Genomic DNA, 142,408 nt, shown 5'->3' with positions numbered 1-142,408 from the left:
AGGCTAGTTTTAACTCTTGATCCCCACTTGAGCTTCCTCTCATCCCAGTTAAGTAGCTACTGTTGCACTCCCCACTGTGGGATGGGGCTCAGAGATTTGGCCTAGGAATAAACTTTGGACTTGTCTCACTTTGGTGCTGGAAGCACATCTCTGTAGCTGTACCCCAGGGTGAGGTCATGAGGCTTATTTAATCATTCTCTGATTCTCCTCAAGAAGAGACCTCAAGAAGTCTCTTTCTCTGAAGTTTCCATATCCATCCCAGGGTGCTACTTAAGCTAGGATATGTTTTTCTCAGGGTTCATACAGGATTTTAGGGGTAACTGTAAAAGGGATCTCTATCCAAGTGCACATGGGAAATGTGCTGCAGTTTGTGATACACTAACAGACTAGATGCAACATCCTTCAGTGATTCTGGGATAAGATTAGTAACGTTGCTCGTTGCTACTGTACCACACTGTGTGTAACTTTCCTGGTTTCAGAGCTCTTAAAAGCCTTACATGCACTGAACAAAACAAATGAACAACAGTTGTTAGATATTTTTTTAAAGTTTCTGAGCTGCCACTGATAGAATTCTTTGTTAAATCCATCATTTCAAATTGGCATTTGATGGTTCCTTAATTCAAATTTTTATTGGTTTTACTTCAGGATAAGATGATGTTTCAAATCCCCTGGAAACATGCAGCTAAGCATGGCTGGGACATGGAGAAAGATGCCTGCCTTTTCCGGAGCTGGGCCATTCATACAGGTGCGTGCTGGCTTTAGATTTCCATCAGTTATAGCAATATCTGAAATGAAGCGTTTTTGTCTTGACTTACACCTCAGGTGTTAGAATGACTTTTAATATGTCAGAGAAAAGAGAAAAATGTCTTTTCTGGGGAGAGCTACCACTGCAATGCAAACGCTAAAGGTTCACCCCATCTTTTATTAATAGGAAGATACAAAGTTGGTGAGAAAGACCCTGACCCGAAAACCTGGAAGGCAAACTTCCGCTGCGCTATGAACTCCCTGCCTGACATTGAAGAAGTGAAGGATAAAAGCATCAACAAAGGCTCCAGCGCTGTTAGAGTTTACAGGATGCTGCCCCCCTTGACAAAGGATCAGAAGAAAGGTGAGCGCACAGCATCCAGCTGGCGTCAGGCAGGTCCCACTCCACTTAGGCAGGGCTATAACAGACCTGGTATAACACACCTACAAGTGGCACCAGGACTGCTGGAGTTCTTGCAAAAAAAAAAAAGCTTATACAAGCAGTCCCTTTGATTCCAGGTTCTTTAAAGATGCCTAATGGCATTGCCCAGGGTTGAGCCAGACTCTGCTGCCAGCTGAGCAGGCCGCTCAGGGCTGTGGGAGCTCGCATTCGTGTCAGCCGTGCAGCCTTTCTCACATCTGTCTTATTTTTATTGAACAGAAAGGAAGTCAAAGTCTTCAAGAGAAGCAAGAAGCAGGAGCAAGAGAAAGGTATGTGCCTGTAGAGGTAGCAGAAGGAGCTAGAGGTTTTGGTGGTTTTCATGCTACGATTTTTTCATATGGGAACCTGGGTGCTCGTAGCCAAGTCTTTCATGCTTCGTTCTTATTTTTGTAGCCGTATGAAGACATGAGGACGGAGGAGTCAGCAGAAAGACTAACCAACACTCCTCCGACAGATGACCACAGTGGCTACACCGTTCATGACTACACGGGACAGGAAGTGGAGGTGGAGAGCCCGTCCATCACCTTAGGTGAGGCTCAGTTTTTAGCTCAGAGCAGAGAGGAAAGTGCTGCTTGTGCTAAAGCCACAATTTCGTCACCAGAAGACAAAGATGACTCTGGGGACCGTGCCTGGCTGTGCCGTAGATGGGCAGGGAGGAAGCGGTGGTGGTGGTGGTGGTGTGGGCCGCGATTGCCAACGGCTCCTGGTGTGTCCCACAGATCTCTCCCCCTGCGAGGTGAGCGGCTCCCTCGCCGACTGGAGGACGCCGATGGAAATCGCCATGGCTGACAGCACCAACGACCTCTACCAGCTCCAGGTGTCCCCCCCGGGTTCCTCCTCAGAAGGTTGGTGTCGCTTCCTTCCTACCTGGGTCTTTTGTCGGTCTCCTGGTGCTAGCCCTGCTGGGGCAGGTTGGAGGCAAGGGTGAAGGTGTTCCTGGGTTTGGGGAGAAAAAGCTGTCTTGTAGCAAAACCAACCTCCACCCGGTGGATTTGGGTTTCTGGAGCTACCGAAATGGCCAGGTTAGAAAAGCAAAGAGCTGGTACAGGCCACCTGCAGGAGTAGGTGCTCCCAGGTGAAGGGCTCTGCAATGCCATTTGCTCTGCGCCTGTGGGCAAAGGACAAACTTTGTCTCACCATCGTGGCACAAACAGGTCAGCCACCAAGAGGAGGAGAGATCTCTGACCCTGGTGCCAGGGAGGTGGAACTTCTGAGGAAGCTGGAAGGGGCAATGTCAGGAGCAGGACAGAGTTAGGTGTGCTAGTGACAGCGGAGGTAGCTGCACCTGCCAAAGGAAAAAAAAAAAAAAAAAGAGAGACTTATCCGTGTGATTCTTCACTCTGGATGCAAATGTTCTCCCTCTGGGCTACCTGCTTTGGTGATTCCAGGGGAGAAGCAAGAGGTGCGGGTGTCACCTGCAGCTGGGATGGAGAAGGGCCACGAGAGCTGGGCCGTGGAGCTGCTGGTGGGCTTCAAACACACAGCATCTCCTTGGTGCAGTGTGTGGCTGCAGCGGGGTGCCTGCTCCGAACCTCCAAAAAGCCTTTTGCCTCTGGAGGAGCCCTTCAGTTACTGGGGGGGAAGAAAAAGGTAGTGGTGGTGTGTGACAAGCATATGAAGCGGGCTGTGGCGGTGAAGAAGCAGAAGTGTGGGGGCTAACCTGTGGGAAAAGTTGACATCTGTTTTCTCTTTTTTATGTGCTTACAGTCACAGATGAAGATGAAGATGAAATGAAAGCGAATATTTTTAAGGTAAAAACAGCCCTTCTGTTCAGAATAAAATTGGCCAAAGCTGCTGTGTGCACCAAGAAAGGAAGGGAAGTAGCTGTCTGAGCCCTTGATAGTCCTACACGAGCTGAACGTACACTTCCTGTAATACAAAACCCTAATTAAATGAAGAGGCCTGAGAAATGAAATATAAAAAGAATGTGATTTTGTAAACATGAACTGGAGATGACACATACGTGGAAGTATTACTTTTATTGTGAGAGTCAGTGGAAGCTACTGAGTACTGCTAGAAGGAAAAGGTTGCTCTGTTAGAGTCTGCAGCGGCTTCGATTTCTCTAGAAAGGCTTTTTTTTTATTTTTTATTTTGCCCTTCCCTCCGTCTCTCATGTGTGTGGCTTTTAATCTGTGCTTCCAGACATGGCATGCTCGTCCCACTGATAAGGGGATGTTTTGTTTTTTTTCAAGGAAGGTGCTCCTGCTCTCCCTGTTTTGCGTTAACCTAATTTTAATGGGGAATTTTATATAATTTCTCATGGTCTAAGTGAAACCTTTCCTTTGCTCTATCACCATCATGAATTTTAATAGGCAGTAGGGAATTTACATTGTGCATATGAGAGCCTGTACTTTTTTTTTTTGTAATTTTCCCCTGTCCCTGTAAATTTCAGGCGTTTTTACCATCCCCTTACTCTCTTTCAGCTGCTCGAACCGGGGCAGGACTGGCACACGACCAGCGTCGGGGGGAAAGGCTTCCTCACCAACGAGCCGGGCACGCAGACCATGTGCAGCACATACAGCTACAAGGACCAGGACGGCGAGATCGACACGTCTTCAGGTACAAAACCTTGGTTATTGCTTACAGTCCAGGGTGGAAGGTGCAGGCGAGGGTTTTCTGGAAAGAAACTAACTGGGCAGGGAGAAAGCAAACAGAGGAATTCACATGTGTTGAGGTTCCTAAGTAGCCCGTCAGATGCCTGTAAGGAATTTGTTGGGGTAAAAAGGAAGAGAGGAAAAATGCCTCCAGTAGAAGCTTAACTACAGGTTTACCTTAAGATTACGTATGTGTGTAGTATGCCAGGTCTTGGGAACTCCTAGCAATATAGCAAGGGTTTCCACTAGCAGTAGCTTACATGGGAGAGTTTAATTAGAAAGTATTTGGAGTATTTTTAGCAAAATTTGAACCTGGGGTATTTGCTCACCTCCGAGGAACGTTTCATTTCTGGGTGTGTTGGTACGCAGGGGCTCTGGTGCTCCCGCTGCCCGGGTTCGGTTCTCACCCTGGGTTCTCACCCTTATCCAGGGGAGATGGATTTCCACGTGTTTGACCAGAAGAGCAGCCTGGAATTCTCTTGGCTGGACACAGTGAGACCCATGCAAACCATCTCCTGTGGCTTGTAAACCCCCGGCTCCCGCAGGCTGTGGACTGCTTTCGTGTAGAGACTACAACCCTGAAGAGAATGGTAGAAGTCCTTTTGTTACTGACTGGAAGAAGACAGTAGCTGTTATATTCCGTTTTAACTCGTAGGCCTGAAAAAGTTAGCAAGAAAAACTCCATCGCAAGCAGAGGAATCCCATCCCGGTGGTGGGACCGCTGTGCCCAAGGCAAACAGCCCGGCCCCGGGGCACCCCGAGGCTGAGCTCGGTGCCCGCGTGCGGCAGCTCCCGGGGACCGGGGGCCACCGCCGTCCCCCCACGCTGGTGGCGAGCACTTTACCCACGGAGTGCTTAGGAGAGACAGTGCGGAGGAGTCTGGTTTGGTTGCTGCTCACTTGTGCAACACTGGTGACATTATCAGCTTAATGACTGTCATTACACGTAGAAAAAAATTGCACTAATTGGCCTTCTCTTCCTTGATTTACTCCAGCATGTAGTTTTGTCTTCAGATCTTTCAACTCGTGTACATAACTTAGACCAATAAAATGTGAAAATTCAGTTTAGGCTTCGCTTCCATATAGTACACTTATCCAGGCCCACTCATAGGACATTATCTGCTCGTAGGCATGCCGGATCCACTTCCACGTAATAGTTGAAGAGCGGCTGCATGATCCAATTTTTGCACTGGTAGGGGCAGACCCTGTTATTTATACTCTGCCCTTCGGAGCTGTGTTCTAGTGCTCCTCATGCTGGTAGGAACCCTACAGTACTGTATGCAGCTAGCTGCCACAGCCTGCGTGCCCTGAGCGAGGGTGTGCAGAAGAGTGCAGGGTGGAGGAGGTTCTAGTTCATACTTAATACGTAGGAATCAAATCACTAAGCTGTAATAGACTATTTTTCTTGTACATTTTATTTTTGTATATAAAATGTTGTATATTTGTTTTAATAAAAGTGTTTTATATATGACATGCTTACTTTTCCTCATTGGAGAGTTCTTCGGAGGGAATGAATTCCAGATTCCTTGAAAACACCCGAGCAGCTGTGCTGCTGACAGCCAGCGAGAGGGGTTATTCCGTGTGAGTCACGAAAGCCCAGGGAATTTAAAACGGGCTGAGTCATTTCCCCTCCTGTCCCAGTGCAGCTGATGGGAGGAGTCCTGCTCATCCCAGGCCCTGTGCACGTGTGGGGCAGCTGGCTCACACCTGCCACTGTTAGCTCCAGAATTTAGCAGGCCGTGTGCTGTCTCTGATGAAGGCTATCCAAAAACACGCCGTGTGCCAAGCCTGCTGTGGGTCTCGCTGCTGGCAGCGCTGTGGGCTTCTGTGCTGAGAGCAGTGGCAGTGAAACGAGCTGCAGAAGTTAGGTTTGCCCCCAGAAAAAGCACAGGCAGTGGCTGAAAGGCAAGGGGAAAGCAAGCTTCCTTTTCCATTGTGTGTGCTCTTCCTCAGCCATGCTCCGTGGCCCAAAAAGCTTGGCGTTACCGCACCGCCTCAGGTGGCTGCTGCAAAGCCTGTCCAGCTGCAGACACTGGCATCGGGTGCTGCGTGGAAACCCCCTCCCTGAACAATGCAAATTCATGCCTCAGCTGAGCTGTCAGCCTCTGAGATCACGTCGGTGGTTGCTGAGGGGCTCCTCAACATCCCCGTCCACCACCCTGGCTACAGAGCAGCCCTCGTCCCCTGCGCATTTGGGACATCTGGCCTGGAAAAGGGCTGCTCTGCTTGTCTTTGGAATAAGCTGTACTGACTGTAGTTCCCGCTGAAGCTCTCCACCAGCAGCCTTTTGGCACACAGCTTTAAACACACACACAAAAACGAAAAACCTTCTGGCATGTGCCCAGGAGAAGCGATGGCCAGGCGCATTACGTTCCCAGCTAGCTCACCCAGCCTGGGAAGCGCGTACCTCACAACTCCTTGCCTTGAAGACATTCAGATCTTTTAGAATTGTGCAACAGTGACCTTTGGGGATAACTTTGTTCACAGAGCCAGCAACCGTGAGGGCGGACGGAGGATATCAGCCTGGCCCAGGCTGCAGGAACCAAGCAGACACCTCCTGCAACCTCGGCGCAGGCTCTGCTGCAGCTCCAAGTGCTCAGCACAGACAGGCGGCCGTGGGGCTTGCAGGGGGAAGTCCGTGCTGGACTCTGGCATTGCTCAGACCCAGCACCCCTGGGCTGGTGGGGCAGGATGGCCTGGGACAGCCCCCGTGGACCAGCCTCGTGCCAGGCTGATGGCAGGAGCAGCTCCTGCCACCTCATGCCCAGGGAGCGATGCAATTTCTACGCTCATCAGTGCAATGAGAGGAAACGGGGCTGGCTCAGGAACCTCTGCAGCTTTGTTACCCATTGGGGAGGGAGAAGGGAAACTTTCTATGATGCAAAGAGTGCTCAAAATAACAGAGATTAATTTGCCCATTCATGCATTACAGGATTTTCACGGTGATGCTCAGATACAGGAGCACAGCACCCGCGCTGGCACGGATTAAAGGGCTGACCAAGATTTGAGGACTGAAGTGACAGCAGCCGGTGCCTCACAGCCCGGAGCCACGGGCACGTGAAGCGTCTCGTTATCGGGATGCAGGAGGCGCTTCCTCGGTCATCTGCCAAGCTGGCCACACACACGGTTTTGCCAAGGCAACGTGTTTTTGACTTGGTGGAGCCCCATGACTGGGCGGAATTTATCAGTCCGGCCCCTTCACTGGGTGAAGGGCTGCCAAGATCGACGCTGCTTGTTTGTTTTGCTTGTTGTTGATGATGTTTTGAACTTTTGGGGAGGGGAAAATCCCAACTGAGTCATGCTCTCCAGGGCAGGAGCACTGTAAGCTGGTGAGACCCAGCTCCTCTGTCATCGCCAGGGCACTGGGGTTTGCAGAAGTGACATTTCTTCTCCCAGTGCAAACCAGGGACAGTTTAGGCTGCTTTTACCCAGAGGAACATCATGCACTCCGTAAGGTAATGCTCCTGCCTAAGGCATTCAATTAAAATTGTTTTAAGCCCTTGACAGGTGTTTTTTTCAACTTGCCTATCCTAAATGAGCTTTTCAGTAATCTCCGACTGGTTATCCTGTGTTGGAATAAGGGCTGGTTTTCACCATTCAGACAATCATAAATTTGGGCTGGAAAGGACCTTAAAGCCCATCTAATTCCACCCCCTGCCATGGGCAGGGACCTTTCCCACCAGCCCAGGCTGCTCCGGGTCCCATCCAGCCTGGCCTTGGGCACTTCCAGGGATGGGGCAGCCACAGCGTCCATGGGCAGCCTGTGCCCATGCCTCATCACCTTCATAGTAAAGAATTTCTTCCTTATATCTAATCTAAATCTACCCTCTGTTCTTTTAAAGCCATTACTCCTATCCCTATCACTACATTCATTTTAATACTCATACAGCTACATTCAGATGGGAATTAATCCACATAGCGGGAGAGCAGCTTGCTGCAGAAAGCTCACTTCATGCCAAACGTAGACAAAACAATTAAATGCAATATAGTTTTTCATGGCTTGGAGGGCAAGTGGCTCTTTCTTGTGCTATGCACCTTGTGGGACAGTGAGAAGGATAAAAAGACAGTGCCACTGTTTTGAAAATAAGAAGAGATCACCTCTCTGTGCTGATAACAAAAGGAATCATCGTACAATCAGCCCTTGACCCGTAAATAAAGGGCTGCTGCTTTTTCCTGATCTTTGTCCAAACCAATTGTTAACACGGCCCTTCCACAACCAGGGTGCACACCTTCCTCCTCCGCTCAGCACTTTGCTCAGCACCCCGGGGAGGTGCGGGGCTGTGCTGCACCCAGGAGCCTGCTTGTGGTTACCCGGCACGGCAGCACCGTGCGTGAGCTTTGCCCAACAGGCAGCAGAGCCTGCAATTACTGCCCCAGCTTTATTTGCCGAGCTGATTGAATCCTGATAATTGGACACATTTCCAGTTAACCACGTGATTTATGATATCACACCTACAAAGGATGGCTGTACTTCAGACCAAAGGTATGAATTTATTACTGCAGAAAGTAAGGTATTTGTTAATATTGCAAAGGCAAACTACTGCCGATTGGCAACCAAGTGTATCAGCCTGGAAACATTATTCCTCTGCTGCCGTGCTGGATCCTTCTCCTCTCCAGTTCTCCAGGGCTCTGCTTCCCCCTGTGTCTGTTCACACAGCACAGGGTCCTGCCTGCCTTCAGGACACGAGTGCTGAGTAGCCGTAACCAAACATCTCCTGCCTGCCACCAAAATAAGCCCTCTCCTGGCACGCAGGCTCTCAGGGGTGCTGAGGGGATGTCAGAGGGGCAGCACGAGGCAGGGTGATGGGCAGAGCTGAGGGCTCAGGCACAGGCTTTGGGGAAGAGGAGCCTGTCCCACATCATGCTGGGGAAGGGCTGGCTTCTCCCAGTGCCTTGGGTGAAGCATTGCCTTATGAAACGTCAGTAATGAAGAGTGGAGAGAAGGAAATCTTCCCTAGAAAGGGAGGAGAGTGCTCCTCACAAAGCACCTGACAACCTGAGCCCTCGTCCTGCACCCAGCCGAGCCCTGGGGTTTTCTCAGTGCTGTGAGCACGGAGGAGTTTGCTCCTGTTGCTGGCAGGTGCTTTAGCTCCCTGCCCGGGTATCAGCAGATGTCAGGCCACAGTATTAAGGATTCAGGGCAGGACAATTATTGCATGCTCATTCCACTAATTGCCCTGCTGACACAGGTGGAAAGCAGTGCCACGTCACGGAAAGAGGCAGGAGCAGCCGGCAGGACCTGTGGCCACGGGGATGCAGGCGGCGAGGCCGGGGAGCAGCAAGGGGCAGGCGGCCGCTCTCCTTCACCTGCCTTCTGCATCCACCATGCCGGGACTGGGGTGCTCCAAGCCTCCAGGGCCTGCTGCTGCACGAGCCAGTCAATTCTCCCTCCTGGTGTTGTTAAATGAAGCCAGGATCAAGCCAGCGAATAATGCGTGGTGTGGGTGGGACAGGCATTGGGCTACGGTTGTCAGGAGATTCCCAGGAATAGGGGGAAATCCTGCAGAAAGCAAGCAAGCCAGGACACAGCCGTCCCCTCCTGGGGATGCTGGAGCTTTGCTCTCGGTGGCTGAAGCAAAGTGAGTGCCAGGGCTGGGGCTGGGGGATGAGATGGCCTCATGGACTGCTTGGCACAGGCGCTGGCTCTGGCAGGTCACCGGCATCCCTGCAGCTGCCAAAAACTGCAGGAAGGAGAAGCTCGAGCTGGTGGCACAACCAGGACTTCCAGCAGCTCTTCCCTGGCAGGCAGCACCCAGCTCCTGGGCCAGGGCGGCAGCAGGAGGTGCTGGGTGCACAAAGCAGCACCCAAGGGCTCTGCTGGTGCTCACACAGAGCGGTGCTCAGCTCGGGCAGGATGGCAGATAGTTAACAGCCTACTTCAGCGTGGGAAATCTCACGCCTCAGACACTGCTCGTGGTAGTTTGTTGCACTTCAAAGGCCACGGCACTGCATGGCTGCCATGAGGCCACGACACCGAGCACTGCGGCAAGCTGAAGTGTGCCATCGGCTGCTGGGGACCTGCCAGGGGAATTCGGCCTGGCAAGTCTCACACGAGTCTGCCTCCTTGGTCACTGGTAAAAGGGATTACTGTGTTTAGACTGTTTGGGAATGAAAAGGCAGATGGAGCAATGGTTAAAAGTACAAAAGAGAGGGAGTGGTTTGGCAGCAGGTTTCCCCGCGAGGAGCAGAATGGTAACTGATGGAGGGAGGCTCTGCTCCTTTCACATCACGGGGTGGTTTAGCAGGGATAGCACGGGGCAATGAAGCATAGAAGACAGCATAAGGATGCTGGCCCTGATTCAGAACAAATCCAGCACAAGCATTACACGCATTAGCTATATGCAAGCTGTGCTATTAGGTAACAAGACCCAGGCTAACCACAGGTATAAACACAGAACGTGCCCAGGTTTAGTATCTGCATTGCAAGAATATGTTTCACAGGGTTTGTTCTGTGATTAGCTAAATACTACAAAGGTTTTCCAACAGTCTTCAGGCAGAGGAAATTAACTGAGAAGCCAAGTCCAGGCAAGTACACTTTTGTTTTCTCCAACTTTATTGCTGAAGAAAGCAGGGAGCAGTGTGTGCACTGGCCTCACGCACCAATTGTCCATCTACTGATCATCATCTGCATCTGTCAAGCTTACACCAACAGTCAACAGCACTTGAGACACAGCAAAAGCCCTGCAGGTGCTGCCTACAAAGCACTACCCGAGGCACAAGGGCTGCAGGAGTTTCCCCAGACCTGCCATGGCAGTACCAGCTCCCAGAGGTGGTGCAGAACACCCCGGGCTGAGCCCCTCGTCTCTGTCCTTGCTGAGAGAGGAAATAGGCTCCAGCTCACTTCCCTCCAGTACTGTACTCGTGATAAACAGGTAGCAATTTCTTTTTATCTAATTAGCATTTTGAGAGAAGCAACTCATTCGGGTATTTTGATTACTTGGGACACACCTTTAACGCATCAGGGGCATCCAGGCATCGAGGAGCACACACAGCCCTTTTGTTTTGCAACCTAGGAGGAAGCCCTGAACTAACATTTTCCTAAGGTCCGTGTTACTGTGGCACCTCCTGATGCCCCAGATGAGCAGAACCAGGCTGAGCAGGAGGCCTTTTAAAGCAGCCCCCCACTAGCAGGGTGACTCTGCTTCTGCCCCCTTTGCAGCACAGAGCCCCCCAGGGCTGATGCTCAGTTTTCCCAGTGCCTAAGCTGCTGTGCTGACACCGTGCCATGTAAATACATCGCACAGCAGCTTGCAGCCAGATCCAAGTTAAGGCAAAGGTAAAAGTACTTCGGGGAAGTGGGCTAAATGCTCTGCGGAAGGTTCTTGCTGCTTTCCATGACGAGGAGCGATCTGCACCGAGCCCTGACTGCAGGGGGACGCCGTGGCTCAGCGCCGTTCTCCTGCCCCAGCAGGAAATAGCTGCGACCCGAGGCTGCCTCTCACCCTTCCTCACCCCTGCCTCCAGCTGCAGGCTGATAAGCCAGCACAGAAAAGCCCAGAGCTTCAGTGAAGCGGGGCAGAGAACACACACTTCCCCAGCTCAGCACAACTTAAAAGCGGGTTTAAGAGAAACTCGCTTTTGAAAAGCTTGAAAAGAAATCCAAGCAGAGCAGGCACAATCTGTGTCATTGCCGACCCCTGGCAGGAGACCGCCACTGTGACCCGTTGAGAGCCATCCTGTGGACCACGGGTGATGGTATTTGAGTGGTGTACCCCACTTTTGGTGACCAGCCCCTCCCTGCTGAGGCACAACAGGGATTTGGGGCACTTTCAAGGGTCACCACTGTGGCCTCCTCTCCACATGGCCGTGGGACGACAGGGAGGAAGATACCCATCTTCCAGCCTGTTTAATTTTGCTTTGGGGGTGTTGGGCCTAGCAACCCAGCACCCCAAAGCAACCCTCGGGTGTTGGGGTGTTTGGGCCCGAGCCCCAGCTGGCGCCTGCCCAGGCAGCACCCGCCTACCTCCGGCTTCTTGGTGAGGGATTTGCTGCGGTGCCTCACAGCACAGCAACCCGGGGTGGCAGGAGCCACCTCCGTGGCAGTTTCACAATGAACTCACCGCGGTTCAGCAAACCTCAGGCACCTTGTGTCTGAGGAACAGGAACCCCAGCGAGCGAGGGCCACAGGGCAGCGGCCCAGCCCTGCAGGAAAACCAACTCGCTACGGGGCCAAAAACCCCATAAAACACCAGGGAGCCTGGCCCCAGTGATGTGTCCCCATTGCGAGCACCCAGGCGTGACGTTGCCCTCCGAGCCAGTCAGTGCAGCTTCTGCACCAGAAAACAAACTCTGAAAATGGAGAAAATGAAGGAAAGGGCTAATGTTACACTCGATAACAGCTTGCTGCCTCCTGCGCCTCTGCTGAGCAAACCACTGTTTCCTGAAGTGAGGTGTCAGGCATGAAATATTTCATACACTGGAGCAACCGTCACCATCTGCTGAGTGACAAACAGAACTTGAGCCTTTCCTGGTACTCGATGCATAAATCAGGGTGCCTCCTTTGTGGCCGTTTGAGATTCTGTCACTGAAAACACCCTGCACCGCTCGGGGAGGTGTCGGCAGCAATGCTCGTACAGCCAATGTCCCTTTGATGTGAACCACTTTCAGTCAAAGCATTTCCACACACGCCCCACTGAAGCGTTTATTCTAAAGCTCACTGCAGCAGAGGCATTGCTGGAAGTGCCTGTGAGCATTGGGTAAGGCCATACCTGGTGATCCAAGAACTCCCTGCGGAGGAGATCCTCCTTTTCCCCATGGCTTGCAGGGTCTCTTCCTTCTCTTCTGCTCCTTGTGCCACCAGCCAGCCAGCTCAGCCATTCCTCATGTCCCCGTGGGTCTGGTGGGCTGACCCTTGCATGCACATTTAGTTTTCTCTCACCCTCCTTGATCCAAGCCTGCACCCAGCAAGTGCCCAGTGATGAGGTGGCCAGGGCAGCAGGTCACCTGCAGGCAGAAGGCAGATCTTGGCTCTTTCTTTGCTCTGCCATGTTCCTCCAACAGAAAGCAGAGCTTCTCAAGAAGCTGTTTGCTTCCTCCTCTGGCCTAGGCACTGATTTGCTGGGTTTCCCATCTGTATTTTCAGCACCTGGTTTCTGGACCAGCCTCTCAACTCAGCTGTTTTCTGCGTCCCAAACTCAGCTGTTTTCAGTCTCCCAAATGAAATAATCTGGATGCAGAAAACCAAAGCACAAGAGATCCCCTGCTTCTACACAACATGGGAAATGCCATGTTTAATGCACATTATTGCTCGAATAACCACAGTAGACAATTTTCCATTAGTTATTGAAGTGAATAGGAGCTGAGAACAACTAGCAGAGAGGGCTGGAAAGAGGTACGTAGTACGGCTGAATTTGGTGACCCCCTTGCAGTCTCCAGCACTGTGGGATGTTTTCATCCCCACCAAGGGCTACCAGCTACCCTCAGTATTGCCCCCGTCCAGAGAACTTCAACAAGGACATCCTGGAGGGAAGACGGAAACAGGGAAAAAACCCTACAGAAATACTGAGGGGAAAAAATAGAAAAGGAAATCCTAGATCCAGTAAGAGCGTGGCCTCTGTATATAAAGGAATAAAAAAAGAACAGGAAACAAGTTTCATTTTGCCCTAAGATGCAGCTTTCCCAGCGAGCTGGAGCGCGAATGCTGGCAGCAGCTCAGGGATGCTTCCCCTTGATTTTGGCCACCCACCAGAGCTCCTCAGTCGCTTTGGTTAATGCTGATCAGTGGCAGCCCATGGCACCGCTGGGTGGAAACAATTAAAGCCGTGTCTGTTTAGTTACTGGATGTCTGCGGGGAAAGTGGAATTAAGAGTGAGCAGAGCAGATTTAAGCCACATGCAGTCCAAACAAGGAGATGCAAACATCCTGAGATGCATTTCTGAAACAGGCACTAGAAACCCCAGAACAGTCACTAAAACCCAGGTGCTGTGGTTTACCTGTCATTATTTCCCAGTAAATCAGCTCTGGGTCTCCACCCTAACCCCAGAACAGCAGCAAACCAGCCTACCCCCACCCCCAGAACTGTGCCCCTGGTTTCTCTGGACCCTTTCCATCCTCAGGAACAGGCAACACAAATTTCAGTGGGGTCCCTGGAGCAAAGAGGACCAGGGCAGCTCCCCCCACAGCCCAAGGCATCGCTGCAGGCAGGACTTTGCAGCACCAGCCCCGCTTTTGGGTGACAGGCTGTATCCTCTTGCCAAAAAACATCGCAACAAAGCAGCCACCGAGAGCTGCCCTGGCTGAAATGCCCCTCGACAGCACAGAGCATCGCTGAGCTAAGCAGCAGCTGAGGGGCTGCAGGGCCTCATTGCAACATGGAACTGAAAATGTCACAGAAAGCGCCCTGCCAGGTAAACAGCAACACATCCGAGCATGGGAGAGCGCAGCAGTGCGCAAAAATGCATTATAGCAGCTCTACTTCCTATTTCCTTTTCCGTACGACTTAAAATAATAGCTATAAAGGTCATGGGGGTTTGGGGCAGGCTGGGGGCAGCTCGAGCCAGGCTTGCTGCTGCCTTGTCCCTGTCGTGGGGGGGCAGCTGAGCCCTCGGAGGCAAATCCCAAAGCTCCCCTCTCCTGGCTGCACGTCCCCTGCTGATTTCCCCCTGGGGAACTGGGGCCAGGTAAGGTCCTGGCCAAAATCAGGCTCCTTCAGAGGTGGAAAGTTAAGGGAAATATTTTGTAGAAAGGATGACAATGTCTATTTAAAGACAAAATGCAACAGAAATATTGAAGATTTCCTTCAGAGCAGTGAAATCTTGGTCCAAGGCTCAGAAATCCCTTGTAAGCAACTGGTGACAAGGGCCCGAAGCCAGTGATAGGAAATGGGAACTGAAGCAACATCTACTGATGGGAAAAGAGAAGTGGCCGGAATGTTTCTCAGCTGGTTTCACATCCATGCATTTCCTTTAATGCACAGTTGCTCTTGCTTTATAATGAGTGGGAAAGAGGGAAAGTAGAGTCAGGTGCCTGATTGCCAAGGGTATCGAGGTGCTGAAGGAAACACTTTGTGCAGCGATTGGTGTAAGGGCTCGTTTTCCCTCATGAAAAAAAACATAATAAGAAAAAAATAAGAAAAAAAAAAGAAACATGGAAAGCAACTGATTTATTCTGCTGGCAGACAGACCTGAGTTGTTTTCTACCCAGGGGAGAAAAATATTTTAAAGAAAAGGACCTGCCCCTTGTGCTTAGTTTGAAGACTATTTTTGGTGCCGTAAGTGAACACACACCTCTAGAGCAGCAAGACGTGTCAGCGTAGCAGGCTGATGGCAGGCACACCCATGTGTACTATGTATGGTTTTACCATCTGGATTGCCTTCCTCAAACTATGTGGTTGCGTGGGTTTGTTTAGAATAGTCAAGTTAAGTTCAGGGCAGGGTTTATATATGTTTTCTTCTATTTACATACAAATAAAGCATAAAAAGGCATCCCAGCACCACAACAATGCATGTGCAATGAGTGAACAGGCACTAGCCCTGGCAGTACTCAGAGGAACCCTGGTTTTGGTTTAATTCCTATCATAATTGCCAAACCAGAGACTCCCCACTTGTTCCCCTTACAGCTCACAGTGATTTACGTGGCTCCAAGGTGTGTACAGAGGCTGCTGCCTCTCTCCAGCATCAATTTGCAGTTTGTGTCCTCACGTATCAGCTGCCTCATCTCAACCACTCTGGAGTTTTGGCAGTGAAGTTTAATGAGTATGAAGTAAAACCTCTCAAAGTTTGAGAAGAAAGAAGTTGTATTTATTTTTCGAAGAAGGTTTTAAAGAAACCGGTGCCACATTGGTTAACGCTGAAACCCCTGGGAGCTGCTGGGTGCCTGAGCAGAGAAATCTGGCGTGCCCACAGCCCCTAGCTAAGGCAAGATTTCTGGTGTAAAGGAAGTGAACAGGCTGGCTGGAAACGGGATTTTGCAATTATTCCACAGCGGGATTTGCTGGGCTCTGCACCGTGCCAGCCCAACGCCGCTGGGATTTCAGTGGCGGTTGGGATGGGTAAGGGGGAGCACAAGAGCAGAGTCGGCATCCCTCAGACACCGCACAGCCTGTGCGCTCTGTCCCCATCTCAAAACCCGTAGCAAGGATGATGCAATTTACCGCAGGTCCATTTTTCACAGCCTTTTATCAGAGACATTTAGAAACAGCAGCAAAGCCTGCTGCAGAAGCAGTGTGATGACTGAACTGGCGTTCACCTCTAAGCAGCTTGGGAAAGATTAACCACAAACTTGAAATGAATATATCCAAAGCCACAAGTTGTTTTTTTTTCTTTCTTTCTTTCTTTTTTTTTTTTTTTCTTTTTTTTTCTTTTTTTTAAGCTCATCAGCCCTGGCACTTTATAAAGAGCTTGTAATGCTGCAGAAAAGAAGAACTGAAAATTCCAGAGGTGCATTTTATGCAGTACGAAATATAATCTCATCCAGTTTCATATCTTAAATTTGGCCCTCGCCCCATTCCAGCTTGACGTTCACATTGAAGGGAGCAGAATGACATATACAAACAAATCAGTTAGATGTATAGAGGAGAAATGCATCCTGCCAAGTAGGTATCTTCAAAGACTTTATTAGTTTCAAAACCCATTTTCTTTAAATTCCCATTTTGCACCCTTAATTTAATTTTCAGTGCAGCAGACATTGCTTACTAAATCTTTTCTAAATATTATCTGACTCTTGTATAGTGATGTATTTCAAGATGACAAATCTGATTTTAACTTTATACGGAGTAGGGCAGTTAACTGAGGACCCGCTGCCTTGCTGGAGGTAAGGCTGGCTGCGGTGCAGATCTCTTTCCTCCCTCAAAAAGTCCAACAAATCCAGCACAGCTGATTATTAAAATACTGTATGCAATTTGTTCCACTAGCAATTTAGGATCTAAAACAGTTCAAAAGCAGTTTCTCGGATATCAAGGAGAAAGGGCGAGAGCTTACACCCTCACAGAAAGCTATTGCCATTTTCTCAAGCCAGATACCACAGCGAGTCCTCAAACCACCCCCCTCTGGGGTCCCCACAGCACCAGGAGGTGTTCAAACACCCGCCTGGGTCCTGCAGCCCTTGGCGGTGGTGCGAGCCTCAGGTCCCCCTGCCCTGATGGGACCTGTTTTCTGGGCTCATACAGCACGGGGGTCTCACAGCCAGCCAGGACTTCATTCCTGGTGCACAGAGAGGAAATCCAGAGGTGTTCTGGTCACGTTCTTGGTGGGTCAGAGTAGGAACTTCAGGGAAGAAAAAGCAGGTAATAACAGACAGGTGAGCCTGGACAAAACCTGACGGTGAGGAGATGTAAGGTGGGAAAGGGCTTTCTTCAGTATGAGAGCACAGCTGGGTGCCGACGTGCTTGATTTGACCACGAGGAATCCGTGTCTTGGGGGGGACCTCCAGGCACCCCTCGGGTGGGCTCCCAGCACCTTTATGCAGAGGGCAGCGGTTTGGCTGCAGGACGCATGGGCAATGCCAAAAGGAAGATCTCAGCCTTCACCTGTCCCGAACAGAAAGCACCCCGCAGAGGGGAACCTCTCCTGGGCCAAGCATGGGGCAATCCAGAGGACTTGCTGTGGCCGCTCGCCATCCCTGTGTCCTCTGTCCCTGCAGGGTCTTTTTGTCACTGTGGATGCGGAGCAGCTGCTGGCCCTTGCAGTCAGCCTCTTCATCCCAGCTGGACCCATCCCCTGTATCTTCTGGGTATAAACCGTGTCGAGAGCTGTGAAGGAAAGGGGCAACGTTAACATATTGAGTGTTTCCATATTTCCAGTTCAGCTGATAAGAAACGCTCCCTCTTTGTCAAAGTGCATTCATTTCTTCCCATGCTGAGATCCACATAGAGACTGCATTTCCCCCAAATTTACCCATTCCTACTTACCTAGCTCATTCACCTACGATGAAAAACAATTTCCCATATTCCTCCCCTCCTAGGAGCACCATCTTCTGGTGCTTTAACCATTTCAGATCTGTTTTCCCCATGATCCAAGACAAGGCCTGGAGCCCTGGAAAGGTAGCGGAGGGCTTGCTGTTGCTGGAAGCAGAGCAGGAGGTACCTGGAGCTCAGTTCATGGCTATGCCAGCAATAAAACCCAGGTGAGCCATGCAGAAGGGGAAGCAGGAGCCAGACAGCTGTGCACAGCCCCCATCTCACCCCGCAGCAGCCCCGCTGCTTGCTTCTCGCCTTCCCACGGGCTGCACTGCAGCAAACCCTCGGCTTTGACACCCATATGAAGGAAACCTCGAGCTGCCCTGCCAGCACTCGACAAGCGAGGTGGCTCTCATCTGACGCAAAGAGGCTCTGAATGTCGCAGAGATGTCGCACGTCCCTGCTGGGGGTCTTCCTCAGGGGAACAGCAAGGGTGCAGCTCACAGCAGGCCCTGAAGCTCTCCAGTAGGCTTTTCTCCAGCTGCTGTGTTTAGAAGATAAAGTGACTGGCTTGTAGTCAAACTTAGGTTCCTCACCACGCTGTTCTTGTGTTTAGATGTGATCCATCATTTCCCCCTGAGGGATTTCAGGGGGTACCTGCAGTAAGGAAGTACAGTACCTCCCTTTGTTTGTGGTCATGGCTTTGAGCACGCACCTGGCACCGTTATTAATGGGTTGCCCGCTCAAGGAACAGCCACGTCCAGGCTCATAAACATGACTAAGACTTATGTCAAGCGCGGGAGTCGAGCGTACCCACCGCCCATTCCCTAAATCACAAAGAAATCCCAACAATTTACCTGGAAAGCCAACAATTTGTACAAACATTTTACTTTCAGTCCTCTCCAATCCCTTATATTTTTTAAATCAATCATTAGATGGAAACCTTCACACGAAGTTGTCTCTGTTCCAAAAAGCTCACAAAATTAATTTCCCTCTGTTAATGGTTATCATGAAGTGCGCAGGAAAGTGAACTCTGGGAAAAATGATGGGAACTGTGAGTTCCTCCATCAGGGCCACGGGACAGAGAACACAGCCACCAGATCAGCTGTCTTTGTTGGGGAGTCCCACGTCCCACATGCTGCATCCCATTAGAAGTGTAAGGAATTGTTACTAAAGAGCAATGAAACTTTTAAAAAAAAAAAAAAAGTAGGAAGACAAAAATCATCACAGACAACTGGCTGCCCAAACATTTAAAGGCTGGGGCACCTTGGAATAGTTTGTACCTTGGGTGAGCCAAGTGTTGGGATATCTGTGTTTTGCACAGATGAAAAAGTAAATTTCCCTTTACCTGGTTAAATGCTCAAAAAACAAGAGACTTCAGATTAGAAATGCCTCTCTGCGTTTCCTGGTGTAGGTCAGAAGGAGAAATAAGAAATACCATCCTCTCACTTCTCCTTTCAGCCAAACCAAACAGCAAGTACCAGAAATCAAGGTGAGGTGGGAGCAGGGGGATGGGGCACAAGGTCCCCGTGTGATGTTTTCTATCTTTTTTTTCTTTTCGTCACATCAGAAATGGTAAAAAGGCTCAAGTAACTTTCACCCAAGTCCATTTAGCCTCTGAGTCCTTGTTGGTCTGCTACATCCCAGTGTACTGAGCAGTGTCCTGAGGTCTGATTTTGGACAGGCTGAGGTGTGGGATGGGCTTAGACACGTCTATGCAAGGAGGCACCTCGGGCATGGACCTGATCTCCTCTGGCACTTGGCCTTGAAGCCACCAGTCTGCTACAGCAATGAAACAGCTCTACCACATCAGACAGACAAAGCTCCAGGACCACAAGATCTGATTAATCAAATTAATCATTCTCTTACAAAAAAAAGAAGATATATCTGTGCTATTCTGGTACTCCTTAGTAACTAAGCAAACCACCATATTGCTCTGGATAAAAAACAAATGGGTCTAATAATTTGTTTCTGATGAAAATCAGAATTATTGTGTGATTAAAACAGTGCTCAATGAGTAAAACTTAAGATCAGCATCCAAAAGTTTGTCCTTTTTTTCATAAAATGTACTGTGATTATGGATGGCCACTAGAAAATACAACTTATTTATGACAAACTTCTAAGCAGCATTGTATAAAGCCACGAAGTTCCCCACTAGCATGACAGAAAACTCATACTTTGAAGAGCAGCTGGCAGATGGAACATGCTATTGAGATGCTAATATAACCCTGAACAAATAAATCAATAGGCTTAAAATAAATATTGCATATTATAGCAATAAGTCACCCCAAGTCTTTATGTTCTGCTATATATATATATATATTCTTCATTTGTTCAGTAATATCTGATGATACGTGACAACCCTTCTCTTTTGGAGGAGGATACTGGAAAAAGCCCAGCAGCTGCTAAATACAGAGTAAATATGTGGGGACATGATCCAAAACGCAACGACCCAGAGCCCGTGACACTGCTTAACACCAGTCCTCACTTATCACCAGCACTGAATACAAGAACTGCTCATCTCCAGTAATCACACCTTTTTTTTTTTTTCTCACCTTAATATCAGGCTTCATGTTAACGCAGCATTTGCGCAGTATTTGGTAACAAGAGCCCAAAGGGAAGAAAACCGTATGACTTTTTGTACGCAGCGACCTGGTGCTTTTAAGACAGACCCTGCCGTGAGACCAGGAAAGGAAGGGAGCTCTCTGCGTTGGGGCGACCCGCCAGCACTTGGAGAGGCAGCAGGGAGGAGGGTGCAGGAGGAAATCCTCCGTCTCGCCCGAGCAGAGGGACCAGAGCGGGGCCACAGCATCCTCCGTGAGCTCGCCAGCCGCTGTGAGCACAGGCCCACATCTGCACCAAGTTGGCACAGCCACCGAGGAAGAGGAGCAAAAACCCCTCTGGCTGAGGAACCAGGCAGAATTATACGGGAAAAATAAAGCATAAACTTGCAAAGCCTCAAGGCGGTGATGTTGGAATAACGATTATGACGAGTGGCACAAAAAGGCAATCCCTTTTCCAAGACCTCTTTTTCTCAGCAGTACCTATAGCATTGTCCCCTACTTCAGGGTTACCTGCATTCCCATTTTGCAGCTCATTTTCCTGCACAAGCTGTTCAGGGATGAAAGCCCCATGCCCAGCCCCTGGAGGTGAGCTGCTCCCTGGGGAGGGCTCGGCAGCGGGGGGCCCTGCACGTCGCAGCCTTCCAGGGCCAGAGGTGGCTGCCCAGGGCAGCAGCTTTCCCTGGTCATGGGGCGAGCAGCTCCAAAGTGTGTACTTTAAAATACATATCTTATGTAAATAGACCCACGTGTGCATTATATAGAAACATTATATTTATATATATAATAATTCATATTAAAATCATACAAGGTATAGATAGATAGATGGATGGATGATTGCATAATTACTGCTAGTTGTAGGAGTTGCTTTGCCAGTATCAAAAGGCACAGCCCTAAGAGAAGAGTGGGAGCAGCTGATGGGATCTCCAGGACAAGCCCAGGGAGAAGCTCGGTCTCTTTTCAGCCACAAACACGTCCCCAGGACCCACTCCTGACCCTTCCCAGCAAGGCAGCTGCACCTGCAGGCTATTTGCAGGGCTCGGGGCTGTGTTTAGGCTGAACTCTCCCCTCCAGCAGTGCAGGCTGGTGGCAGCCCCGCTGCTGTGTGTACCTAATGGCATCGAGTGGCGTTGCTCTGGGCTCCCAGCAGCTGGCACAGCCAGGGCAGGGTGCAGGGTGTCGGCCTCCCCAACCCCAGCTGGGTGCCCCTGCCCTTCGGCCCAGCCAGCACAGCCTGCAGGCACGCAGGGATTGCCCCATGACATCACGAAAAGAGATGAAATCAAACACCCCAGCCTGCAGAGCTGCTTTTGCCTCGAGCAAAACAAACTGTTGGCTGGAATCTGAGTCAGTTGGAAATTTCTCACAATGTTTTTCTCTCTCTTTTTTTTTTTTTTTTTTTTTTTTTTTTCTCCCCCTAAAAGCAAGGGAAGTGGAATTTCCCATGAGAAATTTGAATTTTGCTTAAAACATCCCCTATAAATATAAAATAAAAAAAATAAATAGCTTCAGTTGAGTTGAGAAAAAAAAAATCATAATGATTGTTAAAATTAGGTAAAATGTTAGATCTGTGTTTGGCCTGTCGTATGGGTCCATGCGACCCACCAGGCCATGAGGCTGATAAGTCATTTTTGCACCTCTTTACCCACCTTTCTACCATCAGCATCCTTAGCTAGACCACATTCTCAGAAGACAATCTGTCTGACCTACACTTATGTAATACAGCTAATATTAACAAGTTGAATCATAATTATGTCAAAATTTCCTGTGGAGATTATGTTTCGTTTATGATTTTTTTTTTTTTTTCTCTCCTCCAAGTTCATGCAAATAGCTTCCGAGCCTGCCTCAAAGCGAGCTGATAAACGCAGGCTGACCTTCAGACTCGCCAGATGCTAAAACATGCAAAGTCCTCGAGGCAGAGCGAGCCCTTCCCACGCCATGAGGCTGCTCCTCGGCCACCGGCAGCAGCCGCAGCCCCCCTGGACCCTGCGCCTCCCCGCATCACACCGCTGTGCCGTGGTTATTTTCAGCTCCTCTGTGCAGGAGCTGAGCCCGCAGGCACATTCGTGTGATTTTTCGTTACTTCCTCCAAGCAGATCTCTTTCCGCACCGAGCCCAACAGTTTTGCTACTCCCGGGTCAAGCAAAAGGCACCGCGTTTTGGCAGGCAGCCTATCTGCCCGGCCCAGTCGCAGCAGTTTTTATGAAGGGAGCCAGCTAGCAGGGAGGGGGAGCAGGGGAGGGCTGCCTCCTTCTCCGGAGGGCCATCCAAAATGCTGCCTGTAGGGCAGACCCTGCCCGTTTGCAGCTAAAAGTGCCAGGATCCGGCTGCTTCCCCACTGAACCAGGAGCAAAGGTCCCAGGAAGCTTTCCCACCACGCACACACGCTGGAGTTTCGAGGTGATGCTGCCCTTCTTCCTTTTGGCATCAGAATTAAATCTGTGTGCTGCTAAGGCTGTGCTGGGTTCCCAGAGTTATTTCCCTGCTCGAAAGCAAGTGGAAGGGGGAGGAGGTGACACCGGTGGGTGACAAACGGGTGTGCGCCCACCTTGCAGCATCCTACAGCCTGCAGACGGCCACGCTGCGGGTCCTAAACCTGCACCCACGTACACGAGGTCCTGTCTTAGATGCAGTCAGGTGAACCCAGTTCACAGATACCAGTTTACAACAGAGGATTTGCCTCTTCAATTTTCTTCCCTCGCATTAATAAAACGCTAGGAGCAGGCTGCCACCGGCCCTGCCCCGCGGTGCTCCCGGCGCAGTCCAAGATAAAGGGTTATTAATAAACGCTGTGGGAGGGAGGAGGGCCAGCACAGCCCGAGGGTGGAAGCAACCACGTCCTAGCGCTCAGAACATCAAACACGGGTGGACATGATGCATACTCGAGGGTTTTTCTTCCCTTTTTCAATTACTGCTTTGCTTCTTTGACTTCTTCGATTTTTTATTTTTTTTTTTTAACCATGCAAATGCTACTGTAAGAGCTTCCTGTTCCTGTGGCAGGTACCTGCAATGAGCTTTCTCACAGTAAAATCACACAAAAGCTTTAAAACTACCTCAGACTCCCAAAGACATGCAGGACGGACTGGGGATTCCTGAGGAGGAGCGGCTGGGTTTGCATCCTTGTCTTTTAGCTCTAGGAAAACACCCAGGAAGCCCCGACCTCTCCCCGAGCAGCACCGTGCCCATCCAGCAGCAGTTTCCAGAGATGCAGATGGGGCTTTTGCTTTTTAGGACCTACCCCACCAGCTGAACTCGCAGCTGATCCTGCAACACGTGTTTCCTACACGCACCCTGCTCTTTTTGGAGGTGCACCGCTCCGAGCCCAAACCCAGCACTTCCCAGTTTGTGGGCGCTGACACCAGTGAGCAGCCTGGGGCTGAGCCACGGTTCCCCCAGACCAGCATGACACTGCGCAATCCTGCCCCTTCTTTCTTCCCGTGCAAACAACACGGCCAAGAAATCGTGCTGCTGAGGACACCACTATTAAAAACGGCCTTACTCTTACAACAACACCGTGAAGAGCTGAGATGTGGAAACTGGCACAGACGCTCGCCCTTGGGGCTGTCCCTTTGCAGCACCCGGTGGCACGGAGCAGGAACGGGGCCACGGGTGCTGGGCGGCCACACGAAGTGCCCGAGTCAGCTTTCCGCGGGGCCAGCTGCTGACTCACATTTTCAGTTTCTTTTGCTTTTAATCACAACGCATCTGCTGCAAATTCATGCCATGCTCTCCCCTGGAATCCCCCACGGCTGGTTGTGTGCCAGCTGGAGTAAAACCCACCTCCTTCCCTTATTACCTAATTTCCCCCCAACATCAACACGTGCTGGAGTTTCTCAGGAGCCAGCCCAAAAACTAAGTTTGGGGTTTCCATCGGGAGCACAGCTTGGGGGGAAGGAGCTGAGCACCAAGCTCACAGCCCCAGGGCATGGCCCCTGCCCCCTGAGCTGCAGCCCCACAGTGCCCTGCACAGCTCGGAAGCAAAGCAGGAGACAATCCAAAGGAAATTCCTCGAGAATAATTAATTAGAATAGGACATGGCACACACCGAAGGAATTAACCACAGCAACGTGCCTTGGCTCTGCCTGCAAGGATTACACGTGCCGACAGGTGAACGGGTTGGAAAACCAGCGAGCTGCTGTAAGCCTCAGCTCGTTTCACTGCACTCATTCTTATTTTTAATAGCTTGCCATATGGGCCCAATCCCACACACGGAGCTGTTTTCCCTCTTCTCTGCAGCTTTCCTTATTACTTCTTATTGCTGTAGCAGGCACGACATCCCTGTGTGTGACAGCAGAGGCTGCCTGCAGCAGCTCCTGCACAGGAGCACCCCGCAGCCCCTCCATGCTCAGCACCAGCTTTAAATGCCCAAACATCCCCTCGTCGCCCCAGGCAAGGCTTGGCTCGTGCTAGCCAGTAAGTGAAGAGCAAAGCAAAACAAAGACCTCGGGAAAAGCTAGGCCTCCTGAATATGTAGCTAAGTAGCTCCTGGGTAATTTCATTCACATTCGCCTACACCACACGAACCAACACCACGGAGGTCAGCCGGGGAGCACGGCACAAACAGGAAGCGTGATGCAGTGCTCGGGGCTGGCGAGCAGAACCAGGAAACCGAGCTGCTTTTCCTCCCTATTCTATACTGTCATGATCTATAAAGCAGAAACACGGACATTTTCCCAGTCCATAGGTCCGTACTAAAACACTTCGGTGGTGTTTATGGGGGCAATCTGAGAACTTCAGATGAAAAGGACTGGAGATATGAAGCCATAAAATGCTACAAGTACTCCAGAGCTGGCAGTACCCCTGGGAGTCACGGTCTGGGGCACGGATGTTACCTGCAGGCTCCTTAAAGGCAATGCTCTGCATAATGTTCACAGCAGGGCTGTAAAACCACCGGACCGGAGGCACAAAGGGCTTGGGAAACCAATGGGAAAAAGCAAAAACTACAGCTCTGTACCTTGGAGATGTCCCAGCTAAACATTCCTTATCAGAACTGGCTGGTGCAACGAGTTACTTAGTGGGAAGCCTTCGTTTTCCCCTCACTGCCCAACAGCTGCACTTATTTAGGCTGCTTCTTCCTACTGCTGGAGTCTGGGATGGGATGAGATGCTCCACGAGGCAGTGGGAAGGGTTGTGACAGGGTTAAAATAGTTAAGAATAAAACAAAGCTAAACTGCATAAATAAGTCTAGCAAATACTGGCTGCAGCACAACCCCACAAACCAAGCACCAGCAGGATTTATTAAATAGTCATAATCAAAACAAATGTCTCCATTAACGACTTATTATGCTGTAGAGCAGGATTAATTCAGTGAGGTGGTTCAAATTACTTATGGGTGCATTTTGTGATATTGAGGCATTGGAGCAGTCTTCTGTGCACACAGCCTGGCCGTCAAAATTCCTGCTGCTGCTGGGCTGCAATTAAATGGTTACGGAGCACTGTGCCCGATGCTGTCTTGTGCAAGCAGGAGGGCTGGCCAAAACATTTCTGTTAATCTTTGTTGTTTTTCTTTAAGCAGAAAACTGAGTTTTGATAAAAAACAGTTTGCTTGCACACTGTATTTGCTTTCCAAGAAATTTCCCTCAGCCAATTTTCAGCCAGTTAAACGCTGTAGCAGCTTTCTGTACAAGAACTGGAGTATTTCTGCTTTGCCAGCTTACTCAAGACAAGATGCACGGGCACGCACACACACAGGCAGCTCGGGATTATTCACCTTTATCCAAATCAGCCCTGAACAGCCTCTGTCAGCCTGTTTTCCATTCAGCCCGTGTGGCTGAGCTGCTTTGGCGTGATTTACGGGAAGCGATCTGCTGGTCCCAGCGGTCCAAGGTTCGCGCCGCCGCCTCCCCACGTGCCTCGCCTGCACCCTGCTGCAGGAAGGCTGCAGGAGCCCTGCAGGAAGGCTGGGATCGTCGCACTCGGGGCTGTTCCTTCCAATCACATGGTTTACCCGCAGGCTGGTGGCTGCTTGGCTCGGGGTTTGTGTTGGTGTGGAGGTGGGAGCACCGCGCTGGCAGCCGTACGGCCACGCACTGACGCCTCCTGCCAGCCAGCTCACAGAGATCTACTGCTCATTTGCTCTGTGCCGTGTTTCTGTGTTTTCTAAGTCACCCCCACAGGCATCAAACAGGATTTGGTTGCACGCCTCGAGATACTGTGGTGATAATAAGCGGCTGATGGGAGCGGGCAGCAGAGAAGGGGCAGCCTCTGGGCAGGGCTCCATGCTTCAGAGACACCCATCAACCTCAGAAAACAGCATCAAACCAACACAGAACACTGCTTAATCCTTTTTTTTTTTTTTTTTTTTTTTCCTTTTCTTTTTTCCCCTCCTTAGCAGGGTTTCTGTCCCCGATCAACACCAAAGGAAAGTTCCTGCTCACATCAATCAGCCTCAAGGGCTGTCTGGGCTGCGCAGCCCGTTCAGAGCCAAGAGGAAACCAGACACTCACAAATACCTGTCCAAATCAGGCTTGTCAACATGACAAGCCCTAACAAACAAAAAGAGTCGCCTGGAAGCTGCAACCCTTCCTGCTTAGGGCCAAACACAGCAACGTTCCCGGGCTCGCCAGCGGTGCCCAGCTGGTCCTGCCCCGCGGCCACGCTCAGCGCCTGCAGCACGGACACCAAGGACACCCAACACCGGGACTTCTCCAGCAGGGCACGCAGCCAGGAGCAGCTAGGGACAGGACCCTGAAGCTATAAGCTTATCCATACTCCAGCCGTATTACTTAAATAAAACGATAGTTAGTCCTCAGAGCTGGCTACCCTCCTCCCCCCCCCCGCCGCATGTTTCCATGGTAAAAGGACAGACATTATCAATGAGGTCTGCTGAATGTAATAGATAAAAATCATCTAATGAAACATTCATTCAGGCTGGGTTTTGTCCCTTGATCCATGTGTACACTTGGTTCTAAACAAAGGAGAACAGGCAAGATAAATTAGTGGGGCAGGCATACTCCAGCAAATAGATGCCTTTTTTATTATTTTTTTTTCATCTGTCTCCATTAAATTTATGTGTCCATTGGCTAGAAGACAGCCTTCTGCATTCTTCTCCAAACATACCAAACAAAAACTCAGCCAGTGGCGTGATTCTTGTGATCAAGGTCACAGGCCTGGGACTCTGGTTTTGCTGGAGCATGCATCTGAATGCTGAACCCAAAACTTCATTTAACATGGGAAAAGTAGTAAAAACTGAAACAATTTGCTTAGCAGAATGACAAGCAGTGAGTGAATGCTTTCTCTTATATGAATGAGGAAAGTCAGAAAGCTCGAGGGCTGCGTGTGGTGTTTGGAGGAAGCTGCACAGAGAGCTGTGCTGCTGCTGAAGTCAGAGGCAAACCCCTGACTTTGCTCCGTCTCCTTTGGGCTACCCCCAAGCAGGAGCTGGGGCAGCTCAAACAGAAGAAGGGGAGGGCTTGCTGCTCAAAGCCTGCTATCAAAAGGAGGAGTTTCCCAGCTGATGTGCTCACCTGGGGCATCAGTGCCTTAAAATAGCAGTCGTGACGCTGCGATACCGAACAGCGGCCACTCCTTGCGCGCACGGCACGCGAGGGATCTGTGCAATGGGACGTGGGCAATTTCTCTCTGTACAAGGAAATCCACATAAAGGAAGTACTTATAGATTACATTGCTGACAGCAGAAAACCTGGTACAGCTCATAAATCTATACTTTGACTCTCATCTTCACCAGCTGCATGTGTACAAACCAGGGCAGACTGCATGAACTGCACCCAGCAGCTCCGCCGCCTGCCCTCCCTGTTCCCCCCTGCAGGCTTCAGCCAGGCACGACATGGGAACACGGGTGATTTGAGACAACTCCACTGATCCATCATTCAGGGGGAAAAAATGTCTTTCTTTTCACTGGTGTATGCTGCACAAAAGATAAGGAGGGAAAAAAAAAAAAAAAAAGCCACAGGGAATGCCACACAAGTTCCCTACAGCACACTGCACTTTGCCTGTGGGAACTCACAAAAGCAGCCACAGCTGCAGGGTACCTGTCCACACAGCTGGCTACAGAGCAACACTGCGAGGGAATATCTCATCAGCGCTATTAAAATAGGCTGCATTTTATTTTCAGATCAGCTTCTAGCCTTCCATGTAACCAGATGGATGTGCAGATGCGTTCCCTAAGGTGGCTTCCTTATCCTGCCCGGCACGCATGCTGTAAGAGCAGTGCCTGGGTGCACGAGCTGCGTGCACACATTGCCTCTCCATGCCCGTGAGCTAGTTTTATTTGCACTGTAGGTGTGGTATAAGTTAAAGATCTTTAAGAGATAGAAGAGTCTTCCAGAGCACCTTTATGCACAGAGGGACCTCCCATGTTTATGCTTGTCGCGGGCTCGTCACACACCATGCTTTTATTAACCACAGTGCTTCAGAGGAAGATGATGCAAGTGCTGCGTGTGAAGTGTCAGCTATTTTGTACAGCCTTGTTTAGTGTATGAGAAAAGGTCTTGCAAAATAGAACAGTTGCTGTCATATTTACTGACATCCTCGGAAGGCTTTTGGCTTTGCCTTTCTCTTAGTGAGGAGGAGACAAATCCACCAGGATGCAAAAACGAGCGCGCGTTGGTGGAGTGGCAGAGCCCGGAAGCCCTGTCCATGAACCACGATCATCCCCCTCTCGCTTCTCATGGGTCTGAACTCCAAGGGTCAAATGGATAAGACAATTGTTTATCTAATCTCTCTCTGCCACATTATATCTCTACACGAATGCATGCGGCTTTCTCCATGGCTCAGTTAAGCACCAGTTGGGAGCAGCAGCGATCATGCTGCACGGGGTACAAACGGGGCTGGTCCATCTACTGTTCGACACTGCTGAGGAGCGTAGGTGGCACGGCTGTCACCAGGAAGGGATCACATCAGGGAACTTTGATCCATGCAAACAACGCACGTGGAAGTACGCTGTCAGCCCATTTGATGTATCTGGCAGCTACCCTTCTCTCAGAAGGGGCTCGAAATCAGTTCAGCCTCATCAGTCCCAGCCATCTCCATCATCACTAACCTCAAAGCATCCTGCTGCGTCCTGCCACATCACAACATGCCAGCGAAGAAAGGATTTAAAGCTAAGCACAACAAACCCATAAAAGCAGATGCACGTGATAAACAGTAACTATGCACGCGCATAGCAAGCAGGTGGGTGAGATAACAACAGATCTCTAGAAGCACAATTATTATGAAACAAAAGAGCGGTGCTGCATGGCACAGTCAGCTGGGACCTGCGGCGTGGCTGCTCCAGAAGCAGAGCAGGGGCTGCAGCAGGGCACAGCAGAGCTCCCCCTTGCAGCCCCCTGGCAGGCACGCTGCATGCCGGCGGCATCAAACAGCCAGCAGCACAACCTTTCTGCTGTACGGCCCGTCTGGGAGCTATCAGCTTTTATTGCCCCCTGGAAATCATTAACTCCGCAGCCAGAAGTCTAGGCAGACAGACAGAAGCACGAGGGGAGACCGATAAAAAAAACTTTCTCCAGACTGGAACTGAGCTCCCTTTCCACAAATGCTCCCAGGGTGGCATTGCATCGCTGCCTTCCCCCCAGCAGTGACCTGATAACTCCTGTCATACCCAAAAATCTCAGTGAGATGAGCAAATGGGGCTGTGCTCCCACCCAGGCTACCTGCAGGACCTGCTGGTGGCACGGAGGGACAGGGCTCCTGCTGGCATGCTGCCACAGCACAGCGCTGCCTTTGGGCACAGGGCACACTGACATCACGTTAAAACCAAGCTCATGCTTCCTAAAGGCAAGTCCTGCCTGTCCTATTTAACAAGGAAAGGGAGAGGAGAAAGCACAGGCTCAGAGTTTTTTCCCCCAGGACCTCCCCATCCTGCACACGCAGCGGGTGAGGCTGAGGTGAAGGCTGTGATGTGCACGAAGCCAAGCAGCAGACAAAGGCACCGAGCAGCATCCAGCTGAGAGGAGGCAGTGGTTATTCAGGCAGTGCTGTTACACCTGAGCTGCATTTCAGAGGAGCCTTTTCCTGTAAGGAGGGGCACAACTGGCTCTGCAGGCCTCGTTTGCTGCTCGTTTCCTGAGGGAAAGCGAGGTGTCATACTGCCAGCAGGCAGATTCAGGCCAACCACCGGTGAAATAACTGTACCAGATGAACCCTATTTGTGTCGTGTAGCTAGCACAAAGCCTCCCTAAGCGGGGTTCACTTAAAACAAGCCACCTCACCCTTCTCACTGACAGCGGGGAACGATCTCGTTCAGGAGATGCTGAGCAGGGCCCAGCACCTCGGGGACCCCTTCTGCAGGGACTGCCAGGGGGGCAGCCTCAGCTGGGGCTCGTTTGGGCTCTTCAAATTAGCACCACAAGGAGGAATCATGGATGCATTTTGCTAAAGGCAATGCAAAGGCCCTGTAAGGCAAAGGGCACGGACCCAAATTCCACTTACACACACAAAAATCCTAGAACACACCAGCACAGCCCATCCCATCCCCTGCTGAAGATTCTCAGTTTTCCCAGACACAGCAAGAGTACAGCCTCCCCTGTGGCTGCCTTTATGACTGTCCCAAAGGAGGAATTGATTATATATTGATGAATTAGCCGAGATTGACGGGCTCATTAGCAGAACAATTTAATATGCTCATGAATGAAACTTCTGTGCTGCACAGAGCGAGCTGGGCAGCCAAGGGCAGTCACAGGAGCTCCGTATCACGATGAACACACGGCATGGCAGCGGCTGGATGGCACCATGCAGCTTCCTTTGTGTGGCCTCGGGCATGGCAGCAGGAGGATGTGACACCCCGGGGCCACCCTGCCCTCTGGCCCTGGCCCCACAGGAACAACCCATCTGGGCCCTCCTTAATCCTACAAACAGCCCCTGCTCAGCCAGCACACCTGAGCTAGAAGGGAAACTCCTGCTTTCCCTCCTGGCCAGCAGGGAGCCACTGAGGGATACAGCTCTTGGACTCTCCCTCATCCTTTTCTTTAGCCAGATTCGCCTCTGCTTCCTCCCCCAGTCCCAGCCCCTTCCACCTCCTTCTGCTAAACCCAGCCAAGTTTTCCTGCTCCATCCTGGCTGGTGGAGCTCAGCCTGCATTTGGTGAGTTCTCCACCATGCCTCACAGTGGCTATATTGAAAAAAAACTTCAGCATCATTAAAAAAAAAAAAGAAAAAGAAAAAAAGTTATTTGTTTTTTTTTTTTTTTTTTTTTTTTCAGCTAATGCAGCCGAGCAGCCTGCAGGATGGGGCTGTGTCTGGCAGAGCCCCACAGCTGCTGTGCAGCGATAAGTGCGGCCGCCGCGGCAGGCTGCCTTCCCCTGCAGCAGCTCAAGATGAGACAGGAAAGGGTGGGATGGGTGTCAGCACGAGAACAAGTTGTGACAAACAGGAGGCTGAGGCTCCTGGCTTACCAGAGATGCTGAGGAGACCATCGCAGCTCACCCTGGGAGGGAACAAAACCTCCCTGGCACACACGATGGGCTCCAGGGGGCACAGACCCTAAAATAGCTGTTTTTTTGCACGCTTTGGTACACCTTTCTCTCCAGCCATGCTGCAGGCCATGTGCAGGCTCTTTGTTGTCACACCACAGAGCTGATCCTGACCTCCAGCCCCGAGAACAAACTCCACACGGCTGCAGATGTGGAGGTTTTTGTGCAGGGCCCTAGGACCATGGGAGATGGGGCTCCCATGGGAGAGCTCAAAGCTGCTGGAGGCTGGCTTCGGCCTCCAGAGCAAAGAATTGGGCAGAAACAAAGCTGAGCCGTGCCCAGGCTTCCTGAACCCGGGCTGGCAGCTGGGGATTTGGGCTCCAAGGGAAGGAAAGTCATTGTGGGCACAAGCTGGCTCACAGAGGCCTTGCAGGCACTCCCTTGTGCCTGCCAAACAGCGTGGGCATTGTGTGCAGCCACTGTTGGGATTAAATAAGAACAGAGAAACTTTCTGTTGGGGACTGACAACTGCAAGCTGCGCTTCCAGCATGCGAGGGAAAAGGAGACGAGAAAGGAAAAGAGACTGAAAGGAGCCACGCACTTCTCCGAGTGTTCAAAACAAAGTTCTGGCACAAGATTTGGGTCCCAAAATGGTGAAACTGAGCCCAGAGGTTCACGTCTTCCTGACAGCTGCACCCCACAGCGTGGGCAGGGCCAGCAGCCCCTACCCTCAGCCTGAGGTCCTCCTGCGAGACCTCTCGGAGCTGCTGCTCTTCTCCCAGGAGGGGGGGAGGACAGGGAAGGCAGCAGGGGGAAGCACTCCTCATTTCACTCGTTTCACAGCTCCTTTCGAGCCGTGCCGCTGCCCAGGCCGGCTCCCAGCCCTCCCGGAGCTGCACCCGGGGCCACCCGCGCTTCTCGTGGGTGCCACCGCCCTCTGCAGTCCCCGGGGGAAGGCGCAGCTCAACGCCACGAGCCCTCGGCTTCCTCTCCTGCAGCCCCTGCCTCGGGTCTTGTCGCTCCCACCAAGTCCCAGCCCTGAAGGAAATTCATCTGAGGACTCGTCCGCCCGCTGGGGGAGCGGTAGGGACGGAGCTGGGGTGCAGGGAACACAACCCAGTGCCCCCATGTGTCCAGGAGCAGGGCTTGGCCACCCCTTCCTCCACCCATGCAGTTCGGGATACGCCTGACTCAGATTAAAACTGGTTATTTTAGGCTCCCTTTAAGGTCAGTAAAGGCTTAGCCAATTTTAAGCAGAACAACCCCCATCCCCTCCCACAGCCTTGCCTCGTTTCTGCTCCCCCCTCCTGCAGCCGCTGGCCATGCAAGAAATGCTCAGCAGGGATGCTGGGTGCAAGGGACTGATTTTGCCAGCTCGTGTGGTGCTGATCATGCCCCAAACACACCGGCTATGCTGCTGCTCCAGCAGCTACCTTCTCAGATAAACATTTCTGCTTTGAGAGTTTTTTTTTTAGTAAGCCATTCATTGTTACCTATAAAATCTACACAGCTTTCTTGCTTGGTGCTGAAAGCGGAAATGGCACGTTTCATTTTGGGGTTGTATTAGCACGAATGCTGGAGTATTTGCTTTGTAGCAGCACGCTAATCACAGAAGCAGCCTGGCCTGTGGCTTGCGTGCAGAGCAGAAAGCAGAAGATAAGATGAGCATCTGCACCAAGGGCTCCAGCATCGGGACACTTCGGGCTCTGAGACCAAGGCAGCTGCCTTTCGTCCCCCCATTCCCCAGTGCCACATCCCTCTGGTGCCCTTTGCCTCTGCCCCCAGCTGTGCTCCTAAAAGCACCGATGAAACCGCCGTGATCGCACAAATCCTGTGACAGCACAGCACGGAGCTGCCGGCCCCTCTGCAGCACAGACTGGGGCTGGTTTCCAGGACCCATCAACCTGAGCAAGAGCTCGTGGGCCAAATTCATCCAGTGTTCAGTTCTGACGAAGCCTGTGCAGTTTTCCCAGTGATGAATTTGTAGCTGTAGCTCCAGAGTTGTAATGCAATGTTTTGGTGCAGGGGCACACGAGTGCTCTGCCTGAAAACCAACATGCCCGAGGCTCTGAACACTGAAATCCCCAAACTCACATAGTCACAAGACACCCCGGTAACACAAACACACCTCCATCGTACCGTGTCTCCTTCCTGTACGAGATGACGACTGCCCACTCGCTATTCTGTTTCTCAGCATTATTCAGGTGGCAGCCCTAAGCGTGGCACTCCCCAAGTGCACTTCTAATCCTGCTCTGAAGGTAAAACTTATCTCAGCAGCTCCTCTGAGCTGCTCCTTACCAGAACACTTGTTGTGCAGCCCAGAGCTTGCTTCAAAGTCTTGTTTCTTGAGCTGAGGCCAAGAGCAGTGAAAATCACGCTGCCTTTTAGCACCCATCCTAATTTTCCCTTAATTTTCAGATGGCATCAGCAAGCACTTTGTATACCCAAACCTCAGCTCTCTGCAAGCTCTGGTGCTGCTCCGGGCACTCCTGCAGAACATCCCTGTCCCTGCCACCAGCACCGTTAGAGGTGCTGTGCCCCACAGCCGAGCTCCCATGGCTCTGTCCCACCACAGCCCGAGGGGCTCTCAGGGCAGCTTCACCTCTCTGCTGCCTGGCTCCTGCATGCAGCCACCTCCTGGCCCCAGCCTTTTGGGTACGTACCTGCACCCAGCACACACCCTTGGCTCACAAACCCCAATAAGCAGATGCAGCCACATGGCCGGAGCGACACACGTGAATATTCACCGAATACAGACCGCCTTGCCCAAATATGCTCTTGGCTGTCTGCAGGATGGGGTTTATCTTCCCAGCTGCAGCATCCATTCCTTCTCGCTCCTGATGTGCCCTGCACAGCGGGAGCAGGAGCATCGCTCCCCCTGCTCACCTGCACCTGCACAGCCCGGGGATGGAGGGCTCTGTTCCCAAAGGGAAAGCAGGCAGAGAGCACGGCTCTTGCCAGAGGACCAAGCTGAATTTCATCTGCCAAATGTAAGGGTAAAGCTCTGGGTTTTCAGCTCTCCAACATCAGCCTCTGGGGGACCCTGCTTGCACCCCAGCGGCGTTTATCAGAGCCACAAATAACGCTTGACCTGACGTAGAACAGAGGGAAATTTAGCTTTTGGCTCATTATAACCTGTTTAACTCAGCTTATATTCAGCCAACAGGTCTTTTCAGAATCTGATCTCCCTTCCCAAACTGGGAGCTAATTCCTTGCCCAGAGCAGCGTGCAGCGGGGGGGTCGCGCTGCTCCGAGGAAAGGCCACCGGAGCGGGCTTGTCCCCCAGCCAGCCGCCTCGCCTCGCCTCCCCCCTTGGCCAGAGTCCTGCACCAAGCACAGCAACAAGAACCAAGCCGAGGCAGGCGTCCAGGGAGAAAAAACAGCTCGAAAAAGCAGGGCTGGCAGAGCCATAACCCCCCGGGAACCCGAGAACCGGGCCCTGGAGGGGCACGGCGCGGCTGGGCTGGGGGGGGTCGGGGGCTGCCCCAGCCCCGCCGTTGGTTCTCCCACCCCCGCCGTTATTTCCCCACCTTACCCTTACCCCTCCCGACCCCGCCGTTATTCCCCCACCCCGCCGCTATTTCCCCCACCCTCTCCCCCTGCCCTCCTAAGGGATGCGGCTGCCGCCCCCCGGCCGGGCGCTGCGCACCCCGGGCTCTGCCTCTCGCTCCCCGCAGCCCACCCGGAGCCCCCCCGACCTCCTTCCCAGTCCTCCCCCAGCATCCTCCCAGTCTCCCCACCGACCTCCCCCCAGCCCCGGGCCGGCGAGAGGCTCCCCTTACCTGCGCCCCCCCGGCGGGGATGCTCGGGGCGCTGCGGGTGGTGCCCGTGGGTCCCGCTCCGCAGTGCCCTGCGCTGCGCTTTCGCTTTCCCTTCGCCTTTCGCTTTCCCTTCGCCTCGCTGCCGTCGTCGATCCCTCCCGGGCCGTGGAGGAGGAGCGGCCCCGGCTGCCGCCCCCCCCTCTCCGAGCCGCTCTGAGCCCCCCCCCGAGGCGAGCCGGCTTCATCCCAGCCATCAGGAGCCTGGCCGGGCCCCCCAGCACAGCCCTCGGATCCCCTCGGGGACACTGCAGGGACGTGGGGATGCGAGGGGACCCCCCTGGGGGCAGAAGGAGCCCACAGACCAGAGAAGAGCTCCCCCCGAGCAGCCCCTCTGTAAGGGGGAGATGTGCAACCTGGGGTGGTTTGGAAAATGCTACGGGAGCCACGAGATTTCTGATGGCTAAGGACAAGCAAGGAATAAATCGAAAAGGAACTTGGTTCACCCAATGGTCTAAGAACCAGCCAGCTGCTCCCAATTGGGTGCCTCGAGAAGCCTCACCTAGGAGCTGATCGGATGCAGCTCCCCCAAGCTCTACGGCCAAGGGCAGGAGAGTTGGGCTGGGGCTTTGCACAGGCACCAGCACGGCCCCACTCCTCCTGGGCTGTTTTACTGTTACCCTCCTGCTACAGGGTGTTAATGACTGCGAGCTGTAAAGCTCTTTTCTTTAGGAATTTAATCAGGTACCTGCTGTTCTTGGGCATTGCCTTCTGATCACTCCTGTTACGTGCCTTGGTAGCATTAGTTTAGGAGCTAGCAGCAGGTGCAGTTGAACTGCCTGGTTTGTCAGGCAAAGAGGTGAGGGATGGAGGTAAGGTAAGGTCTGGTAGAATAAGAGGCCAAAGGTGTACGGTGTGAGTGGGGCAGAAAAACTGCCTCCCTACAGCTGTGGATGCCCTTTTCTACATCCTGCACTAGCACAGAAGAATGCATTCCCTAGTTTTGTCTGGTTTTTGTTTTCCTTTCAGAAGCACTCATTTCTGCACTTCCAGAACGCTACACACACAGCGTTACCCCAGATGTAAGCAACGAGGCAATGCCCCTGTGCACAGGCTGATAGAAGGAGGCACCAAGGATTTTACTTTAAGGCTTTTGTTTGTTTGTTTTGTGCTGGAGAGGAACGCCGAGGAGAGGGCCCAGGGGTTTGCACAAGTGCTGCTGGGCTGCCCTGCAGAACTGCTGCTGTAACCCCTTACTCCAAAGGATCCAAAACAAAATAGCACAAGTGATACATTAGCCAGGCTATTAAACAATGAAACTTTACACTAACATCCTGGAGGAAGTGTTTCAAAAAGCTTCTAGGATTAATGATCTGTAGTCTGCTTAAATAAGGGAAGGCAGCTGGGACGTGGTTAGCACAAGGGCTTGCTCTCCTTTAACGTTTAACTGGGCTGCAGAATCCAGATCCATATTCCAACAGGGGAAGAACTGAGCCGTGGGAAGTGACTTCCCATTATCTAAATACCACTTTTATTTACAGACATACATATAACATTAAATCATAAAATCATAAAGTTACCAGTTATCCAAATTATATATGAAATTTGGGCCACGGGAACCAGATTCCCTGTGCTCCTTAGGCTGCTTGTTGCCTGCTGTAATGCAGGGTTGGGTTTATTTTTTTTGCAGATACCAAACCTGCACGTACAAGACAGGCCAAACACTGATTATTTAAAAGGAAAACCAGGCGCTGACAGGCAGGGTCCCTACACTGTTTCTTACACCACCTAGTGTCGAACTTGGCTGACCCTGCCGGTGGTGCTCCTGCTCCTCTCCGAGCACCCAGCTTCATGCAGCTCGTGGGGGGAGCCCACAGAAACCCAGCAGCACCGTTTGCGTGGCAAACACCTCCCACACCACGCTGCTACAGATACGTCAGCAGTGCTGCAGAGAAACTTCTTGCAGTCCCTCAGTGATGTGCCATTTCTAAATACATGTGTTTTTACTGGTCCCGTGGCAGTGCCTACAGGGCTGTAATAAATGAAGCTGCTGTTATACAAGTAAGGTATTAAAACACGACGTAAAAATTATGAGAATACTTAATTTTAAAGAGAATTTCAGATACAAATTTATTCAGAATTTTACAAACAACAAGCATTTTTCTATATATATATATATATAAAAGTGTAAGAATCAATTTAGTTACAGCTAGGAATATTTACATTCTTAAAAGAAATTTCCACGTGTTTTTATGTACAAGGCTGTGACCATCACTAGGAGGTTGAAGTACTCCCAAAGGCACGTGTAACCAATGCGTTATGCTGCCTAAGCTGATTCTAAGTTTTAAGAAAATGGTTTGCAAGTTAAGGCCCTATTTTACAAATAGTGAAATACAAGTTTATTCGGAGACAGTCCCAACAACTTCTGCAGGTGCCTACTGTACATAGGTCTCTGGAGAGCACAACCAAGAACAGCCCCCATGGGTGAAACATGAGTGGCTGTAAACAGAGCTGGGTGTAACTCACGTTCATCTCGGATTCCATGAGCTCAGCAATTCAGTACTGGTATCACCGTATCTCAAAATGGAAGTCTCCTGGATAAAAACTATTTTTACAATGTGGTTAGGTACACAGAGAAAGTTGTAAAGAATGCTCCTCCTCACAGGCAGCAGGCTGAAGGCAGTTCCGCATCAAACCGAGAAAGGGTTGTGCAATTAAAATAACATGAATAAGCATTCAGAGCCCAACCCTTGCCCTGACTTACTGCAGTCCCATTCCCCGGTCTATGCACCACCTCCCTGAGCTTTATTCTTTCAAACCATAATTTGAAAGCACAGGAGCAGGTGCTCACACCTCTTAAAATGCAGTGTCAGAAGTGACCCAAACCTGCCTGCTTCTGAAAGATGAATTACCAGATAATGCTGTTGTGAGGATTGCATTCAAAGTCTGAAGAGTCGATCCAGAAAATTCTGTGACATCTGACTGTTTTGCATGAACAAGTGACTGAAGAAGTTGTGGTACCTTTTGAGCTAACGGTATTTCCATTTGCATGCAAGGAAACCAGTCACAGGATTGTGCAACTTGCCCGAGGTGATGAGAAGAGTCAGTCAAAGAGCTATGAATGAAGACACCCTAGTTCCCAGGTCAAGGCCTTAATACTGTTTTCCTTGGTGAAGGCCCTGTAACATGCGTGGTTCTCTAGCAGCAGATAATTTCACCTAGCCAGCAGTCTCTGCTGTTGAAACACAGGTTATGGGCATTGCAAACATTCAGCCTGAAGTTATAACAGCAGTCCATTTACAGAAGGGTCTCAGAAAACAGGTCCCAGTCCTGCTTCGCATCCCTGTAACACAAAGTGACACGCCAAGGACATGTCTATAGGGAAACACCACCCCAGACAATACTGGAAGTAAGCCATGTCTGGTAAGGTTGCAGTCAGTGAGCACCATCCCAAACCATGGTACTGTGCAGCACCAATGCTTTGTTCCACGGCTACCCACAGCCACAGTTAGTGTCATAGATCTGACTCGTTGCCAGTACTGATGTCACTCTAACACCTGCTAACTACTGGTTCAGTTCATTTAATCTACGTCTTGCACAGATCACATCGCCTGCCTGTTGATGCTATTAAAATAGTCCCTTGAGTTCTTCTGGAAATACTTAGTTGCTGGATTGTGACTACACACTAAAACAAGGAACTTGCTTTAAACAAGGAACTTGTTTTAGAGATAAGCCTGAGGATCAGTGCAGGACAGCAAAGTAAACAGAAAATAACCCAGGATGCTATATTAAATACATCGTTTCTGAGTCACACTTCTTACTTTTAAGATTAGCAAGGAAGAAAGTGTATTTTGTGACACAGAGCTTGCCATTGTGTTTTGCAGTGTTAGTCATAACCAGAAAATTCCCCAATTAGGTTGCACCAAAAATAAACAAAAAAAAACCCCAGCCCTTGTTTAGTAAACATTAGAGTACTCAAATATTCAAGAACAAAAGACTATCAGGCACATACCTGGTTGACACAGTGGATTAAAAATAACAGCTAAATCAGATGTTAGATGGACTTTAACAGGAATTTCTATAATAGATCATGTGTCAGACAAGCACGTATCTTGTATTTTACATCTCAGGATATTTTCTGAAACAGTTTACAGGAAGAGGCTTATGGGACACAGTTGTTTACATTGGCAAACTCATCACAAGGAAGTTGCAGCTAATTGTGCTTTGCCTCAAATTCCTGTGGTGATCACATTTCTTCTATATACGACACAAAAAAGCAGCTGCTTCTGGATGCTCCAGTTCCTATCAGTTTAAAAGAGATAAGGCTTACAAAAATATATTTGCACTGAGTTTGTTGCATATGTAAGAATACGGTCTAAAATTTTCCAGAAAAGGTGCAAGGTGGGAAACCTGACAAATTCTATCATGACTTTTGGATGAGGGATGTTCCCACCACCAGGAAGCCCGGCTGATTCATGCCCTCTCCTGACATTTGTTTGCTCACTTCAAGGCCATTAAGTGATGTGCAGTGAAGCTTGCAAAATTCAGGCTCTCAACATATGCACCATTTTCAAATTATGCACTCCATTTTAAACTCATCTGTTAAGTGCCTCTCTATCTTCCAAACAGGAATGAAACTGAACCTGCTGGAACTTTGGGATTTCTCTCCTCAGAAGAGCTGGCAGTATGACAAAAGTAAGCTTCTCCATATCATTCTGTGGCCTGGTGATGCTGGCCAGCTTCCTGCTGCATCCAGAAGTTAAAATGTTGAACAATTAGGTGAGAAGATGCAGGGAAAGAAGAGCAAGCCCTGCAGATTAAGACATTGGTAGGAAGAGTGTAAAACACAAACCCAAAGACTGCAGTCTGTGCAGAATTTCTGCCTTCTTGCTTCCCAGACGAGCAGTCCAGAGGGCACAGACCTGCACCAAGCCAGCTGCTGCAGCCTGGTTAGAGAGGACAGGACACAGAGTATTGGCAATTCAGCTGTTCAACTGCATGAACTGCTGCTGCAACTAGAAAGTAAGGCCCCTAACAGCTTGGACTATACAGGTTCAGGTTCTGTTTATTCAGTTGTTATAAGACAGGACAAAACACAAACAATGCCACAGATAAATGCTTTCACCATACACATCTGTCACAGTATTAAGTAATGCAAGTTCAGGATGGCACAAACGAAACTGTGCGTAGGTGTATATTGTATGTATTTAAAGAAACACAGGTAGTGCCAAAGGTGCTTCTATGACCCAAGGAATAATTTCTTGGCAGATTTTCAACATGATTTTTCTTTTCCTTTAAGAAATTCACACACACAATTAACATGAGTTAAGTGAAGTAACAGACCTCACAGGAATCAAACCGTTGGCACTTGAGAATCAAGAACCAGTGGTCAAACATATTCTAAACGTTGTTCCTGGTAAATTTTACCATGAGGTCAATGGAGTGGCGTGGATTATTGATAGTATGTGGATGTGCATGTATGTGGAAAGGACAGAACAAGGACAGGAGAATCACTTCCATCATCCCAAATTGCACAGAACATTTAAAAAACAAACAAACAATTCAGACAGTAAATTTCCAACACTCATCAAAAAGGAAGAACTCCAAACGAACAAGAGCCTCTACACACACAGATGAAACCTTTTGCATCATTTAAAATAAATACAGCCTCAAATCAGGCCACATTCCAGTGTCAGATGTAAACAACTTCATCAGACATATGTAGTTGAAAACCAGCATTGGATTCCAGTGGATTTTGTGAGCAAAGCTTCAATGCTACAGGTATTTTGTGCAAGACTATCCTTTCACTATGCTGAGTTGAAACATTTCAAGTTAGAATTCCTTCTCAAAAATCTTTCTTTGCATCTTTCTGAATCTGTTACCAAATTCAGCACGTGTAAAGTCACTTAAGATAACAAAGGCATGTTTTCATAACCTTTACTATAATAAATAAGTTTTCTGTCCAGAGACGGAAGTCAAGGATTCAAAACCAATTAGCAGCTTTTTCTAACTATTTTAAATTCTTGATGGGCATCAGCTCTGGAGAAGGCTCACTGATGAATCCAGGTGCTCTGCTAGCCCTCGAACTCATTTTCAAGTATTGTTCAGCTGAACTACACACTTACAAAGGATTGACCAGATACTGTTCCATGGTACTAATGCATTAAGGCGGCTGAAAATCTCATTGAAGGCTACACAGTATTTATGGCCATTGAAAATGAGAATGTTTGGAACACAGTGCTTAAATTTATAAATAAGGTTAAAATTGCAGGAAGAAGTGTTGCCACTAGCCTGTTCTAGAAGGAATATTAGAAGAAAAGTCCATTTAACTTTCAATCCACCAGGAAGCAGACAGTTTCATTAAAAAGCTGTGCTCTTAAAAATCTCTGGATTTTCTTCTTCATCCTTTGAATTCCTTGTAGATGCAGGCCTGTATTCCAATCTGGAAAAAAATCAATGAATGAGAGAACAGAAAAAAAGTCTTTGATATCCTGAAACCTACTTGACATTACTGACTCCTAATTTTAATATTCTGTTGACTTAGTTGGACAGGTCCCTTTCTAACAAGGGGTGTGTGCTTATGTATTATCTCTGATTAGAGCCATGGCAGAAGGCCAAACTCCCAATGCTTTTTTTAGGTTAGCTGAACTAAACTGGAAGAATTCAGCCCTTCGCCATTACTTAAATGACTTTAAGAACCTAGAAAAAGTAAATTATTTCATAACAGTTTGATATTGCAGAACTACTGAAAACATACAGACTAAAAATAAAGCCCATTAAAAAAAAGCAAATATTTAAAGCAAAAAACTTTTACAAATGCATGCCTCATGTACTTTTATTTGGTCCTCATAGCAGAACAACAGATTTGGAGCCTAACGAGGTACATTTTACAACACACACTTGGGAAGAGGGTCTAGGCTTGTAGTCAAGCTTTTGCATCTTCAACAGAACTATAAACTAAATTACCAAAGCTAATTGGGTACCTGACAATACCTAGGCAAGTCCTTCCCTCTTCTCAGAACCACAGGCTGCTGGAGGAAGCTCTGGGTCCTTCTGGTCCAACCGCAGCTCAAGCAGGGGCACCTGGTACTGCTCGCCCAAGAGCATGCATCCAGGCAGCTTCTGAGTATCTCCAAGAACGGAGACCCCACAGACTCTCTGAGCAACCTGTGGCAGTGGTTTGCCACCCACACAGCACAAAAAGTGTTTCCTGATGTTAGTGTGTGCCAGTAGGACAAGAGGCAATGGGCATATCACTGGACATCACTGCAAACAGCCTGGGTCCATCCTCTTTCACCCTCCCTGCAGTTATTTATATACCTTGGTAAAACTCCCCCGAGCCTTCTCTTCTCCTTGCTGAACAGTCCCAGCTCTCTCAGCCTTTCCTCGCAGGAGCGATGCTTCAGTCCATCTTGGTGGCCTTTCACTGGACTCTCTCCAGCCTGTCTGTCTCTCTCTTGTACAGGGGAGCCCCAAACTGGGCACAGAACTCCAGGTGGGGCCTCACCAGCGTGGAACAGAGGGGAAGGATAATCTAATTGCATCTCTGTATGGTTGGACAGTGTCTCTAGATTCTTCCCAGATTACTTGTCCCTGTTTCCACTGCCTGTATAAATGTTTTTTGTATTTGTTTTGCCAGGAGCTTTTTGTTCATGCAGACTCTTGGCATTTTTGCCTGTTTACCCTTGCATTGGGATGGACCAGTCTTGAGCTTGGAGGAGGTGATTCCTGAATATTAACCATCTTCCTTATGCTTCTCTCCAGGGCTTTATCCTCTGAGACTCTTCCAAGTATCTCCCTGAAGAGGCTCTGCTCTCCTGCAGCCCAGGGTTGCGATCTTGCTTTTTACCCTGCTTACTCCTCTCAGGATCCTGAGCTTTACCATCTTATGGCCACTGTATCCATGGCTGCCTTCGACCTTTGACTTTCACATCTCCAACGAGTACTTTTTTGTTTGTGAGTGCAAGGTCTAGCAGATCACCCTTCCTTTTTCGCTCTACCATTTGGGTCAGAGAGCTGTCATCAATGCCCTCCAGGAGCTTCCTAGATCACTGACACCTTGCTGTGTTGGTCCTCCAGCAGATGTTGGCATGGTTGAAGTCCCTCATGATGAGCAGGGTCTGTGAACATGAGGCTAATTCCAGCTGTCGGTAGAGAATCTCATCCACTTACTCTTTCTTGTTGGGTGGCCTACAGCAGATGCCCGACACGTCACCCGTACTGCTCTGCTCTGTAACGCTTACCCTTAATCTTTACGGCTCATCCATCCTGAGGCAGAGCTCCATTCCTTCCAGCTGCTCTCACACAGAGGGTGACTCGACCTCCACGCTGTCCCAGTCTGTCCTTCCTAAAGAGCCTGTATCCCTCCACTGCAACACTCCAGTCATGGGAGCCGTCTCACCTTGTCTCCGTGACTCCAATAAGACTGTAGCCCTGCAACTGCACACACAACTCTAACTCCTCGTGTTTATTCCCCAAGCTGTGTGCACTAGTGTACAGGTACCTCACAGAGGCACCCCAGCAAGCTGTCTTTTCCCCCACCCACCTCCCTTCCCCATAACAATACCCTGTAGGCATTTCCTTGCTTACATGCAAACGCAGGGGGTTATCCCATTTAACAGCCTTCTTTTGTTGATTTTGCATTCCCTTTCCTTCATAAAAGGTTAACTCTGTCCACAAGTCCCTCACAAGACTGCTGGTAAATGCTTCTCCCATGCTGCTACTAGTTTAAAGACCTCTTATCAGGCCAGCCGCCCTGCTGGCAAAGACACCTTTGCTCCTCCTAGTGTGGTGGATCCCATCTCTCCCCAGAACAGTATTTTGTAGACAATTTTTTACAACTCTTCAGTCATTGCTATAACTCTTAGAATTCTTTAAAATGCACAGCCAACTTTTAACCAGCAGCTTCTGTGGTATACAGGCACACTGGTCCTTAATTACTTGTGCTGTGACCCCAATAGTCTCTATAGAACTAGCCTTTCCTATTGCTAGTATGCTTTTATACAGCAAACCAAGTACTTCAGCAAGGCTCTATACAAGGGAACATATGCATAGGCGTGCACGTACATTTATAGATAAAACAGATGTATTAAAATCAGAAGGATTAAAATCAGGAGGCAACACTTACCCTTTCACCAACAGCATTTGCTCAATTGTGTCAGGAAGAGGCATACCATAACTTTCTGGCAGAAATAGAGTCAGGATTCCTGATAGCACAGTCAGGCTCCCCATCAGGATGTAAGGCAGGAACCTGTCATAGGCACCTAGCAGAATGCAAGAAAAGCAAGCATCAGTTCTAAGTCACTGATACCATTTGTACCTAGGTACAGCTTTCAGTAAACAAAACAAAACCCTCTTGGCCTAGCACTCAAAGCACACGTTGTTTTAAACATGCTTTAGGAATTCAAAGAATGAGAAATAGTAGTTATGACAGCTGTCCCTACAGAACCAGCAAGATTGTGAGCACCTCTTCAACAGGCATAAAACACAAATTTCTCTATGTTATGATTGTGTGTTGTTCAGATGTCTTGAGATCTCTTTTTTTTTTTTTTTTAGCTGCAGTTTCACAAGCCACCTGGATCTGGAAACCACGAGAAGACAGAAAATCCCAGTGACCCACAGAGGTGGGAGGCTGAACTGAGTCAAAAGCACATCTAAAACTAGCACGTGGTTGCCAACTTAAGAACAACCCAGGAGACATGAGTAAGACTTGGTAGTTGGTGTCCCGTTACAATGACGTGGAGAACAAGGATCCTGGACCTACAGGACATAAGCACTGGAGTGCTGTGCTGCTGGACAGGCTTCTCTGACACACGTGGTGGTGCCTGCGAAGCTGGGACTGTTCAAGAGTGAGTGCAAGTGAGCAAAACTGATTTGGTTTCATTTTTTTTTTCATCCCTCCTACTAGGTCTTCCATTGAGATGCCATTCTGTCATAAGCCTTGCATGCAGCACTAGAACAACGCCTTCCAGCTACCACCATCTCCCCAGCACACGTGCAGACTAGCTAACTTACCAAGGTAAACGAAGTAAGGTGAGAGGATGCTGCCAAGTCTGGAGGCCATGGAGCTTGCTCCAACTCCCATGTTTCTCACCACTGTTGGGTAAAGCTCAGCCGTGTAAACATAAACCATTGAGAAGGCAGATGTGATCCCAAATTTCCCCAGCATCACGAGGAGAATAGATACGGCACGGAACTCTGAAATCAAAATGCAGTAAGAACTTCTATAAAACTGATAATTTATGATATCTATTAATTCCACTGTGTTTGCATAACTTCTGTCTAATTCCATTATCCAATGTCATTTTTTTCCTGTACATGTCTACAGGCAACTTTTTTTTTTTTTAGAAAAAGAAAGCTAGGATAAACATGTTGATTTTCCTCTTGAGCATGGGGCTTTCTGCCAGGTTAAAAATAAGTACGACAGAAAGAGCTGAAATGGTTATTTCAGATTTCAGAGGCCAGACTGTTGCTATTGCAAACAATGCCATATATTCCTTTTTAATACAAGGAGCAAAGTTAATTATTTGAAACAAGTTATTTTTACTTTGCTGCTCTGGTTTCTCATTGACGTTCCCAGCTACCAGTCAATAATTTAATTCTACAGCACTGGGTTGACTTTAACTAGGACAGTTAGATTTGAAGATTGAAATAGATCATATCAGTGTCCAATTAACCAAAAAAGGATTGGGAAAAAAAAGAATGCAATTCATGTATTGCCTGTATAAAATAAGCAAGGCAGTGCTTGTTCATTTTTTGTTTATTCTTTGATTTGTAAACAAGTGCTAAGCAACAAGCCTTCTCCCCACTTACACTTAACATCATTATCAGAAAGAGTCCACAGCCCTCAGTCTAACTGGCCTGAAGATGTATGTTGTTTGATATCCAATAAATGTTATTTTGCCCTCCTTGCAGTTGCCAGACATTACTTTATCTATCAACTCTGAATTAGTACAAGCATCTTTGCTTATCAAAAATGCTTCCACAGCAACTGTCTTGAACAATGACTGTTTAAATGAGCCCTAAGAGTAATCAACAGTTGTTTAGGAAGCAAGTTCTGTAGCCTCCTGTTAACCTCCAGTTAGTCTAGCCCTGGTTTTACACTTGGACTTTACCAGAACACCTTGCCAGGGATGTATGGTAAGGCAAAACTGGACTCCAGTGCTGATCTGAACAGATCACAAAGCAGAAGACCCTCCCTTAAAAATCTGAATTGCTATGTTGTGTGAGCTCCCAGTGCAGCTGCACTGAGAACCAAGGAAGAAGGGCATAGATAGAAACTGAACGTCTGTATTTAATCCCCTCAAGATACTTTCCCTCCACATCTGCCCAATGCACGGCACTGGACTTCACCTAGCATACATGTTTGAGATCAACCAATGGTTCCATACGTGAAGGCACCAGCTGAATGAAGAGAAGAACACAGCCTCCCAAGAATAACGCAGCAGCCATTGAGTACCGTCGGGGGAGATTTCGAAGCAGCAGCCAGGAAATAATGTAGGCTGGAACTTCAATCACTGCTGAGAGGAAGCAGTTTAAATAGACATCTCCATGCAAGTTGGGTGTGTCAAGAGAAAGTCCAAAATAACCAACAGAGATTATCATCCTGAAAGAAAGCGAAGAACACGATCAGACAGATTGGTCCTCCTCCTGAACCTCTTTCTATCTACCAACTGCAGAAATCATGCTGATGGAGAGGGAGTGAGGTTCATGCATGCTTCCTTATTTCAGGTCACCCTGAGAGATGTGACGTTAATTCATGATCTAACAATATTTAGTTCTTATTACGGGTGGTTATAGCTTTACCATGACAGTCTGAACAACTGAATTCTACAGCTTCTGAGGCCTATAGTAGCTTCTCGTTATGTTTAGAAGGATACAAGAAGCTCTGGGAGGAGAAAATTGTTTCTGGGTCATTACCCTCCCTGCTTTGTGTATTAAGTCAGGGAGGAGGAGTATGGCATCCTGGCAGACCCAAACAATCAGGGATTTTCTCTGCCATGCCCCACTCTGGCTGGACAGCACCCAAGTCGTGTTTGCATGGCTCTGTGCCTGGGTTGGTCAGGATAACAGGACAGAGCTCGGTGGCTGGGCACAGAGCCATCTTAACCGTGTCACTGCTAAACTGCAGCCGGCTTCCCCGTGACCAGGGAAACACACAATTGTCCCTACTGACAGAATCTATGGTGCCGTGGGAGATGCTGGGAAGAAGGTTATGCTTCACCAACAAGCAACAAGGTAAACGAGGTCATTGGATCAGGATGTGTCCAGGTGCGAGTTAGGCACAGAACACTCAGCACTGCCTTTCCTTCAGCATTTATGTGATAGCAGAACACAGAGAAACCTGACTGCACAGCACGAAGTGGATCACTGCCCAAAGATTAGGTCTTTTTCCTCCTCACTTCACAATGGAAGAACATTCACGGTCCGGTTACTTAAAATAAGCTGCCTAGTGTACCTGAGGGTAACCCCTCCATTGCTGTGTACGATATGCCAGCTAAAACTAGTTTTGTCTGTACCTCCTCAGAATATCTCAAAGAGCAGTTTCTTACTGTTTTGCTGCCTTTGTGCTTACTTACTCCCAAATCACATTCTCGCTTACCACAAAATCACTGACATAATTGTGATAGTTAGAATATTTCGGGTTTTCATCAGATCCAAAATGGTGTATGTCTGTTGTCTCTGGGAATCCACATCCTGCAGCTGGAAACAAACAGAAGCACAGAACATTAACATCACGCAAGCAGAATTATTGTGAAAACAGGTCCACTGCCTGACTTGCACACCAGTATTTTGAGTACAGCTGGGTCCATTTCAGTAAGCTGCAGAGCCAAAACAGGTGCCTCGCTTCTAACTAAATGGCTATATAACCACAAGAGCCAAGTATCTGCGAAAGCAGTTGCTCCTTCCTAATTTAAAATCATTTAAAACTTAGGCTGACACTTGTAATAATTTTCTCTGCCCGAGGCTCCATAAAGCAGCTGCTTATTGTTACTTTTATACTTGAATTATAAAGCAACAACATTTATAATTTATATGCCACTGCTGGCATCATTCTTGCATCCAGTTTTGAGCTCAACACCTTCAGCATCATGCAAGCCAACTGCACCCAGACAAGAGGAGAGAAACAAGGATGAGACATTTGAAAAACATGATCAAGTCTGAAAATACAGAACTTATTTAGCCTAAGGGCCAGAAGACTGACAGAGTCTTAAAAGAGCAAGAATGGTTTTTAAAGACCAGCAAAAAAGTGATAAACTGTCTACATCTACCACAGAGGAGGCAAGAAATAACAAGATTAAACTGCAGCAGGATAAATTTAGTAAATGACTCCTCATGCTGGACCTAACAGTAATGTATTTAAATTGAGACAAACTGCTGTGGAGCTGAAGAGTCCCACCATTATCTATCCTGGTTTTGAAACCTCCTTGTAAGAATACAAGCAAGAAGACAGTGCATCACTTCTCCCTTCCCCATGACATTTTTCAGCTCTTCAAAATAAAACCACGTCTGTGTAAACAGTGCAAAGACATTCTTCCATGAAGCATGCTAACAAGTTTTGTGCTTGATAAGATTATACAAGAGGAAAGATTTATTTATTTTTTAATTTAGGACTTTAATTTAGACCTCTAAACAATGAGTAACAAGGAGAGATTTTTTTAAAATATGTAAAAGGTGATATGAGAGGACAACTCGCATTGATTAAAACAAGAAATTCTGATAAAGCAACACCATATGCCTGAAGAACAATTGTTTTTTCGATGTGATAATTTGTCATCACAAAAGATGGTGTATTTTCAGGGTTTGTCAAAGTACTTGCTCGGTTTTATTTTGTTTTATTTTTTAAATGCTTTCAGAGTAAGAATGTTAGCAAGGTTTTGGTCTGACAATCTTCCAGATTTTTCTGTTAGGTGATTTTATATCTCTATCTGAATCTGCAAGTCTACTAACTATTAGAAACCTACCCAAGAAAGAAACAAGCATCCACTTTAGCAACTCAAAATTATAAAATGAAAAAAAAAAAAAAACCTATTGCTGAAATATTTTTAATTCTGACACTTGTTGAAATACAAGCTGTCAAGACAGCTCACAACATTTAAGCAACAACTTCTCTCTTCATAATCAGAAGAATCCCTCTTACCAGATAGACCACTACTATGTGCAAACACAAAAAATATGTACAAAGATTACTTCCTCCTCTGATTTTCCAAGACTCAAGAAAGTCAAATTACACTTAATGTTTAAATACTGAATGTCTTTTGTTAGCACTGCATACTCCCTGGTGTGTGCAAATGATTACAGATAAAAGTGAAGTAAGATTGTAGCTTCAAAATAGCACACTTGCTACTTCAAACTTTTCTCAACTCTCTCTCTGCCTGGTCCCATTTAACATCCAGTACTCTACTCCATTAGTTCAGCTTGCAACACTTTTTCCCCTAAATCATCAGGCCTTCCAGGAGAAGAGCTGGATACATTCCAAGACACAACACACAATGAAAAGACAAAAGCAACCGCCAGGTCAACTTAATTCCTCATCAGCATCTCCTCCATATTCAGGTAGGTGATCTTTTGGCAAGTTAATTGCTGGAGACTGATTTGGAGCCCTTAAGGTCTTGTCCCTCAACTCAAAATAATGTATTATTTCCTCTTGTGAACCATCTTGCATCTGAGCTGATGCCAACAAGCAGTTTATGTAACTTCTGCATCAGGTCAGAGTTATTTCCAAGTGCTATTTTGCTCTGCAGATCTGGAGGATAAAACAGTAGCCTGCTGCTTGTGCACTCCAAACCTCAGTGTATGTGCCTTCGTAAATCTTCATTTATTTATTCTATTAAAGGCAAGAAGATCTATTAAAAGCTTAACATTTGATCGTTTCCCCTTCTTCCCGAGCACAAGGCTCCCACTGCACAGGCTGCGGGCAGCTTTACAGCTCGTGGCCCTTTCTCATCCACCACATGATCCTCCTGAAGTACTCTCCAGTTTTGCCACTCCTGGTTGCCAAGAAACCAACAAACAGGAAACAAAAAAAAAAGGGAGGAAAAAACAAACAAAGCACAAAACAAAACCAGGAACACTGCAAAAATTTAAACAGTCGATGAGGAATAGGGCCCAGCCTTTTAGCAGCTGTGTAAGCAGACAATACAATCCCCAAATGCGACAGCAAGAAGCTATGGCAAGGGCAGGGAGGGCAAAGTGATGGGCTGTGAGTAAAACTATCACCCAAACATTTTCATTCCCTTCATATTGGATAATCCAACCAACCGGGCTCTATGCTCTGCAGACTGTTTGGGGACAGTCCCCTCCTGGACCCTGTTCTGAAAGCTCAGAGCCTGAATGCTGTGGGTGCTGCACCAGTTTGAGGAAAGCTTCAGACAGGAGCCCTGGGCACTGCTCCATCCTGACTGCTCATTCCAACTGCGTGGGGCCTCACGGCGAGCCCAGATTTCTGAGAATCGTGCTGCAGTGTAAACACATTTCCTAAAAACTGAGGGGAAGATGCCAGCCTTCTGCTTTACAGCGCTTCAGCAAGCAAACGAGAGAACAGGGTAAACAGGCCACTGAGGAAGAATGGCTTTGCACAGATTGTTTTGTCACAGCATTACTTTTACTTTAAAAAAAAAAAAAAGAGAACAGTTCTGCAGTTAAACAATTACCTGCTAATCTAGCTCATTTGCCTTTGAGCGTTAAACAGCATTTCTGAAAGTTGATGTGCTTTGGTTTAATCTTTTTGGCCATAAATAAGTACTGTGTAAACACCCTCCCTTCCCCAGGATCACTAGTTCCCTAGTCTTGCCCCTGTCTTCTGCTGCTTCTTCACCCAGCCCCACTCAGAGACAGGGAACAGATCAGTATTTCTTTCTGCGAATGGGAGATGGAGGCATTCCAGACGCAGTGACCTTAAGCCAGTGTTGGAGTCAGAGCTCGTTTTCTGTTCTCTTGCCACAGTGCTGGCAGGGGGTAAGTTTTTATCCCTACAGCATGAGAAAGAATGTGGGCGGGAGGAAAAAAAAAAAAAAAAAAAAGGGTGTTCTTATGAAAGTCCAGTGAAAGAGCCATCATCAGAGGTCTAGGCTTTCCTGCCATTCTCAGTCTGTTCCAGGGAGATTCCTGCTATCTACAAATCAGTCTAGATAAACAGGTTTGCCTGTACCTCAGCCACCTTCCAGCCAAATTAAGCTTTTTCAATCTCAATAGCAACAGGTTTGAGTTTAATGGCTAATCATTTTGCTCAGCCTGATTGAGAGGCCTTGTAAATCAAGTGAACGTACAAAGGTAGTGACAATCAATTTTCCTGTCAACAGCTAGACAATGTCTAGTGTCAATAAGAACACAATTGAGCAACCATGCCCAGACAGACTCTACAGATCTCCACATTCCCCCGGATTATGCAAACTATTTGTCTGTCTGATGTGTGAATGAATGTGGAGATGATTAAACAGCTTAAGGCCACCAACTGCTCAGACAAAGGGGAGATACTCAGAGGAAACAAGAAGACCTTTGAAGAAATGGAGTAGTTAACAGCATCTTTTCTTCCTCATCCACTCTAAAGAGGTTCAAGTTTTGATCTCCTCAATACTAAGTGAAAATTGAACCAGAACAGTAATTCCAGTGCCACTGGCCAGGATCAGTTTTATATTAGACTAGGCAAGCATAAAATCTGTTCAGAGCATAACTACTATCTAGATCCAATCACTAGAAAACAGACATTTCTGTCCAAAAAGGTCAGTGTCTAGAGGAAAACAAAGGCTAAGAGACCAGGAGATTAAGTGTTCTCTGCCAGGTCCCAAGACATACTCCTCAACGTGGCCAGAGGCTTGAAAGATCAGAATCAAGTCATTTGTCAGCTGCGTGGGCTAAGAAAGCCCACCACATTCTGAGTCCCTGGGATAAACTAGACTCCCTGCTAATTTGCTGACTTTATACGGGATACAGTCAGATACAAAAGCAATAGGTAAATCAAATGCATTACTTCCCCTCAAAATTAAATGGAAATGAGGTTTAAATGGAAAAGGTTTAAAAAGAAAAGAGCTGTCAACTGGATCAAAAAACATGTTTGCATTAGAATGTTGCATAGGATTGGGACATCAAGGGCTTTAAAGGGTATTATGCTTTAAGGCATTTCAGGAAAAGGATGAACTTCTACCCATTTGAGAAATACATAACACACTGCAGGCATAACTCAATTCATATGTTTGGAAATTAACTGCTTTCTGTAATCATTAATAGTTTTAGCAAACGACTTGAGTGCTAAATGAATCTTACCTCACTAGGATCAAGTATTACATCTGGGGGTGTAATACCATTAATTTTTGCAGCCTTTCGGAGTATGTCTTCTGCCTCTTGAAATCGTCCCTGAGAGATTAGCCACCGTGGAGATTCTGGAATGACCCTGTAAGAAATGTTCATAATAATGCGTCAGCATTTCCACAGAACGCACTGCTGCAGAGACCAACACATATTGTTCCAGGCCCTGAAGAGCTCAAAACTTGCCATACCTTGCAGAACTTACAGCAAAGGCAACAGAAATCAGATTTACAAGAGCAGACTAGTAGGCTGAACAAGAACAGATTAAAATGAGTTCATGGATTTAAAAAAACACTAAAGAGCTGAAGTATGATTCAGAAAATAAGAACAACTAAAATCTCCAAAGTATGGGGAAATGGTTTAATTAAAGAAATTCAGAAATGTGAACACATAAGCAGCATTCTGTACATTAGGAGTATATGCTTAGTGACTAACGCCTATAAAATCAGTTCTTGACTTGTCTGTTTGTGACACTGTTTACAGAAAGTGGAATCTGCATGAGTCATTCAGCTTCATAAGAGAAGCTAGATGGAATCAGACACAGTCTGTGTAAGCGAAGAAACACCACCACCATGTGGACTACTTAAACTTTACATGTCACATCACAGAGGTTGTATTTCACCAACTGTGGATGAAAATATTGCAGTCTCACAGGTGTGCAAGCACTGTTTTACACCTTGTCATATCTGTATCACCATACCATTGCCCAGCTTCCCAAAATAACCATTTTTCATTCTGCTCTTAGTCCAGGCCTGCTCTTAAAATTCACTGATTTTGGTTGATGCAGGAGGATGAGTTTTTGCCTTCCCCCCCCCCCCCCCCCCCCTCCTCCTTTCAATAGGGAATCATTTCATTTTCTAGAAGCCTACAGAAAATGAACACTATTTTTTTCAGACATGAATCAGAGATCAAAGTTGCAGACTTGTAGCTTAATAGACTGGGTACGCTTTTTACCTGCCCACTCCTGAATTTCACTGGTAAAGGTTGGCTAGCATCTGGATCTTAAAAACCTGTTGGCAAGACCTTCCTTCTAAACACTAATGTTTTATAACTTCTTTGTACTCACCACCAGAGTGGGATGCAGAGCAGCCCAGGTAAAGTAAGTGCCAGCAGCAGCATCCGCCAGTCTCTGATGAAGTAAGCAAACAGTGGCAGCAACATGTAGCCAAATGCATAAAATATGCAAACACCTAGTGTGCAGAATAGCACACGGATTGATTTGCCAAGAATTTCCGTGCCTGTTCAAAAAAAAAAAAAAGATTGAAGATTAGTATTTTAACTTAATAGCAACCAGATAACTTACAAAAATTCCTTAATAACTGGCTTTGAAATATACTACATTGGGTAGTTACAGCATATACAGCTTTGCCTTCCAATATTTGAAGCACTCCAGATCTGTTTCATGTCATGATCCTGCATAAACCCAGGTAACTATAAGTACAAAGGGAAGAGAATCAGGCTATAACTATTTCTTTAGGTAGAAAGAAATACAGAAGTGTTAGCTACACGTTCTTAGAATCTCCCATTTTACTTGAGGAGCTAAAATCACCTGATATACTACAAAAAAATTATCTATTTTTTTCCTAAATTAGGTTCTAACCTGTATTACCTTCTGAAATTCTTTTCTCTTGCGCCTGAAAAATGCAAATCTTTTGGATTATGGTAAATAAAAAGGGCCAGGCTACTGGCAGTAGAATTAAAATGAACTATCAGAGGGTCAATGCTTTCCTTTAAAAATACCTTGGGATCTGCAAATCGAGAGACTCCTAAAGAGATAATCTTTCCCGTTTCTGCAGAAATCAAAGAAGATTACATAAATTGCAGCAGAATGCACGTGTTGATGTTAGCTAAACACTGTTTTCACAGCTGTGCTGGCCTTTTCTAGCCCAAAAGGATTTTCTTGCCAACATCTGGTTCTCTGGACAGTGATTGGTATTATTTCCAGTGACTTCATTTTATTGTTTTTGAAATCTCAGATTCATAAGGTAATTCACATTCCCATCAGATCAAATATGACCGTAGTTAACTTGAAAGCAAATGATGTAAGAATTATCACGCCTTTTAATTTTTACCATGGGATGTTTTAGGGATACAGCACTTTCTTTTACAAATTTGTACATCAAATACACATTTATGTCCCATAATGGACAACACAAATCCCTGAAAAATATCATCTTACACACCTTTCCAACTAGAAGATAGATTTTGTTTCAAACGATCAGTTTCTGGTTTTTGCCTTTTTAGTAGGGCAAGCTACAGAATTAATTTAGATTGCACTTCTATCCACTGGAAATTTCCAAAGAGAGCACGAGTTATCCATGCGTGGTGAGAACACGATCTTAATAACAGTGTTGCTTGGCAAACCCAGCCAACACTAAGCCAGTATAAAAAGGAGCAGGGAAGTGCGTAGGACTAAAGACTGCATACTGTGCCCAGCAGGGCTTTCATACCAAGAACAAACGCTGCCACGTAGTTAGATATCTGTCCCATGCCGACCAGCAAAAAGAACACTGAAAACATCTCCCAGCTGGTAGAGAAGACCTGGACGAAGCTGAAGCCGGTCTGCATTGCCATGGTTGCAAAGAGCACATTCTTCCTGCCAAACCTTCCATGGATTTAAAGGAAAAATAACAAACAAAAACCCCACATCATTATACAACAGCATGAAATATACCTTCAGAAAGAGAAAGATACTGTTACTCATTTGTATACCTGGGGAGATACAAGATATCTGCAAAAAAGCAAAATCTGGGAAATATAACACATGCATAACTATCCTAAATACATTACGAAATCCACTGGCCAAGAAAAAAAATCATATTCTTATGGCCACAGAAGAAGTCATCTTCAGGTATGTGCTGTAATGCTATTCCTTCCTTTGGGATAGGATGAGTAGGAAGACAAATCACTGGGAGCAAAATTATTTAAAATGCAAGAGCAGGAGTAGATGTTCCTCCTTCGAGCAGCACAGAGTTCGTTACACAGATCAGCATGTTACAAAAAGAAAAAAGAAAAGGCCAGAAAGAGGTAAAGCTCAGGTTTGTTAGATGTTACTATCAGTAAGTGGTTAAAAAAAAAAAAAAAAGCAACCTAATTTAAGGGATCTTAGCAGTTCTGATGGACTGAGGCACAATGTAAAAGGGAAAAGGAAACAGAATGGATGCTACAAAACTGGGAGCATGGGGATTACGTCTCAAACAGAAACTCTCCAAGCAAATTGACTAATCAGAGGACCACGTATTGTTCCCCAGGAATTGGTAAAGCCACCATCTGTACCACAGAAATTCACGGCAGCTCCCATTCTGAAATGTTTGCTGGAGCACAGCCGAGCAGCATTCGTGCTTTCCAGCTTCCACATACACAGCTCACTGGACTCAGACGTTGAGTCTGAAGAAGCGAAGCTCTAAGTGTTGATAAACAGAACTTTAAATTTGACCTCAGAACGAGGGAAACAAGCCTCAGGAATCTCCCTGAACATAGTCCGAAGTAATTCAAAGAGAACATTATGGATTTTTCCATATGTATCTTATCTCCTGCACCTGTTTTCTGGTGCAAAAATAGTTTGCTGCAGAAGTGATTTCTCTGAAAAAAATAATCAGGTAAAGGTAACACCCGCTAACAATCCTTGTAATGCTCTGGTCTAAGGTAAGACATTTACCCCACACACTGAGTGCACTCGGATGGGACAGTCACAGAATTAAGATGTGTTAGTAGTGGCAGAGAGACACTTAGAGCAAACTTCACATACAAGAATTGCTTGCAAAACAGTATCAAGGAGCCAGCAAGTTTGGTGTATATACTTTACTTGTCTGAGAGTTGTCCCGAAATGAAAGATCCCAGCAGGACTCCCACAAAAAACAAGGAGGTACTCAGGGGTCCCTTCCAGTCGTTGTCACACACGAGGTTCCACTGCAAGGAGAGAGAACATGAAAGCCTTCCAACGAACAGGAATCCCCCCTCTCCTTCCACGTACAGCTTAACCCAGGTGAAAACGTACCCTTTGGAAAGAAAACCTCCACAAAAGAAATGAGCAGCCAACCTACGGAACAGATTTAGCTCTACAAAAACCTGAGTTTTGGGCATGATCACTCACACACATATGCGTGGCTAACAGTTTCCTCGTGCTTGCCTTCAAAGGCTCTGCAGCCCCTCAAGCAGCTGTTTGAGAATAGACTCGAAGCTTTAGTTTCCTGCTGATGGGGAAGTCCTCTGTTAAAAATTTACACTTCTAATTTACGAGGAATTGAACTATACAGTCAGAAGTATAGGAAAAAATGCCTCCTCTTTATTATATTTTAATATGGCTTTGAGAGAGACTGGAGATCCACTGCTTGCTGGGGACCTAATTGCAGATTGCAGCTCGTTACACAGCACGGGTCTGCAGCAGACACCTGCAAAATCCACATTCAAGTTATTTGGGAAAGTGTCAATTGTAATCTTCAGAATACAAATTGAAATACGCACCAAGCAAACTGAGACGTCAAAAATGAAAACAAATCTTGGCAAAAAGAGGAGGAAATAAAGATACCTATTAAACGAAGACGGCACTGGCTTGCAATCACTTCCTGCTTCACATGGTTCTGAAACAGCGGTCGTGTTATTTTTGTATCAGTGTCAACAGCTATGACTGAGAGTCTATAATTCTGTTTGTGTTATTGGGGAAAAAAAGCGTGTAAATATTAGAAGAAAGGACAAAAACAGCAGGGCTGCCTCCTTGTCCCTTCCCTCACTGCTGTGCTGTGGCTGGAGCAGCTCCCAGCGCCCCCGTCCTGCTCTCGGGGGGCAGGAGGTGATGCAGCCCCCGGGATCTGGAGGCACCCAGCACTTCTGATGTGCGGCCAAACCCTGCCAGCCTCCGTTATTCAAACACCCCCCACAGGGGCCCTTTCAGCCTTTTAGTGATGGAAATTTTTTAGTTTCCAATTTGCGCTGAAAATGAAAATATTTACAGGTCGATTTGCAGGTCAAGACGAAAATATTTACACTGGGCATAAAACTAATCCCCCTCAGCCCCAGCTTACGAACAATTCAGTACTGGGCGTTTCACTCATGGGGTTTTTTGTTCCTTTGTTTTTAAAATCTGTACTGGAGCAGTGCTCAAAGCTTTGATCTGCCCCATAGGAAACCAGGCTGCCGGGGTCCCTGGTGTGCTGAGGGTCTGCCACACCATAATGCCAGCATCTGCTTGCCAGCCGAATGTTGAATGCCCACAGGAAACAGCTTTTTCCTTCTCTCTTTCAGGGTTATATCTTTCATGCCTCCTTGTCTCCTTATCGTTAAGCCTTTGGCTGTAGGAAGCTCACAACCCACAGTTTTTCATAGCTCACCATACCATAGTGCACATTTTAGGGCTGGGTAATCACTGCAAGTGACTGAATGGACACTGCTGTCTGTGCCTCCGAGATCCCCAGGGAAAAACCCAACCGAAACAACCCCTTGTTTCATGGAATAGCATCTAGTTTGGAATTACAAGAAGTTTTCCTAGAGATGAATTATCCTCCTTCATAAAGACTTACTCTCACCTGTGTTTGTGCAACTTAAGCCGCCAACCATTAGACTGTCTTAATTATAATCCTTATGGATGAAGTCGTATTTGTTTAAGGTCACAGGAGCAAGCAGAACACACCTTTTCCCAATTTGTAACTGTATTCAAGTCATTTCTTAACCACTCCTTTGATAAATATGACTGTGGTTTTCTTTGTCTTCTATCAGACTTCGCAGTCCTCAACCTCACTCTTGCACTTATTCCCAAAGCCCTTCCAGTTTCACACTGCCTGCTGAAGGATGGACACTCAATAAAGGAATAGGGTCCAAGAAACCCTACCAACACCATCCTTACTGAAGCTCCTTTTAACGTTGTGGTTTTCTAATGTGCCACCAAATTGACACCATCCTTGTAAGGGATTTAACTAGCTGGGACTGAAGGGAGCAGCATGAAGCCATGATGGGGGCAGCTCAGGCTGGGTGTTAGGAGTAGGTTCCTCTCCAAGAAAGTGGTCGGGCACTGGGACAGGCTCCCCAGGGCAGCGGTCATGGCACCAAGCTGTCAGAGCTCCAGAAACATTTGTACAAGGCTCTCAGACACGTGGTCTGACTTTGGGGTGCTCCTGTGCAGAGCCAGGAGTTGGACTTGATGACCTGTGTGGGTCCCTTCCAACTCAGATGTGATTCTATAGTTGTCAATATCATGTAGATTAAAAAACGTAATTAACGTATTTATGATTAAATCTGTGTTTATTCAACAAACGCTTCATTCCTTGTAGACTAAAGAAAGTTTGAGCGACTCTCTGATGACCTTTCACAGAGCCAGATCCAGCCAAGAAGCTTTGGCAAAGCAACACCAGGACACTGTAGATTTGATAATGATCATTTGCTGCATATTTCCACAGAACAGAGGTTTCTGTGGTTGTTGTGTCTTCACGCGACATTTATCAGGAGCTCAACCACCACTCCCAGCAGGCATCCTGCAGTAACAGACTCGCCTTCTCACCCCTTTCCAGCAGCCGCAGGAACCAGACATCCTTTTCAGTGACAGAACTGAAGTCGAACCAGCCAAACAGTGAGCCCGGTGATTTACAGTGTATCGTTACTAAACGAGTCATTATTTCCCAGCTGATCACTCTGTGCCTGTGAATGAGCCGCCTCCTTTCACCCGCCCTCCGCTCTGCACTTTGGCACGCAGGTTGCACAACACTTGGCTTGCCAGACACTGGCGTGTTTGTGCCCGGTAACAAACATTTTCTTATGAGTGCTGAGGCAGAGACGTTGCTTGGAAAAGTTCATAGTTATAAAATGCCACAGTGCCCTGCCAGAAGCTTCTTGCGTTGGCAGGTGGAAACATACTGGTCCTTCGAACGCTACTCTGATTACCATCTTGTTTTTCTGTGCCTCTGTTAACACGGTTTTAGGAGCTGTTATGCTGAAGAGCACTCGAACCGGGCACCGAAGCAAACTTCAATATTAAATTTCCAAGGGAAAACTACCTTGGTTGTGCAATACCGCTTATTTATAGCCATGAACTCCACGTGCACAACCATTGAAACAGACATTGAGGTCTGTTTCCTCTCGCCCCCGCTGGTTAATGTAGGCTGAAGTGCTTGGCTTTTCAACGCCTCACCAACCAGGTCTTTTACTGCTTGTCTGTGATGGGGGCATCGATCTCCCAGAGCCACTCTGCATGCACACCGTTCCCTGAAGTGCACATTGCCCAAGAAGTCACTGAAGCATCACTGCTAGGAGGCCAGCACTGCTCGGAGCAAGGATCCCGAGTAGTTACTGATTGAATCCTGCTGCTGGCGGAGCTGTGTGAGCACAGTACACCGTGACCCAGTGCTCTAAATCATGTGCTAGTTTCATTTCTTTGTGTTCTTTGAGTGAGCCTGCTGGATAGCATGGCCTTTGTCCCAGTAAATAAGATAAGGCTAACCTCAGCAAGGTACTGTGGCTCCAAACAGGAGAAAAACCCCGTTCCAGCCCTGTTTCAAACAGCACCTACTGACACTGCAAAGTGCCAAGCTCCTGAACACCGGTACCCAACGCTCGTGCCCTGACACAGAGCTTTCTCACCACCTTTTATTTTAATAACTTTGGAAGAGGTCATCCTCTGGTGCAGTTTAAACCTATCTCCTTACCCAAGCAGCCTGCAGGTCCTTTGGCTGGGGTGTAACTACTTTCTGAAACATTTCTCAGGTCAGGGCGATCCTTCCTCTGCAGCCTCACACCCAGCAGCAATAACTGCTCACACGCTGGGATCTACAGCAATCGCAATGAAATTCACACCAGCCGCAATCACAATGAAATTCAGACTCCTCCAAGATGAAATTTGATCTTTTTAAAGCTGAATGTTTCTGTACAGTCTTCTGCAAAGTGAAAAATAAAGGTACCAAACTAAAATTGCCAGGCAAGTTTAGGCAGATGCCCCAAGACCAGCTGACGATATTGCCACACCCCAAGCAAAAAGCGTACTTCTAAATTCTCTAGGCCCCCCAAAACCTCCAGGAGGCAGACTACTATTTTTATTTTTTTCTGCATGCAGGCTCTGCATCCATTGTACTAGCAGAATACCACGTGCCCTGAAAGGAGAGCTGGCCGTTGATGAATTACTAGCACTGAATCCCACACTGGCTCTTATCCAGACACTGATGCAGACCCCTCATCCCATGTAACTTTCCCTGTAATTTTTTTTATCTTTTCCAACATGGTATAACAGCAACTAACAAAACTCTAATTGCTAATGACAAGATGCCCATCATATTTAAGCATAAAATTTGCCCAGCACTTGTAATGCACTAGAACATGGAAACTGCAAGTCTAATTATGGGGAAGCTCTACAGGGCATCCGAAGTTGTTGTGATGCAGCATCACAGCAAGCAAATGCATACTGCCACCAAATACGTGCTGCTACCAAACACATTTGGAAAGTTACAGAAATAATTGTGAGGTCAACAATATAATTTGGGACCACGGTGGAAAAAAAGCATGTTTCTCAATGTAAAGAGAATTATTCCACTACAGGAGCACCTGTACTTTCCTGATACCAGTACTAGAATCCTACACAAAGAAGGACTACAGCAAATACTAAAAACTTTGGAAGCCTTACCCAGTTACACCTGTTATATAAGGAAAAACCTTACAGCTACAGTGCAGTGTCCTCTTAATCCTCTCTTTTTTTTTTTTTTGTTTTTTTAAAAAAAACACATTTCTGTTGCTGAGAAGAGCATGCATGATTGAAAAAAAAGTGGGACGGTCTCGTGTGCTAATATTTGCTTTTTAAAAATCAACATGTTAGCAAGAATTCTTGAAGCTAATCCAACATAACATGCTCTCTCCTACCAGTTGCTTCTCTCTGTAAATCAAGGCAGGTTAAAAAAAATAAAAAATAAACAAATCCCAGTCTCACAACTGAGCACTTACAACCATTGATGCAGAATCTGGCCTTGTTTAGACTCCTATAAATATTCTCCACTTAGCTGAGAGCTAAGGGCAGTATTAAACACCCTTTCCTCTGAAAATACACTTGTATATTCCAAATAGTTGGAGGTTCTTGATATTCTGTCACAGCTTTTAATCTCTAAACAGAAGTTTGCATTTACAAAACATTCCTTATGCTCAATTTCTCCCCTTGTAATTATTTTTGAGTTTTACAGAGGAAAACTGAGAAATTAGCTGATTTTTAATCCAAAATTAAAGACAAAATAGGAACAATACCCTGTAACTGATTGCCTACAGTACCTCTACATTAGCATTATTTAGATTTTAATTATAGGAACTACAAGTCTATTATTCTGTAAAAATACTGACCCTGTTTTACGTTCCAAGGCTAGAAATGTTTACGAGCACAATTCTGAAGAGTCCTGTTATGCGCTTCTTAAATTATACCACGAAAACCTCATCATTTTTAAATGATCTTAGTACATTTGCCAGCCATTCATTCTCACTTGTGAGCTGAAAAGTACACATTTTTCTTTCAATGACTATTAATACTAAGACTTTGCATCCATTAATCATTTAAAGTCTTTGCCTTTTAGTTAGTGCTTAGCTCTGACACTCACAGCTGTGCTAGCTCACAGCTGTCACTACTAACTTCAGCCAGAAGAATATGCAGATGTTAACCTGCAGCAAAAAAAAGAGGATGCATTGCTTTTAACAGATGAAAAATGGTGGAAGTCCTGATGTGACTTCTTGCCTCTGAGGACACTGCACTAACGTGATTGAAGACGTCAGCCAGAGCTGAACCTGGACGACATGGATTTGATTTATGCTTCAGCTGCTGGCTCCCCTATTAGAAAAGGTTGTGGAAATTAAGGTTTCTATCACAAGTCTGTGCTTTTAACGCAGCCCTTGTCTCCCAACAAAAAGGGAACATCAGAACCTCGTCACACAGCTGTACTACAGGGCCCATTTGTGTCATTCCAGCTGTCACCACCACAACTTCCCCTTGTTTCCTGCAGGTCTGGCACAGCTTCAGTGCAAGGGTCTGACAGCCACCTCGATGTAAAGGTACCGGAACACTCAGGGCCCTAAGACCTGCACGGGAACTTTCTCTCTGTGTTCTTACAGGACCCAGAGCTCCAGCACTACACCGGGCCTCAGGATGCTTCAGTAATTCCCAGGGTAAGCATCCTTCCCCTGAAAAAAAATGAAACGTGTTAAGACTGCAAGAGGCATAAAACGTGCAACTCTGGAGTACAAAAGGATGTCTGCATTGAACTGACTTTAAATTGATAAACAATCATACTTCTATAATTATAAAAAATATATAATAAAGATGCATACACAAAACTCTGCACCTGTTTAAGTTTCAGTCTGTAGGAATCACTCCCACACTTCAGTATGTAAGAGTAGTCCCAAACTAAGATGTTTTACTCGCTGTGTCATCTCGCATATCCTCATTATATCATTTTTTCTAGTCTATTAGTGCTCAAATTCACTGCTCAGTTCTGTTCCCAGTTATTCAGTATAGACCCTAACCAAACACTAAGCTTTCGTAGACATGACTGGGAGTTAGCCTTTTCCCTTAATTACCCCAGTTTATATATCTTTCAGTCCCATATGTAAACTTTTATTGTGATTACATTCTTTTTTTTTATGGGACTTAGGGAGGAATAAGAATGACACAGATGGTTACTCTGACTAAAGGAAAACTTTTCATACCCCTCAAGCCACAGTATCTCAAGAAGTAAAAGATGAAAAGGGATTTTGTTCCTGGTTGAATACTCCAGACTAGCTAACGGCATTGTGCTGTTAGTCTGCTTGAAAAAAGAAAGTTCCCCTTCAACTGAAGAGAGAACTAAATGTGTTAAGTTTTCCTTCAAAAGCAGAAACGTAACTGAAGGCTTTCTCTAGAGTCATGAGAGATTTGTGCAAAAACCTTTCATAAAAAAATTCCCCCTTCCCCCTCCCAGTGTCAGCTACAGAAATCTGGGACAAAGGTCCTCATGATTATTCAACAAGTTAGAGATATGCAACTAAAGGCAGGATTAGTGAATCATAAAAGCAGCAGCACCAAGCCAACAAATTAAACAAGTTTAACACCGAAAACCTGTAAGTATGTGAAAGGCCACAGCTGTTGCAAAACTGGCTCAGAAACATTAATATTAAAGGGAAAAAATACTGCCTCGGTGCACGATGCATCACCTCCCCCAGACGCAGCACATCTGCCAAACCTTACAGCCACCGGGTGAGAGCTGCTGCAGAGTCTCACCGAAATGTTAGCAGCTTCTGTTCCCTACAGATCATGAAGCTGCTGGAGGATACTCTGAGTTCGGATGTTGTAACTCGCAGCCAGTCAAAGCTCAGTGAAGAAGCTGCAGAGACACAAAGCGCTGACAAAATATGCCTCAGCCAGGCCAACCTCGCTATTAGGGCACTCGGGACAAAACCACTATGTTCGCCTGTGAATTGCCTAAGTCTAGAAAATGCAAACTGCCTTATGCTGTCTTAAGACTGCCTCAGCTTTTCACAACCATACATTTCACTAACGACCAGGATCTAGAAATTCAGAGCAGTTTTTCACTTCATGAAGAAAGCAATTCTTCTGTAACAGGTGAGGCAATGCCTTGTGCCAGCTGTCAAACGCAACCCAAGCCCCGAGGATGTGCATGCTCAAGGGAAGTTTTCAACAATTCAGGTTTTGCCCTGTCCTCGCTTCTCTGTGCTCCCTTCCTCACCCAGCTTCTCCTGAGGAAGGCTTCTGTGCTCAGATCAGCTGGTGGTCATTAAGCACTCGAACATCCATCACCATCACCTTTGCAAAGCAAGGAATACAGGCCTCTGAGCAGAAAATAGCTACAGTTCTGTAAAACTTGTTCCCAGCTACAAAGAGGAAATTGGACTGCACAAAGGGTTTACAAGACTTATGAAAAAAAAAAAAAAACAAAAAACTCTCTACATTTTGTAATTTAAGTATTTCCTTGCATCCTAAGCCACCAGTGCCCGCGGGTCTGTCTGCAGAGCTTTCCTCTGACCCAAGGACAACCAGCACAGCCTCATGTAGCTCGGTGCCCTGCCGGCTGGTGGGACACACTGGGGTGGCCAGGATTTGGCCCGTTCCCAGCAGGTGCAGAGCTGGCACACGGCAAAGTTCAGCTCCTGTCGGACACAGCATCGACACAGCGCCTTGCTGCATCCTGCTGCTGTGCCCTGCACAACTCAGGATGACTTGTATCGACTTATTTTTTTTAAAGAAAAAAAAAAAAGAGGTGGATGTCACGAGTTCAGAGGCATCCTTGAGCTACCAAGCCCATGGTGCTGGGTTGACCTGTCCTCCCCACGGTACATACGCTGCTATCAGACGGAAATAATCAAGCAGCCGATGCACACACACACCACCCCGGTTAACACACAGCACCTGGAGGCTACTCAGGCAACTGGAAACTGCCAGCACAGACCAGTTCAGTCGCCCCTCACCTCGGTGACGATGGTGGAGCGGTAGACGTCCCGGCTGTACTCCCAGCCGTCCAGGCACGGCTCCTGCTCCAGCTCTCCCAGCTCCACGTCGGAGCCGGGCCGCAGCCCCAGCGCCGAGAAGTTGGCGAGCGCGGCCAGGCGGTAGCGGCGGCAGCGGCTCGGCTCCTCCCGGCCGCCGCGCAGCTCCAGCGGGATGCTGGCGTTCAGCCACTCGCCGCTCAGGTTGGCGCCGCGGGGCACGGCGCAGCGGTGCGCGGGGGTGCCGGCTAGGAAGACGATGGAGAGCCCGTTGAAGCCGTTGGGGACGATGCTGGCGCTGAGCAGGAAGAAAACGAGGCGCTGGAAGCGGCCCCACTCGCCCAGGAAGGCGGACACCTCCTCGTAGTCCCGCATGGCGCCGCCGAGCTGCGGCCGCCGCCGCCGCCGCCGCCTGCTACCCGCGGCCAGGAAGCGGCCGGGCCCGGCCCGCCGAGCTCCGAGCCATGGGGCCGGGCCTCAGCCGCCGGGGGAGCGGCCGGGGGTGGGGTTTGCAGGCGGAGGGCCCGCAGGTGGGGCCGGGCGCCGCGGCCGCCGAGGCCCGGCCCAGCCCGGTGCGGCCCGGCGGAGGCCGCGGCCGGCTGGAGGCGCGGCGGGGGCTCGGCCGCTGAGGGGGAAGGACGCGGGCCCGGCCGCCCGTTCCGAGCCAGACGTGTCTAAAAATGTATAATAAAGCATACATGTAATGCACGAGTGTCTAATCAATGTAAAATCTGCACTCCTGTGGTTGTTTCCGCACTAATAGGCAGCCAACACCACCGCATGGCTCCCTCATGAGCCCTCTTCAAAGGGAGATGAGGACAAAAAGCACAACGGGAAAGGGCTCAAGGGTCGGGGTTGCTCAACCGGTTGCTGTTATGGGTAAAACAGACACAGCGCAGGGAGAGTAGCGTCATTTATTGCCTATTGCTAACAGAGCAGTGAGAACTAAAAGCAAACTAAAAGCACCTTCCCCCTGTCCACCTGCTACCTCTTCCCCTTGAGCAGCCCAGGGGAATGGGGGCTGCGGTCAGTTTGTAATGCTTCCGAGCTCCTCCGATACCTCCAACTGATAAAAGCCAAAGGAATACCACGTATGGCATTCTTGAATGCGTGTAGTGAGAAAGAGCTTTCTTTCCATGTTGGAATCACAGTGGTGAAAAATCTCCAGTGTGGGGAAATGTGGCAAATGAAAGGGACTAAATAGAAGCTAAACCTCACAATCATCTTTGAGGATTTAATTAAGGGGTTTGTGTTTGACCCTACACACGTGCATAGTGGATTGCTGTACTGACCTGTCAACACAGCCTGAAAGCATTCTGCTTTCATGGCTTTGTAGGAAGCCAGGATTGAGCCATCTCAAAGCTAGAGAAACTGTACTAACAGTCATCTTCTGGGGAAGAGCTTATTTATGGGCTTTGTTTTCATACCTTATCCATGCTAAATACATTATAAATTACTTCTTTAAACAGCTCTGCAAGTGTTACATTTAGAAGACTTTATTCTTCCATGACAAACCACAGAGAAAGTAGGTTACACAATGCCAGTGCACATTTTTATTACAATAAAGACAGCAGTTACCAAGCAACAACTACTACATTTGCACACATGCTTTAACAGATCCAATAAGCCCACGTCAGATCTTACTGAAGATAAGAGGTTACACAGACAGAACCAGGTAAATGTGACAGAGGAGAGAGCTGAGGCACAGTGCAATCAATGGGAGAGATCCAGTCGTGCTTCCCTCCCATCTCCGAGTCAGAGCTGTACATACATCTGCCAACTGCACGTGAGCATGCAGGTCTCACAGTGAGCCCCACTGAGTGTCTGACACAGAAAACTCGCTGAAGATTGCAGTGAAAGTCTTAAATTGCTCACCAGCAACACATTTATTTCCTGCCAACAGCTACTAAACCAATGCTGTTTTCTTCAGCTGCACAATTAAAAATTCAGTAACTACGTCAGCTGAAGCAATCTCCTTTTCTCGTTTTGACTGTGCTCTGACACATTAAGTCCTTATAACAACATCACATTCTTGTCAGAGGTACATTCCACTCACAAAGGATTTTTTTTTTTAAATTGCCAATACTAAACTGTGACACTAGCTTTGGATGAATGGTATAAACAGGAAAAATAAAACTGATTTAAACAAGATATTTCAAAAAATCACAATCCTTTTTCTTATTTAAAAAAATTAAAATTAGGTTTTAAGATACTACAAAGTTTAAGAATATAAAAATATTTGCCTTTAGAAATACCTAGGCCTACAATCACATAAAATAAGTATGAACTTAATATAAAAATCTTCATAAAAACACAGCCACCTGTGTTTAACTAAGTCCTCAAAGCTGATATAAAGGTTTTGTTCAGAAATCTAGTTATGTCTAAACAGCTATTCTAGAGATTAACTTTGTAATAAGACAAGATTAAATACTGTTGTTATTAGAGAAATTCCAGTTTGAGAAGGGATGAGAACATCTGGGGTCATTAGCCTTATGCCACATTACATTTGTGGCAAAAACATGACTTCAGAACATTAATATTAAAGGCAGTAGAATTTCCACATCCCAAAGAGCAGCTTGAAATGATTGCACAAGTTCCTTGCATTTAAATGTTACAAAGCTTTATATATGTGCTTGAACTTACAGGGAGGTCCTCACTTGTGTGCCAAACGCCAGCACAAGACAAATTGCCATGAATTCTCACATTAAGAGATGAGATGCTGCTTTTCTTGGCCCTTACAGAATGTGAATCATGGCTGGTAGTTATTTATAAATGATAAAAATCAGCCTACCTGTCCTAGGTAGTCTGGCTAGGCTGACAGACTTTATGTGGCCAACACGTCCATGCACAACCAATAAAAAAGACTTTTTCCAAACTATGTAGTGTTCATAAAACAGTAGTAGCACAAATCTGAGCTCTACTACGTGTGACTTTTCATCTCACCTAGCTTTGCTGAACTTTAAAAAAATGCATATATAACGTGTAGGATTTGAAAAATAAAATACTGGCTTTGTTGGCATTCTTTGTTTTGAAAAAAAAAAAAAAAATCTATGGTCCCAAATCAGCTCTTCTGAGTTCTTGCTAGCTGCAGGTAAACAACTCCTGTGCAGAACATCAGATTTTTGTAAGCATCAATCCCCTTTAAATTTGAAAATGGTACAAAGGCTTTTGCAGAGGCTTTAAAAACTGAGATGAGCTTTCTCTGAAGGTAAAGCACAATGTAGTGTGTATTCAAAGGAGAAATGAAATGCTTTGAAAAAAAGACAAAAAGATTCAAAAAGCTGCTTGTGTCAATATACCATGAAAACCCCCAAAGCTAACACTGCGGAGCATATTTGAATAGGATCATTTACTTGCTGAAGTCTGTGTTTCATTTGAAAGTGGGCACGGCCCATCAGAAGTAGGTCAGCAAGCTAGGGTCCTTACACAGAACATTCATGAAGCCCAGTGATTTCAGCAGGCTTAGGCTTTACAAAAAAAAACAACAATTTTTACAGGGACAAGTGGATCAAAAGTGGGAAACACACATCAAAAGCTACTCTGTCTTGTTTAAAAAATGTTACTGTTTTTAAAACACTAATGTTATTTATTAAACAAAAATGTTATTTCAGTGATGTCTACATGTGCTTTGCTACAGCTAAACTTGGATTCCACCGAGACTATCAGGCTTTGGTTACAGGTTTCAAATGAGGCTGGGGTCTTTCCTTTAGATACGTGTGCTGAGATGTTCGGTGACAAACACCCAGCTCCCCTTCATCCAGTCAGTGCACACAGCAAGAGAAACCACCAGCATTACATTTGCTACCTTCTTTTTTCCTTTTAGCAGCTTTCATTGAGTACATGACCGAGTAGAGTCATAGCTGTATTCCTGCTGCTCGAGTCACGCGTAGTACACGCAGACCTCTGTTTTTCAGCAAGGACTGGACCTGCTGGCACACTCCAGGAATCAGGACACAATCACAGACTAAGAGTCCTATGGAGCAGACAGCATCTGTTCAGTAAACTGGGTATTTGGCTACAGCAGCACAGGGGATAATAACTATGGTGTGGCAGCACTGACTGTCAGGTTTTGTTTTCCTCTAGCAGGAAATGCATCTTGTTCTTTCTGCCCCGATGAGAGCAGGCATCCATCTTCACATTGGGGTTACCAAAATTTTAGGACTCTTCTTAGAATTCCTAGCTCCAGTGGTTTGTTGCCCATTTCTGAAACTGAAAGCAAGTGCGAGACTGAGAAGCTAGAGAATATTTTAGACCCTTACCCCTCCTAATCAGCACTGCTAAAATAACCAGGTTATGGAATTTATATAAACATTGGAAAAAAACAACGTTTCCTCTCTGAAGTATGCCCTTCTGCATGGAAGAAGCAATGCAGCAGACAACATTTAGAACTTGAATTTAATTCAGTGACTGTAATTCAGTTACTTCCTTCTGTTTATACAGGCAGTCTCCAAAGGGAATGTGGTTGGTCTCCAGGACTTCCAGCTACAATTCATCAACTGCAGAGCTAAAAAGCTATGGGTCAGATATTTGAGAAGTCCCTAATTGTCATAAATAGCAGCGTGCCCTTATCAAGGAACCTGGCCTGAGAATTCTTCTTATTCTGAAAGCATAATGACAGCTCCGTTACTGACCCCAGATTAGATACAGGCAATTCAAGATTATTTTTATTTTTTTTTTGGTTACGAGAAAATTCCATTCACAATACACACTCTCACTAAGGTGGACAGTATTTATGCATTTGCATTTCAGCTAATTCAGTTTCCCTCTACATGAGTTTTCCTGCCCACAACAGCAGCTAGCAAACACTGTCTCCACTGCACTTGCACTATAATGTGTGACACAGATTTCAGGGGGCATATTTGCTCAGAGTACCCTAAATAGAATCTGGTGGGGCAGGAGAACTGTTGTTGTTTACAGCTAAACCAGCCAAACAAACAACCAGGAGAAAGAGCTGTCCTGGTGTGTCTCTAACCTCCCAAGGAAAAGAGGCTAGAAAATCAAAAGCCTGTGCTTAATTTAGAGTAGCACCTGACAAATTTATACTGAAAGAGAAAAGTGTTTTGTAAATTGTCCTACTAAATGGCTAATTTAAATGCAGAGTTAAGGAGAGAGACTTATATCCGTGTTGCTAAGTAACTTACTCCTGAAAGGGAAAAAAAAAATTCAACAAAAAACGCTTGATATAAAAGGATGGAAAGCATTGGGAGGCATGAAGCAGCAGCCCCAAAGCAACGTGAAGGTCAGCCTTGGTTTGCACATGTCCATGCAAACCAAGCACGTCAGCCCGCAGGTTCAGAGACTCTGGGGGAACTGTACAATGTCAAAGTCCATAAAATTAACAACAAATCTAAAGGGCGCTTTGAATGTTTTGATGTTTTTGCAATGGAGCTGATGAAATGTTTGCTGATTGTGAAAAGGGACTATGTACAAAGAAACCCTCAATTCCTGTGAAGTATGGGATAAATGAAAGCCGACTTACCATTTCACCTTCAGCATTTGCTCAAAGCTCTCAGGCAGAGAATTTCCATAGCTCTCTGGGAGGAACAGGGTAAGGATCCCTATCAGCACAGTCAGACTTCCCATGAGGATGTACGGTAGGACTCTGTCGTAGGCACCTGGCAGAGCACAGGACGTAACAACATTAGTTTATATTCCAGACATCACTGCAATGCAGAATTAATTTGGAAAAATTAGCTGAAATATTTATAAAATGTCAAAGGTCAATCCAAACTGGGTTACATGCAGTATCTGCCAGAAAAGATGGAGACTTTTTGATTTAAAACTATAATGTATGCTCAGTCGTGATCACCACCTATCACTGTCCCATGCTACACCCACGTTTCTGTAGCAGCCGATAGCTTTTTGCACATTTTCAACTGGGATAACCAACTTCTTTGCAAGGTAGCAGCTCTGCTGGGATCACTGCTGAAAGAAGCAAGTCTTCAGTACTGGGTTGCCATCTGGAACCAAATCCTCAGTGAAATAATTCAATGTGAGAGACGAAAGTGCTCATAAGCAACTGAGCACTCAGCTGTCCAGGACTGAGCATCCCGCTGGTGCCCTGCAAAGGGAGGGAACTGACTAATGGCAGCTGGACAGGCCAATTTCAGACTAATGGACCATTAAATGTGTGTGTGTGTGTATGTGATTGTTAAGTACCCTCCTTTCTGGAAGTGGAGAAGGCATCAGCCTGCAGTGACACAAGAGGCTCTGACCTTGGTCTGTTCAGTTTCTGGTTTTGGACGAGAAAGCAGCGGCCCCTACCAGCAGCCTGCAGCCAGTGCACACATGCTCAGGCAGGATGTGAGACTTTCAGATCACAATAGCACAGAAATTAAAAGGTCTTTCAGTGAAGGGATTAGCTAGGAATTAAAGTACTTAAGGTGGAGAAAGTACCAAACTGAACCTGACAGCTCTATTTTTCACTTGGGATACAGCAGCATGCTTTAGAATGTGTGGAATAAATTAAGAGTAAAATGAAGACCCCTGGGTATTTCGCATATATAGCCAGAGTTTGTGATTTGATCTCCTTCTGTGGTCATAAACTGGATGAACTGCAAGTCCTAAGTTAGCCATAGCAGACATCAGCAGCTCACAAGTTTATTCTGAAAGCAATCAGAAACCGTTCTGATAACTGGAACAAGATTTTTTAAAGACTGAGCCTATGGAAACCCGAGAGAAAACAAAAACAATAAAAACTTCATCCTGTCTACATCTACCCATTCCTGCTACCTATGCTGCAACAGAGACTGAAGACCCTAAGGAACATCACAGTCATTCCATATTTGTGCAGCACTCAGATGGTAATGAGTGCCCAAAACCAAAAAAAAGCCTAGAGGTAATCAATACTTCTGCTTACAGACCTGCTTACAAGACATGAACAATGTCTTTTTCTTTTGTGAAACCCAAAAGGCTCTGCTTCACTTCTATAGTGTACAACGTGAAACCCAAAGGGAGTGAAGGGACTTAAAGGACAACAAATGAAGGGGCTAACAGCTGAACTTGCGCCTCAGAAGCTCAGAAAATAACTTTTCTGGGCAGTTGGGTAGCTCAAGGCAAGAAATGCACGATGTCTCACCCAGGTAAACGAAGTAAGGAGCAATGATGCTGCCCAGCCTGGAAGCCGTGGATGTAGCTCCGACTGCCATGTTTCTGACCAGCGTTGGGTAGAGCTCCACATTGTAGACGTAAAGCATTGAAAACGCAGAGGTGATGCCAAATTTTCCGAGCATCACCAGGCCAACAGACAGGGCACTGTAATCTGGAGGAGAAAACATTAAACCAAGATAAATAAACAAGACTCTTTGCTTATTACTTGTATTTCTTTAACTTTTCAGAGCCCCATCTCTGTTTTTTTTTTTTCTTTTTTTTTTTTTTTCCTTCATCTAGAAGTTGTGTTGTTTTTCTTTTGTTTGTTTTTATTTCTACAGCACATTAGCCCCATCCCCAGATCTCTTGGCTGTGGTCTTCCTGCTGAGCACGCTGTAGAAGGCACAAGCAGGTTTTTTACTTTTCAGATTTTATATTTCACTCAGTAAAAGGATGTTCTTGAAATGGAACAAAATTCTGGATTACACAGTAACAAAGCACAATCTTAAACCCACCCTGGTTTTCCAAAATTCTATGAAGATTTGCACACAGTGAGTTCTGGGAGGCTTGCAGGGTGTTTTTGGCCTTTACACATAACCAGATAAATCACAGTGCACTTCTGGCTCTCACTTTACAAGCTGGTTCCCCTGGACTATAAAAAGCTCAGTAATCTGACACAATAAGCAAGAGCCATGTGTGACTCAGCATATGCATATACATATATATAAAAGAAAAGAAAAATCACAGCCATGAGTGATCAGCATAAATTTGACCTCAGATTCCAGATTTGATCGCAGCTTTCAGTAATTCCACAGACCCACTAGACAGCAGCATAAAATATCATAACGTTGCATTTAATTACGTGTTGTATCAGATGTTGTACCTGTAGGAACAAGCTGGATGAAGAGGACGACGCCACCCCCTAAAAACAAGGTGCCAGCTATTGAGTAGCGCCGAGGCAGGTAGCGGAGGAGAAGCCAGGCGATCACGTAGGATGGGACTTCAACAACCGCCAGGAGGAAGCAGTTGATGTAGACATTGCCATGCAGGTTTGGAGTGTTAAGGGAGAGGCCAAAGTAACCAACTGACGTGAAAAACCTGAGAAAAGCAAGAAGAACAAATTATTCCAGAAACACCATTCTCTGAACACCTCCGGTGCTGCCTCAGAGGTTGTTACAAAACTGGGATGTTGCAAAACATTGCCATGGACATCGTGGCTTAAAAACCTCAGTGGCAACCCCAACTTTCTAATTCTGCCATCCCTTGCAGTGCTCACATCCACAGCAGCGTGCGGAGCCCTCTGATTTCTCTCCTTCCTCCATATCCTGAACCAAGCACTAGGCTTTGTGGAAGTCAGTCACAAAGGCTTTTCACTGCAACGGGCTCATTAACAGCACCTCGAAACAAGTCTGGGAAGCTTCCCACGCCAGCTACGTTCCTACTCGCAGCAAACTCCAGGGACAGGCTCTCCCACCCTCGGCACTTTGGTTACGTCTCACTGGACTCTTCTCAACAGAGCTGGACCTCCAGGATTCAAATCTCAAGAGTGCCTTGCTAGGGCACGCCAGGCGTGCTAGCCAGTTCCTTTCTGCTGGGGGAAATATGTACAGAAAAGGGCCGCAGTTTGGCTACATGGCACTATTTGGTCGTCATTCCTTGTGGTTGCCCAGGCAGGGACCAGGATCCCAATGAGAGAGGCACTGCACAGAAACACAACGAAAATGCTGGCCATGGGTCTGGCCCTGGTTCTGCCTCTGCTTTGAGACATTTCTCTTCAAAGAGAGATTATGGAGATGGGAGCTTCTTAAAACAAAAGGAAAAAAAAAATCACAAGTTGCTACATATATTTTCTTAATTATTTCCCATCTGAATTGAGGCTACCATCCCCACACCTGTACGTATTAACGCAGTGCGGGTGCGAGGGCCGCTGGGGGGCACGAACCAGCCAAGGACCACATGTGGGTAGGCTCCGAGGCTGAAACTCATCTAAACCTGTGGCATGTGCCCTCAAATCAGAAATCGTTCTATTGCCTGGGTACTTTAGGAATACACATTTCCTTACCACAAAAGTAATGACATAATAGTAATAGTTGCAATGTTTCGGGTTCGAAATAGGTCCAGAAGGATAGCCTTCTGCTGCTGCTGAGGCTTCGAATCCTGCATCTGAAGGAAAAAGGAAGACAAAACCAAAAAAATTCCCACACCTCAGAGCACAACAACCTTTGCACACCCACACGTCGGGGCAGTTACGAGGTTACGGCTATCCCAGGGCCCCACCAGGCAGCCCAAGCTCTGCAGCGGGGTGCAGTCCTCAGGTAGTGCTCATCTCTGCACCCAGCTGTACTCCGCGGCACCTTCCAGGTTTTGTTAAACGGGAGCACCGGGACCTCTGCACCGTGCTGACTACTGAACAAGGAGCATTACTGACAAGAGAGATGCACAAACACTTCCTTAAGGATCTGACACAGTCCTTCCAGGAGCAGCCTCATGACTGGAGGCATTTTTCCGTGCGCTGCACTCAGCTCTCTTCCGTTCAACTTTCGCAAATGGTGTGAGATAAATGCAAGTTATCGCCCACTTTTGCTGCCTGGTCTCAAAAACACGTGAGTGATCGACAGCAGACCCACCCCCTGGGGCCTGAAAGAGTCAGATCCAAAATGAAGGACAACTGAGCTCTGGCTGTGAAGAAAAGTGCTTCCAGAGTTCCCATAGCTGGAACGTGTGCGAGAATTTACAGCACAGCAGATGCTTGGAGCAGAGATCTTCAGCCCAGCCAAAATTTGAGGAGGACGCTCGATGAACCGATGCTGCCAGCAAGGGTGCAGCATTTCTCTCCTGCAGATACCCCAAAGGGGTGTGCGGTGCTTTGCTCTCTTCTGTATCAGCAGACAGAAAACGCAGGTGCTGATAAGATGCAGGAAGGTCGGATCTGACACACAGACCCACGGCGTTGCGGATTTCTCTGCACAGGAGCCGTGCCCGTGCCTCTTCAGCAGGAGCTCTGGGGGAGGACGAGCTGCTGGGGGGGAGGCGAGCACGAAACCCAGCTGTGCTGCCGCGGCCGTGAGCCTGCTCGGTGCTAGGCTTCCTCTTCTTAACCAATAAATATGAAATGCAAGAAAAAAATCTGCCTGCAGAAGAATTTTAGCTGATCCGAGGCCTTCTCTCCGGTCATGTTTCAAGGGCACTCAAGGCATTCGGTGCTCTGTGTGACTGGAGCATCCTGTGGGTCACCGTGGGGCCCCGGCACACGTGGACCTGGACTTGGTGCCCCCGTGCAGTGCCCGTGAAGAGCCCCTGTTAAAGTGCAAACCGCTGACACCGCGCTGGGACGGGGCTGAACGCGTCCTCCTCGGGTCTCCTCCGTGCCCCGAAGGGTGAAGCAAGCTGGGTCACCCTTGCTCTGAAAACCACAACCAACCACTGCTGCGGAACAGAGCTTTACTGTAAAAAGCAAACAAATAAGTAAGCCCTCTGGCTTCTCATCTCGACTTTGCTAACCCAACACTTACCTCACGCCAACAGCCAGCGCCAGCCCCTATGAGCTGCTGCTGGAAGCCATTCCTGCCCTGGCATTTCACAACAAGTCAACTGGCCAAAGGGGAAAGCTGCTGACGAGGTAAAGTGACAGGGCACGTGAAACATACCTCCGCGGTGTCGAAAATCACAGCCGGGGCTGGAATGCCATTTATTTTTGCAGCCTTGCGGATAATAGCTTCTGCCTCTTTATATCTTCCCTGGGAGATCAGCCACCGAGGGGATTCAGGAATGATCCTGCAATAAGTTTCAGAATAAATGACTCAACGTTTTCACAAAAGTAAAGCATTATTAAAGCCACATGTACAGTTTTTTTTTGAACTGCGCTCTCATCTCGCAAATTACTTGTGGTTGAACACGGTCAGCGCAGAAGCATGCAGGCAATGTAATTCCTGAACGTGTCCCACTGGGACCAGGGGGAGAGCTCAAGCACATGGGATGCGCTTATCCTCCTGCTGAAGGAGATGCTTGGGCCCTTCTCCTAGGGGGCCTGCTTTTTTTTTTTTTTTTTTTTTCTTTTTTAAAGAATAAGTGAACAGACTGATGTTACTGGACAGACAGAAAATACGGGGGTAGCTTAATCATTGTTAAGCAAAATTATTCTTAGGAAACTGCATACAGCGTGGAAATGCTTTAAATGCACAGAGGATATATTTAAAGGCTCTGTGTCATAGGAATCTATATACAAACCTCACGATTTTACCACAACTCTAATGCAGGCTCTCCTAGGCACAGGACAGAGGCACTGTCCCCATGCAGAGCTGATGGCATTTTCTAATCACTTCCAAACATGCGTTGAGTGAATTAACACTGACCACGGGACAGAAAATCTCACCTTTCCTTAACTAAATCCTGTGACCTTAACAAATGCTTCCTCGCTCCCTTTAGCCAGCAGTAATTTCAGGGTGCCTGTCAGGCTGAGAACAGCACTAACTTTTCCTAATCTGTTTTTTCAGCCTCCCGGGGCAGAGCACCCATGGGCAAGTGAGGGCGCACCTACAGTGAGGTGGATGAGCGCAGCAGGGAGAGGAAAGAAAACATGGGCTCAGCCACCGAGACAAGAGCATGGGATGGCTCAAAGGAGCTGAGCGTTTATGAGGGACCTCACAAGGTCCCCACCACTGCTGGGTTTCAGTGTGAGCTCTCTTCTTGGCTTTTAGTGCCAGCAGGGCTGCAGACACGCTTGCTTTGGCAGCCAAAGCAAAGCCTGGGAGCGCACACCTCTGCCTGATGACATTTAGTGCAGTCTCCTGCCAGCCTTTCACTCAGCTTTTAGTACCCATCAGCAGCTGAATCCTCATTAAACATGGCTTAAAGAAAAAAGCAGGGAAGAAAGGTTAGACTGAATCATCCAGGGCTACCACAGCTACGAGGTGGTTAACAGTGTCCAGAGTTAGGGGCCAAACGAAGTTCCCCAGCTGCTCCGGAGAGCTGGTGGCAAAAGTGCCCCCAGGCACACGGTGAGCATCAGGAAAGATCAGTGGGCAGATAGCTGGGCTGAATACAGGCAAAACAAAAACAAAACACAAAGCAAAATAAAACACCGGGCCCTGGAGAGAATTGGGCACAAGGGGAGAGCGTCGGGCGCGTTGCACTCACCACCAGAGCGGGACGCAGAACAGCCCCGGGACGGTGAGCGCCAGCAGCAGCATCCGCCAGTCTCTGATGAAGTAAGCAAACAGTGGCAGCAACATGTAGCCAATTGCAAAAAATATGCAAACTCCTAACGTAGAGAATATAATACGAACTGATTTGCCAAGAATTTCTGTGCCTGTTTAAAACAAGGGAGGTTGGATTAGCATTTTTAACTCTTTCTTCGCAGTCACGACTAAATACTTTACTGCATTTATAAAATAAAGCTAAACAACGTTAGAAAAGGGTTTAAATATAAAGAGATAAAATTTATCTTATATAACACTTTAATTGACACTGCCAAGGAGTAATGGTCCAAAAGGTGATGGTCATGACAGAGCTATTAGCATGGGGGGAGTTCCTCCCAATTTTCAGCGTTCAGACCTGCCCAGTAACTAAAAATGCCTGGGATTGTCGGGGGCTCCCAGGGGATGGAGCAGCTTCTCCTTGCTGTGATTAATGTGCTGCCCAACACAGGTGAGGGCAGGCCTGGGCCAGCAGCCGACAGACTGCCAGGAGCCTTCCCGACGTGCTTGGAGGAGAAATAGGCTTTGCCCCCTTTCTCTAGTTTGGGATTTAAAACCCCTTAATTAAAGGTTAAAACCCTTAATATTGAGAGCGATTGGAAAAAAAATACCAGAGACTTAAAAACTAACCAACCAAACCAAAAAGCTATATGATAGCTACAAGTTTCCATTTCAGAAGCTTGGGGTAACTGAATAAATTCACGAGAAGATGAAAACAAGGACTCTTAGGGACAGGAAGGGTGTGTTAAAAAATAAACTGTGCTGTCTTCCTCTGCTGATGGCTCTTGCTTAGGGGCATCTGGGGAGACGTCTGAGCCTTGCAGCATTGTTTTATACCTGTTGAGCAGTGTGTTAAGATGTAGGATTTGTGGCATTATGAGCCAGTCTGAGATAATATCCTCCATCTCTATTTCTCTTCTGTCTCTCCTTCCCTTATTCTCTTGGCAATAGCAACCCTGGGCTGACAGCAGCACGCCTTCACAGATCTCTCTGTTGTTTTACAGCCTCAGGACTTGAACACGGAAAAAAAACAACTACAACTAAGGAAAAACTGGCAGAAAAAGCTGGTTTGTATGTGGAATCTGTAGCAGGCACTGAGCTGTGCACGGGGAGGTGACACAGGCTGACAGCGGGCTTCCAGCATTCGGATATCGAGAGCTGGGATGGGAACCGAAAGGAGAAACCCGTGGGAAACCAGTCACTGGCACAAACAAAAACCCCAAACCCAGCTGGTGCTGGGGAGTGCCAGGGCTGCAGCACAGCAGGGATTTACACGTGCTGGTGCCACTGCTCCCCCCAAGCTGGAGACACAGCGTCCACCAACGCCAGACAGCACCAGGCAGCGCCTCCAGGGCACAGGGAAAGGGAGCAACCCCAGAGCAGGAGCCCACCACTGGATGGGATTCCTACAGGAGCCTCTCTTCCTCCTGTGCGTGCATTCCCCCACCCAGCACCCTTGCCATATGCAATTTTTGGGAGCTCCTGGCTGGGCTGGAGGAGCAGCAGGGGCATGCAGGGCGCTCAGCTGCACCTTTTAGGGTGGGAAGCGCTGCAGAAATGCCTCTCTGCACTGAAGACAGCTGATGACTAACCACAATTAGAGAGCTAACTCCTCACGCTGTGCATGGAAACTGCTTTGCCCCGAGGGCTGGCTGCCCAGAGCCCTCTGCAAAGTGGGGGTGGCCAGGGAGGAACCCAAAAGTCGCTGCTGGCTCAGCCCTGCTCCCGCTGATAACAGCCCTCAGCCTGCCTCGAACCTTTCCTCCAAAAAGCACAGAAATAATGTTTGTGTTGATGTTTCCTGCACTCCTCTTTTTCTCTAAACCTGCAAAAAGCACAAGCTCTAACTATTTGAAGAGATTTCTTAAACTATCCAAGACAAAAAAAAAACACATGCTGGCCTAAATTAGGAATTTTACCAGTGAGGATTTAGAGCTGTCTCTAATTAACTGCTGCAAGTTCAGAGGAAAAAAACAACAGTACATTAAGCAAGCATTTAATCTAATAAAGGCTTATCCATACCCAGTATGAAGGCCACCACGTAGTTGGAGATCTGCCCCATCCCCACTATGAGGAAGAGCACTGTGAACATCTCCCAGCTGGTGGAGAAGATCTGCAGGAAGCTGAAGCCTGTCTGCACGGCCATGGTGGAGAAGAGGATGCTCTTCCTGCCAAACCTGGTGCCAAGGACAAAGGAGATGATTACTGAACTCATTCGTGGAGCAGGGCTACGCAAAAGAGAGCACAAATATCCAACTGCAGGTGACACAGCTTAGCTGAAGATCAGTTAAATTTTTATGCCTTTTATGCATTATTTCTACAAGAACCGAAAAATAGAATTCCCAAGACCCAGGAAATAAATTAATAAAGGAAATTAAGAGCAGAAAGTTCAGGCTGTCACTAGACAGGAACTCAGGAGCCCAGACGACAGTATATAGGTGAGAAAAACTCTGAGATCACAAGCCGTGCAGACCAAAGCTAGGAAATGATGGCACTTAGGCTGCTGGCATCTGTACGGCGTAACACCACTGCAGTTTGGACGTGTTATCGAGCTCTATCAGCTGGTTTCACCCCACTTGGGCTCAGAACACACCCGCTTATTGACAAAACCTTTCCAAAAAGCTCCACAAGCAGCTAACAGTAGAAGGGCCCTCTGGCTCGCCAGCTGCTCGGGTGCGCACATTTTATCAGATGTTCCCAAGGGGCACCAGAGGGATTTAGTGATAATCTCGTCTCCTCTCAAACAGTAACGCGGCCCGACTTTTGCACCAGGGGCAGGAGATTAAATTTGGATCACATGGAATTTAATACTCATGGCTTTGGGATTAAGTCTCACGTTGAGTTTTGACCCCCCCCCGCTGAGATGTTCCTCCCCAACCGCAGCAGCACTGGGCAGGGATGGCCACGGGGCTGCAGCAGGGATGGGGACACGCAGGAGGAATGGGCGTTTGGCACTGGACACCTGTAAGGCCAAAACTTGATTGCTGCTGAGATAATTGTCAAACACCTGCTGTATTTTTCTTGGCATTTTACATCTACGTGGTTAGATGGCATCACATCGTTGCTATTCATTTACAGGTTATCCTTTTATTTTCCTCGTGGGCGCATTTCGTTTCCAGCGAACCATCTCATCCAACAAGACACGTTGGAGCTCCCACTCAAAGGACAACTTTTGCCTTACAGCTCCAACAACAGACTCCCAGTTAATGTGTGACAGCAAACGAGGTATTTATAGCTACCAGAAGGGGTGGACAAAGGAACGAGCTTGGGACCAGCCCATCAAACTGCAAGGCTGCCACATGGACTCGGTGCAGAGACCAGCTGTTGGCTTCCTGACACGTACAAATGGCAGCAGTTCCACGTCTGTTGAGGGTGAAGGTTGGGATTTTTAAAGAAAAAGCCTGTTCCCAGGGTTTTGCCCTGCTCTGCTCCTGAGCGAAGCTGGCAGCGGTGGTGTTACCTGTCCGAGAGCTGCCCCGAGATGAAGGAGCCGATGAGGACACCCACGAAGAACAGGGACGTCGTCAGCGGCACTTTCCAGTCGTCCTCACACACCAGATTCCACTGCAAGAGAAGGGCCCACGATCAGATCTGCCCTGAATAGCGTGGCACTGCCCAGGAGGGTGCCGATTTCCCCATATTGTGGCCGAATTCCCCCCGTCCTCTCCCCATCCCTCCCAGTGGCTGGGGCCGTGAGGTCCCTGCAGCTGATGCGCACCCATCCTGCACCCATCCTGCACCCCAAGCTGAGGTGCTCCTGGGAACAGTTTGCCTGGCCTCCCTGGTGCAAAACCTGCTGCATTTCTCTGGTTTATGGGTTTGACAGAACGTACACAAGAGTGTTCAGAGTGAAATCTCTTTTCTCCATCCCACAAAGATTTACTCTTTTAAATCCCTCCTCCCCCTGGCATCCTCATGGGCGGCTCCATGCTCGCCGCTCGTCCTCGTGGCTGGGACCGGAGGCTTGGGACAGGAGCCAGCGTGGAAACTTCCACCCGGCGCCTCCCGTCACCCCACGCAAGGCTTAAAAAAAAATGAAATCAGCACAAGGAGCCTCGGTGCACCCGAGGGAGAACTGAGTACGCATCTGCCAGGGCTTGCTCACGTCCCGGGGAGCGATCCCCCGGTCAGGGCACACCCGCCGGGGTGCTGCTGGACACGCTTCAAACAGGTCGGTCGCAGCTTAGATAATTGTACCATGAAGGTAGGCTAATCAGGCTCAGCTCAAAGTACAGCATCATTTTAATAATTAGCCTTGCTATCAGGAAGCGGGGACATCGCCTTTACCGGGACGCAGCCTCTGCCTGCGGGGTGCAGGGGCTGAGCAGCAGCAGGGGGCTGAGGCTGCCCCCAGCACAGAGGCACCCGGCCAAAAGGAGCGAGTTGGGATTTGGAGAGAGATCCCAGCGCTGTCTGATGGCACTCCCTGTCCTGCCAAAGTGAAACAAAACAACCAGCGGGTTGGCATTTCAAACCACTGCCTGTTCCTACTTCTGAAAACACCCAGCGCATCATCTGCAATGCAGGAGTCCTGTGGCATGGGGCTGAAATGCACCTCAGTTGCTTAAATCTGATTTATTTCAAATGGAAACCATCTCGTCCCTGCTGGGAGGAATAGGTGGGTAGGTGTGGGCCAGGCCCAGGTGGTTATCTCTGTTTATCTTAATTGTATTTGATAAGATAGGAGGGAGGGCGTGGGCCAGCGGGGCTCGGATGCTTCCAGGGATGCTGGACTTGGAAAACATACCCAGGATCTGTTTCACTTGTCAGAAGAAATGGAGATTAAAAAAAAAAAAAAAAAAAAAAAAAAAAGTGGAGGTGCAAATCAAGCCCTGGATGTTCCTAGAAAAACTGAGAGGAAAGGGAACAGGGCGGCAGGTTCCCAAATTGCCATGTCCGGACTTGAAGTGCTTTGTATGCTCAGCCTCGGAGAAGCTGGTGAATAACGAGGTGGCAGACAGCTCGCAGCCCATACAGAACATCACTCAGGGTATTAAAATCCGACCCCTGCTCACTCCAACTATCAGGGGAGGTCGGGCCGTTGTCCCCGGTGGTCCCCAACTCCGACCCATGCTGTCCGCAGGCTCTGCTTAGACACCAAAGAGCTGCTCTGGGAAACGAGGAGGCTTCCTGACACACACTCAGCCCCACAGGCTGGAAGCAAAGCCCCAGTGATTAACATTTGCTGCTATTTAATTACAGCACCGCTGCACGCCCTGCTCAGGGCAGCAGCCCGTGCCTGCTTCTGCGCTGCCAGGTGCGAGGTGCGGGGTTGGCATTTCCAAAAAGCCTTCTATAAAGCACTTTGGTTACAGCCTAAAACCAGATAACTCATAATTTGCCCATGGAACTGCATTGCTTCCTGCGCTTCCCAGCTGCCTACCTTGTCCCATGGCACACAGAAAAAAATTAAAGATACCAGGAGGAGCCCTTAAAATTTGCAGGATGTGGTAGGGGTGTGCAGCAGCCGGCTGGTGGGGTGGGCTTTCTGTCTGTAGGAACTCACCGTACCTGACCAGAAAACACACAAACACAATGAAATCCATCTGACCCCAGGAACAGCTGAAGCTGCTGAGCAAAAAAGTGCCCCTTATACGAAAATAGGTGAAGTTCACCTCGTCCTCCTTCACACACGACCCATCCTGCCCCTGCAGCTCATGCCTCTGCAGCCCCATCACCACCCCAGTCCCTGCAAGCAGCACTGGCTTCCTGGGGAAAAAAAGTGCCATTTAACTTATTTCAGCTCCTCCAGAGGGACAGTGCCCACCCCAGCCTGTGCCCAGCACACAGAGGCTGAGCTACCTGCAGCCACGGCGCCCAAACTGTCTGCTGGAGGAATTATTCATTAACCAGCAAATAAGTAATTCTTTAATATCTCTGCCTACGCACGCTGCAGAACAAAGTACGTGTAAGCGTCCGTGCGAGTTCCTTTTACCACCAGGAATTAGAGCTGCTCGAGAATGCTGCTGGATCCCTTTTTGGCCATCACATCCCCGAGCCCCCTGTTCCCAAGCTCCTGGCTTCCAGAAGGGTGAATTCTGCCGGCGTGGTCAGCAGGGATGCTGCAGGTCGATGAGTTTTGTGACCCGACCGGTTGGTCGGTCTGCTCAGCTGCTGGGAAAAAGCCTCAGGGGGAGAGACAAATCCTTCAGATGCCTTCACATCACAGCAGCTCCTACCCAGCTTTGTACAGGGAGGCTGCTCACCCCTGCTGAGCCCCAGCCCCCTGCCTCCCCTGGGAATTGCACAGGCGAGCAGGGAGCAGCCTGCAGCACTGCCGTGGGCACTCGTGGGGCTCCTGCAGCAGGGACATGCACCGTGCAGCACTGTGGTGCTGCAGGACAGCCCAGAGCACCTCTCAGGGAGCTGACAGCCCTGCACCAGGGCGTTAAGTGCATGTAAGAGCCCTGCTCCAGAGAGCAAAACCGCTGCTTGTGCCTGAGCCTCTAGTGACAGCCAGATCTGAGCACCGCTCCCTGGAATTAGAGCAGAATTAGGTTAAGTTCCAGGCAAAAACCCACAGCATAGCAGAAATACATATGTTAACACTTAAATTAGTTTCAAAGCACAGATGGTGGAAACCGGGGAATGGCCAGAGAGGAGCAGCCCCGCTCTGGGTCAGAGCCTCCCTGCAAGTGCCAGCAGTGCTGACCTGGTGCAGCAGCCACACCGGCCACCTGGTCAGACAAAAAAACATCATTTTTATGTGGAACAACCTGACCGACACCTTCAGCTCCCTGACCTCGTTATGTCCCTTTTTCCCCTGTGTTTTGGACACATGCACTTTGCTGACATCATCTCCACTTTCAGACCTACCATACGACTGAGCTTGGGACCCTCCGTTCCAGGGAATTCAGCACATCCCCAGATAACACCAGGGCTGGGCTGGCATCTCCCAGCCTGCTCCTTTCAAGCAGCAGTAACAGGATTTGATGCAGCTGAATGACTCAGATGCAACCTCCAGTGCCCAGTCCCGTAACCACCAGGTTTTGCTCCTCAGCTGAAGATGGTTTTTTCCATCGAGCTTTCCTGATGGCATGTCCAGGCTCGTCTTCATTAATACCGAGAAAAACGTTGGGCACAAAAATTATCATCACAAGTTCAACCCAGCTGCTTCTTCTCATGGTTTCATCACTGCCCGCTTTCCTGGTTTTAAAACAGAATTCAGCATCTTTCCCCAACGTTCGTGCCATTTTAAACAAAACAAGTATCCTTTTCCATCTGGCCTACAGCTGGGAACCTGACGCTTGGTTTCCACCATCTGGGTGTGTTATTTCCCCTCGGGTGCGCTCCAGGTCCCGTGGCAAACCCCACTGCCAGCACGGGCTGGCTGGGGGTCACTGCCCCCAACTGCCTTTCTGCTGCACGTGCCTGCCCGCAGCACGTGTCCTGCAGCTGGGACGTGGCCACAGTTCGCCCATGGCCAGGACCGGGGGAGCTTCCCGAGGGATGGGGACTGAGCACAGCTGCTGGCAGGGGAGATGCACACATGGGCTACACGTGTCCACGGGCACGCGAGGGGTGTCCCCTCCCCGAGCCTCTCCCTGCTCATCTTCCTCTCCCGCGTGCCTCAGTGCAGCTGAACCCCCGTCTGCCCACCCCTGCCCGTGCCCCCACGCCCCCTGGCACAGCCCCACGGCCGTGCCCAGCCAGCAGGATGGTTCCTGGTGGCGATGTCCCTGCTGAGTCACCGTGGCTGCAGACGAGGGGCAGGCACCCGCTCCCTGCCCACGCTGCGCACCCCAAGCGTGATCCATCGGGCGCACCAGCAGGGTTAATCCTTCCACCACTGAGCCCGACCGGGGCAGCACTCGGCTCCCCAAAGCTGTGCAGAACCCCAACACAAGCCCGAGGTTTCCCTGAGAGCCCTCTCATGGCTGTAGTGACCTCGAGATGCGTGGGATCTCCTGTCCCCTCCCAGGCCACTTGGAGCGACCCCGGGTGACGCTGCCTGCCCTGGGGCACGCTGCCCGGCCCACGGGGCCTGCCCGCTGCCAAACGCCAGTGCCGCGGGCGTGGGTTGAGCCCGTTATCCCTTTAACCCTGTCACATAACACCGAAGAGCGAGAGCAGCTCCGCAGCTTTAGGGGATGGTGCTTTCCTCCTTTATCACAGCTCGCCACCAGACGTGCAGACAGCCCGGCCCCGCTGGTGCACTCAAACCCCAAACAAGTGCTTCCATGACCGTCACTGCTGATGCTCCCTCGACGCCTTGTGTGGATGTTGTAGGGGCTTAAAACTGGCAGCTTGGGCACAGCCTCGGGGCCAGGCTCACACAGGAGCCAGCAGCAGCCCCCCAAGCAGCCCTGATGGGGGTGCCCAGTGGTGTCCATGGCCCCATCCACAGCAGGGCTGGGAACCAGCGACCCAGGGAGGCTGCCAGGAGGGTCAGTGGGCCGCAGCCAGCTGCCACCCGTCTATTTTCAGCCCTCACCTCCCCGCCACGGGGAAGCCCTCTGCAAACAAACCAGGCTGGAGTCTCCACTGGACGCTCCGCAGTGATAACCCAGACGGGCTGCACAGTTCGCCCTCCATCCCCCCAAGCCCGGCAGCATCTCCCCTCCTCCCGCACCCTCTCCCTCGACCCCCTGCCCTTTGGTGATGCCACCACCCGCCTCCGCCGGGGTCCCCCGGCGGCGCACCTCGGTGACGATGGTGGAGCGGTAGACGTCCCGGCTGTACTCCCAGCCGTCCAGGCACGGCTCCTGCTCCAGCTCTCCCAGCTCCACGTCGGAGCCGGGCCGCAGCCCCAGCGCCGAGAAGTTGGCGAGCGCGGCCAGGCGGTAGCGGCGGCAGCGGCTCGGCTCCTCCCGGCCGCCGCGCAGCTCCAGCGGGATGCTGGCGTTCAGCCACTCGCCGCTCAGGTTGGCGCCGCGGGGCACGGCGCAGCGGTGCGCGGGGGTGCCGGCTAGGAAGACGGCCGACATCCCATTGAAGCCGTTGGGGACGATGCTGGCGCTGAGCAGGAAGAAAACGAGGCGCTGGAAGCGGCCCCATTCGCCCAGGAAGGCGGACACCTCCTCGTAGTCCCGCATGCTTCTCCCCGCGGCTCTCCGCGGCTCTGCGCGCCCCCAGGACGCGGCTCCGCCCCGGCACGGCTCGGCACGGCACGGCCCGGCCCCCGAAGAGGCGGTGCATCCCGGTGGACACCCGCTGTCCCGGCCCCGGGAGGGCGCTGCCGGTGCCCGGGCTCCCCGCGGAGCATCCCCGGGGGGCGCACCCCGCGCCTTGCCCCGAGCGCCCGCCCCGCAGCCGGGGCTCTCCCGGTCCCTGCCTCCCGCGGTGCTTTCCGCCCATCCCGGAGCGAGGCCGGCCCCACGGCAGCTCCCTCCCGGCAGAAGGAGGCCGGAGGGGGATGAGGAGCACCCAACGTTTGTCATCCTCTTCGGCACAATGTCAGACGAGGTCAGCAGCGGCTGCTCCGAAGGGTCCTGGGGCAGCGCGGGCCCCGGAGCGAGGCTCTGTGTGCCCCAGTTTCCAATCTGTTATCCTCTCCTGCCTTACCCATGACTCTTAGCTTGCCCGGAGGGAGATACATGGATAGCTGGCGAAGCCATTTCGGAAATCTGAGCAGCGCTGCCAGCCCCGGCCATGGCTCCAGGGGCACTCGGAGCCACGGCGCTGTTTGAAATACGCACAGCGCTCGGCTTGTTTCATAATGCTGCTTTGGGCTGTGCTCCCCTGATGCTTGTGACACTGCTGTGGGCTGCCAAAGCCTACTTGGAGGAACCCCACAAATGTCAATGCACTGTTGTGTGGCAGTCCTATGAGTCCCAGGACAGGGCTGGTCCCTTTGCTGATGTTGGCACAGTGTGGAGCACATGTGGCAGCTCCTGCCCTGGCCGTAATGACCAGACAGGAGGGGAAAGGAGGCATGATGAGGGAGAGGGAAGAGAGCAAAAGCAAACAGCTCCCATTTCTAGTGATCCTTCAGGGGAGCACGGGCTGCTGGCTGCACACTGCACTGCACAGGAGGACACGGGGTGCTGTGTGGGACACACGGGTGTGTGGGCACAGCCTGTGCTCAGCTGGCTGAGCTTTTGCTGTCTTTTTTTTATCGAAAGGTGCACCCCAGGCACAGGAGAGATCTCTGATGAGTCACTTGGAGGAGGACACGGCGGAGCTCTCCGCAGGGTGCTTGCTGGGGAGCGGCCAGTTTGGCCTCGTAGGGCCAAGCTCACCTGTGCCAGCAGCAGGCAAAAGTAGACAGGGAAACATCTCCCCAGCAGTGATCAGAGCCTTACATGGGCATTTGGGAAGGTGAAGGCACAGCCAAATCAGCGGGCGCTGTGCCACGGAGCCACCTCTGCAGCAGTGCCTGGGGAGGAGGAGCAGACGGCAGCATTTATCCGGGCCAGGCAGAGCCCGCTGCTGAGCGGGATAAGCGAGGGGCTGATGTGGTGCAGCAGATGGGGAGGGCTCAGACACCGCCTGCCTGGAGAGGGGCAGGGGGGGACGTCTCCACGCCAAGCCTGAGCCAAAGCTGGCCCCGGTGATAAGAGTGGAACGGGGCTGGCAGGGGGATGGGGGGCTCGCAGCCCGCAGCGGGGGCTGCCCTGCCCTGCCCAGGGCTGCACAAGGACCACGGACAGACAGGCAACGTGTGTGCAGCCCCATGGGGAAATAAGGAGTTGGAAATGCCTTGTCTTAATCCTTAGTATTAGTGCAATTAGTCAGCAGCAATTGTCTACAGAGGAATCCTTTGCAGCGCTCATAAATAGCTGTGGATAGAGTGCAGATTTAGTGAATCAAAAGTGGTAACGTATAACACACACGTGTTTATCTGTTTTACAAACGAGTCCTTATCATATTATAAATTTCATATGTTCAACATGAAAGCACCATTGGGCTTTCTCTTATTTGGTGAAGACACGCAGATTGGTAGCCAGAGAACCACCTGCTGTCCTTGCCAGCTCTGCCACGGCCCCGCCAGATCCTGCATGTGAGCACCACAGCCCAGGGCGCTGGGGCTCTCCTGCCGGCCTTTGCTGGGTGCTCCCTGGATTGGAAAGCCTGCTTCGATCAAACATCAGGGATGGTTCTATCCAGGCATGGAGATTATGTGAGCTCCTGCTCTGCTCGGGGTTGGAGTGGTCACTGCCCGTGCAGCTCCACTCTCCCCCTTCTGCTTGGGGAAGGACCCTCAGCCTCGTGGCACCCTCGTGGCACACTCCCAGCAGCCATCTCAAGAGCTGCGAATTAAGAAAACACATGATAAATCAGAGCTGTGTAATTCCATACTGTTTGCATAACACTTGGATCATGCAAAAGCTTGCTTATCAACAGGGCAAAGCAAAATCCGTTCTCTAAGGGCGTTGGCTGGCTCTGAGCAGTGCCCGTAGCAGGGCGACGTGCCCAGCGCTCTGCCCAAAGCCTGCCCCCTGTGCTGCTGCTGCTGCCTGCACCGGGGTGGCTGGAGCCGGTGACCATCCCACTGGGCTGATGGCATCTGGGACAAAATGTTTTTTGGCTCCTTTGAGCTCCTGCCCCATTTCAAACCGGCTGCTCTGCCAGCAGACATGAGTGCGTTCACTCCTGGGGAGCACCGCTGAGGATTGCCCGCTGCAACGCTTCCTCGCAGCCGTACCCATTTACAGGATGTGCAGCTTTTACGGGCAGTCGAGGCCATCCCTTCTCAGTTCCTGGCAGTGATGCATGAACTTTTTATCCTCCTGAGGAGGGCTGGGCAGGCAGGCACTCAGCAGGATTATTTTTCAGGTAAGCACACTTGTGACAGGCATCACATACACAGATGGAGCCGGGGTGCGTGCCTGCCTGCAGAACGGCTTTGAGGCTGGGAAAGCCCCCAAAATGCACCTGCTCAAGTGGAAGCAGCTTTCCCCAAACTTACCCACCTCCTACTGAGAAATGAAACACTTTCATCTGTGCACCATCACTCGACCAGGTGAAAGGCAGCAGCGCAGCCTCCAGCTGCTCCTCCGGGAGCAGCCCTCTCCCGGTTACCTCCCAGAAGAGCTGTCCTCCTGGTTCACTGTGATCTTCTGACCCAGGGACCGCTCACCCAAGGCTTTAAATCCTCAGAGCACGGTATTTTTTTTCCTATCCTGCCCGGAATTGCGGGACATCCCGCCTTTCAGCACTAGGTGGTGCCGGAGGCAGGCGCAGCGCACGGCGGGGCTGCGCTGCACCAGGCTGAGCTGTCCCCCCTGCACCCCGCACCCCCTGCACCCCCCTTTTCCCCCACGGTCGGGGAACACCCCAGGACTCCCTGCCGGGGGTCTCCATCCCCTCCACACCCGCAAGGGGGGCGCAAGTGGCTGCTGCTACCCGGGGACAGGGGCAGGGACCGGGTCGCCGACGGGGGCTTGGTGCCCCCCTGTGCTGCGGGGGGACAGGCACCCACCGCCAGCCTCCCCGCACCCCTGGGCTCTGGGACTGAAGAGCTGGGGTTGCTTCCTTGCAAAAAAAATAAATGTTCTCATTAAAAAAATGAAAAGCCTGAAGCGTGCCCGAGCACCACCTCTGCGCAGCCAGAGCGACCCCGTGGAAATGAAGAGCCCCAAGCAGCAGCGCTGGCTCAACCCAGGCCCTCCCCGTCAGCTCTCCCCGCATGAAGAGTTGCTCCAGGACTGCATAAAAATCCGGAATATTTAAATGTCCTGCCGGGAGAAGCTGCTCCTGGGTTTGGGGAGTGCTGTGGGTGTCCCTGTGAGCCTGTGCTTTCCTTGGGAGAAACTGAGAGGCAAAACAAACTTGCAGATAAGTTCCCGTATGGTCAGGAGCAGTTCTGTCTGTTTTATTATATGTGTGAGGAAGATTATTTTTTTTTCCCAAAAAAGTAATTAAAATAGCCCCTTACACACATGAGAAAGGGAGGAGAGGAAACATTTTTTCCAGCAATCCTCTTTCCCATTACCTCCCCTCCTACAGCACAAGGACTTTTATCCCAACACAAATGGAACAGCTGAGATATTTTTTTAAGGTCCCTGGGGCAGCCATCCAGTAACAAAGGCAAAGTTAAACAACTCCAAACAAAAGCAGCAGAAAAAAAAAAAAAAGGGGGGGTGTGGTGGTGGAAATAATGCGGGCTAAGTAGGAAACTTCAGTGATGAGACATGGAAAAAGTTAAACAATTAGAACTTGAACCAATTTGGCTCCGTTCCCACCTCATTTAGTTAATAGATGGTGCCCTTCACCACGTTTGATCTTAGCAGCAAAAAACTTTTTACAAAGCATGGAGGAGCCCGGGGAGGCGCCTGGCACGGGGCGCTGGGCTGGGAGCAGGGGCCCTGGTGCAAGCAGTGCACCAAGTCCAGCACCCCACGTCTGTGTTCGGGGGGGAACCAAAAACCACAGACTGGAGGGAGAGTCGTCAGCATGTTAATTATTTGAATATGTGCGCTAATTAGATCCGGGGTTGCACACCCAAACTATATGAAAATGGAGGCCCGGAGAGTTTGTACCACAGGCAGATCCTCAGAGGCTCTGTGTTTTGAAATATTTAAGGCACATTCAGACAATTTCCATACATTAATGCTTTCCAAATAAAACCTTTTAGATTCCCTATCTGTTGGAGGCAAATAACTCGCATTGCTTCCCACTTTCCCATGTACCAGTGAATTGAATACTAATCAGCTATTCAAAGCAGGCCTATCAAGATTTAGCTACGTAAGCAAACATCCCTCTATTATACGGTTGCTAAACCCCAGCGAGCCTATCCTCACCCTCTCAGTGCTCACCTGCACTGTTAGAGCAGCCCTGTTGAGTCCTTAATTCCTTAATTACACACGCGTGCAGGAAGCGCTGGATGAACTCATGATGTTTAATTCAGTCGTTGGACGTTTTGTTCGGCTGCTTGGAAATGCCAAGATGCTCCCCCCAGCTCCCGTGAAAAAAAAAAAGCGTCTGGGAATGTCTCTTCCAAACAGTCTCTCCCATGGCCTTTGCTGCTGTTCTCCCTCCTGTCCATGCCAAATTAACGGTGATTAGCGAGCCTGCCCCTCGAGCCAGTGCTCCTGACATGGGAATGATTGCTGTGATCCTGCTGGCAAATGCAGCACCGGCAGTGCCAGCTCCTGCCCTGGCACCCGAGCAGCACAGGGGCCATCCGCCCCCATTCCAGTTGGAAAGCCTCAGAAATAAAGACAAAGTGAGTATTTTTTTGCATGGGAACCAATATTTCTGTGACATTTCTGGCTTTCTGGATGCAAACATGCAGAGACCTGGTGAGCTGGGTTACATCGGTGCCAAGGAGAGGGCACCCACGGGTGTTTGCAGGGCAGGGACACTCTCACCCTGCCCAGCTCCGCACCCTGATGGGAAGCAGAATGGGAGCAGAAGGGCAGGAAAGACTCATGATTAAAAATAAATAAATAAATAAAAGAAAAAGAGAACAACAACAACAAAAAAGACCACAAACTCAGCACCCCCAAAACCACACAGCAGACCTCAGGTAAGACTCTGAATGCACGATGAGTTGCTAGAGAGGTGAGAGGTGCAGCTCTCTGTCCCAGGGCTTGTGTTTTATTAAGGCTTGTGGAGTGGAAACCCGTGGATTTGGGGTAAGAAAATCCTCTTTGTGCCATGCTTGGGGAAGCAGGCTGCAAGCGGTAGGGGCTGGCATGCAACAGCTGCACGGCCCATGTTACTGCCTGAAACAGAAATGGGCTGGAAAGCCTTCTTTTCATGAAGAAATAGAAAAAAACATCCTGCCTTTAAACTCAGGTGAAATTCAAGTCCCTTTTAAGAGGGGAGCAGCAAGGCTATTCCCTCCATGCATCCCAAGTGGTGCTGCTACAAGGGAAACAATGCTGCTGAGACTCACCAGCAGAATTTCCCCCCAGACAACAGGTACCAGGAGCTGCCTAAATGTCTGTCCAGCACCCACCTTATCCAGACACCGAGGGCCTCCACCACGCACGTGTGCTGCTGAGGGAGAAACCCGAGGAATGGATCAAAGCGAAAGCAATTAAAGCGAGGCATAAAACCAACAATACAACTTTATTTTGTATCTCATACAAACGTTTTACAGAGTTAAATAGAATTAACAGGTAAGGCTTGTGCAGCTGGCCCTTGTTGTGAGCGGGGCGAGGCGGAGCCGTCGCTGCCTTCAGGCATCTGTTAGAGCACGGAGCCAGAAACCAACCTGCCCCAGGGCATCGCTGTGCGAGGGGGCTCTGAGCTCCTCAGGGGGGTCACACCAGCTGATAACTCATAGGAAAGAGTATCACGAGTGCGTGTGGAAAAATTGATTTGGGGGAATGCATTTCCAAATTGAAAGAAAGGCAAAGCCTGGGTCTGCTCTCTCCACGTTGTTTCTGCGCTCAGAGCCCACGGGTGCTGAACCAGCTCGTCAATTTTTAAGGTGTTCCCTGTGCTGGAGCTGCAGCACAGCTGGCACCTGTGGGGTGAGAAACCAGCCACAGATGGCACTGAATGGGGACAAAAGGTGCCAGGGATGAAACACGGCCGGTGTGCAATTCCTGCTGCGGCACCGTGGGAGAGCCCCGGGGGGATTTCTGGCCCTGGGTTTGGGAGGAGCATGAACTTCCAAGCAGAGCAGTGAAGGGAGCAGCAGTGACCTGCGGGCAGTATTTGTGGTGCAGCCCCAGAACGGGCCCATTGCTACAGAGGGTGCAGCACCACCTCCAAAGCACCGCTGCCGGCCCATAACACACCAGGTTAATAAGGGAAATCAGAACAAACGCTGCTGCTGATCACAAACTAACGAGCTCCAAGCAGAGGCCTGCAGACAAGGGGCAATAACACTTCATACCTGCTTAGTGTTAGTCTCCTAATCGCTCACAGCTGTCCCAAGTGTTCCCGTTCAGCTGGTCCAACCTACCGAGCCAGGCTGTGCAAGTACAAGGAAAACAAGGCTCAGCTGTGTGGTAAAATTGCCGTGTGTTCCTTGCACTTCGATAATGAAAATGCTGATGGAAAAGGAGCTGGGGGTGTGTGTCCTGCTGCTGGCATCCCTCCGGCTGCAAGAGGCAGTGTTTGGGGGTGGGAAGCTTGCTGGGGGAGCAGCACCCCCCTGCTGCAAGGCAGCCTGGCAGCCTTTGGAATATCAGTGCTGCTGGTGTCCTCCTGGTGTCCTGCTTTTGCCTCGACCACGCTGCCTTCTGCTTTCACACCCCTCAGACAGGAGCAGTCTTGAGGCCAAAGCCTGGCGCCCACAGGAGCTGCTGGAACCCCCGCGAGGCACCGCAGCGCCTGGTCTCCGCCTGGCCCTGTAACGCCCTGACCAAACCCTGCTGATCCGTTACATGGGGAAATAGTGACACAGAAATGAAAGGTTTGCCTGTACAGAAGGCACTTTCTCATTTATAAAGCGCAGAAACGTGTTTCGGAAAGGGCCTCATGGTACCACCCACACGGCTTCCACCATCATCGTGGTGGCGTCTAACAGCAGGGTGTCTAAACCACACCTCTCTCCTCTAAACACTAACATAAAAAACGTTCCTCCAACAAAGCAACATCCCAAGATCCTCTATTTTTTCCCCCATAAAATAAAGGGCACGAGAAACCTGGCTAAAAGCACAGTCTCAGGGCATGGGCATGGATTTGCATCGGCTCGCTCCAGGCCTGGGGCCTCACGGTGGGCTCAAAGAGCTCTCACGTTACCTCCGAAGTGCCTGGGGGGGATTTTGTTTCCCCCTCCCCAGCTGTGAGGTCAGAGCAGACCCAGATGGGGAGGACCACAGAAGCGTAACCAAAGCTGGGTCGGAGTCGGGAGGACGGAAGCAAAGGGGCCGGGAATTCAGGCAGGAGGAGCAGCGTGGGGGCAGCCAGGTGGGCTCCGCATCCTGCCTTAGCACCCCGTCCTCAGCACCCCGTCCTCAGCATCCCCTACACGTGCTGCGAGGCGGCCAGGTCACAGAACAGCAGGGTTGGGAGCAGGGAAAGCCGTGTGGGATGCCTGGTGCAGGGGGGGCACAGAGCAGTCATCCGTGGGCAGGAGGCTGAAGTCACGGCAGAGGAATCAGCTTCTTTTGGTAAAGTGCCTTATGTTCTTCGAGCTTTTAAAACGTCTTCCTTGCTTTTTCGGATGGGGGGGGGTGGTATAGTAGTTTTATAGGAAAAAAAAACCCTAGGGAATGAATCAATATTTATGCAGATCTGGGATAAGGTTATGGCACAGACTAATAACCCGGCACAGCAACCCAAAAAAGCAGAGTGTCAAAGAGAAGGGAAAAACCTGTTCATACGCTTTCAACACCATCCCCTCGAGATCCCAAGTGTAAACGGTTTTATCTACGAGAAGGCATTTTACTCGGGCTTTAGTAATCGGGGTTGATTACAGCCACATTGCGAAGCCGGCGGCGTGCATGTGGGTGGGCGGGCGCCGTCTGACCTCTGCGGAGCAGAGCGGGATTTAGACAAGTTCCACTTTAGCGTTCGGATAAACAGCCACCACGTCATAGCCCTCGGGGGGCTTAACTCTTTCCTTGGCGTGCGTCTCGCAGTAGAGCTGCTCCTCGATGAAGAAATACCCCCTCTGCTTCAGGTTGAGGCCGCAGTCGTCGCACATGAAGCACTCGGGGTGGTAGAGCTTGTCCCGAGCTTTGACGATGGTTCCCCTGGGGAGATGGGGAGAGCGTGGGTCAGACCGAGAGGGGCACGGGGGACACGAGCAGCACCGGGGGCCTCTCCGACCCCCTGCTCCTTCCCCATCACTTGTCCCCTTGCCGTGCCAGGCATCTGCAGAACCCAGCACCACCAAGCCCGGCCTGAGCAGAGCACGAATTACAACAGGGAGAAGCAGAAGAGCACCTCTATTCCCTGAAACATGACCCAGTGTACATCCCCTGAGAGCAATTCTTCAACAAACACAAATAGTTACAGGCCTCTTACACTTGACCCTCGTGGCATTTCTCCCTCAATTAGGCATCAAAGAAATGAGAGTGCCTTCGGTGCCACACACGGCTGCTGAGTTACTGTGACAAGCAGGGCACAAACCGTTCAATGAATCACCCACATTTTGCTGCAGGATTCCTTTAAAATGGGCAAGCCAAGCTGTCTACCTCAACCCTAGCTTCAGACATGGTTAGCAAAACAAACAGACACCCCCAAAAACCAACAAACCGACCACCACCAAGGGATTCAGGGACTCTGCTGTAGCCTCCAACTTGCATTTCTGGTGGGAAACGAACCAGCCATGTCCCTGCGCGGCACTTACACGATCCCGTTCCCGCATCTTGTGCACTCGGGGAGCATCTGCATTCCAGACATGGCACCGCCGAGCTTCGGCACCGCAGGCTTGACGTTCCGGGGGTTGCTCAGTCTGTCGAGTTTTTCACCTGCCAAGAGTTTGAGACAGACACAGACTGAAAACTTGTCCTCTGAGAGCTGTTTTTTTTTTAAATTTTCATTAAGGAGCCAGACGAGTTCTTTAGTTATTTTTCCCAGGAGAACACACACACTGCCTGTCACAACCTGCTTGTAAGGAACTACAGAGTAAAGAGCGAGACCAACTCCCTTTAAAAGTCACACAGCATTCACAGGTGCCCGCAGGACAGCACATGGACCCTCTGCTCATCTTCTGCTCATCCTCACGGTGTGTGGATGGCAGCAGAAGCCTTTGCTCCTCTCCCCTCGTACTGCCACAGCACCACCTCAGTACCTCTACATTGCCAAAAGGCAACGCAGTCTGCTGGAGATGAGAGAGGAATCTGGCTGCAGTGCTGTTTAGTGAGTCAGGAAAGAAAGACAAATGGCAAAAAGCTCCAAAAAGCTCCAGGAAGAATCGGTTCCAGCCCACAAACATTTGGGCGCACCTGCTGAATCCACCACCGCCAAGGAGACGAAGATGAAAGTCTTCTGGAGAACTAGGGAAATTGAAACAAACGACCACAACTGCGTGCATTTTTCTTCCTAGAAGGCTCGTTTACTTTAATCTAAAATAGACTAATCTAAAATAAAACCTTCTCATAGAAAATGAGGTTTTCTGGGGCATGAGGTCTCCTTTCACAGAGGTTCAACTACAGGAAAGGAAGGAATGAAGCAAACGGCGACCCTTAAAGGTGTGCTTAGACCCCGCTGAGCTCTGTGAGGTTTTGGCATGGGCACAGGTGCTTTGTGGTTGAGGCACCTGTACCTGCTGCAAATTTTTTGGAAATTTGTGCTTGGATTTTGCCCCAAAGTGCCCACTACGGCTCTGCACTTTTTAAGGAGACTTCTCTGTATCTGCAATCAGTGCCTCACTGCGGGTGGATTCCTGATGCTGCCCAGGTTTACACGTCGTGCTCCAAAGGGCACTGCCAGCAGCAGGGCCTGCTCCTCCCATCCGGCACACCACCGCACACCAGTGCTCCCAGTACCGGGACAGGGCTGGGAATGCTGGAGAAGACAGAGCTTCCAGTAGAAATACTTCCCATATAAACCAGCCCCTTCTCCGAGGTACCCAGCTGCGCAGCAGGGGAGAGCCTGACTTTAAAAGGACAACACGCAGCAGCCCTGGGCCAAACTGGGTATTTTTGTGACATGCGTAGGCTTAAGGGAAATGGAACAGGGTGGAAGCTGTAAAACAACCTAGCACAAACACTCCCAGTGATTTCAGCTTTGCTGAAACATCGCAGAGCTTTCTGCCAAGAGAGGTGCTCCTCACCGAGGTGCACCTCGTTGGTAACCCTTACGAAACACCGAAAGCGCTGCGACAGCCGAGGCACCGTGGGGCTGCACAGCCCCGGGCCTGCTGGAAAGCCCATCAGAGAGGCTGGCAGAGCACCAGGATGTGACTGCAGCAGATTGCTGCTTTTTTTTTCCCAAAAAAAGCAACAACCGAGAAGCATTAAAAAAAAAAAAAGCAAACAAAAACAAACAAATAAATAAAAACCTTAGTAAACCGAACAAACCAGCAAGGCTGCAGTTCTGCTCCGTCTCCCTGCACAAGAATGGGAGGAAGAGGGGGAGCAGCTTTATTGCCTGGGATTATCTCGGCTGCTTCCTATTTGCTCCTTCCTGGTGTGGAGATGCGGGGAGGCAGCACAGCGCCGTGTCCCTGTCCCACGGGGAGCTCCCTGCCAGCCTGCGGCCGTGGTTCTTCCCCCTGGTGCCCCCACGGGTGACCCCAGCCACGCAGGCACCCAGAAAACCCAAACTGGTGGAAACTCCTGATGGTCAGAAGCTACCTGCGGTCGTGCTTCCTGGGAAGCAAGAAGCAATAATCTCCTCGTCAAAACACCGTTCTGCCATTTCATTCACTGAGCCCCCGGAGTGTGGCAGCCTGGCTCCCTAACTCTTGCAGCTTCGTAATGAGATTTGCAGTAGTTGTTATTTTCCCATAAAATCTAAGTTCCTGGATTCACATGATTAGAGTCCGAGGCTCTTGGAAGGAAACAAGAAGAAGATTTTAGCCCCAGTGACTGTAAAGCGAAGCCTGAAGGCTTGAACACAAAAGCCTCAGTGGACTTAGGGTTGAAAGGCGAATAAAAAGAGGCAGAAATGTGTCGTTTGGGGATCTTATTCTGAATGGTCAGAGCTGGCGACTACCCAAGTTAATGATATAGACAGGAAGCCGGGACAGAGCTGAGAAGTGAGCCAAAAGCTCCTGATCTCTATTCCTGCACTGCTGAGGGCCATCCACGTCCCCGTGTAAATGCCGTTTATTAAAAAGGCACAGGGTTCTCCATCGCTGATCTTACTCAGCCCCTTTACACCACTGCATCCAAACAACCAATTCCAGGAAAGCAGCTGCCACGTAGATGCTGTTTGCAGATCCACAGACCTTCCCCGTGATGCCCAGCTCAGCCACAACATTTCTCAAACTCCCAGATGCTGCCCCGAGCTTCTGCCCGTGCGCTTGGTATCCTGATTGGAAAGCTGATGAGATAGCCTAGCTCCAAGTCACGCGCAGCAAAACAGAGCAGCCCAGCCGGTCACTCTGCAAAAATGCCCCATCAGCTCCTGCCAACCGGTCCTTTGAGGCTTGCCAAGCTTCTGGACCTTGGGAAGGGAAAAGGAATGGGGTTAAGCCAGCAGCAGCAACTTGGTGGACGTGGGAGCCATAAAAAGGGCATAGGAGGAATGAATGAAGGCAAGAGCCCAGCTGCTACTGGGGAGGTTTTGGGGCCCCTCCGGGTGATGCCAGCCTCCGGAAGACCTCCTTACCATTCTCCCCAGCCTCCAGCATGCCCTGCAAGTATCGGAAGGATCCTGACTGCTTCGGCTCCGAGACGGGCTTCTCATAGTCCTGAAGCATCTTGTAGACATCCGACTCCACATCAATCCCGTTTCTGTTCCGTGGGAGAGACTTTATGGGGTCGATGCTGTTTGGAAACAAAGGGACACTCAAGTCAGATATAAACAGCAAGCGTCAGGTAATCAGGGGTGTACCTGGATTAATCCCCTTTCAGGCAGATGTTGTGAAACACCTCTCGTCCCCCGTGCCTCTCTGCCTGCAGGCACAGCCGTGCTAGGAGAACAGACGGGGACAAACTTGTTTCCTGCTTGCTCCCCGTTGAGCAACGCAGCTGGGGCAGGACCAGCTACCAGATGCCTTCAGGAAAGAGGGCAGCTGCAAGCACTGCGAATCGCTCTGCCATCCGTGAGATGCATTGAAAAAAAAAATGGGATAAAAAAACGTATTTAATTCATTATGCAGGGCCAAGCGAATCCAGCCACCCCTGTACCGGGGCACAAGGAGAGGTTCCTGCTGCCAGCACAGGGGTGACAGCGTGTGGAGAATTACCCACAGCCACCTCTCTGGGTCATTGTCGCTGTGGCTGACTTGGAGTCAGCACATCCATCTGCCAGAAAACCCGGAGCTCCGATGAGGACAGCAGCCTTCCATGAGAATGGGATATAAAAACATTCTCGTGATTTTCTCCCAAATAAGTGCTGGCCTTCAGCATCTACACCCAAAGCTGCCTGCATCTGGCGTGACTGGGGTACGCTGCACTAATTGCAGTTTAAGCCATTGTGCCGGCTTGTTCAGGACATCCATACATGAAAAACATAATTTCAAATTAAAAATACCTTGGGTAGATGTTTAAGCAGAGATGAATTCAAGTGTTTTTATGCTGTGCTGAGGCTGAGGTACAAAAGCCCTGCGACAAAGGGCTCCAGTTCCCTTTCTGAGTGCCAAGCTCATCGAGGTCACTGCAGAACCAATAAAAGCAGCAGGAGCCTTGAAGCCCATCAGAGAGCTGAACCCTTTTTGGTGTCACCCGGCTCCTTTTCTCCACCTGCCTTCCCCTCGTGCCCACCAGACCCCAACCAACCTCTCCTGCAGAAGAGGCCAGGGCAGCGCCCGACTGCACAAACTCAATGGGAACGCGCTTCTGCCCCAGTTCTGCTCAGACAAGGCCAGAGCTAATCTCCCGACTTTGGCTCACACGCAGATAACATCAGATTTTGTTCTTAGCATTTCTGTGCGGTTCTCATCTTTCCAAACTCATTAACTTCCCTGGAGCAGCACAGGGAATAACCTGGCTTGCAGCGTCGGTGAAATATGAATTCGTACAGGCACTCAGCTCCTGAGATGAACACAAACTCTCTTTGCCCTCGCACTTGATACAGACCTTACTTCCCTGCAGAAAGTTTTGCCAGTCCGTGGGAGCATAAATCATCGGCAGCACAAGCCATGTGAAAGCCTCACAGCCCGGCCTGTCTCTGAGTTAGCACTACCCACACAAACAGCTCTTGGCTATACAAAAGCTTTGTCCTTCCTATGAGCATTATTTACTTTGCAGCCTCCTGGACAGATTGCACATTTATGAGCATCCCAGCTTTCTGGGTTAATTTTCTCTGCGACCAATTCCAGCCGTGCTGACCACCACAAGGGCAAAACCTGCAGATCTTGTCTTGACCGTGTATTTAGAAGAAGCAGGACTGTGCTGCTCATGACACCCCCTGGAACCGACCCCGGGCTGGGGGTCTGGAGTTAGTACAGAGCACGAGCACTGTGCTTGCCCTACCTTTGGGAAGGAGCAATGTGGAGCCCGCTCATCTGGGCTGGCAAAGCGGAGTCGGCGCTGCTGTTGGCGTAGAGCCGGGTGGGGTTGTTGTACTGCAGGTTCAGCATCTGCTTGCTGTCCACCGGGCTCCCGGCCGTGGTGTGGGGCATCGGCCGCTTGTTCAGCACGGGGCCGTTATCCTGCAAGAGAAGGGGAAGCAGAGAAACCCCTGAGGTTTATCCCTCTCTGTGCAAACACACGGCGAGGCTGCTCTGTGACGTGAGGCTGCAGTAGTCATGTTTGATGTGTGTTGTGGAGGCTAGGGCTGTGCACCAGCAGAAGGAGAACACGCTCTGTAATCAGATCTTGCTGAAGCCGTGCAGCTTTTCCTGGTCTCTAATCACAAACGTGCCTGCTTCTCCGGGGCTGGCCATTGCCAAGTATTCTCCGTTTATCCTCCTGTAAAGGCATATTTGTTATTTCCTCTAAAGAAGGGCCGTGAGTCTGCTCGAGCCTGCTTCTAATTCCCTGTTACTGCACTCCTGCGGTGCTCAGCCCCTTCAAACTGTGGGCAGGGCTCGTGGCACACACCAGCACACCGCAGCGGGGCGAGACCTGGACCTGGGGGCACATCCCTGCATTTCTGCCTTCCTTCAATGACCCCTTACGCAGAGACCTGTGATTTCAAAAGGTTTCCTCCTAAAACAAGATCAATTGCAGTGTGATAAGTGCACCGGTCAGGAGTTTAGCTTGGTACTTGTATCTTCATCACCTTTTTAATTCTTAGCTTTTAATTTAATAAATGAGTATTTGCAGAGACAACTATGGGAATCTTTCCGTTGCATTATCTCAAGTCAGGAACTTGCATGCCATTAAAATGCACGTTTTTCTAATGATTTTAGCTACATGCATTACATATGTGCAGTTCAGAAGCTCTATTGCTCAGTCCTGTGCATGCCCACAAAGCATCACCCACCCCGACCCTTCCCACTCGACCCAGCCCGGAGCCACGAGCGCGGCGATGCGCTGCCAGCAGCACCGAGCTGCACAGCCCACAGGCATCACCGCTGCTATTTCCATCCGCCTGAGTCAGAAACCCGTCTGCACTGATGAAATAGATGCTTACACAGGTGGCTGTAATCTCTGTAATCTGATTTAATCTGTCTCAGGGCAGATCCGCCGGCTGAGAGCGATGCCTGTGGCTGCAGCAGGGTGAAGCTTGTGCAAAGCTGAGCAGAGAAAACATCGCCCTGCGAACAAACAGCCAAGCGCATGCTGCGGGCTCTTGTACAAAGCTTGCTTTTGACTAAAATCATCCAATAAACACTAATGGGAAACAAATGTCTATCACTGGTGCATAGGAGAAAATACCGGCGCTTCCAAGCGTAGTAAAAACGAACAGCTAAGAGAAATAAAAACCAGATCCTGCTAGAAAAAGATTCTGGAAGTCCGATCCCTCGGTTCTTCCTCAGGCAAACCCCCATTGATAAAAACACGGCTTAATTAAGAGCTGCAAGACTGCAAGACGGGGCCTTTGAATTCCTCATGCCACCAGCTGAAGGGCAGCAGCCTCAGGCAAGCTCCCCCGGGCAGCACACACCCCACACACACCACGCGTGCACGCACGTGGGAAAGCAGCTTCCAACCCAACCACTCCAAATTAGCTATTAAAAAAGGAATTTCGCTGCCAGGAATAATATAATTTTAATTGTTCCCCAATTTCTGTTCTAAAAAGAAATAATAAATACAATTAAAACCAGGCTAGAGGTTTCCAATTCCCAGATTTACATTAGTATTTCAAGGGAAATAAAGAAAATACTTTCAACCGTGACACGGAGAGGAAAAGAAGGATCATAAAAGTCTCAGGAACAAAAGCAACGGCACATGCTGCCTGGATGGCAAAGCTATGGACACTTGGGCTTCAAAAAGCCCCGATTGTTAAATCCCTGTGCACCTGGGCCCAAACAAGCGCTTTGTCCATGGGCTCCTCCATGCCAGGCTCCTGCACCAGAGCCCCTGCTCCCCCCTAGTGCCTCCAGGCCCTTCCTGGTCACCTCTGGGCTTGCTTTAAGCCACAGCAGCTCATAAAGTGTCCTGCACTCATTCCTGCTAAACCCAGCAATTTGTAAATCAGGCGCAAACGCCCCTGTAAAGCTAAAGCTCACTGCTCTGACACTCTCCGCAAGGCACGACAGCCTCTCTCTTGTCCTCCTTCTCGCTCAACATTTTCTCTGTTAAAATCCTTCCTGATGCATGAAAAGCTGTTCCCTGGACCGAGTTCAGTCTCCTTTTTTCCATCTCGCAAGCTGCTTCGGCGTTTTCCCACGAGCCCCGCGCAAGGCTTTACATCATGCACAGCGCTCCCGCACTCGTTCTCGGAAACCTAGAACCAGATGGGTTTCTTTCCAGTTCTCAAATTCAAGATCACAACAGTTTTTGCCCCTTTGGGACCTAATTTGCTTTTCTCTGCTGGCTTTTTTTCCCCTGCTTTTTATGGCCTATCCTAAATTATGAGGGTTTGCAAACCCCTTCTAAGAGCTGGCCTGCTCAGTTTCACCGAAAAGAGCTCTTTTAGCCTGCAAAACGGAGACTCCAAATCTGTTTTCTCACGCTTGCCTTGTAGGAGCATCAATTACGAAGTGTAGCTGAACTGACACACAGCATTTGGGACTCCTGGAGCCCAGGCTGAGCATTTCAAGCCTCCAGCTCTTAGCAGAAGCTGAGCACGTGTCTGTCCCTCTCCGGACAGCACGGGGTCGTGGGCGCAGAGCACAGCTGGGTTTGAGTGGCTGCGGGTGCCCAGCAGCAGTTCTGGTGACTTCTCCTGGCTGCTAGAGACCCCAAGGTCTTCCCTCTGCTCATCTTCCACCAGGGGAAAGGTGAGCAAAGAGGTGACAGTTCGGAGCAGATGGAGAAGAGCCGGTCTGCAGCAAGAGCCTCGTGGGCACCATGGGGCACCCACTCAGGTGACACCTCTTTGAAAATGGGGAAAGAAAAATTTAAGTGCCACGAGTGCCCAGCATTTCTCACCACCACTACACAGTATCAAGAGTGATAAAAGGGTTTTTTTTTAAGAAAACAACCCGTACTGCCAATCAGCTGAAGCCTACAGGCTGCCTATAAATCTCACAGGGAAAAAAGTTCGTGGGATTTGCGCAAGGAAATCTGGAAGAGAAACAGGCTGCTCTGCCCAGCTGATGGATCGGCTCTGCATCTCTGCTGGAAACAGGAATGCTTCCTCGGCTTCCCTAATGAAAACCTTTTCTCTACATTAATGTACTAATCTGATTTTCTACCACGTGAAGGAGCATCCTCTCCAAGGATAGCACAAAGGCACCCGAATGGCTCCTCTCACCCCTGCGTGCTCAGGGCTCGGAAGTGACAAGCAGGGACACTGCAGGAGCTGCCTGGTGGGAGCAGGAGCCGCATGGCTCTGCCTGCACACCCCACAGCTCTGCCTGCACACCCCACTCCTGTCCCGAGGGGCACAGCAGCCGTCACCTTGCAGCCACCTCCAGCCACACGGCACGGACCGTCCCCAGGCGCTGAGCTACACGCAGCATCCATCAGCACTGGGGCTGGTGCCTGCAGAGAGACCCTGCTACAATATCTCATTTCCAATCCCAGGAACCGTCCAGGAGAGCACTATAAGAAGCAGGCTGAATATTTCAACAGAAATACAAATATACGCTGGGTCTTTGCTATTTCCAGCCAAAACATTCTCTGGTTAAAGAACAAGATCTGCTTCGCCTGCTCATTAAAGCCGTGCTGCAGACTCCACTGGAGCAGATAATTTGGGATATTTGCTCCCCCGGCTTGCTTTTTAGTCAAATCTGCGATATAAGAGAAGACTCAGAAATTAAATACTTTTATCAAGCTAATCACTGCTTGAATAAGCATTCCCATAGCTAGGAGGAGTGTGCAGCCAACCACGAGTTTTGGAAAGGTTTTGAGAACTAGTCTCAGTCTGTCTGTCTTTGGGAGAGTTTATCCTATTCTGTAACCAACTCTTGTAGGGTCAACAAAAAGCATAAATCTGTTTGGATTTTTAAAATATGTCAAGGCAAGCATGCAGCTCCGGCTGCCTGCTTAACAGGAATAGTGCTGGGATCCAAAACTGGGAAGACTTTAAATCAAGGATTTAAAGCTAAGCTCTTCCCCTGGCAGGCAGATCTCCCACGTGCTCGCCGTCTCCGCCACCCTCGGTACCAGCCGCCCTCATTCGTGCTCCTTACAGCGGCGCCGTGCAGCCTGCCAGGAGCTACCTGCCCTCGGCACTCACAGGAGGTACTGCACAAGATTTAATTTCTTAAGTTTTGGGAAGCTGTAGTTCTGTCCCGATACACTTTTGTAAAATACGTCCAACCTACCTGAAAAAAAAAAGCTATTTCCTTTTCAGACATTCTGCAAAATGCCCCGTTTGCCTTTCAGCCTTTGTCATCTACAAGCCTTTAGCTCCAGAAACCAAAGGTTTTAGGACAAAACGTATATAATTTTGGACAAAATAATATATTTTTTTTAAGGACAAAAGACTTTAAAGGACAAAAGATTTCACATCATGATCTGAAGCGTATTAAGTGCATTCACTTCACAGCATTTTCAGTTAGACCCTTGAAAGCCCAGGAGCACAAACAACACGTTTGGGCTCACCTTGCAGCCTGTCAGGCAGACTAAAACTGAAGTCACCGATCTGAGAGGCTCGTCCTGGCTCCTAGAGCCTCCACGTAAGCCCACGGCTGATTCAGGGGAGCTCTGAGCCTTCTGCAGGCCCGAGGAGGCTCAGCCAAAAGGCCCCCGGGCACATCGGGCGTGAGGGTCCATGGGGACAGGACCGATGGTGCTGAGCTCCTGCGGGCGCCCGGCTGCTCTGGGAAAGCGGCTGCGAGATGTTTATTGTGCTAAGCCAAGGGGGGCCAGTCCTGCTCTCGCTATAAACACGCGATGCACCAGACTTAAACAGAGCTGAAGGTCATTAACAGCTTGGCTCGGAGGAGAGCAGCTCTCCGTTTGATGTGCCTCAGATCCCGTCCTCCTCCAAGCAGAATGTCAGCAGTCAGCATCGGCAGGACGACTGCTGCCAAAACGCTGGGTTAGCGACAAGAGCCTCGATATTTGCACGCCGCAAAGCACCACTTAGCCACGGGGTCACCTCGAAGAGGTCCCTCTTGTGTGACCACACTCGGTTGCTGGTGTCCCCCCCCCCATGATGGCAGCGGAGCTGAGCGCTCCAGCTCCTCACCAGCAGCTTTGGGCTTCCCTCTCCCTCCTTCTCCTTCCTCCCCTGGTTTTTAGGAAACACGGAGGCTGGTGATGCTACACGAGGTACCCGAGGAAGAAGCTCCTGGTTCATCCGAGAGCAAAAGAAACCCTCTGTGGCTGCAGGGAGCCTCATGGCCAACCCAGCCCTGCTGTACCAGAGCAGCTTCATGCGAAAGCTGATCATCCTCCAGCAAAATCCCCTCAGTTTCCCCAGGCTCCAGCCTTTTGTGGGCAAAGTCACCACAAGTCCTCTTTTGTGCCAATCTCACAAGCAGGTAGGTGTGCGGACACGTGCTGGCACACCCCTCAGGGCTGAAATTCAGCCTCTGACCAGAAGACAAATGCAACGCAGCCCTCCCTTCCTCTCCCCTCCCCAGCTTCTCAGCAATAAGCTCAGTGCTTTGCCTCTGAGAGATAGGTTCAGAAGTCCTGGAAATGGAAATCATATTAATTCCCGAGGAGGTACAGGCCGGACAGCGCTGTGTTTGTTTTAATGCACAAAACAGATTTACTTTGTGGCCAGTGTCCACAGGCAGGGAGCGATTCTCCAGCTTGGTCCACGCAGTACAGCTGCTTATCTCCCAGCATGAGTGGATTTAAGAAGCTCAGGACCAAGAGGTGGATGGATAAGGCGGTGAAAGCAGTGAGAAGATGGCAGCTGGGGCCAAGGTTTGGGCCTGCAGATAGATCACAGCCCCCCCCATGCACAGGACTTGCCACAAGGAGCTTCCCTGGGAAACGGCCCCAAAAGAAGCTTGTGGCAAACACATATCTCAAAAGCTCCCCTAATCTGCAGGAAAGGGTACATTTTAGCAGCTACACGTTTTAAGAGTTCCCTGAAAAAGGTCTGCTCTCCTTTCCCTGCGGGCCCTCCAGCTGCCCTGCTGAGGGGCCGGGTTTTATGGAAGGAGCAGGCTCCAGCCTCGCTTTGCAAAGCTCGGTAAGCCCATCCCTGCTATTGAGCTCCGCTCGGGAGATGAACAGATAAGGAAACAGGGCTGGCGCGGCTGTCTGAGGCTGGATGAACGGAGCATGTGAGTTATTTTATGAGACGGACTTCACAGATCCTGCCAAGTCCCTGTTTCGGCACAAAGGAGAGCCCCACGCAGCACGTCCTGCTCACTGCAGACATCAGCCGAACACCAAAACCCTTTTTCAGATGAACATAAACCCAAACCCTTAACACCCAGAGGGCGTTTGGGTTAAGGAGACAGCAGGCAGTGTTCGTGTGAAGCGTGACCCCCCTGGCCCTGGCCCCTCTGGGGGCTGCAGGGTCGGCCCCCAGCAGGCGCAGCCCCGGGGCAGGCAGGGGAGAGCGGGGCCCCCACGAGCAGGGTCAGGTCCTGGGGGGAACACAATTTATTGCGAGTGTTTCTGTGCTGTGTTCTGCAGTTTCTGTTAAACCCCTGCAAGCTACGAGAAAAAGCATCACATGCAAACCTCCACTGCATTTCTTTTTTTAAATTTAATTATTAGAGCATGGAGCAGGGTTGAGGTGAGCCCTGAAATCTCACGTTGGTGTGAATTTTCAGCCACAAAACCCCATTTCCAAGGTGCACACCCTTCCGTACAGCAGCCGTGATTTATTCTAGGGCAGTAATTACACCAACACCCAGACCAGCCCTGCCTGAGAGCAGCACATCAGCACTGAAAGCACCAGGCAGGGAAAAGCTGAACATTTCCTACCAGTGCTCAGCGATGCGTCACCTCTGACAGCATTACGGCAGCCTTGACAGCAGTCATCTGAAATGCATTTGCACGGATGGGGAAGTTTCTGTACCATTTGCAAGTGAGGGATGGGGATTTCTCAACATCCAGTATTGTTCTGGGGGGAGGAAGACAGTGACCCTTTGCTGAAGGAGTGCTCTCAGGAGAAGCAGCTCTGGGATATAAAATGAGGCATTATTAAAAAAGAGTGCTTTTGGGGTTAGCTAGGAAAATATTCTAGCTCTATATTTGCACGTTTTGCACTTGTAATGCACACCTCCAACCGAGGAACAAGTCCTCCCCATGAGCAAAGGGGCAGGGAGCCACACGACTGCTTCTGTTGTTGGGTTGAGCTGCCCAGCCCCTCGAGGGGAACATCTCCACCTGGGAAACATCACCTGGCAAAGGGCACGGAGCTGCCTGCAGGACAAGGAGCAAGCGCTGGGTTCGGTGCCTGCAGGGCTGGCATCACTTAGGGAGCTCCCAGGGGACCCGAGCTGCCATGGTACGGCTTTGTCTGCAAAGCTACCTGGCTCCCCTCTGTCTCTTAAAAATCCACAGCGATGGAAAAAAGTTACCCAAGAACGGCAAGAATGATTAAAATGTGTTTCCATTTATCTTGCCTGCCTCAGCTCCAGCAGCATGTTTTTAATATCAGCGGTGCGAGGCTGTGTTTAACAAGCAGACAGAGGAGGGCTTTGTACCAATGTCTCTGCTTTATTAACACTTTTATAAAAAGCAGGCTAACCGGGGAGCGTGTGCTCTGTCGAGTCAGAGGACACAAGATATCCTTGCTGCGTTTTTAGAATACTTTCAGCCGAAGCTCTGCAGATGAAGCCGTTCGGCACAGGCACCACTGTGTTCGGAGATGAGAGCAGCTGCAGCACCCACACAGTGAGGACACGGTGCACTGTGCTGGGGCTCAGGCTGTGCCTAAATGTCTCAGCTCCATCCTGAGACAGCCCCAGCCACCAGGTCTCCCATGGAACCAGAACCAGCATGTATCTTAGCTCTTCATCCAGTGGTACTTCCCACTTTGTCCTAAATCAACCCAAGGTGGTATTATTTTAGTAGAGCTCCTATTTACCTTCAATGACAGCAAACTATTTAAGTTGCTTGGATAGAAGAAAGCCCCATTTTGAAGTTTAATTCCAATTTTCTTTTCCCTTTATCCCCAAGTTGTTCTTTCCTCTTTCATATATTAGGATCATCGAAGCTCGCTTGCTAAGATGCTGACTTACATGAGAAGTACCTAGAGAATTACATGTAAAAGCTTACAGCTACTACAGCTCGACGCAGTACACCACACTGAGGAAATTCATTTGCTTTCAGGCGATTCAATCTTAGGTCGCAGAACAAAGCCCCCAAGCACACACCAGCCCGTGAGCAGCTCCTCCACCTGGTGAATGAGATCAGCGAGTTTTGGAGGTGGTACAGAACCAGGGCACCCGACTGAAACGCTGCCCGAGGACCTGCAGCGCGGGGCTGGCTCCAGCTCAGGGGCTGTCAGGACGGGGCATGTTTCTGCTGTTCGCAGCCCTCAACCAACACGCTGGGAGTTCCCATGCGCCGGGAGCCCAGCGCCGTGCCAGGGCATTATCTCATCCCTTGTTTTCCCTGAAGGACGGGCAGACATTTCACTGCCTGTACAAAGCTCCAGCTCCAAGGGGTTGCAGGCTGGTTTGCCACGGGGGCTCGAGCTCTCCCTACAGCAGGCATCACCCCAGCTGCACAGAAATCCCCCCTCTCCAGGGGGCTTTAACCCCAGACTTACAAAAATAAGGATGGCCCGTGCCAAAAAGCCCTTTGCAAATATGGTTTCGGAAGTTCCCTGCACAGCACCAACACGGTAAGAATTTGAAGCAGTTCTCTAAGCCAATTAATCAAATGAGAAGTAATTCATCCTTATTAAGACAACGTAATGAGACCAAAAGGTTAACATAAGAATATTAAAAGACCCTTTTCAAGCTGTTAGCAGTTTTATAGCATCAGCAAAGACTGTGCTGCCACACTGTAGATACAGCTCGGTTCCTGGTAAGCCTCACAGCTTTTTACATAATGGAAAATAAATTAATGAAGAACTTGTAATTGTGTGGAGCCATCTGGAGCCAAGCCCCACCACCGGGGATGCTGGCACATGCCCACAGCTGGCTGTATCCTGGGGGCTGTGCTCATGATCCCTCCGTGCCACAGTTCTGCTTTCCACAGTCAACCACAAAACAAGATAATATAGGGGAAAAGTTATAATTAAAAAATGAAGTGAGGAGCAGAAACAGCGTTCCCATGCTGCCTGCACCACTATCCCACGTTACAGCACGGCTGGCTCTTGCTCCTCACAGCACTGCATTGGGCTGGGACAGCCACAACTGCTGGGCATGGTGCAAGGGAGAACCAAGGCGGACAGAAAGGGAACCAGGAGCACCAAGCCAATGTGCCCAGCCCTCCTGTGACAACCACACTGGTGACATTACACAGACACAGTGGCACCACAGCACCACTCCCACAGGACGCAGCGATAACCGCCTGCTGCAGGGCTGCGGACAGGCGAGAGGAAGGCCAGGCTCCAGCCCTGGCTCCATCCAAGTGCCCAGATCTGGGAGGACACACACATCCCCTGCTAGACTTGTATGTGCACTGCCAGCTGAACTCACTGCGATCCCGCTCACCCCAGGCACATGAAGCTACCGGCGAGGATCGTGGCCACGGCTCTGCCTCGCAGGCCGCGCTGCCGGCCCAGCATGGCCAGAAAGCTGTCACTTCCAGCAGCACGGCTCCGGTCAAGAAAACAAACATCCCACGCTTTTATTAGCACCACATGGCCGTGTTTTGACTGGACGGCTCACACCGCAGGCGGCCGAGGACGGGGATTTTCAGGAAGCGATCCCATCCCACACACTGGTGCTGTGCTCTCCCTGGCCATGGAGAGGTTCGGCCGCTGCTCCCGATGCTAAAATGGGGCGGCCAGGACTGATTCACAGCTGGGCAGGAGGTCACAGCACGTAACAGTGATGCCATATCCACACCATGGGAACTACACAACAAGGGCACGGCTCCCTGGGGAGCACAAACTACTCCCAATGTCCCTGCACGGCTTGGGTGGCTCACGTTCATGCAGGACAAACACACAGCCCCTGTTAGGACGCAGTGAATGTCACCAAATTCATCATTTTCTTTACATGCTCTAGCTATTAAAGAAAGCCTTGTGCTGTACAAAAAATACTTTGGTTATCAGTTAAGTGTTAGTTCACTGAGATGATTCACATTTCTGCTAAATGTGAGCAAGCAGCACTCCCAGTTTCCAAGTTCTTCCATTCCAATGGCAATTACTCCCTGCAGTCATGGCATTAATCAAAGTTTTAATAAGGAGGATTGATTACATTCCTGGTCGGAGTAGGGGTTTTCCACAAAGCTCAGCTGACAAACCACAACAGAATTGAAGACAAAGAGCACAAGAGCTTATCAGCCGGTTCACACCTTCCACAATAATAAACCTAAAACAATAAACTACAGTGAGATTATGGGATACATGCTTTCCTAGAAATCACATGAATTTAGTCACTCTGCCTACATTCACGTCTCAGGGCAGGGGAACTCCAGCCAGAAGTCAAAAAACTTTGAGACTTTCAAGACATCTTTTCCCAGGACAATAAACCTTTGCAAAGACAACCCCAGATCTATTTGTGCAATTTGAGGGCAGAATTCCAGCAGGATTTCCCCCCCGCTTCCCCATGTTTCAAAGCAGAGCGCTTTTTTCCAGATGCGAGGAAACACACCTCAGAGTTGCACGTTCGGAGCCAAGCTGTTACTTTACAACGAGCCTTTTCTTTCCTGCTACCTAACAAACGAGGTCGCTGCAGGGACTGAACTGGTGCCACGGGTCCCGGGGGGCTCCATCCACAACCACCAGCTCTGCTCCAGGGACAGCTCCTGCCAGGGGCTGTGCTCCTGGGGCTTGCCATCACCCTTAGCATCAGGCAAGGCCGAGGATGTCTGCAAAAACCCAGGGCTGAGGACAGCTAGTGGCCAGGAACTCAGGAGGACATTGAGCGAGGAGATACAGGAACAGGTCTGCTGCCCACCCGGCTGCAGCTGTAGGAAGGAGCAAGAACAGGAACGTGCTCACTGTACCTGCTCACTCCTGCTCCCACACCTCTTCTGGGGCCTTGCCACAAAGCTGCCTGGTTAGCCACTGACTCCTCCAGATTTAGACATTTCCAGTGTAGGTCTGGATTGAGGGAAATCCATCGCTGCCCCCTTCATTATGCTTTATGCAGTTGACTAATTTTTTAAAAAAGATCCACATGTAACATATATTAATAGTAAGAATCAAATCTAATCTGCATTAAACCTCAGAAATGTTGTATCTGGCAGTGGAACTGCTGTACATTTGTTCCTTATTTAACATTACTCATAAGGTTTGGGGCACATCAAAGTCTATTAAAAAACCCTGTCAAAAAAAAAAAAAAGATTGCCATAATTGATTAATGAAACCACCGCAGCCAGAACTTGATGCCAACACTACAGATCACCCAGCAGGGCAGAGGGACGAGCAGTGTCCCCGCTGTGGCACCGGGGCAGGCTGGCAGACATGGCCATCCCAGGGGTCATCACGTTGTGGCACGAGCAAATGCCCTCCCCGTCTGCTGACTGTTTTCACTACATGGGAATGCAAAACATTCACGGATCCCATGGATGTGTCACAGGGCTGCGATGGCCAACGCATTCAGGGGTGTGAATGCACTGAGGAGCTCTTGGTGGTGCTTGGAGAGCCCGGCCCCGTCCTCCCAGCAGCCGAGCTCATCGTTTGGTTGTTTCCCTGCTGTTGATGCATTTCCTCACTCCTCCTTGAAGGGAACAAAGCAAACGCCACCCCTCAGAGCATCACCCTGGCTGCTTCTTTGTTCATCCTGGAGTGAACTGAGGGAGGGCTGGGGGCCTCGGGACCCTGAGATGCTCGGGAAGCCCAGCTCCAGGAGTCAGCCACACAGCCAAGCCAACACCATTTGCTCATGGGGGCTTTGTGAGCACTGAAACAAGCTCTTATGGAACAGCCTCTAACACAAATGACTTTCATGGAGAGGGAAACCACGAGCAATGTTTGAAAACTCAGCACCAGCTCCTGCCCCGTACCTGCGGCTCGGGCTCGATGTTGATCCGGTAAGCTTGCGCCTTCCCATCTTCCAGCACAGGGGGTGACCAGGTCTTCCCTTCAGCTCTGAAATAGGACATAAAGCAAACTCAGCTTTAAAATTAAAATTAAAAAAATTAAAATATCCAAGAACACACATACACATACAACTTGGCAGAAACTACACACTAGAACACAGCAGGAGTAACACAAATGCCTTCCAGTGAGAAGGCTGTGTGACCCTGTAGGAATACTCTGGACCCTTCCCACCCAGGTGCTGCAGACAGGAGGCCCTAAAACCCAATTTCTGTTCACAGAAGCACCTTCAGTCCTGCCAGGCCAGGGCGCTGTCACTGCCCAGAGGCTTCCCAGGAGGTTTCCCTGATCTCTTTCCCAACCAGGAGCCTCGGGCACAGCTCCCCCAGGCCGCCCCAGCCAGCTGCTCCTGTTCTGCACTGCTTCTCACCCTCCATGGGGATGAAGGACAAGATCAGACACCCAACACACAGAGCAGATTGCTGTGTTTAACCTCACAGCCTGCACGCACCACTTAATGCAAAGAGCAGCTCTAGTTCCCATAGCCTGGGATCACCCGCTGCAGCCAAGCATCCCTCCTTGGACTCTGGCCCCAGCTGCACACCGGGTTCAGTTTTGGTTTAATTATCTGCAGAGTCCAAGTGTGAAGAACAAGGAGCAGTTTTAATCCCGGAATCTTTGATGCAAAGTTTTACCTCCAGTGTCCTGTATCGAAACCTGTCAGCATGCAGCCCTTCCTTTACGGACTCAGGGTCCCTACCATCACTGCTTTTTCAACAAAGAGCTTGCTCTTTGTCACAGTTCGAAAAAGATGTCTGGTTCTGATAAACACTCTACTACAGTTATTTGATTGCAGGCTGGGACCCTTCCTTCTAAATGGGTCTTTCAGACTGTTGTTTTTTGGGACAAAGGAAGCTGACCTTCCCAGGAACGGCAGCCTTCCCAACAACCCCGACTCCATTTTTGCCGTCACCCAGTGCTGTGTATATTGCTTCCACGTTAAGAATTTCATCTGGAGGCTCAGAACAATGAGAATGCCTAATTGCATTGGCAGAAATCATGGTTATAATTTCCGTGCTTTTTTCCCCTTGTGCTGAACTAGCCTGCTGTTTGTTCGCACTGCCGCCGAGGAGCGGGCGGTTATGACATTCCTGTTTGCGCAGCTCTGAAGACCACACGCCAAATACAGCTTAAAAAAAAATCCCCGAAGATTTCAATTTGCCAACGAGTAAGACATGAGATTCATAAAGTGGCTCGGCTTCCAGGAGATAAGAGCGATAAGCAACAGCAAGCTCTCTCCATGCTAAGCCAAGGCACTGGCGCTGCCGCCACTTCCACGCCGCAGCTCCCAGCCCACTGCACCCCAACAAGCCACGGTGGCTGTCCTGGGACACAGATAACTGGCAGCTTCCAAAGTCATCGTGTCTGTACACTTAAGGACAGCATGGTCAGACCGCAGGCTTGCATGCAGAAGACCATTTGTAGTTAGCATTTTTAATGATTAAACTCCAGGGCTTCACCAATTCTGTAGAGCGACCAGTTTTTGGAGTAAGGAAGACGCCGGAGCAAGCAGGACGCAGCCCTGTGCAGCTTCCAGCAAGGGCGGAACAAACCCAGACTGACCTCGGCTGCAGTTTCCAGTTGAGCTGCTCTGAAATTAAACCGATATGGCACAGTTCAGGTTCTGTTTGGCGTTTTCAAAAACAAAGCGAAGGGGACTGGGGAAATCGCCAGCCTTACCAAAGCGAAATGAAAACCTTCTGAGGCTTGGTGAGGAGGAGACCCCCCCCCCTTTGCCAGGGGAGCACGAGCTAACTCAGGAAAGCATCCCCAGCACAACCAGCACAGGGGGCCCCTGTGGACCCTGGGATGGAGGCACAGCAGGGACCTTGGGGTCACTGTGGCCACCCCGAGGCACCTCGTGCTGCCAGCAGTCCCAGCTCTGTGTTTAGGCAACAGCAAAAACTAATCACACTTCTCCAGCGTAATGGGTGAGAGATCAGACACCGCGCTCAAATGTTCCGAGTTGTTTAATTTACTGCTCAAGGACGGGAAAAGTGTTTTCAGATGTGTTGTAGGGGATTAAAGTCAGCTATGTGGAAATCATTACTGTGCATTAACAATGCTCTGCTCTATTTTAATGGCTGCAAGAACAATCCTAAGAAAAATAACTTTACCCAGGTTAGTGCTAGGCCTTCGACATGGGGCTTCATGGGAAACAGGCCCATTAACAAGACAACACGAAAGAAAATAAAGAAAGTTGCAGACACCTTTTATCCCACAATTTGTTTTCAAAAAGACTCAATATCATTTTTCCAGAAATTACTTGCATATGCTGGCACATTTTACTGAAGTGTTTTTTCACCTGGTAATGATCTGCAAGTCTCGCTCCACATTTACAGAGCTACTTTCAAGTTGCAAGAACTGCATCTTACTGGGCATCTACTTGCTCCTTTATAAAGGGCTGAGCAGCACCCCGAGGGGCACCAGCCCAATCTGGGATGCTGCAACCTGCTCTTGTGCAGCTTGTAGGCGTGAGCAGGCACCAGCTGCACATCTCTGCAGCATGTGCACGTCGCTGCGTTTCACCCCAATCTGTTCAGTCCCTCCTGGGGCAGAGATTGGAAATCACTGCCCACCTCCCACTACAGCACATCATCAAGGTCACGACCACAGAGGTGATTTTTATTTCCCATATGGCTGTTACCCTTCTAAGAAGCAGGAAAGCAGCTCCAGCAGATGCTCATGACTCCAGGCTCGCTGTGGTAGCTGTATGGTGCAGGATCAGTCCCTGCAGCATTGCATGGGGCTTTCACTGGCTCTGCAAGGTGAGTTCACACATACTGACAAAGATGCTAGTGCCAGGTGTGTCTCACTGCACACAGGGGCCCCAGCTCACACAGGACACATACAGAAGAGGCCGTGGTGCTGCTTCTCCCTTCGTTCCTCTTGGCTCGAGCTGTTCCCGAGGAGCTGGGCGCTGGAAAGCTGCCGGTTTTCCCCTGTTAGTCCTCGCACAGCTCCGAGGGGAAGCTGTGATTCACTTACTCAGTTGTTCTCAAGTTTCCAGTAAGAGCACATCACACCCTGTAACGGTTCCCATCTCCCATCTCCGACTGCACGGCTCAGACGCGCCGCAGCCACAAGAAAAACGTGCACAGAGCCAGGGGAGGCTCCAAGTCAGCTCTGTGAAGATCCAGGGCTCTGGGGGCTCCGTGTCCGGCAGATTCATCCCTGGGCTTCCTCCTCCAGGGGGGCAGCTTGCAGAGAAGCTCCATCTCAGAGAAGTGCAGGCGTGACAGCCCTGAGCCCCTTGATGCTGGTCTGCAGCTCCCACCCAGCCCCGGGCACAGGAGCCCGGGATTATCACCAAAACAAAGGGCTACCACTGGATTGCACTGAGAAAAGAGGCAGCAACATTATTATTTCTTAAGTATCAGACTCAAGACACACATAAAATCCTCTCTGTGAGTTACAGGAATACGAGCACACTATTCATGGGGCAGGAATAAACATGCATGCTTTCCTGACGTGGAATTTCTTCATTTGTGTACCTTAGAGACAATTCCACAGTGAGGAAAAGAGAACAAAGTTTACCACACAACCATCGTTGTCCACACATTTGCATTATTTAAAAACTCCGAAATCCCTGGCCTCCGGTCAAGCTCACAGATTTTGTGATTAAACACCAGACCTGCACACCACGTTTCTGCACGTAGTAACTCATGAGGGATGCCTAATGCCACTGACCTTCTCCTGCAGACACTGCTGCCTCGCCCGGGGACCCGAGGGACCCGAAGCTGACACAGCACCAGGCTGATGTAGGTGTGGACATCCTGACCCACCCAGCTCATCCTCCCCAGTGCCAGCGCTTCCCCCACACCTCTCACTGGGACAAGGCACAGCGGTGCCACGAGTGCCATCAGTGCATGAGGGGCAGCCCCACTGACACCATGCTGAGGGTCCCCCTGCGCTACCCTGACCCTCAGCACGCGGGGAGGCGTTCCCACCGTGGGCTCAGGGCCAGCTACCTTAGAAAAAATGAAACGTAACCCCACAAACCACTGGCTGGCAGAGGGCAGAAGCCCAGCACACACCTCCTGGCTCGCCCTTCCCCTGGGGGGCAGCGGCAGGCCTGGGCAGCACCGCCAAGGACGTGCGTCAGCAGGAACAGCGATGCCACGAGGCCTCCTGTCCGGCGCCCGAGGTCCTCCGTGTGCCCAGCCCTCAGCGGCTCAAACCAGCTCTGTGCCTGCTTTCACTTGAGGCACAGCCTGATCTGAAGGAGCTGGCAAGGCTTTAAGAGCGCTAATAGAACTCCAACATGAGATGTAAGAACAGGACGAGCTGCATTGCTGTGCTGGTTATCTCTGGGCAGAGCATGTTATGTGCTTGCCTGCGTGCCAACTGCCTTCCAGGAGGAGAAAAGGTTGGTTATGGGAACAAACACTGATTTTTAAATAGTGACTTCTTCATCTGAACCTACGTTGCTGCAGAGGATCCAGACGTGATTTATCAAGCTTGCAATTATCTTGTTTTTGCAGCTCCTCACACCCGAGGTGACTGCTGGCTGCTGCTGTTTGGAGAACAGGAGGGCCTGGCCCTGCCTGTTTTTACCACGCTTTGAGTTTTGCTGCCAGTGCCTGCAGTCACTGCCTCCCCCAGCCTCCCAGAGCTAAATGGAAGATCAGGTGCACGCAGCTGCCCTGAGCCCTGATGCAGTTTTTGAGCACTTCTCTGGTTTTGCTCCACCTCATGCCTCAGTGGGAACCTCCCATTTCTGCGCTTCCTTTGGAGACACCTGCTGAAGGTCAGGTTTGGTGACCAGGAGGCTGCAGGTTTCTTGTTTCGGGGTACAGCTCTGGCTGATCCCATTGCCAGTCACTGCCCTGCTCACTGCTTACTGTGACAGAGCTGAGACCACCACCAGAACCCAAACCAAAAACATCCCACGGAGACAAGCACGCCTTCCTCTTGTTCCCCAGTGGCCACCCACTGCAGTTGGCACACGTGAGCAGACCGCCTCGCAGCTGGGCAAGAGAAAACCAAAGCCAGGGCGATGTTTCTAATGACAGACTGTGCTTAGGACAGATGCAGGCAACTATTTGCAGCCCATCCACACGGTCACACCTCGCTACTGCCAGCCCACATCACTGCAGATGTCCCACTCACTTGTTTCCTCCCAGACGCGGAGGGGAGCACTGTCTGCAGCGCGTGGGAAAGCTTTACACACTGATGGTTTGTTCTGCACACAAACCAGTCATCCTTCCTTGTTTTCCCACCAAGAGCCCTTTTCAGGCAAATCTGATAAATATAATCCGCATCTCCCAAATCCAAGGGGCTGTCTGCATCGCCAGGGCACCCAAAACCCAACAGGTCTGGTTGGTGTCAGGGCACCTGGGTCTGTTGGCCTGCCCTGTCAGACAGCTAACAACTCGCTCCTTTTTTCCTTGTATGGTTGTCACCCACTCCGACTTTCCTGCTCAGCTTTCAATTAAATTTGAACTTTCAACAATTCCAAAACAAACCCAATCTTGTTATACATCTCAGGAACACAACGTCAGGGGTTCACTGAGAAAGGGCACAGCACAGAAAGAAGCCCAGAGAGCACCAGGAGCCTGGGAGCCCTCCACTACCCAGCTCACTGCCTCGCCCCCGTCCACCCTCACAGAGGGATGGAGCCATGCTTGGCAAGGCACTCAACACCAAGTCTTATGTGTATTTAATAAACGACAGACCACTGAGCTTGTTATATCAAATACTTCAGACACTGCCTTTTTAATCACTCCGTAGGGAATTTTGTCAAAGGGGGCATGCAGAAAGGGTGCTGCTTGGGAAGCATCCTTCGGGATGAGCAGGCAGCCTCCGGTTCATCCATACACGGGGCTCTCCCAGAGCACAGCCCCATTGCAGAGCCCAGGAGGACACCAGCAATACTGCACACACAGCTGCTGGACACCCACAGCCACCCCAGACACGAGGCCACGGTGTTCTTCGAGAGCTGCTCCCGAGGCTTTGCTGGATGTGCTGCCCACGCTGACTAACGGCTGGGCACAGGCAGCTGGATTCAGGAGGTCACTCAGGAGACAGGGGAGAAGTCCAAGAGCCATGTCACCGAGCACTCTGCTTGGCCAGACTAAAAATAGAGTTAATGACGTGTCACTGGAGCTGCTTCTCTCTCTGCAGAGAAAACAAGCTATTCAGTTTTTCCTATCAAGCGCAAGGCCACGCTAAGGAGATGCAGAAAGCTCTCAAGGCCCCGCAAGGTGCTTGCTTTCTGAAGAACCATGTAACTGCACCAGCTCTAGGATCTCGTTCCCAAAACCAAACCCCATACACAGCCATTCCTCATCGTCCCCAGGAGCTGTGTGCATCGGTCTTGTGGTTTTTAAAATGCTGCCCTTTGCTCTGGGGCAGCAGGCATGGGGCTGGACAACGTCCTGCTGTACTGCGACCAGGATGGGAACCTCTGCTGGGACAACGGGAGCCACTCTCACAGGTACTGCTGACACCGAGCACACTGCCACCACGAGCTGAGCACCACTCTGTGCACGACTGGGTGACAGCAGGGCTGTGCCCATGGATGCTCTCTGCTGTCAGCATGACTCCTCCGACAGGCAGAGCCACCAAATAACCCCACCAGCAGTCACTCGGCAGCAGAGACTTGGACCCAAGGCTTTGACACGAGAAAAGTCATCTCCTTACTTTCTAGGATCTGGATGAACTGCAGCAGGCAGGACTAAAGGGCACCTGAAATCACTCCTGAACCACTGCAGTGTCAGCAGAGCATAAAGGAAAACAAAACCATCTTTCTCTTAGCATGCCTACATGTATAAAGGTCAAAACCACTAAATTATCGTCTCAAGATGGCAATGCCATCAAGCCCATGAGCAGACAGCTGGATGCTGTAACAGCTCCAGCTCTGGTTTTAACCTGCCACTGTGTGCCCTTAGTGGACAACTTCCAAACCCTGCCCCAGGTCCTGGGACAAACGCCGTCCTCCTGCTCCTCTCTTCAGCCATAAAGTGGGGTCAGCGGTGCTGTCCTCAGGTTACAGATTAAGAAGTCTCCATGGAAAAGGTGATGATTTCATTAACTTGAGTCATCTCTGGCAGTGTCCTGCTCTAGGCAGGGACAAAGCAGTTTCCGATTCCAGGCACGTCCCAGGACTATTTGAGCCGCTTTGCTGGGCACTAACTCCCCTGCAGTGCTGGATGGCAGCCGCTGGCACAGCCTCACATCTGGCTGAACGGATGGAAAGAAGTCTTCAAGCTGCCGTGATGACAAAGTTCCCATTCACTATTCATCTCAGCTTTATCTTCCAAATATAAACGTGTAACCGAGTAACTGCACCATGACAAGAGGACACTAGGCAACCCACAAATGTGGAAGTATGTCAATGTTCGGGGCAAAAAAAGGAATACCTGCAGTTCGATCTCAGTCAGATAGATGCCAGTTGATTCTGGTGGCTAAAATGGGGTGAAAAAATTGGACTTCAGCTTATAAATTCAGATAGCAGGAACCCACACACGAGAATACAACGCTGCCAGACTTCAGGTGAAAGCTGTTTTCAGCAAAACTGCATCCTAACTCCTGACAAAAGTTGCTCCATTGTCAGACCACCAAAGCCTCCTGCTACACGAGTGTTTCCACCAGCACTGGGAGAGAATCCTCATCCTGCTCCAGGTAGCCCAGTTGGGTGTAAATAGGTGGTCGAGCCTCCTAAAAACTTCACCTGATAGAAGGCTGGACAATCCTCCACGGCTATGTGAAGCCCTACCCACATGAAGGATTTTCTTTCATTTTTCCCTCCCCTTTCTTCCCCAGAGAAGCAACCACAACCTCCACAGCACAGGCTGAGCTCAGCAGCCCCTGCTGCAGCCAGGCATTGCAGACCCTGCTTCACAAAACCCCAGAACAAACCCAGGTTTCCCATTTGGGGCAGTGCTCTGTGCTCAGAGCAGGGCTGCTGCAACCATGGGCCGGGACCAGGCTTCCAGTGAGAATCTACATATTTCCTAAAAGAAGTATAAACAGCAAGTGACAGCTCTTTATAGCAGGAAATGCCTTTTTAATCTGAAGTGGGCAATTAGTACAAATTATTTGAATCTACTGGAGATAACAGTCCCGTGTCAGCCTTATAAGGAGCACTCAGCGGGACGAGATCATTTGTGGTGCACACTTGAAGCCTTCAGCTAAAAGATTAATTCCAACAGAAAGCAAAAAAAAGAAAAACAAATCTTCAGTTTGTTTTGAAATGGTAAAAGAAGTAAACAAAAACCTCACATGTATTTGGCAGCACCTCCAAATGTGTACTAATTGCACAGGCACTTGGGAAAATGATAGGTGGGAGCACATCGAACAGGAGGCTTCTCCCAGGTGGGATTTTTGGTCCTGTCTATAGGAGCTCCACTGCCTTGAAGGGTTCGACCCAACTCAGCCTGTAGGAGCCTTGCAAGGTGCAAATGAGAACCCAGACATGTGTAAGTGACCTGGATCCATTTATTGTACCAGTGTTCCTCCAGAAATAGTCTGTCTCACTGTTTCTAAAACCCACACAAGCACCACATGGGCTGCTGGGATGCATCAAGAACTGGATCTAACAGCATGCCTGCTCCGGGGCCAGCTGCAAGCCTTCTGGAGAAGTGTCAGGCAAAGCTGATACAGAGCACGTAAGGAACCAAAGCCCCAAGGCTGTCCTGTTCCCACATCTCCCTCTCTGAAGGAGCACGGACAGATACAGCAGCCGCCCTCGTTGGAAGGGCAGGGGAGCAGCACTGGGACTTCTCCTGCAGCCCCACCAGCCAGGAGCAGACCTGCTGAGGAGCAGGGGCTCTGAAAAGGATGGGAAGGTGTCACAGGCTGCACAGAAATGCCCACAGAGGTGTTTCTCAGTAACACGGACACGGCACCTGCAGCCTCAGCCAGCGGCGTGCAGCACCTACCTGTTCACGGAGAGCAGCAGCTGGTCCGTGCACGCCTTGATCTTGTTCTGTGCTTCCAGGTGCGTCATGGTTTCCGTGCTCTCCCCGTTAATTGCCAGAATGATGTCTCCTGGGCACAGGTTTGCCAGGGCTGCTTTACTTCCAGGGTTAATCTAGGCAGGAGAACACAAAAGGGTTACTTAAAAGAACGCTCGCTTTAAAGAGACCCATTGAAACAAGCAGGTTGAAACAAGTTCTCTCTGGAGACCCACACATTTTGCCAACGCCAACAGCAGCTACCAGAGCTGCGACACAGCCAGGGCCATCCCTGCACCCTTGAGGGTCAGGGATACGATGCCACCAGGTGCTGGCTCTTGGTGCACGAGCTTTCTGTCACCCTCAGGACATGATCAGATCCAACCTCTTTATTCGAACAATGCAATGCCCTCTTTAAAGAAAGCTCCTGTAGCTGGCAGGCCCTATAACATGTTTTAAGGATCAGTCCCTGAGGAGTATGTGAAACTCTCTGCTTTGGATAAATACGTAATTTAGAGATGAGAGCAGTCACCCTAATTGCTTCCTGGGGAGATGTTACATTTGACATCAGTTTTTCCTGACCATTATTCAAACAACTTGTCTCTCTGCAGCTCTGCACGGAACATAACGCAGCTCATCAAGCATCCACAACCCTTTCCTACTGTTTTTTGTAGGAATGCCAAAGCCTTATAAAACTTAACGTCTTTCCTGAGGAGCTAATGACATGTCCAGGTACCATTTGTGGTCAGACGTAAGGCCAAACCTACAGCCTATAAAAAACATGGAGAAATTACCCTTTCGGTTACATCAGCCCAAGTATGTTTTTAATTTTTGCAATAGGATAAAGTGATACAACACAGACAGGACAGGTAAAGACGCCTATTTAAGCTCTTTATAACTACATGTGTGTCCTTCAACAATTTCCTCGGGCACCCAGAGCATCTGCTACCCCTCTGCTGACCCAACACATGGCTCAAAGCACAGTGGCTTTCTGCCCCTCTGTACCTAGCTGTATTTAGTGTAACAGCGCCTTGATTCCTTTAATTTTGATTTACACCAGTGCAGTCCTGCCTCAGATGATGGCTCCGTGCCTCACCACGTCCAGAGGTGTGCTGAGGACCAGAGAGGATGCTGCCTGCCCCGAGACCAGAGGCTGCCTCCTGGCAGGGTCAGTTGGTAGAAGTCCCATTTTCACCAAGTTTGGTTTCAGAATAAAACACAAGAGTCAGAAAACAGAATCCCTGCTGCATCCTCCACCTCCCCCCAGCGCACAGGGTAACCCATCTCAGGCTGCCTGGTTAGCTGCTAGGTGCTGGCCATCTGTGTCGTGGTGCCACCAAGCCCATGCTACCACTAAATAGGCAGCCTCTTAAAGAAGAAGTCATGCACACGTCTGCTTTCACCTTTTTCCTCCTGTTTGCTTTTTAAAGCTCTTATTTTCAGAGGGAATTTGTGGAGGGTTTGGCCATCACACCACCCAAAGCCCTGTGCACCCCCAGGCCAGCCTGGCACACACCGCCCCGGCAGCAGCGCTCCCCCTCCACCACAGCTCCAGGTGCCACCCAGACACAGACCTGGAGGTGTTCGAGGAGCTCCAAATCACCTTCTGCATCTAAGCAGAACTGACAGCCTGAATTAGGCCTTTTGTTGTGTTGTCAGAGCAAATCAACATTTACCACTTGCTTTTCAATAGCTCCAGCCAGCTCTTTTGCTCCACAAAAACCTGCCTGGCTACCTCCTTCCCAGCCTGGCTCCCCTATGATTAAGCCCAGAGCAAACAATGGGAGCTATTTCTTAACACAGCACATATTAGCTGCAAAGCTCTGACACAGGGCATTTTAACCTCGGAGAGATTATTATTTTTTTTTTCCTGGAATTAATTTGTCCTGTTGTTTTTTTTGAACCTGGGTAAGAAAACATGATATTCACCCAGTACAAAGCTCCTTCTGCAGCCACAGAAGCTGCCAGACCTACCTGAAAGCCACCCAGCAGCTCAGGCAGCTCCTCCAAGGAAGCACCTCCACGCACCCGCATGTTGTCACACGTTTCCCTTGGTGCCCACCACTCAGCCACCGCTGCCAGCAGGCTTTTGGACTCCGAGCCCTTCAGTCTGACCCAATACAGCTGCGTTTTGTTCCTGTCTGTTCAATGCTGTCTGGATGTCTGACGGATTTTTCCCCTTGCACTGATCTTAACCACATTGCAGCTTCCTTGGAGAATAAGCTGTTCATAAATGGGGCTCTTAGCTGTTTCCTATTTTTAGTTTCTGGTTTATTTCAAGTTATTTTGGCAGCATCTTCATATTAGCATTTTATGATATCCACGTAGATGACTGAGGGCTTGAAACGGAGCTGAGCTCCAAGAACTCATTAGTTTGAGATACAGCATCAGTGTCACAGCAGCTTGGGAATCAGTATAATAACGTGTCAGGTCCAGAGCTCGTATTTGTTGGCAAATAGTGTTTAAAGAGCTTCAAGCCAAGTTCTCCCAACTTCCAGCTGTGCAAAGCCACTGCCACCAAAGATGCCACAGGCAAAACCTTCAGGCTTTGGGCCACTGCACCTGAATACAGGATCAAGCCCTGGGCACTGCCATACCTGCTCCTCTCGGTGAGCATCCACACGGAGAGCCTCCCCCAAAGCCAGGATCTCCAGAAGGACAAGGAGGCAATGTTAAACGTAATCTTTGTAGGAGAACATGCATTTGGAGTCAAGTATCTGGGTAGGGTGAGCCTCTATTACCATGTGCAAATTAACAAATAAATGAGGAGAGAGCAGGAGGGGGGCTCAGTCAAGCACCCCCCAGCCAGCCGCCAGCAGCCAGCACCCACATCAGCAGCAGTTGGCTCAAAGCAAAATGCTCCAGGTTCTTAACAGCCACTTTTCCAGAGGAAAACCTGCTGCTGAGAATCCACCATTGTGAACAAATTAATTTTTTGTAGGTGTACTAGTGACAAACCTAGGGCTGTGCACACCGGGGCTGTGGCTAAGCGATGCGGGTTACAGCCGGGTGTGCTGCACGTGGCTCTAACATCTCCGCGGGGCAGCAAAGAGAGGCCTTGGCACGGGGCTTTGAACAGAGGCACCCATTCATGCTCAGAGAGCGCCATGGTCTGCTGTAACCACGGTATGCATGACATGAATCAAGCGTGCACAAATTTGAGAGTAACTGGATATATTATGAGGTTAAAAACCCTGCAAAAACCCCGCAGTGAGTCACTGGAGCTGTGTTCTCACAAGGGCCCTCCATCAAAGGCGCGGGTATTGAACAGGGAGGGTTACAAAGACAGCAGTAAGGCTTCTTTGTTTGTGGGTGCAGAGGACAAACCATTGTAGGATTAAGGCTAAAGGGACACAGATTAAGACAAGACCAAGGGCATGCGACTCGGGCTGGTGAAACCAGCATCCCCGGAGCCAGGACAAGCTGCAGCCCCTCTCCCCGTGCTCCCCAAATCAAGAGCCCCAGCTCCCCTGGGGCACACATCACCCACCAGAGGTGTGTGGCCACGTCCCGTGGTGCCTGTGCCCTGCCCCAGCTTGCCCACGCTGGAGGGATCGGGGCTGTTCGTCTGCTCCTGCTCCAGCCAGGCTGCGAGGACAGCCCCGGTCTTCTACAGCCCAAGGAAGACGACGTGCCAAAGCACAGGATTTTTAACAATTTTTTTTGGACAACCATAAAAACGTCTTATAATGGATTTATTTGGAATCAGAGCAGGATAAATACATCAAACATTGTCTCACACACCCCAGCTGTACCATGCAGACCCCACAGCCACAGCCCTGCAGGCACGAGGCCACTCAGCATCCCGGAGAGCTCTGCCCATGCCACGGGCTGACAGCAGCCTCAATAACACATTCAGAGCAGTCAAGTCTGTGGCAGAAGCACACCCAAAGCAAAAACCTTTAAATATTTTCAATAAAGCTATCCAGAAGTTCTTGTTTCCCAGCTAGCAAGAATCTAGCCCCATTTGGAAGCCCAGTGAGCTCACGCAGCCACACCAGCGATGACCACGGGCCACAGCAGTGACCCTCACACTGACATGAACACCAGCTACCAGTTAAATTAGGCTGCTAATTATCATTACCCTGTGCTTCCCACTGCTGTTAATCCAACACCAGCTGATGCAGAGCTGGGAGAAGCCACACAAGAGCAGCGTGGTGCTGCTGGAGATGCCCTGGAGGCCACCACATTGCCATCGGGCTGGGAGACACTGCTTCTCCAGGGCAGTCTGCTCCCCATCTGACAGCACTGACTGTGGGAGGCATCGCCAGGCCAAGCCATGCTCAAAAAAAACCAACCACCCTCTATCCCCAGTCAAGGGGATGCTCTGGAGCAGGTCTGGGAAAAGCCCCAAACCCAACAGTGGCTATCTTATCTGGCCGCTGGGGCCTCGTGCTGATTTACTAAGTGCTAGCATCTGACTCCAGGCCAACAAACTAATGCACATTAAGGCAACTGCTGCACTAAGCCAGCTGGTGTTGGAAGCTGCGCAATCTCATTTGGTAAGTGAGATTATTTGCACTAAGAGGAGTTTACTCTTGAAACACACGCAGCATTATTCTTTCCCTCCTGTAGACCAAAGCCAGGTGCCTGCCAGGCCTGTAGGAGCAGGCAGGGCAGAGCAAACCTTGGGGGTGAGCCCCCAGCACTGCTGTGGGTGCAGCACCACCAGCTCCGTGGGGTGCAGGCAGGGGCTGGTGCTGGGCATGGAGGGGAAGGGCACCCGCGGCTCTGTGTGAAAGCAGCTTTGTTCAAGGGAGCTCAAACTGGCCAGTACCATAAGCAGAAGCAATGAATGCTTAAGCAAAAGCTTAATTTGTTATATTAAGTTATATTAATAGATTAACACAGTAAGAGTGCTACTGTAAAAAAAAAAAAAAAAAAAGCTCACCCCATCAATTATTGGAACCATCTTTATGAATTTAATGGGTTAAAAGGCACAATTCTGCACAAACCTGTACAGACCACATAACTTGGTAACCAAATCAATAGCAGTTTGTTACAGGCAAGTCAGGGGAAATTTTCTGTTCTGCAAGTGTGATCAAAAGGGCCTGATTAAAGCCTCTGAGAGGCTTTCAAGACAGTGTGATAAAGTTCTCAGCTTTCCAACAAAGCGCACTCGTCCTGCCATCAGGAAGCACACCACAAGGCAGCAGATGCTCTTACAGCAGCAATATCTTTTAAAACAGGAAGGACCAAGAGTTAAGTGGCAAACTAATGAAGATAAATTCCCCAAATCTTTTAACCACTCCTTCCAGGGATTCTCTTCAGCTTTTCATAGCATTGTTCTTTGAACTAATATGCTTTCCTTGCCAATCCGTTTATATAAGCGGTTAGAGAAGTGCAAGAGACCAGCATATCTTGATTTTGCTTGGGCATGCTGCACACCACAGCAAGCGAGGAGCACTGTTTACATAATGTGACTTCATTTAACTGCTGAAGAAATAAGAAGGAAGACGTTTAAGAGCATAAAAGGGAAAGAAGCAGAGTACAAGCATTACGAAGGACAAAACACTCAAAACCCCGCTTCCTACCCCAAGTGCTGATGGATCCGAATCCAAATTTAGAATCAGATTTGTAGTTTAGGTCCTAATCCAGCTCAAGGGCTGAGATCTCTACAGGGAAGAGGATGAGAATCAAGGAACCAAATTGAACCATATAAATTGAGCCATGTAACCCACATGGAAATTGCAAAGAGCCAGCTGAGGAAGCCGCAGGTTGCTCAGCCATGGGAGGGGGCTGACTGCAGGAAGCCCCCTTTGCTCAGCCCCACCACACTGCTGCCCCTCTCCTCCCTCTTTGGTGGGGAGAAGCTGGGGATGAGCTGCTCTGCTACACCCAGCACCAGCCCACCACCACCCTGGGTTCTGCCACACTTAGGGTCACCCCGTGCTCCCAGGGGGACAGCACACCCCATGATGTGGATCAGCCCGGAGCAGCTCCAAGGTCCCCCAGGAGCCACACCATGGCCACCATTTGGCACACCAGTTCAGCAGAGAAGCCTTTATCATGCTCAGCAGCTCATTTCCATTCAAGGATCTGTGGCCAGCCCTGCTGAGAAGCCCCCTCTCTGCCCCCCAGCCCACCTCTGGGACTGCCACAGGGGCTGCAAGGAGCAGCTCTGGAGAGGCCCCGGGTGCTCGCAGCGCTCCCTTTAAAACACGGGCTCTCTCAATCCATCTTCCTGGCAGATATTTTCTTTATGATCTAAAGGAGAGTGGCAGAGGTGCTGTCAAGCAGCAGCTCACCACAAGCAGTCTGAATTCAGGCAGGGAGCAAACCTGCAGCTCGGTCCCTGAGAAACAAGGAGGCAGTCACATCATGCACCCTGCTGCCGCTGGGCCGCGTGCCACTGCCTTCTCCTGGTTTATTTGTGCACAGTAGATATTTCGCAGGGTTTGGCCTTTTGTGCTGGAAGCTTTACATGTGCTAAAGGCTTCTGGGAAACGTCCGTGGCTTTGGCTTTTGGGGGATGACAGCATCCAGGCTCAGGGCACGGTAACCTTCCAGCAGAGCTTCCAGCCCATAGTGCCTGTTCGCGAACCACACAGGCTTTAGTTCTTCAAGGCTGTTTCTCTTCCAGCCATGCACTGCCCGTTACTGATAATTAGGAATAATTGTTTAAAATAATCTTATTTAATCAGCTGTATTTTGCTTTCTGCAGCTTCTCGTACTCTAAGATGTCATTTGCACGTACTCTGCTGTTAGCCCACGAGACGTGTTTCTGTCAAAGTACTTAAGGTTTAATGGGTGTGAATCTGAGCTGCAAGTTTCTGCTGCTCTGGTTGACAAGAAAGATTGAGTGTGGTACAGGCTTTGAAGGCATCTTTATGACATCTGGGAGATTTATTGGCTGAAATGCTCTTGCACAGCATTTTTTTTTTTAAATAGAGATACGTTCTATATGGTGAGAACGTTTGTTTCTTTTTTCCTGGTCTCTGCTGGCTGTGAAACCCACTCCAACGACACGCTGTGGCTCTGCATTTTTGTGATTGCTCCAAGTAACCCAGTGAATCTGGTACTCGCACAGAAACCTCAAGCAAGATGAGAAGCTGAAGCCAAACATTCCCAGCCCTTATCTGCCAGGGCTTACTGTGAGCTGGTGTTAACGGCAGTGTACAAACCCATTACATTAACGAGCTTTCACTACATATATTAGTGCCTTGCTTCAGTACACATCCAGCAGCTCCGCACTGACAACAAATCAAGTGGAGTGTGTTCTGTTAACATGTTTGTTTTAGCTGTTTTATCAGCTCCACCAGATCTTGAGAGATCTGCTGTTTTCTTTCACACTCCAGCACCTGTGGTCACAGGTGGCTTAGAACAAAAATAATTTCGCTAAGTGTTTGGGTATCTAAGAACCAGGAGCCGATGCATTTTAAGAACTCTGAAGTCAAACGATTTAGGTTAAAATATTACATTTAAAAGGATCCACACCTCCAGAGATTCACTATGTAACACCTGCAGACTTGTAACATGCATTTTTCTCCCCAAGCTACAAGAAAAAACGAGTTGTAATAGTCTTCACTAATTCCACATAACCCATAATGACATATTTGTATTAAAATTAAAGGACTGATCTACCCCCAGCAGGACCACCTATATGTATCACCACCTGTTGAACCATAAAGCAACAAAAAAAAATAAAAAAGCAGCATTCCATATATTTTCCTTGCATGCATCCCACATCAACAGGAGCATTTTATTAAGCTTTTATTCTGCTTTATCCTCGTATGGAGCGAGATACACCCAGACATTTTTCCAAAGGAACTCTGACTCTGCCTACCTGTCCCAACAGGCAATCTTTCCATCTTCACAATGCAGGTGATGTCAGTTTTATAGCAGCAACAACAAAAAGCTCAACACCCCGGTTACACCGAGCACCTTCTGCTTTGTTCGACCTGGCAGCGGCCTGAGTGTTTTCAAGGGTGTGCTGGGTTTATTTTGCTAAACTTGCACCAAGGTCAGAGCTCGTATGAATGGACCTGCGTGAATCATTCTTTCCGCCCGGTTTCCCACTTGGGATTATCAGCGTGCTTGATTAGGGTAATTACCATTAGCCTTTCATTCCAGCCTATTCTCCCATTACTGTCTCCTGAACCAGCGCAAGCATTTACTTCACTCTCGGTTATTAAATAAAGCCTCAGTGATGGAACACGTTCAGCAGCGAACATATTTGTAACATACTTCTGTTAGCCCTTATCTTTGTTAAATTAACTGTTAAGCACCACTACAGCTTGAAGTGTAAGAGCACAGATTTCTCATTTGAGACCTTGCACCAACCAACCAAGCACTGGGAGACTAACGAAAACAAAACAACAACAAGCACAACTAGTTCCTGCCACTTAAGAACATCACCCCACTTGAATCATTACGTTACAACAATAATATGCAACAAAGAGAAACAGCAAAGATCCCTTAGTTCTTCTATACAGACAATAGAAATACCAAAGGCCAGCAGAAATCAGCCGTGTCTGTAGCTTTATGATTTTTATCAGCACAGAGCAGTTATTCCAGTCCATTTGGGACTATTAACAAAGTGGACCTTTTCCATTTAATAAACAATCAAGTACATAAAATTTGCATATAAAACCAGGGCAACAACTTTCTGGCCTAGCAGAAAAGCAAAGGAAAAAGTCCTGCTCCTTTTGTTGGCATCTCTGGTTCTTGCCTTCTCTGCCAAGTGTCAGGATTCACACAATCAGGTCAGGATTTAGGGGATTTAGGGGGTTAACCCAAACCACCCCCCTGTGCCCAGCACTGCCCAGCTTCAGGTTTGGGCTCTGCCATCCCCAGCCCAGAGCATGCAGGAACAGGACCCGTGAGCCACCCCATAACATAAACAGGGCTTGGGGTGCATGCATTTGGTGTGCAAGTGGTCAGGATCCCAGCGTGGCACCGGGGGATCTGCAGGGAGCCCAGAGGAGTGAACAAGACAACTTTTATTGGAATTCCTCCATCGGCAGAATTCCTTCTGCGTATCCCAACCTTACATGGTGCAAGTATTTGCTCAAACATAAAAGCTGCTTAAACTTAAGAGTCAACCTGAACTCTCCACACCACACTACTTGGGTAATGGGCTGCAGACCGATTATTTCTTGTTCCAGCTCCAAGCCAACGCTGACAAATGCATTTCTTGCTGCTCTGCTAGAGACCAGCAGGTACACCGATGTTGGAGCCAGCAGATAACGGAAAAGCTGTGCTAAAAAACTACTTTTTGTTTCCAATACTGGATTCACAGTCCATTTGTCAATAGCCTGCTCAGCCAGGCAGTTCTGGACTGATGCTGGCAGAGCTGGGCAGGGGATGACGCTGGCTGCTCTAAGAGCTCGACAAGTGAGTTCGGGCGATTAATACCTTCAGCTACTCCAGTTACACTAATGACTGATTATCTTTTAATCCTAGGCAAGGGGTAGATCAACAGCAATCCCACACGGAACCACAGCAGTTACTGATGTGGTTACAGGCACAGCACTGAAAGCAGCTGAGTAAGTTATTCCACTCCTGCTGCTGGGTGTGCTGGCGGGTGAAAGGGAGCTGAAAGGGAGCGTTGTGGGTACCTGCGTGAAAGCAGCAGGAAGCCCCCGTGCCACAGGCACAGGCAGTGTCCAGTTGTTAGCCTCCAAGGAAAAGCAGCTGACAGCTACCAGAAAATTAACAAGGTACTACAGCCACTTTCTGTCAAGTCCTAAGAGCTGGCCTTGGCCAGGTGCTTTGGGTCATTCCCCCACCCCTATAAATATCACTAGGGGAAGGAACCTCTCATTACATGATGAGCTACACCCAGCTTTAACTTGCTGTAGCCACGGGGACAAAGCAAGCCAGGCTCCCTCCCCAGCACAGAGCCACAGGCTGCAGTCCCCTGTCCCCCCTCCAGGCTCCCCTGCAGGGCAGTGCCACCACCTCCAGTCCTACTCTCTGTGGCCACCAAGAAAACAGGGGAAGAAACAAGGAAAAAAGGGACAGCAAGCACAGCTGGCTTTTTAAGTGGCCACATGAGACAGATGCCCTAAGCACACCCATCTGTATTTGCATTTCCTTATCTTTAATACCCAAGATTTCATTTTAAAGACTTTTAACACTTCACGCTCCAGCTCAAGCCATGGCCTCAGCATCAGCTGTTCTCAGCGACTCAAGCGATCAGACCTTTACCACTTGTCATTTAAGATTTATCAAATCACAGAGGGAAGAGACCTGCTTTCAAGACAAATAAATCATTTCTTGACTTCATGAGCATATTCGAAACAGCTGCAAGCGACAGGGCTCACCACCACGAGCTGCACCTGCGCAAGCGCAGGACTTTGCAGGGAGTGAAAGGGTAAAGCAAGTCCTGGTAAGTCACTCAAGTCCTACTCCAAAGCAGCACTGTTTGAGATCATTGTTTTTCTTGCTGCCAAATCCATATTTTTCCAGGTTTGTCCTTTTTGTCCCGCCCCAGCTTGGGCACCAAAGCAGTGCCTCCTGCTCCAGCACCGTGCAGCCAGCTCCGGCTGCTCCATCGCCCCTCCTACAGCCCCTCTTTGGGGTCAGGTCCCACCAATGCAACACTTAAGATTGCTCTGGGTGAAGTGACAGCACGCAGGTAGGTTTGGGAGAAGCAGCTGCACCCAGGGAGGGTTCTCCAGGCAGGCAGCAAGCAGCTCCAAGCAGCGCGCTCCCTCACTGCCAGGGAGCTGTCAGGTCTGGAGAGAAATTGTTTCCTGTAGCAGCCTAGCAAGGACTAGACAAAACCAACCTATTGGTGACTGAGGATATTTTTTTTCAAACCCCACGCAGATGAATTCATGTTTTACAAGTGACTGGAAGCAGGGCTACAAAGAGACAGACAGCCTTTGGCATCGAGAGCTGGATGTGGGTGGCTTTCAGATGTCTCACGTCCCAAATTGTAGCCCACAAGCCGCCAGCATCAGCTGGTCCCGCACACACAGGAGGCTTGCTGAGCAGCCCCAGCCGCATGCCCCACATCATCCCAAGCCCCATAAGGGCACAGGAGGGGTGCATCCATCCCCAGAAGGGGCACAGCCACCCCAGCCCCACAGCCACCAGCCCTGGCCCATGTCAGCAGCTGGGGCTCGCAGCTGGAGGTGGGAGCCCTGGAGTCTGCTCCCTCCTCCCACCAGGATCGCTGCTTTTTAGAGTATCTGTTTGTAATTTAATGACATTTTAATACAAAATAAATAAAAAAGCACTTTGAACCAGGCAGAAGTCAGCCAAAAGCCTCCACAATCAGCCTGCAGAGAGGCTCCCTCCCACGCTTTTGTCTCCGGCCCTGCGGATCTTCCCCTCCTCCCCGCTGCTGGGCTGGGGGTCCGGGGGCTGCACCAGCCTCGGGATGGGCAGAGCTGCTCCCCCAGCTCCTGGTTCATCAATTCACCTAATTGCCTCCCCATGCACTTCCATAATCAAAGGGGGGCACGCAGCACACCTGCTCCCAACCACATCTCAGCACAGCCCAGCTCCCAGAGCCCATGCCCACCCCCAGCCTCCCTAATTCTGCCCCTTTGGGCATTATTTCCAAACCAGCACCATCTCCGTGTGGTGGGAGCAGAGCCAGCTGTTGTCAGCCCCCAGCAGCGTCAGGGAGCTGCTCTCAGAGCATCGTCCCTCACCTCAATAGGAGCAGGGTTACAACAGGCCTGGGCTAAGGGGGTGCCACGCTCAGCACCCCCAGCCCTGCACTGCTGCCCAAAGTAAAGCCAGCCAGAGGGGCGTTATACTCACACCTCCTGCGTTTGCTGAATCCACTTTGGGCCAGCGCTTGGCTATGCAAAAGCAGAGTTTTTTTCTTGCTTAACGTTAAACCAAACTTTCCAAAGTAACAGCCGAGCAGGCTCCCTCCTCTAAATTCAGATGTTCCTCTCCACAGCAGGCAGGCTCGTACAGACACCCAGGTTCTGTGCTCAGTTGCAATAAAACCCCACGTGGCTGGGGGTTCGGGGAGCTGCTGTGCCCACCTCCCCAGGGGCACTCACACCAGAGCTGGGTGCCCAAGCCCCCCAGGAGCAGCAGCCTGCACCCCAGTCCTTCCCAAATCCATCTCCCCCCCTTTTCTCCACCTTGTACCTTCACAACCCAACCCCACTGGGCCACCTGAGTTGGGGCAGCCCGGAATAAAACCAGCCCCACAAAGCTGGGCAGTGGGCACTGCAGGGCTCCAACACAGCCCCAGGTCCTTTTAAAGGTGCCTTCCTCCACAGCTTTCTTTACAGCCCAGGGTAAATATTTTCCACTTTCTGTCACGCCTTTGGCCGGTGAACGAAGAGATGGCAGAGGGCTTTTGTGCGCCAGGAGGGCAGCTCAACGCCACAGCCGCCCTGCGAACCGCCCGCTCCCCCCCACGTCCAGCAAAAACCCCCGAAACCCCGCAGCCCAGCGGGGGGAGCTCAGCGGCACCCCTGCACCCTCCGCCCAGCACCCAGCGCTCCCCCGACCCCAAAGCACAAAGCCGAGCTGCCCAAACGAGAAGCCCCCAGCGCGCAGCCCCGCGCCCGGCGCCCCCCGACGGCTCCGCGCCTGGCTCCGTGCCCAGCGCCCCCCGACGGCTCCGCGCACGGCGCCCCCCGGAGCCCCCCGACCCCCAGCAGCAGGGGGAGAGGCTGCAGACCCCGCAGACCCCGCGGCCCCCGGCTCACCCTGGAGATGGTGAGGGGCGTGCTGAAGTCCTTGCCGCCCACCAGACGGAAGCCCCATGGCGAGGGGCCGCGCAGGGCCACCGAGTGGGGCATGGTGGCGGTGGTGGCACCGGGGTGTGTGGGGGGGGTCCGTGGCGCTGCGCTCCTGCTCCGGCTCCGCTCCGCGCCGCCGCCGCAGCCCTTAAAGCTTCGCCCAGCCCCGGGACGGCCCCGATGGGGGGGTGAAGGGGGGGAGAGGCGGGCCGCGGGGGCGGGTCCGGCCCCGACGGGGCGGGAGCGGCGGGCGGGGGGCCCTGGACCGGGAGGCGGAGGGGAGGGGGGCGGCCCCGGGAGCCTCCATCCCCCCTGCATCCCCTCCATCCCCCCTGCATCCCCTCCATTGCCCTCACATCCCCCCCATGCCCCCTACACCCCTTCCATCCCCACCATGCTCCCCGCATCTCCTCCATCCCCCCCACATCCCCTCCATCCCCTCCATGCCCCCCACATCCCCTCCATCCCTCCCGCATCCCCCCCCCAGCTCTCGTTTTTGCCGCTCCGAAGGGGCCCCGGCGGTGCCCCCCCACAGCCCCAGCGGTCATGGAGCGGGGTGGGGGGCTCAGCCCTGGCACCCCCCACCCCGGGCAGCTCGGCTGGGCTCTGGTTTGGTTTTAGGGTGGCTGCTCGGGGGTGTGCAGTCCCTGTGGGCACTGTGGCACGCACCCTGGCTGCCCCCCAGCAGCACATGACGAAATTTGTGATGTTCCAGTAAAACCAGAGGCATTATGCTGTCCATCACCACTGGTGTCTGGAAGGATACTCCAAACGGAATGACCCACTTGGGTCACAGCAGCTTGGGAAACCTCCACACCAGCCCGTGGAGGGGGTCCTGGGTGGCCAGGGCAGCGTCAGACCCCACGGTGCAGCCCCTTCCCGCTGGCCGAGTGGTGTGGGGCCACCATGGGGCTGCCACCCAACGCTCTGCCTGCCCCAGACGAGCACCCATGGGGGCACCCAGGGGATGCTGGCACTGCAGAGGGTGTCCCGAGGCACGGAGGTGGGGTGGGTGAAGTGATGGGCACAGCTGATCGGGTCCCTGCTGAAAATTGGGGTGCGAGAGAGACCTGGGCTTGGGAAACCCCACACTGCCTGGGCAGGGCTGGGCCAAAATACCCTGCTTCCAAACAGCACCAAACAAAGGAGGCATTGTTAGAAAAGTCCACTTTTGCGAAGTAGCTTCGTGTTGCCCGGTTTCTGCGACTTTGATTTATGTGCTGCTCGCTGTGAAATGTTTCTGCGTGTGTTTGCTCGTGCCATAGGAGGGTTTGTCGGAGGCTGCCGTGCCCGGGTTCTCCAGGGGAATTTGGTCTTGGCTGGGGTGGGAACTGCGGCATTTAACCGCGGGCTCTGGGGCAGCCCCGTGATTTAGCAACCTGAGCACAGCAAGCACGCGTTATGAGCCCCAAATACAATAAGTTTTGTTCGCCTTGACGGAAACAGACCTACAGAAGAAGAGCCGAGACGCAGCTGGGACCAGCCGGGCTTTTACCCATCCTCTTTGTCCCATGCGGGCGGGTGCCTCCACCGCGCACGCAGGCTGCGAACGCTCACTTTTGTCTGTGCGAGGGCTGATGAATCATGCCTCATTCCTGCATGATATCACCGGGCTGCAGAAGGCTGCGGGGAGGCTGGCCCGAGGTTTCCTCGCTCGCTTCCCGGCTGAGCCCCGACATTCGCCTCGCAGGGGGCTGGAGGCACAGCTCGGGTCCCCCCTGTCCTGCTCGGGGGGCAGGAGCAGCGTGCGGCCCCGCGGGGCTGAGCCAGGCAGTGCTGCCCTCATTCCCCCTGCAGAGGACAAAGAAAAATTCTTTTATTTCAGGAAACTAAGTCTGCTGTAAAGTGAGAGCAATGCCAACAGGGAAAAGGCAAAGCTCAGAGACAAACGGAGCTGCTGATCCGTGCGGTGCCGGCGATGGCCAAGGCTTTATTTCCATGGTGGTTTCTAAAATGCAGCCTGCCCGTGAGTGGCAGGCACAGCAGCCTGCCGGGGTTTAAAAGTAATTTGTTGGCATGGGAAGTAGCCGATCAGAACGCAGAGCCCCCCGCTATTAAAGTATTCGTTTCGGAAATCTGCTGATAAAGCTGCTGACTTCAGGACAGTTTCTCTTCAAGGCCTCTCGAATGCTCAGCCGAGGCTGCCCCTCACGTAACGTAAGGCTGATGGAAAAGGTAACCCAAGTAAAATACAACGGGAATTAGCCAAATCAGTTTAAACTTGTGGGTGTGCTTATTCCAAATTAAATTCCGTTCCAAAATGCATTAAACCGAGCTGAAGTAGAGCCAGTTTTAGTCTGAATAAAAGTATCTGCAGTGGAATTCCTCCTGCTGGAAAGTGTCCATGTGTAGACCAGCCCTCGGATCGGAGAACTGCATCAGGAATTCATTTTGTACCCCTCTATCACCGGTGGGTTTTTTCAAGGTTTTTGGGAATGAGACCACTAGCTGAAGAGCCCCACTTTCCCCAGGCGCCTCGTTTCCTCCCGTTGCTCCCACACCTTCCCACATGTGCTTCCTCTGAGAAAGCCAGCACAGCTCTGCAGCCCGAAAAGGGCCCAGTCATTTTGGGGAACAAAAGCGGACTCAGCGATTTCTATTTCTTTGTTTCTCCTAACGTGATAACTTTTCAGCTGTACTTTAAGTCACTCCCAGAAATGAGTTCTACTTCTGGAACAGAAATGACAGAATCACCAGAAGATGATAGGGATCTTGCTGCGGGAGCAAGCCGTAACATTAAGCTAATAACACCCTATCTCCAACATGTTCCTTCTGCCGAGTGCTGAAACTCTATAGCAAGCTCTAACAAAGACCACGCATTACTCAAAAGAAAGGTCAAATGTTTTCATGAATTCAATCTCATCACTCCATTTGCTGTGTTTTTTTTTTCCCCCCCAATATTTCTCTCTGTGTATGTTTCCAGTGTTTTTCCACCCCGCAGCCTTATCGCCTCCCTGTTTCTTTTTAGAGCATTTCATTCGGGCTCTCCTTTGCCACGGGGGTCACTGTCTGCTTCCTGCCTTTGTTGTCACAGACTGACTGGGCAAACTGTGCATCTCCATCTCCGTGTTCCCTGTTGAACCAGCACTCAGCTTTTCCATTTGCCACCCCCTGACATCTCGCAGAGGTCCTGGGAGCCCCAAAAACAACCCCCCAAAAATGTTTTTGAATATCTGCCCACACGGGAGTGATTTCTGGTGTCCTTACAGCCTGATGGTTCTCCTCCAGGCCAGGAGGCTCTCCTGCTCTGCAGATCACCTTCTTCTGGACTGGGGCTGCTTCTCCTCAGAGCAGTTGCAGGAGGCTGGAAGTCAGCCACGGGTCCTCTCTAGCTGGAGGCTTTGCACTGGCCCCAGGTCTACCAAAAATATTCCATTTTCATACTGTGAAAAAAAATACCCAATATTTAGTGCAAATTCAATAAATTACTGCATTTGTCGGAGATCTGCAAAAGGCTTGCTAAGTTCAAGCTTCTTCATTTTTTTTTGGAGTTTAAGGTAGAATTCAGCCTCTTGATAGATCTTTTTTTGATGTGGGGGCCTATAAATCTCTACATTGGTCACCAAAGCAGGGGAATCCCTCTTGGCTGCATGCAGCTCAGCTTGACAAGTTGCTCAACATTTCTGCATTATTCCTGTAGGTATAGCTTGGGTTTCCAAGTGGCTTCAAGGCTCTCGTGTTGGTTCACCGCTAACTCCCCTAACCCAGCACCATTGCCTTGCAGAATCACCCAAACTCTTGTGGGGTCCCCAGTGTGAATGCTGACACATGGAATATCTGTGATTACATTTTCTGCCTCTCTTTTTCTACCCAGAGTATGTTTCACTGCACAATTAACTATTCAACGAGACTCCATGACCTGGAACAGGGCATGTGCTAGGAATTACACTTTTCACTCATCCGTCCGTCGTGCCCAATTTCCCCGTTAGAAGGGACACCCCTGGAAACGCCAGCGCAGCACCGTGGTGGCGCGGCAGTGATGGAAGGTCTGAGAAGTGACAAGCTGATTATTTGGTGCTAATGCAAATTGTTAAACTGCAACGAGTTCAGTAAGGGTTCACTTCGCAGGTCCATTCCTTGCATGGAAAGCTAGCGATAAAAACGTCAACCCAACTTGTGCTCAGTGCTTGCCTCTCCTCACACTCACACGGTCAGGTCCTGGAGGGATCCATGTGATGCTTATTTCCCTCCTGCAGTCCGTCCCCACTGCCTGACCCCCCTGATGTCTCCCCAGCCACCCAGGGGCCACAGCTGCAAGCCACGGGGGACCTGGAGCAGCGCAGCCAAGTGCCAGAGGGGACTGATGCTGCCGAGTCCTTCCGAGCCCCCTGTGGTGCCTCCGTGACCAACCACAAGGGTAAGAAATAAAGGAGATGGTGCAAAGCTGGTGAGTGCAACGGGGCTGAGTCGGGAGCCTCCTCCTCGGCAGCCACACACGTTACATGGAGCTGCACCTCTGCAGGCATCCTCCGCTATATGCTGGGAGGTGCAGCTCCCCACCTTGCTCGTTTAAGTAGCGAGCTCCTATGTGATGAAAAGTTCATTTTAATGTGACATTCATCACGTTCTGAAATACTTCTTGCAGTTTATTTGCCCAGAGGTTCCAGATGAATGACTGCTCTGAAAGAGCTCCTGTTACACTGACGTCTGATGTAGCATGTGTAAAATTCCAAGCTCCGCTTAATTTTATCACCTGAGAATTAGAATGCCTCTGTCATTAAGGTAAGGAAAATATTTTTATAGCTCCCTTTGTTTCAGCTCATGGTATTTACCCTAGGCATGAGATCTTTCTCTTTCAGTGTGGCAGCTGTTGGAAATATTTTAAAATAATGTACCTACATGTTTCGCGGGATGCACTTTTTGGTCCTTAAAAATATCTGTATTTCATTTTTAAATGAAGGTGGGAATCCAACAGAGTTCCCTAGCTGTGCAGGGAATGATTAATAATGTCTCCTTAGACCATTTCTGAGCAGTTCAACGCAGACACTGGGCATTTAAAAGCCGTGCTGAGCAGCACGCTGGGTGCTCGCCTGTGGGCTGGACGTCCCATCAGTTGCACTCCTATTTAAAAACAAATCTTGTGCTGGAAATTCAGTTGTTGGGAGTTTTCGTTTGTACGTTCCGACACTGGCTGTTCCTCTCATTATTTGTGATTGGAAACAGTCCCTGGAAATGATGCTGATTACACGAATTCAAAATTCTTGTGGGAGTGAAGACTCCAAGCAAAGTTTCATGGCATTTGTGCAGCTGTGGTTTAATTTGCCCTCCCAGTAGTCAGTGTTTCTCAGAGTATAACCTTTCATGCATTAATCAGCCGTGCTTGACAGTTTCATCTTAATTTCCATCTCCCCTGCCTAAATTAGCACTTTCTGGTGCCTTTCTAACCCTGTGGGACCTTCCCCATATTCATGTACAACAAATTCTTAAGGGTTTTGGTTTATTTCTTTACTTAATAATTAAAAAAATCCGAGCTATCCAAAGAACAACATCCTGTGAAAACATTTAATTTTGAAACTCATTATTTGGATTAAGTCGAGGCAAATCTCAACCCTATGGCAGATTTGACGGCCGGTTTGAAAAGGATTACTTAATTTATAGGCTTTGCAGAATCTCTCAGATCTGAGCTATTATTTTGGCTTTTGAAAGTTCCTTGGCTAGTGCCCAAGTGTTGGAAGCTGTCATTCTGAATTCCGTTTAATTCATTTGTTTGTCTAAATCATTTATAAAAAGTTTATCTCACAGATCTAGGCATCCCACAGAGAAAAAAAAATGAGCTGTGATATAAATCATTAGGGTAATGGAAGAAATCTAGGCAGTCCGGTACAGTCCTTGTTCTGTAACCAGCCGCAGGTGTGGAGGACTGCTGCCTCCAAAGGCTGCGTAGATTTGTAGGTTTTTACAGAGAAAACTGTGTGAGGAGGTGTGCTGTGTGTGGTTGCTGCTGCATCCCAAGGCTTTGTATCTTTGTAGGATTTTACAGAGAAAACTGTGCGAGCAGTTGGGCTGTGTGTGGTTGCTGCTGCCACCGAAGGCTCTCAGACTCTGCAGCACAAGCAGATTCGTGGTAGGGCCCAGGAGATCCTTTTTTCTTTTCAAAATGTGCTCAGGAGATGAAAAGCAAGAACACTGGCAGACGCAAAACGCGGTTTGCTCTGTCGTCATGACAAATGGTGGTGCGATAACATCTACGTGCCCTTCCAGTCCTTGCTCATCGGGCCGCCAGCCACTTACCAGAGCTTCGTGTGGTTGGGATGAATCCCTGCCTCTGAACCCGTGCAGACTAAACATGAGATAAGGCCGGCAGATGGGTTTCCCGGCAGGGAGCACCGGGAGGCAGCGACACGGCGATTGTCGGAGCACAGCAGCAGCCTGTCCTCGAGAAAGGGCAGCCCCAAGGAAGGCCGCGAGGAGGACAAGGCGGCTTTTCAGGGCTGATGGGAAGCTCACAGAATGTTCCCTTGTACTTCTCAAAAGCTAAGCACAGTCTTTTTGAATTAAAACTTCGCTGCTTCCCGTTGGTTTTGCTGTAAAATGAATTGGCTCCGTGTTCTCCCCACTCTCGGTCCTGCTCCAGAGCACATGGATGAAGGATGCACATGAGCCAGGCTCCCCTGCCGGCACTGTGCGCCCTGTGACTGATGAGCCACAGGTGGGAAAACAACGAGAAACTCTGGCATAACACTGTGAGGAGAAGATGAGATTAGAAGCGATCTGCTTCTTCTGTAAGGCTAATTGTTCCCATTACGGGATTAAACTGACTGATTCCCTGTCAGAAGCAGCGCCGGGAAGAACAAAGCGAAAACCCCACGCGTAACGCGAGCCCGTGCACCGTGCACACTCCAACTTCTGTGTTTTGTTCTTGTGAAATCCTGACAGACGTCAGCTGCTGGGGTGTTCTGCAAACAAACCCAATACGTCTTTATTATCATTATTTCACGTGGTAGAAAGCAAGCAATCACAACTATTCAGCAGATAGGTTCATGCCTTTCTTCGGGATTTCAGCTTTTATCATCCCAGCTCTGGACCCCATTGATTGTGCTTCCTTTTTTGGGTGTTGTGCCGCTACAGAATGCAGACAACTGGAGAAAATTAAGCTGAATGTTCCCAATTTATGCAGGTCAAGGAAAGTTTGCCTTTTATCGTTCAGAGATAAGTTCAGCAAACTCACTGTTTTTGAAAGGCTGAGTTCCACAGATGCCGTATTTAAGCCTCAGGAATCACAGAGGTTTCTGTAGGTGGATTTCACAGAACCTTTCCAATCCATTCCAGAATATTCCACAGCCTTTTCCTGAGAGGGACAGAGGGGAAAAACAAGCTAAAAAACGGGGTGATGAGCCACACAATCTCCTATCCCCATGCAGCCTGCCAGGATTAACGCAGCCCGGTTCATCAGCTGCTGAGGGTGTGATACCAGGACACGTGCTGTCCCTGTCTGTACCATCACAGAGGCTTTTCCCCTCCCCTCAGGCTCTTCATCGCTTGTAGGGCTTTCACAGAAGTTATCTACAGAGGCACAAGCATCCTCAGGCCTCAGCTGAGCACCACTCACAGGCACAGCACCACTTTTTTGTTGCCTTGTGTGAACTGGAGCAAACATCCCCTGGGATTGTATGGAAAAAGCAGAGCATATTTGGCGGGGTTTATGCTGGGTATGAGACACGTGCTTAACAAGTCAAACTCTCCCCAGTTCCTCACTTCATTGGGTTGCTGGAGGAGGATTTCCAAAGTATCTTTTGAAAAATATTTTGCTTGAACTTTGAGGTGAAACTCTATGAGGTGCTCAGGCTGGTCTGAAGGAAAAACATCCATCATTCCCTAGGATTAAATGCAGAAACTCAGTAACAGCAGCACCGACAGCAAATGAAGAAGCTCCCCAGCAGCGTGCACACATGCACATCCGCAGCACGGTCCTGTCAGCAGCGATCACCTCTGTGAGGAATAATGGCCAGAAGCCATGGGCTGGGCTGATCTAGCAGGGGATACAGGAGAAACAGCTGAGGAAATGCTGGTGTGATCCAAAATTCAAGATGTACCGAGGAAAATTCCTAATGACTTTGACAGGCTCAACCCTCATTTTTTGATTACTGTAAAAAAATGAATGGACTAAGCCTTCCTGTCCCTACCAGAGCCTGCAGGCCAAAGTGAAGATGCTTTTGGTGTCCAAATCCCACCATTCATGGGAGTGAGTCTCCTGGGCACCAAATCAGACCAAAAGCAATCAAATAATACGCAAATAGAATCTGAAAGATTGCCATAACCGTTTGAGATTGGTCTTCTGAATTACTGTTTTGTATTGTATTTTTCTCTTAATGTTCCCTATCTCAGTGTTTGGGCACCCAGATTACAAAACGTGTAACAGCACAAGTCCAGAAACCCTGAATACAGGCCCTAACTTTGCTGAGTGAGCGAAAAAATAGAATTGCCAATATTTGTATTTGAGCACATAAGCACGAATTCATAAATGCCTGCTGGAATGTAA

At 49.6% G+C, this 142,408-nt stretch overlaps 4 protein-coding genes across 6 annotated transcripts in view; 1 reads left to right on the top strand and 3 right to left on the bottom strand.

Annotated features, from left to right (window-relative positions):
- IRF1 (interferon regulatory factor 1) overlaps positions 1–5,250 on the top strand; it is a 6,527-nt gene extending 1,277 nt beyond the window's left edge. Inside the window, exons 3-10 of the mRNA XM_084295157.1 lie at positions 646–745; positions 932–1,108; positions 1,406–1,455; positions 1,580–1,715; positions 1,906–2,031; positions 2,894–2,937; positions 3,610–3,745; positions 4,211–5,250. Of these exons, the coding sequence (XP_084151283.1) occupies positions 646–745; positions 932–1,108; positions 1,406–1,455; positions 1,580–1,715; positions 1,906–2,031; positions 2,894–2,937; positions 3,610–3,745; positions 4,211–4,308 (867 nt within the window). The 3' untranslated portion in view covers positions 4,309–5,250. The remainder of the gene's footprint in view (positions 1–645; positions 746–931; positions 1,109–1,405; positions 1,456–1,579; positions 1,716–1,905; positions 2,032–2,893; positions 2,938–3,609; positions 3,746–4,210) is intronic.
- Positions 5,251–37,467: 32,217 nt separating this feature from the next.
- On the bottom strand, positions 37,468–65,406 carry LOC311214488 (organic cation/carnitine transporter 2-like; the record flags this gene model as incomplete). Of its 2 annotated transcripts, none has more annotated exons than XM_084295078.1 (10): positions 37,468–41,743; positions 44,429–44,564; positions 45,316–45,498; positions 46,692–46,906; positions 47,903–48,003; positions 52,564–52,690; positions 53,672–53,843; positions 55,056–55,210; positions 56,411–56,514; positions 65,014–65,406. In XM_084295078.1, the coding sequence occupies 10 exons, from the start codon at positions 65,404–65,406 to the stop codon at positions 41,662–41,664; spliced, it is 1,668 nt and encodes a 555-aa protein (XP_084151204.1). In that variant the 3' UTR covers positions 37,468–41,661. The 2 variants fall into 2 exon arrangements, with proteins under 2 accessions (XP_084151204.1, XP_084151203.1); XM_084295077.1 differs by lacking the exon at positions 37,468–41,743 and adding an exon at positions 43,425–43,740.
- Positions 65,407–69,126: 3,720 nt separating this feature from the next.
- Positions 69,127–86,350, bottom strand: SLC22A4 (solute carrier family 22 member 4; the record flags this gene model as incomplete). 2 transcript variants are annotated; one of them, XM_084295009.1, is made up of 10 exons in its annotated part: positions 69,127–69,240; positions 70,511–70,646; positions 72,110–72,292; positions 73,004–73,218; positions 74,183–74,283; positions 75,768–75,894; positions 77,257–77,428; positions 79,338–79,492; positions 80,776–80,879; positions 85,958–86,350. In XM_084295009.1, the coding sequence occupies 10 exons, from the start codon at positions 86,348–86,350 to the stop codon at positions 69,165–69,167; spliced, it is 1,662 nt and encodes a 553-aa protein (XP_084151135.1). In that variant the 3' UTR covers positions 69,127–69,164. The 2 variants fall into 2 exon arrangements, with proteins under 2 accessions (XP_084151135.1, XP_084151136.1); XM_084295010.1 differs by having other exon boundaries at positions 74,183–74,277.
- An 8,303-nt stretch (positions 86,351–94,653) lies between these two features.
- On the bottom strand, positions 94,654–134,015 carry PDLIM4 (PDZ and LIM domain 4; the record flags this gene model as incomplete). Its single annotated transcript, XM_084295269.1, has 7 exons — positions 133,897–134,015; positions 121,250–121,401; positions 112,271–112,355; positions 100,196–100,374; positions 98,388–98,545; positions 95,458–95,578; positions 94,654–94,858 (listed from the first exon to the last, which is right to left on the bottom strand). Exons 1-7 carry the CDS (start codon positions 133,987–133,989, stop codon positions 94,654–94,656), a joined length of 993 nt encoding a protein of 330 aa, XP_084151395.1. The 5' UTR covers positions 133,990–134,015.
- Positions 134,016–142,408: the final 8,393 nt, after the last annotated feature.

The sequence above is a fragment of the Netta rufina genome (assembly GCF_964035555.1).
Source record: "Netta rufina genome assembly, chromosome: 14".
Lineage (NCBI taxonomy): Eukaryota > Metazoa > Chordata > Aves > Anseriformes > Anatidae > Netta > Netta rufina.
This window is presented reverse-complemented; position numbering and strand designations above follow the sequence as displayed.